This window comes from Somniosus microcephalus, chromosome 30 (genome assembly GCF_052327205.1).
Source record: "Somniosus microcephalus isolate GS21.2 chromosome 30, FLI_Smic_1.0, whole genome shotgun sequence".
In the NCBI taxonomy this organism is placed as follows: Eukaryota; Metazoa; Chordata; class Chondrichthyes; order Squaliformes; family Somniosidae; genus Somniosus; species Somniosus microcephalus.
This window is the reverse complement of record NC_141016.1, coordinates 4384652-4518312: the sequence shown is the minus strand read 5'-3', so window position 1 is coordinate 4518312 and position 133661 is coordinate 4384652. Positions and strand designations below refer to the sequence as shown.

The window sequence follows — 133661 nt, the reverse complement described above, 5'->3', positions numbered from 1 at the left end:
AATTTTGTCGTTCTTGATCTTCCCCCTCTGTTGTTAAACATGAAGGCTACCGACCGCTGGTCGGTAAGCAGGGTGAAGCGTTTGCCGGCTAGGTAGTGCCTCCAGTGCCGCACTGCCTCCACTATGGCCTGGGCCTCCTTCTCTACCGAGGAGTGCCTGATCTCGGGCCCTTGGAGGGTTCTTGAGAAAAAAGCTACGGGCCGCCCATCCTGGTTGATGGTGGCTGCTAAAGCGAAGTCGGACGCATCGCTTTCGACCTGGAAAGGGATGTTTTCGTCCACTGCCCGCAGCGCGGCCTTCTCAATGTCGTGTTTAATGCTGTTGAAGGCGGCGTGGGCCTCGGCCGTGAGCGGGAAGGACGTTGATTTCAGGAGGGGACGGGCCTTGTCGGAATAATTGGGGACCCATTGGGCGTAATAGGAGAAAAACCCCAGGCACCTTTTCAGGGCCTTGGGAGTGTTTGGTAGGGGTAGCTCCCGTAGGGGGTGCAATCGGTCGGGGTCCGGACCGATTTCCCCGTTTTCCACCACGCAGCCCAGGATACAGAGGCGCGTGGTGCTAAAGACACACTTATCCTCGTTGTAGGTGAGATTGAGTCTGAGGGCGGTTTTCAGAAATCTCGCGAGGTTCGAGTCGTGGTCTTGCTGGTCGTGGCCGCAGATGGTGACGTTGTCTAGGTATGGATAGGTGGCTGTTAACTGGTTCTCATTGACCATGCGGTCCATCTCCCGCTGGAAGACCGAGACCCCATTCGTTACCCCAAAGGGGACTCTGAGGAAGTGGTAGAGGCGTCCGTTCGCCTCGAAGGTGGTGTATGGACGGTCCTCCGGCCTAATGGGGAGCTGGTGGTATGCCGATTTTAGGTCGATGGTGGAAAACACCCGGTATTGCGCAATTTGGTTAACCATATCCGCTATGCGGGGCAGAGGGTAGGCGTCTAGCTGGGTGTATAGATTAACTGTCTGGCTATAATCTATCACCATCCGCTTCTTTTCGCTACCCTTAACCACTACTACCTGGGCGCGCCACGGGCTGGTACTGCATTCGATGATACCCTCCCGCTTGAGTCTTTCTACTTCAGACGCAATGAACCGTCTGTCCTCCCAGCTGTACCGCCTACTCTTGGTCGCTATGGGTCGACAGTTGGGTGCGAGGTTGGCGAACAGAGAGGGCGGCTTGACCTTCAGGGTAGCCAGACCGCACACTGAGGGGCGGCTGGGACCCACCGTAGGTAAGCGTGATACTTTGGTGGTGGCACTGGAAGTCCAGACCCAAGATCACGCTCACACAGAGATCTGGCATTATCAACAGTTTAAAATCTCTGTAATCAGTGCCTTTTACCGACAACATAACCGCGCAGAAACCTGTAATTTTTGAGGTACGAGTCTTATCAGCCATGGCGATTTTGCCCTGTGTAGGGACTATCGTTAGTGAAAGTCGTTTTACCAGGCTAGGATGAATAAAGCTTTCGGTGCTCCCGCAGTCAATCAAGCACTTAACCTTGTTCCCGTTTACCTCTATGTCCACCATCGATCTAGACAACGGATGCGGCCTGGATTGATTCACTGTGATTGAGGCCACCAGTGGGTCCGTGTAGTCGGGACAAGATGGTGGACTCCATGAGGGTGGACAAGATGGCGTCCAAGATGGCCGCCCCCATGGCGCGCACGCGGCAGTGGCGGAGTTGGAGGCAGGGTTCCCTCTGCAGACTTTACTGAAATGTCCTTCCCGCATTTAAAACAGGTGGTGCCCTTCGCTGGGCACAGGTGCCTGGAGTGTTTGTCCTGGCCGCAGAAGTAGCATTTCGGGCCCCGATGCATCGCGGCAGTAGTGGGGCTCCTGGGTGGAGGCTGGGGCTCCGACGGTGCTGGGCTGGCCTGAGACCTGGGAGGTGAAGATGGCTTCCAAGATCGCGGCCCCCACGGCGCGCACGAGGCGGAGTGGGCCGCGTGGCCTGAGGAACAGGATTCAGAGTTCCTCTGGGCCATATCCAGCGATCGCGCTATGCCCATAGCCTGTTTTAAGTCCAGTCCCTCCTTTTCAAACAGTTTCTGCCGAATGTAATTTGAACTGAGGCCCGCAATAAAGGAGTCTCGGATCAGCTCCTCCGTGTACATGGTGGCAGACACGGCCTTACAGTTAGTCTCTGCCCAGTACTTTTAGGCTTAGCATGAAGTCCTCTAGTGACTCACCATGCCGCTGCGTGCGAGTAGTCAGAAGATGCCTGGCGTACACCTCGTTTATTGGCCGCACGTAGTGGGCCTTCAGAATGGTGCAGGCATCCTCGTAGCTGGTGGCATCTCGGATGAGAGGGGAGACCCGATGACTCACCCAGTTTCGCAGGATTCCCAGTTTCACGTCTCCGGTGGCGGTCGCGGCTGCTATGGCGGTGGCTGAGGTTTCGATGAAAAATTCGAAGCATTGGAACCAGTGTCCGAACTGTGTGGCTGCGTCTGTGGCATGGGGGTCCAGATCCAAGCGCTCTGGTTTCAGGAGTCGATCCATCTTGGTGTTTTAGTGATTAAAATTGATGTGCCATCAATAACTCAAAGACTAGGAGTTAAAGGATTCAACTGAATGCTTTTAATCGCTAAGAACATTGCACATCATTCCACATCGGATTCGTCTGGCAGAATGACTCATACAGCTCTTGAGACCTTTATATGACAAAAGACAGGGGCGGAGCCAATACACACAATAGGGGAAAAGGGGGCGGTACACACAATACAATGCAGGTAAAACACAGGGGCTGATGAAGACATATATTTCATCACAATAGTCACCATGGGATCTTTTACATCCACCTCAGAGGGCAGACTGGGCCTCGGTTTAACGTCTCATCCTGAAAGACGGCACCTCCTACAGTGCGGCGCTCCCTCAGTACTGCCCCTCCAACAGTGCAGCGCTCCCTCAGTACTGCCCCTCCGACAGTGCGGCGCTCCCCCAGTACTGCCCCTCCGGCAGTGCGGCGCTCCCTCAGTACCGTCCCTCCGACAGTGCGGCGCTCCCTCAGTACCGCCCCTCCGACAGTGCGGCGCTCCCTCAGTACCGCCCCTCCGACAGTGCGGCGCTCCCTCAGTACCGCCCCTCCGACAGTGCGGCGCTCCCTCAGTACCGCCCCTCCGACAATGCGGCGCTCCCTCAGTACCGCCCCTCCGACAGTGCGGCGCTCCCTCAGTACCGCCCCTCCGACAGTGCGGCGCTCCCTCAGTACCGCCCCTCCGACAGTGCGGCGCTCCCTCAGTACCGCCCCTCCGACAGTGCGGCGCTCCCTCAGTACTGCCCCTCCGACAGTGCGGCGCTCCCTCAGTACTGCCCCTCCGACAGTGCGGCGCTCCCTCAGCACTGCCCCTCCGACAGTGCGGCGCTCCCTCAGTACTTCACTGGGAGTGTCGGCCTGGCTTTTGGTCTCAAGTCTCTGGAATGGGATTTGGACCCACAATCTTCTGACTCAGAGGCGAGAGTGCTACCCACTGAGCCACTGCCTGACAACTTAATAAGATCATTGCTGATCTTCTACCTCAGGTGGAAGTAAAAGTTCCCACTACATTATTTCGTAAAAGAGTAGAGGAGTTCCCTCCCCTGTCCTGGGCCAATATTTATTCCACAACAAACATCTGAACACATGATCTGGTCGTTATCACATCGCGGTTTGTGGGAGCTTGCTGTGCGCAGATTGGCTGCCGCGTTTCCTACATTACAACAGTGACTACATTCGAAAAAGTGCTTCATTGGCTTAAAAGCGCTTTGCGACGTCTTGAGGTTGTGAAAGGCGCTGTATAAATGCAAGTTTTTCTTTTTCACCTGAACTCCATTTTCCCCATATCCCCTGATTCCCCAAGAGTCCAAAAATCTATCGATCTCAGCCTTAAATACTGTACACTCAACGACTGAGCCTCCACAGCCCTCGGGTAGAGAATTCCAAAGATTCACCACCCTCTGAGTGAAGAAATTTCTCCTCATCTCAGTCCTAAATGGCCAACCCTTGATCCTGAGACTATGACCCCGAGTTCTAGACTCTCCAGCCAGGGGAAACAGCCTCTCGGCCTCTACCCTGTCAAGTCTAATCCCAGCACCTCCTAAATACTTTACAACCTTCTGGACTTAACGTTGAGTTCAACAATTTCAGATTCTAACCACGCCTCCCATTTTTTCGGATAGCAGCCGTTGGTAATGGTTTTGCTGTTGACATTTCTTCTTCTTAGGCAGTTCCTTGGAACCGAGGATGACTTGCTTCCACATTAAAAATGAGTTCTCAGGTGACTCAGCCCAAGGCAGGACTTCCAGTCTCTGTCACAGGTGGAGCAGACGGTGGTTGAAGGGGCGGGCGGGTGGGGTGCTTGGGCTTGGCTTCCACTTGCTCCCGGCGAAGAGACTCGAGGTGTTCGGCGCCTTCCCGGATGCTTCTCCTCCACTTTGTGCGGCCCTGGATTCCCAGGTGTCGGAGGGGATGTTACACTTTTCATTTACACCTCCTCTCGACCCATCTTTCATTTCTTGTCCCATTCCCGCCCCTTTCATCATTTAATCTCTCCTCCTGCCTTCCACCCTGTCCGACCTTCCCTTTTGTTATTTCCTCCTCCCTTTCCCTGCCTCTACTTGCTTAAAACCTGTTACATCTCTAACCTTTTCCAGTTCTGACGCAGGTTCATCGAGGTGAAACGTTAACTCTGTGTCTCATTCCGCAGATGCTGCCTGACCAGCTGAGTGTTCCCAACATTTTCCCTCTTTATTTCAGATTTCCAGCATCTGCAGTATTTTACTTTTGTATTCGTTCTCCTAAATCCCATTTTCTCGCTCACCTGGAATTACCTTCCACTTTGAAAAACTGTTGTCAGTCATAAAAAAAGTACATCCAAATGTTTTGCTCAGATGGAGGTTTGCAATCCATCAAATGCATTTGAAGTTTGAATTAAAAGTAAATTGTGATTTATGGAATGATGAAATAAAAACACAACAGGAAATCAATCAGCATCTGTGGAGATGTGTCGTGTGTTCCATCAGAACTGAAAAATAAGAGACAGAAAAAAGGACTTGCATTTCTATAGCGCCTTTCATGACAAGAGGACGTCCCAAAGCGCTTTACAGCCAATGAAGTACTTTTGAAGTCACTGTTGTAATGTAGGAAACACGGCAACCAATTTGCGCACAGCAAGCTCCCACGAACAGCAATGTGATAAATGACCAGATCATCTGTTTTAGTGATGTTGGTTGAGGGATAAATATTGGCCAGGACACCGGGGAGAACTCCCCTGCTCTTCTTCGAATAGTGCCAGAAATCTTTTATGTCCACCTGAGAGAGCAGACGGGGCCTTGGTTTAATGTCTCATCCAAAAGACGGCACCTCCAACAGTGCGGCGCTCCCTCAGCACCGCACTGGGAGTGTCAGCCGTAAATTTTTGTGTGTTCAGGTCTCTGGAGCGGGACTTGAACCCACAACCTTCTGACTCAGAGGCGAGAGGGTGCTACTCACTGAGCCACAGCTGACCCGCAAGACAACAAGTAAACTCATAGGATTAGAAGAAAAGATGAAGAGATATTTTTAAAAAATCAAAGAAATTCAGTATTGGAAAATTAATGTTTCACTCTTAATGTTCAGAGCCCTTCAGCTTCCAGACAGAACACACAAGGTCACGTTAGCAAAATACTGCGGATGCTGGAAATCCAAAATAACAGAAAATGCTGGAAAAACTCAGCAGGCCAGGCAACATCCGTGGAGAGAGAAACAGAGTTAACGTTTCAGGTCGAAACCCTTCGTCAGAACTGGAAAAACACAGGAAATGAAACCGATTAAAGGCCAGTTTGGGGGCTGGGAAATGGGGATGAAAGAACAAAAGAGAAGTGAAGAGACATTAAGAGGTATTCAAAACCAGACGAGATGGTGATAGGACTAGTGGAGACAAAAGACGGCTCGAGATTAGGTCACGTTTTGGGTTGAACCCATCTTCAGAACTAAAGGGTAAACAAACATTTGTAGAATCAGGAGGTTAAAAGGGGGTTGGTGGGGAAATGGTTACTCCAATCACAGATAGGTAGAATGACCTGCTCGAAGCAGAATCTGGAACCAGTCTGATCAAACTAGCAGCAGGAATAAAAGCGTTAAATATATGAGGACAGGTTGCATACACTAGGCGTGTATTCCTTGAGTATAGAAGATTAACGAGTGATCTAATTGAGGTGTTCAAAATGATTAAGGGGTGATGTCAGGAAGCACTTCTTCACACAAAGGGTAGTGGAAATCTGGAACTCTCTCCCTCAAAAAGCTGTTGAGGCTAGGGGCGGGGGGGTCAATTGAAAATTTTAAAACGGAGATTGATAGATTTTTGTTCGGCAAGCGTTACGGAATCGAGGCGGGTAGATGGAGTTAAGACACAGATCAGCCACGATTAACTGAATGGAGGAACAGGCTCGAGGGGCTGAATGGCTTCCTCCTGTTCCTATGTTCCAACTCGCATCGTGCCTCCTGGGAATGAATAGCAGGCGGAACACAGATGCCCCAAATCAGATCAAATGTGTAAGAGCAAAGCAACTCTGTTGGGCATTCTAGCCTTGAAACTCACGGTAAAGCAGGGGACTTGAGGAGGGGCTGAATGGCATTCTGCTGTTCCTATGTTCCCCAGTGGGTCGGGACCCGGCTGTGAACCCACCGCCACGTGCCTTTCCCCGATGTCGGGTCTGTCGGCGCTGAGCAGACCCGACACACAGCGGCGAGGGACCCAGTTCAGGTAATTATGACCTTGTTTAGAGATCATTAAGAATGCATTTGGGCTCACCTTTTGATTTTATGTGCTCGCCCATGGGGTCGGGGCTGGTCATGGACCACATCTGTTAAACTGAGGCGGGAGTTGAATGGCCATTGAATCAGCTGGTGAATTGACAGCTTCAGACGTAAAGTAAAAGCTCCCACCTTAGAGATATTTTCACTCAGCCACAAGCCTCACTGCATTGCCACAACAGATTCATCATGCTGCAATCTTTACACAAGTCTCCCTCCAGTCTGACCTCATTACCTCTCTCACCATTGACAGATCGCTTCTGTCATCTCTACTTCACCTGCCATCTATTCCATCAGCATGGGTGCCCTTTATACTCTCTCACCTTGGTCCTCAGAATCCCACCACGATCAGCCCCAATACCAGCAGCACCACCAACCTTCTCCGCAATCAACTGATGCTGCACAGGACACAGGGTATCGGCACCCGACCACGTTGCTGCCCGGGAAGTCAAGGATGGCCTCACCATGGCCAGATTTACTTCACTTGACACTGTACACCCTGGCTGCTACATGATGCACCAGGTTGGCACCACCCAACACCAACACCATAAAGCATCCCTACAATGTCCAAGTCATTCCTTTCACACTCATCACCATTGCAGGGGGTACCGTTATGTCTCACCATTCACTGCAACTCACTAAGCCACTTCCAAAGGTGCACGCAAATCTGTCCAAGAACGTAAAGCGTTGAAAATAAAGGTTTCAATGTTTGACAGAAACTTTACATGAACATTGCATAAAAAACACAAGTGCCTACCCTTGTGTGTTGTTAGTTGGTATGATTGCACTAGGATGGAGGGTGAGTGTGAGGGGTGGCTAGTGAGATGGGGATGTGATAATATAGAGAGTGATGGGTGGAGGTCCAAGGCAAGTTGGGGCTGTGATGAGAAGTACAGCAGGACGAGATTGAGTGTGGCTTTGTACGAACGTTTCGTGATCTACTGAGATCATTAAAGGCACTACACCCAGGTCCTCCTGATGACATCCCTGTTTGTGCCCTCCTCTGTAATGTGCAACCAGGCTGTGTTGATCTCCTGGGGAGGTCTCTTCCGCCCATGGGAAGGGAAGAGGACCTCCCTGTGTGCTGTGACTCCCTCCATAAGCATATGGAGGGAGTCATGGGAGAGCCTGGGTGCAGCCCTGCACCTCTGTGCAGTGCTCGTCAGTGTTTGCAGCATCTCAATGCTGTAGAACACAACACCGATAGCACAAATGTCAAAATAAATTTGGCCATGGTCCCTTTCAAGAAACCGGTTGATGATGCATCAAGTGACGTCACCAGATCCGCTTCCTCAAATTGGCCGGGAAACGCGCTGGACGGGCTTAACAAACCCAATCAGGGGAAATTCATGTCAGACAGCGGAATGGTGCCACCAGCGGGGTCGGGACCTGCCACCGACCTGCCGAGGTCAATAAAATCGCGGCCCAAGATTGAGGAACCGCAAAAATATAGCATTCCTCACTATTGTTGAATCGCTGCAGTTAGTAGCTGCAGTTTCACCAGCCGTATTTGCACTGTTTAAAAGCAATCTCTTCAATAACGTAAAATGGAGACAGATCACAGAATCACAGAATCTACAGTGCAGATAGAGGCCATTTCGGCCCATCGAGCCTGCACCGACACATATCCCACCCTATCCCCGCAACCCCACGTATTTAATCCCCTAACACTAAGGGTCAATTTATCATAGATCTTTCTATTACCTTCCTTAAACATCTGAAAGATTGGAATGTCTGCTTGCAAATCAGGTAGGACAATCTGGATCATCTAATATTGAAGAGCGGCATCAGTGATTCATTTTTAATTACAGCATTTGCAATATAAATGTTTCATTAACTCCCTGTAAATGATTTAGAATGCAATATCCAGTTTCCAAATTTATGATCTCTTTCTCCATCTGGCGCTGCCCTATTGTGCAAGGGGTGGACTGTGGCTTTGAGGAAGCCCTAACCACTCCGAGGATGCATCAACACATGCCGGCTCTTCCACCACGAAAGGCAGCACCCACCCACACACGTACAAAAAAATCAATGTTGCCATTTTCAAAAACGCAAACCGAAACAAGAATTAAAAAAGAAAATCAAGTCAGAACTGTAAAATCAGGATAAACAAACCACAGATTGGAACAGCAGGCATCCAACACATCAGCAGGCATTGTATTTCTGCTCTCGGGAGTCACCCGAGGGCTAACCATGGATCTAAACATAGGCAAGCTGTCTGCTGCTGTCACCCAGCTGGTGCTCAACAATAGCAACAAGGGCTTGCTTTTAGTCTGGACCATCTTAAGAGGGACAATGAAGCAAACAGACACACATTAAAGAGGAATATTTAAAAAAATAATCCTGCATTTGACATCTTCACTGTACACTGGCTGAGCTGCAGTTCCTTTCTGCAACAACATCTTGCATTTATATAGCGCCTTTAACATAGTAAAATGCCCCAAGGCAGTTCACAGCAGCGATTATCAAACAAAATTTGACACCGAGCCACCGAAATAGATATTGGGACAGGCTTGGTCAAAGAGGTAGGTTTTAAGGAGCGTCTTAAAGGAGGAATGAGAGGCGGAGAGAGTCAGAGAGTTATACAGCACAGAAAGAGGCCCTTCGGCCCATCATGTCCGCACCGGCCATCAAGCCCTGTCTATTGTAATCCCATTTTCCAGCACTTGGTCCGTAGCCTTGTCTGCTTTGGCATTTCAAGTGCTCATCTAAATGCTTCTTGAATGTTGTGAGGGTTCCTGCCTCTACCACCCTTTCAGGCAGTGAGTTCCAGATTCCAACACCCTCTGGGTGAAAAAGTTTTTCCTCAAATCCCCTCTAAACCTCCTGCCCCTTACCTTGAAACTATGCCCCCTGGTTATTGACCCCTCTACTAAGGGGAAAAGTTCCTTTTGTATCTACCCTATCTATGCCCCTCATAATTTTGTACACCTCAATCAGGTCCCTCTCCTCAGCCTTCTCTGCTCTAAGGAAAGCAACCCCAAGGTTTAGGAGGGAATTCCAGACAACAGAAGGCACGTCCACCAATGGTTGAGCGATTAAAATCAGGGATGCTCAAGAGGACCAGAATTGGAGGAGCGCAGAGATCTCGGAGGGTTGTAGGCAATGTTCCCTCTTTTTTTTGGTGTGTGGTCCCTTTAACGATTGTGCGGCCCATTCAAATTTTCCTGCATGCGCCGTTTCTCCCAAGTAAAAGCCGGTGAGCGACCTGCGCGGGATCTCCAGACTGCTGCGCAGCCGCACAGCTTAGCGGGGGCTGGAGGAGGCTACAGTTCCAATTAGTAATTGCATTGAATTGCAATTCAGGGGAGGGGGTTGCGCAGAGTGGCTAACACAGGCTGGGGGTCTGCAGGAGTGTGGGAACGTCGAGTAGGGACATTAGGGTGGTAAACACAGAGTGCTTGTTGCTTTCTATGGTAGTTTATCGAAGCAAGGGGAGATAATGGAGCCCAGCAGCTGTAAGAAATTTGCATCGATTAAATTTGCTTATTAAAGCGTGACCACAGGAAGTATGTTAAAAGGACATGTTAAAATACTGTTTTTAATATGCAAGCAGCCTCCCATGGCATTGCTCACGATTAGCAGGAACCGGTGTTTGCAACAAGCCGAGTCTGGAACAAGCAAGAATGACAGGCGTCCTTATGATAATTGGATCGTTTTCCTCCGCTTCGCACTTGGAGATCAATTACACAGAATATACGGCACCGAAACAGGCCATTCGGCCCAACTAGTCCTTGCCGTCATTTATGCTCCACTCGATCCTCCTCATCTAACTCTCAGTATAACTTTTTTTTCTCCTCCCTCGTATGCTTACCTAACCTCTCCTTAAATGCATCTATACTATTCGCCTCAACCACTCCCTGTGGTAGCGAGTTCCACATTCTCACCACTCTTTGGCTAAAGAAGTTTCTTCTGAATTCCCTATTGGATTTCTTGCTGACTATCTTACATTGACGGCCTCTAGTTATGCTCTTCCCCACAAGTGGAAACATTCTCTCTGTATCCACTCTATCAAAACCTTTCATAATTTTAAAGACCTCTATTTAGGTCACCCCTCAGCCTTCTAGAACCAGCCTGTTTATCCTTTCCTGATCGGTATAACCTCACAGTTCTGGTATAGTAATCCTTGTAAATCTTTTTAGCACCCACTCCAGTGCCTCCATTCCCTGGGACGCTAAGAGCGACAAAGATTCATTATGCCAGGTATCTGCCATCTTTGCATTGCCCAGGGACTTGGGGCACTCGCCCTGAGGAGGGGTGGACGAGCTGCACCCACAAGAAGCTAGGATGAACCCAACAACTCGTCCCACTTAATTCTCCTCACAAATGAAAGACTTGCATTTATACAGCGTGTTTCACAACCTCAGGACGTCCCAAAGCCCTTTCCAGCCAACAAAGTACCTTTTGAAGTGTAGTCACTGTTGTAATGCAAGGAAACACGGCGGCCATTTTGTGCACAGCAAACTCCCACAAACGGCGCCCTGGTTAAATGTTCTAATTTGTTGTGTGCCCACCATAGCTGGTTTCATTAAGACGACTGCAGCTGTCCCCCAAAATGAAGCACTGCCATTGCTGGGGCTCAACTGCACAGCTGACCCCCGAAACATGCCGCCGCGTTACTGCAGTGTCACGCACAGTAATATTTTGGCAGTTTAAATTGTGGATTCATATTGTAATGGCACCTTGCCGGAGCACTTAATAGGTGAGACATTCCTAAAGGGCCATTATAAAATTCTTACCAACTTAGTCGCTCCACGCCCAAGCCTCAGCCACGCTGCTGAGAATGCTACTCCCGGAATACAAATCAGGAATTCTGATGCAGTAGGACAGACAGCAGGAGAGGTGTTGAGGCGCTGTGGAATGCACTGCCCCTCACTGCAGCAAAGACCATGCCAATGAACTGTGTGGCTATACCCATCAGGAAAGATTGGAGCAGGCTGGTACTCTTCTCTAGAAAAGAGAAGGCCGACTAGTTAAAGGTGTTTAAGATTATGAAAGGGTTTGATAAAGAGGTTTCCACTTGTCAGGGGGTGGGGAGAAAGAGACCAAAGCAATGGGCCATAAATACAAGATACTAAGGAATTCAGGAGAAACTTCTTTATCCAGAGAGTGGCAAGAATGTGGAACTCGCGAGGAGTAATTGAGGCAAAGAGCGTTGGTGTCTTTAAGTGGAAGCTAGATAAAGACATGGAGAAAGGAATGGAAGGATATGTTGATAGGGTGAGAGGACGAGGGGTGGGAGGAGGCTCGTGTGGAGCATAAACACCGGCACGGACCAGTTGGGCCGAATGGCCTGTTTCTGTGCTGTACATTTTATGTAATATTGAAGACTAGGTTACATAAGCAGTTAAGAAAATAAAATACAGGAAACTTGTTTATCTGGAGGTTGTATGTCCGGAAACCTCGATCTAACGGCAGAAATCACCAGCAGTTTTGGTTAAGTTTTTTTTTCTTCTAGCATTTTTTTTTTTATATAAACAGTCAGGCTCTGGAAAGCGTCTCTGTAGCTTAGCAACAGCTTCAGAGATGCTTCCAAGGTACGGGCCGAGTGTTTACAAGCTGTTGCTAAGCAACAGTGTTTGTTGTCAGATACGGAGATGAAAACCTCCATATCCTTCAACATTAGCGCTGGTCTGTCCGGAAGTTTTGATAGATCGGCAGCAGCTCAGTCCCGTCGGTGCCGGATATCGTGAAGTTTCCTGTAAAGGGATATGGGAACAGGGCGGGCTCATGGGATTAGGGCACTGCTCGTGGGGGGGATAAACACCAACAGACGGGTTGGGCAAATTGCCGGTTTCTCACCCTTGGGTTGATTTTTACTTGTATTCTTTCTGTGGGTTGGGTTGCGACTGATCCCCTAAAAAAAGGGTCACCACTTTGGAGATTATTCCGATCAGCAATTCACAGTTCAACAGCGTAACCGACTAGGAGAATGGCCTCACCCATCATTTTCCCCTCACCCTGGGGGTGGCAGTGCGGGTGTGCTGCTCTTCCGCCACCCATTTGCACAACTGTTGATCGCACTTCCAACAAGCCCAACACCTTCAGTGGAACGCTCCGACCCCGCACCCCTGGCCTCGGCGGTATGACCCCCCTCCTCCACCTCAACACAACACCGATTTCACACCACGCAGCATGACGGTTCAGGTTTTAAAGTCAGTAGAAATGTTTATATTGAAAACAGAATTACAAAAACATCTGGGCCTCAGCGCACCAGTTATTGTTAATGGAATGTGTCATTTAAATTGAACATAACTCTCCAGTTACAACAGGTACATTATGCGAGGGCTCACAGCATGCAGTCTTCAAAGTGGAACACATCCCCAAGCAACGTTTAAATATTTACAGGTGGAGTCGCTGATGAATTATATAGTCAGAGGTACTCATCCAAGCGAATATCAGTGAATTGTCTACTAATCATCTTCTTAGAACCAACACATGTTACTGATACACACACTCTACACTTTCATTATTCAATCGCAGATTCGCACCAGGATTGTTTACATCCCCCCGCTCCACTCTGTATGTTTACAGTCGAAGGGATTTCCGACTTTCACAGTGGTTAAGCAGAAATGCACAATTTCACTGGGAATTGAGTGTTTGCAAGTGCGTTCTTGCTGCGGAACGAATTGCAGGCCCTTCCCACGCCGAAACACATGCAAAAAAAAGTCAACGTGAAATGAAACTATCCTGACCCACAGCAGTTGTGACCATTAACCAGGGGCGCAGGACTGCAACCAGTCAAACTTCAGCAGGGTGAAGCTCACCGAATGTCGGCATCATTATGGGTCTAAAAAAAGAGGGAACGCTGTACAAGATATCAAGTTGAAGATGGATAAACCAGTGTCATTTCCTTAGCCCACAGCCAGGATTAACTAAAGCACTGAACTATTTGCATTGTTAGCAGGGAGAACATTCATAGTTAGTTAGTTCCAAATCATAATTTTTTTAAAACCTCTTGCTCTTATTTGTCGATGTTGCAAAGTGCTTGAACTGCTGATTCCTTGGTCAAGCCCAACATTTGAAGGCCAGTTAAAAACCCAAGTATCAAATTTTATATCTGCACTAGAGCTTCAAAGAGTAACAGTCGCCCAGCGGTTCTGGGCTGCATTAGTCCAGCTCTGCAATAAAAGGACCAGGAGCTGATTTAAGCATTTTGCCTCGAATTTTATATCAGCTTTCTGTTACATTTAAAAGAACATGGATTACAGCCAAGCATTTCTCCAAGGTAAACAGACAAGAGGCATCAATGCAAGGCTGCTCCAAACAAATGATTGATACAAATCACTAAATGAGGGACACATCCACTGTAAATATTTGACATCTGGCAGGGGTCTTTTCCAGTCTGTTCCACCTTGAAATGACACGGGGCGCTGCTCTCATTATTCTCCACTCAGTTGGAGCAGGATCTTCTTGTAATCACCAGAACAATCCCCCTGGAAGCAAAAAAAGTTTTTCATTACATCTTGGGAACGATGCACACTTGTTAAAGCTATCAAACATTGCACCAAGGGTAACCAAATGTGTAGCATTAATCAGGACCCCGTAACCGCAACTATTGTCACAATCCCAACTTTGGCAGTCTACCTAACAGTGGCTAAAATGAAGCATTACTTACTGGGCCCCTCTGTCTCTGCCAATTTTTCCTTTTAGCTTTGTTCAAAGGGTGGCCTCTCACTGGGGGCGCCGGTTCAAGGGCGGCCCCTCACTGGGGGCGCCGGTTCAAGGGCAGCCCCTCACTGGGGGCTGCCGGTCAAGGGCGGCCCCTCACTGGAGGTACAGGTCAAAGAGCGTCCAGTCACTGGGGGTACAGGTCAAAGGGCGGCCTGTCACCCTCCTGTACTGCTCCCAACTAGTCATCCTTCATGTCGGAGCAGAGACAGCGAGGTTGAGATTTTCCGATCATTCAAAACAAATGGGTTCCCATGAGCATTACCCAAAGTCTGATTGATTACTGCGTGGGCTTCACAGCCTAGCATGAGCCTGTTCTCGCCCGATACATAGCGAGCGGGTGTGGGATCCCTGGCTTGTTTTCAACTCTCTCAGCTTTGGGCACCAAAGGCAATTGGAACAAACCCCTACTGCCACTGGGACAGGGAGCGGAATGGAACCAGAGACATTGCGAGGCTGCATGGCTGAACTATCCACTGCCTCATCAGGTTAGCCATCGGCCGAGCGACATAATACATTCAATACAAATCGAAGAAACTCTCAAAACATAGAATTATGTAGAATATACAGCGTGCGCACAAACGGGCCATTCGGCCGAACCAGCCCATGCCGGTGAACACGAGTCGCACGGCGGGGGTGTGGGGTGGCAGTGGAGTCACTAGGTTTTAGTGTATTGGCAGCGCAAAGATAAAGTTAAATGAAACCAGTAGCGGTCACTAGACAAGTGTGTATGGTCTTGCCCCCCCCCTCCACACAAGACGACAATCATTCTTTTCAGAAGGCAGCCAACAGAGCTCCATTGCAAGTTTACATGAAAAAGATATTTTATAATGCAAAGCTCGCATGGGTCAGAGCTTTGCTCAACTTTCATGCATCAGCACAAAGTTAGAACATTTCCAAAGATCTGCCACAGCACAATTGCAGAAGTGCGAATTAAACAGAAAAAAAAGATTGTTGCTTCATTCATCCGCTGCCGAGACCCTCATCCGTGTCTTAGTTCCCTCTTGATCCGACTATTCCAACGCTCTCCTGGCCAGCCTCCCAACTCCTGTAAACTTGCTCATCTAAAACTCGGCTGCCCCCCCCGTGTCCTAACTCGCAGCAAGTCCCGTTCACCCATCACCACCCCCCGTGCTCGCTGACCTACACTGGCCTGGTGAAGCAACGCCTCGATTTAAAAATTCTCATCCTCGTTTTCAAATCCCTCCGTGGCCCTCGCCACCCCCCCTCCCCATCTCGAATATCCTCCAGCCCCACAACCCTCCGAGATCTCTGCGCTCCTCCAATTCTGGCCTCTTGAGCATCCCCGATTTTAATCACTCCACTATTGGCGGCCGTGCCTTCAGCTGGCTGGGCCCCCCAAGCTCTGGAATTCACTCCCTAAAGATACCACTTAAAACCTACCCCTCGTCTCATGTGGCTCGGTGTCAAATTTTGTTTGAGATCGCTCCTGTGAAACGCCTTGGATTGTTTTACTAGGTTAAAAAGGCGCTGTATAAATGCAAGTTGTTGCTGTCGATTCAGCTCTGGATTCTGGAACCAAAGCCCCTGTAGTTTCAAAAGATTACAGCTATCTGTCTGATCGTATTGCACACCAGTGATAAAGTTACAAGAGCAACTGCTGCCTTTTGCGAATCAGTTTCAATTCTTATCTTTTGCCTTGGGTCGGTCATGACATTTGGTACAGTACCTCCAAATTTTGGCTACCATTTTACCCGATTAGTCACAAAAAAAAAATGTATTCCCCTACCCCCTCGGGCCTGCATTATAATGATTTTTAAAATCTACCTTTCCTGTTCTCACTTGCTAGGATCTGAATTTGTTTACTCTGGGCCCTCCCTCGGTTGCCTTTTTCTCATCTGCGTTTCCTCTTCATAAACACCTCTTTAACCGTTTAGCGCTAGCCACTTATTTTCAAAGCCCCAGTTGCTCACAAAAGCCCCCAGTACACCAGAGAATTTTGCACGCTTGAAGTGCTCCTGTCTCCTTATGGGTGGGTTTGAACTATAAGAGTTTTTTTTGTTCATTTGAAGTCATGCAGTTACGATTTCACTATCAAGATATGGAGATATCAGCTGTGGTTCAGTGGGTAGCACTCTCTCTCGCCTCCAGGTCAGAAGGTCGTGGGTTCAATGTCCCACTCGAGCACATAATCCAGGCCGACACTCCCAGTGCAGTCCGGAGGCAGTGCTGTGCTGTCGGGTGTGCCGTCTTTTGGATGAGACGTTAAACTGAGGACGCGTCTGCCCTTGCGGGTGGATGTAAAAGATCCCATGGCACTATTTCGAAGAGCTGGAGAGTTCTCCCCGGTGTCCTGGGGCCAATACTTATCCCTCCAGCATCATTAAAACAGATTATCTGGTCATTATCACATTGACGTTTGTGGGAGCTTGCTGTGCGCCTACTGGCTGCTGCCTTTCCTACATTACAACAGTGACTACACTTCAAAAAAGTACTTCATTGACTGTAAAGTGCTTTGAAAGAAAGGAAGTCTTGAAAGATTTGCATTTATATAGCACCTTTCATGACATCAGGGCGTCCCTAAGTGCTTTACAGCCAATGAAGCACTGTAGGAAACAGCAATGTGATAACGACCAGATAATCTGTTTTTTTTTATTAAAGTGATGTAATTGAGGGATAAATATTGGCCAAGACACCAGGGCGAACTCCCCTGTTCTTCTTCAAAATAGACCGTGGAACTGAATTAACTTCCACTCTGATTAAGTACCACAGTGATATGCAGAATTAGTCAATTCTAATGATCGCTTACTGGAAAAATAACGGGTCTTCAAAAAGGGGTGGGGGGTGAAACCACATTTAATATCACAATCATTCCAATCAGCCTCGTGGCCCACGTTGTTGCCAAGTGGAGGGAGCTAGCACTAGCTCACTGTATAAACTGGGACACGGACAGTGTGCTGTTGTAGTACAGTTCCTGGCACTGGATGGCACAAGCACACTACAAACCAGCCACAGCCTGCGTCGTGTGACCTGGTGCGTCGCTCCCAAATTGCAACCCTCCTCAAACCGAGTGTAGGTGAAAGAAATAATGCAGGAAGGCGGATTCTACAAGACAGCCCTTCACACAAACGGGCTGGACAGAGGCTTTGCCAGGTGGGTTACCAAATGTACATGTGCTGGTCAATCCCTGGCTGGGTGACAGGTCAACAGCGCTTGCAGTTTCAGTCAGTGCTTTGTTTTACGTGGAATTAACGGTGATGGCGAACAGATGAAAAGAGGTTGAATTGGTTCGCAGAGATAAATGGAAGGCGATTGACAGTTTGTTTAATTCCCCCGGTGACTTCTTAAAACATTTCGGAGTACGAGATAAACCAGAGCCCCGTGGATTCGAATGTTCCGGGTTAGATTCCCGGCCTGTGCCCATTTAGTTCAACTCAAGCTAGAGCAGAGGGGACCCCAGGCTCGGGAGGGAGGCTGGAGCGCAGAGATCTCAGAGGGTTGTGGGGCTGGAGGAGGTTAGAGATATAAAGAGGGGCGAGGAGGCCATGGAGGGATTTGAAAACAAGAATGAGAATTTGAAAAAAAAAAGAGCAGTTGACAGACCGGGAGCCAATGTAGGTCAGCGAGCACAGGGGGTGATGAATGATCCCACGGAGCTGAATAGTCAGAGTCCCGTAAAACCCACAGCAAGATGCAGTTGGCCGAGAGTTATACTGGACAGGCTCCAGTCTGACTCGTGCCTCTAGTATCACATCAGCTTCTACACACAAGAACATAAGACGTAGGAGCAGGAGTCGGCCATTTGGCCCCTCGAGCCTGCTCCACCATTCAATAAGATCATGGCTGATCTGATCTTGACCTCAACTCCACTTCCCTGCCCACTCCCCATAACCCTCGACTCCCCTATAGTCTATTTCTACCTTAAATATATTCAATGACCCAGCCTCCACAGCTCTCTGGGGAAGAGAATTCCAAAGATTCACAACCCTCAGAAGAAATTCCTCCTCATTTCCGATTTAAACGAGTGCCCCCTAGTTCTAGATTCCCCCACGAGGGGAAACATCCTCTTAGCATCTACCCCATCGAGCGCCCTCAGAATCTTATGTTTCAATAAGATCCCCCCTCATTCTTCTAAACTCCAATGAGTATAGGCCCAACCTTTCCTCATAAGACAACTCTTTCATCTCCAGAATCAACCTCGTGAACCTTCTCTGAACTGCCTCATTCAGCACTGATTCCTGGGGAAACAGACAGTCGTACTCTCTCAGCATTACCATTTACACAATACATTCGAAGCCTTTTACTGGGACACACTGGTAGGAATTGCCCTTTGAATCGTTAAGTCCCAATTCTGCCAAACCCATCAAAAAATTGATTGAAATACTCACAAACTTATTACCGTCAACCAAGGCAAAACATTGCAATCATCAGCCGCAGACATAATAAAACCTCAAGACAGGCTCGTAATAAAAGCTGTGCACCACACTGCAGAATTCCAAATGAAAATCAGTTTGTTTTCCTTCAATTAACTAAAGAAAACATATCCTTGATATTCAATTAATTCCACATCTCACTTTTAGAAAGCAGCTCAATTTTTTAAATTTTTTTTAAAAACAAGTCTGTTCACGTCTTGCCAACTAATAATCATCACCCATTATGATCACCTTCCAAACTATTTCCAAGGAAATCTATATTTCTCATCTCTTCAACCAGCCGCCTCCGCACACCCTCAAACCTTCCGCAGAAGTAATACAATTGTGGTTTCGCTCCAAGGCCAATGATTGTCCTCTGTTAAGTTCCATTATTTCCCAAGTAGACGAGCTATTAGTGCGCACGCCTTTGTCAAAGGTGTTGTTAAGCCACCTTCTACGAATTGTAAGCTGGCAGTTGTGTGTAGCCTGCCCTTGAATCACAATCTCTCCATGCTTTTCACGGCCGAGATTAGACGCATTGTGTCGCAATTCAGTGTTGAACTCCCAAAACAAGCTCTACTCGGAGCTCCGACATGGCAAGAGAGCCCCAGGTGGGCAGAGGAAACGCTTCAAGGACACCCTCAAAGCCTCCTTGAAAAAAAGTGCAACATCCCCACCGACATCTGGGAATCCCGAGCCCAAGACCGCACAAAGTGGAGGAGAAGCATCTGGGAAAGCGCCGAATACCTCGAGTCTCTTCGCAGGGAGCAAGCGGAAACCAAGCACAAGCAGCGCACATCAACCCAAGCACACCACCCACCCGCCCCTTCAACCATCTTCCCCACCTGCGACAGAGACTGTACATCCCGCATTGGACTCATCAGTCACCTGAGAACTCATTTTATCGTGTGGAAGCAAGTCATCCTCGGTTCCGAGGGGCTGCCTAAAAAGAAGTTGCAATTCACAAGTGTGTCGCTCTGCAGTAGTGGACACGGAGACCTGTCAAATCACAAGCCATTAAGGATGTCAACCATTTTGCTGGCATCTCTATTGGAATTTAAACCTGCAATCTGTCTCTTCCCCCACAAATCTTCACACACAAGTTATACCACCATTGCTGGTCCAGGATTATTATTAAGAGAGTTGGACGAAGCGTTGTGTCTTTTTAACACCCGAGGAGGTAGAAGTCAAAAGTTCCATAATCCAGTAAAATCTGCTATATTGGATTTTCTGCTACAGACTACTATTTATTATTTTTTAATAGACTAGAAACTACAAATCTCAAGTTTGAGTTGCATAGTCCACGAACATTTAATTCTTCCACTATTCAAAGCCAAGAACACAAGAGGACCCATGTCTGTTGAGTGAGTGACTTAAGTACATAAGAAATAGGAGCAGGAGTCGGCCATTCGAGCCTGCTCCGCCATTCAATGAGATCATGACTGATCTTCTGCCCCAACGCCATTCACCGGCCCTATTGCCATATCCCTTAATGCCCTTACTAGTCAGAAATCTATCGACTTCGGTTTTGAATATACCCTCCACAGGGTAAAGACTGAGCCTCCACAGCCCTCTGGGGTAGAGAATTACAAAGATTCACCACCCTCTGAAGAAATTTCTTCTCATCTCAGTCCTGAATGGCCTACCCTTTATCCTGAGGCTGTGGCCCCTGGTTCTAGACTCCCCAGCCAAGGGAAACATTTTCCCAGCATCCACCCTATCAAGCCCTGTAATAATTTTTTATGCTTCAATGAGATCCCCTCTCATTCTTCTGAATTCAAGAGAATACAGGCCTAGTTTACTCAATCTCTTCTCATACGACAGTCCCGCCATCCCAGGAATCAATCTCGTGAACCTTCGTTGCACTCCCTCTATGGCAAGTATATCCTTCCTTAGACAAGGAGATCAAAATTGTACACAGTACTCCAGGTGTGGTCTCACCAAGGCCCTATATAATTGGAGTAAGACTTCTTTACTCCTGTACTCAAATCCTCTTGTAATGAAGGCCAGCATACCATTTGCCTTCCTAATGGCTTGCTGCACCTGCACATTCACTTTGTGACTCATGTACAAGGACATCCAGATCCCTTCGAGCATCTGCATTCCCCAATCTTTCACCATTTAGGAAATACTCTGCCTTTCTGTTTTTTCTACCAAAGTGGATAACTTCACATTTATCCACATTATATTCCATCTGCCATGTTCTCGCCCACTCAGAGCCTGTTGAGATCCCCTTGAAGCCTCTTCACATCCTCCTCGCAACTGAGACTGCCACCTAGCTTTGGATCATCAGCAAATTTGGAAATGTTACATTTAGTCCCCTCATCCAAATCATTGATATAGATTGTGAATAGCTGGGGCCCAAGCACCGATCCTTGTGGTACCCCACAAGTCACAGCCTGCCTTCCTGAAAAAGACCCGTTTATCCCGACTCTTTGTTTTCTGTCTGTTAACCAATTCTCAATCCATGCTAGTATATTACCCCCAATTCCAGGTGCCCTAATTTTGTTCACCAACCTCTTGTGTGGGAACTTATCGAAGGTCTTCTGAAAATCCACATACACCACATCTACCGGTTCCCCTTGGTCTACTCCACTAGTTACATCCTCAAAAAGAACTCCAATAGGTTTGTCAAACAGGATTTCCATTTCATAAATGCATGTTTGACTCTGCCCAATCTTACTATTAGTTTCTAAGTGCCCAGTTATTGAATCCTTTATAATAGATTCCAGCATTTTCCCAACTACTGATGTGAGGCTAACCGGTCTGTAGTTCCCCGTTTTCTCTCTCCCTCCTTTCTTAAATAGCGGGGTTACATTTGCTATCCTCCAATCTGCAGGAACCATTCCAGAATCTATAAAATTTTGTAAGATGACAACCAATGCGTGCACTATCCCAATGGCCACCTCTCAAAACCCTAGGATGTAGGTCATCCGGTCCTTGGGATTTATCGACTTTTAGTCCCATTAATTTTGCTAGTACTGTTTTTTTTTAACCAATAATAATTTCTTTAAGTTCCTCATTCTCGCCACACCTTTGGTTTTTTCGTATTTCTGGGAGGTTTTTTATGTCTTCCTCCGTGAAGACAGAAACAAAGTATTTATTTAATTTCTCTGCCATTTCCTCATTCCCCATTATAAATTCTCCCATCACTGACTGTAAAGGACCTACATTTACCTTCGCCAGTCTTTTCCTTTTCACATACCTTTAGAAGCTTTTACAATCCGCTTTTATATTTTTCGCTAGTTTGTGCTCATATTCCATTTTCCCTTTATCAATTTCTTGGTCCCCTTTGCTGATTTCTAAAAAATCACAATCCTCAGGTTGACTGCTTTTTCTGGCAACTTTATAAGCTTCCTCCTTTGGCTTAATACTAGCTTTAATTTCTTTTGTTAGCCATGGTTGGATCACTTTTCCTTTTGGGTTTTTATGCCCTACAGGAATATATGTTTGTTGCAAATTATGCATTATTTCCTTGAATGTTAGCCATTGTATGTCCACCTTCATACCTTTTAGTGTAGTCTCCCAATCTACCATGGCCAACTTGTCCCTCATACCCTTGTAGATTCCTCTGTTTAGATTGAAGACCTTAGTTTCAGATTGGACTACATCACTCTCAAACTTAATGTAAAATTCAATCATATTATGGTCACTTGTCCCTAAAGGCCCCTTTACCATAAGATTATTGATTAGCCCTGTTCCCTGGTTGGATCCTCCACATACTGATCCAGGAAACCATCTTGCATGCATTCCAAGAATTCGTCCTCCACACCATTAATCACAATTTGATTTGCCCAGTCAATATGTAGATTAAAGTCCCCCATGATTACCATATTGCCCTTGTTACATGCACTTCTAATTTCTTGATTGATACTGTGCCCTACATTACCACTACTGTTTGGTGGCCTATACACAACTCCCACCAATGTTTTCCGCCCTTTGCTGTTACTTGCAGTAACCAGGGCCTCTGTTCAGCTACATTACAGGATATAAAAAGTCACGCTCCAGTTTATAAGGAGCAAAGGTTTACTAATGGGAGAAATACCTGGTAAAGTCCATTAAAAAAAAATGCAAAGCTTTTCAACAATGGCGAAGGTCAATGTGAGCAGATTCGGCAAAGTCACCTTTAGTTTAACATTGTAGATGTGGTCAGTCTTTAACTGTCCCTATAATGCACGCAGATGCGACTTGGCACATTATTCCTCGGAGAAATCCGGGGTGCTATTACAAGTAGTTCGCAATAGGCACTAATCTTTCCATACAGCGCCACTCATTGTTTAACACTCACCTTGATAAAGGAATACAATGACTTTCCGTACATCCTCTGAAATTCCTCTCGAATATCCAGCAGGTCAACTTCACAGCGGGAGACCATTACTCTCATCAAGGTGTCATCGTCTGTACCAGCTCCCTAATATCAAGAGAGTACTGGGTTAGGAAATGCCAGTCACTGGGGAAAAGCGATCACGTTAAGCTGATCAAAATCTTTACATAAGAAATAGGAGCAGGAGTAGGCCAATCGGCCCCTCGAGCCTGCTCCGCCATTCAATAAGATCATGGCTGATCTGATCCTAACCGCCAATCTACTATCACAGAACCATCTCCTGAATCTAACAATTAGACACACGAAATAGGAGCAGGATCAGGCTACACGGCCCCTGGGCCCGCTCCGCTACCCACAGGGCCATGACCGATCCGAACCTAGACTCATGTCCAAATTGCTCCCCGTAACCTTTAATTCCCTTCACTTCTAGGAAACTGTCTATTTCTGTTTTAAATTTATGTAATGATGTAGCTTCTACAGCTTTTTGGGGCAGCATATTCCATGGACCTACCACCCTCTGAGTGAACTAGTTCCTCCTCATCTCAGTTTTGAAGAAGCAGCCCCTTATTCTAAGCAACCTCTTTGGATCTCAGCCATATGAAGGTCTACAGGGGTCAGCCGTGGCTCAGTGGGCAGCACTCTCTCTCACCTCGGAGTCAGGAAGTTGTGGGTTCATGTCCCACTCCAGAGACTGGAGCACAAAAATCTAGGCTGACACTCGCACTGCTGAGGGATCGCCGCACTGTCGGAGGTGCCGTCTTTCAGACGGAATGTTGAACCGAGGCCCCGTCTGCTCTCAGGTGGACCCCAGAGATTCCACGGCACTATTTTGAAGAGCAGGGGCGTTCTCCTCAGTGCCCTGGCCAATATCAACCGATATTAAAAATTACATTATCTGGTCATTAACACATTGCTGTTTGTGGGAACTTCCTGTGCGCAAATTGGCTGCCGCGTTTCCCACATTACAACAGTGGCCAACCTTCAAAAGTACTTCATTGGCTGCAAAATGCTTTGGGACGTCCTGAGGCCGTGAAAGGCGCTGGAGAAATGCAAGTTCTTTATCACACTTTGTGGATAACCCCATCATTAAAAAGTGCCGAATCCCCAAACTCATCCTTCTCATCAAAAAGATGGCAACTCCAACAGTGCAGCACTCCTTCAACACTGCCCCTCCGACAGTGAGGCGCACCCTCAGGACTGCCCCTCCCGACAGTGCGGCGCTCCCTCAGTACTGCCCCTCCGACAGTGCAGCGCTCCCTCAGTACTGCCCCTCCGACAGTGCGGCGCTCCCTCAGTACTGCCCCTCCGACAGTGCGGCGCTCCCTCAGTGCTGCCCCTCCCGACAGTGCGGCGCTCCCTCAGTACTGCCCCTCCGACAGTGAGGCGCACCCTCAGGACTGCCCCACCGACAGTGCGGCGCTCCCTCAGTACTGCCCCTCCGACACTGCCTCAGTACTGCCCCTCCGACAGTGCGGCGCTCCCTCAGTACTGCCCCTCCCGACAGTGCGGCGCTCCCTCAGTACTGCCCCTCCCGACAGTGCGGCGCTCCCTCAGTGCTGCCCCTCCCGACAGCGAGGCGCTCCCTCAGTACTGCCCCTCCGACAGTGCGGCGCTCCCTCAGTACTGCCCCTCCCGACAGTGCGGCGCTCCCTCAGTACTGCCCCTCCGACAGTGAGGCGCTCCCTCAGTACCGCCCCTCCGACACTGCCTCAGTACTGCCCCTCAGACAGTGCGGCGCTCCCTCAGTACTGCTCCTCCGACAGTGCGGCGCTCCCTCAGTACTGCCCCTCCGACAGTGCAGCACTCCCTCAGTACTGCCCTGGGAGTGTCGGCCTGGATTTTGTGTGCAAGTCTCTGGAGTGGGACTTAAACTCACAACCTTTTGATTCAGAGGAGTGTGCGCACGTGACATAGGAAATGGGCATTATACTCTGGTACTTACACACAGTACAATGACTGTATCTAGCAAATATCACCAAGTTAGAAACTGCGTTGGAAGCTCTGTGCTGCAACATTTAAATCAAAGTCACTCCTCAAACTCAAATCACAGGCACCTGGGCATGGAGGCTTTAATAATTCGGACACTGAAAAATATTCTCAGCAGCAAAGTTCAGCAATACGCCGATACACTTGCCTCAATCGATCCAGGGCTGAACGGACAGTTCAGGCGAGGTCACATGAAATTGTTGCTCAAGGCAGAAGCAGCTATTACTTATTTTCGCTGAGCAGCACCAGCTTGGCTATTTTTTTGCTTCCAATTCTTCATGCGGAGAAATGAAATCAGCAGAATCTCTGCAAGCGGCAGAGTTTCAGGGTAAAGCACGTCACCCGGTCAGCTTTGTCGGAGCAGAGTTTAGAACTTCCACAGATCAGATCACCTTTCCACTCAAATCTCATTACACAGAACTCCTGATCCGGGGACAGCACTTACAACGCGCGATCTTGATACAAGCAGAAGATTTGGAAGTTTTCATTGCTGGCTCACTGAATACGTGCAACTAAAAAAAACTAAGCAGGCGCCACACTGACAACTCAGAAAAGATAGTGCTCGCTAGATCTTAAGTGATTTGCATTCGGTTGGAGGGCAGCTATTTCCTGTAAGTTGAAAAAAAAAACACCTACAGGAAACTCTTTATCCGGCACCGACATGGTGCCGGTTTATCAAAAGTCCGGATTATAGAGAGGTATAGTAAAAGGTACGAGAGCCCCATACACAGCAACATATCCAGGCTTCCCTGTTGCTTAGCAACAGGTGCAGGAACTCCGGCCACAAGATCCAGGAACTGCCACTAATATGAAGTAAAACTTACCTGAACCTACTCCTGAATTTTGCCGGTTAACAGATTTCCGGTTATTTAGGTGCTGGTAAATCGAGAGTTTCCTGTACCAGCTTGTACAAATCCTGATCAAACGTGACAAACTACACATCATCTTCCGATTAGGCACTTTGCAGTCTTCCGGACTCAATATCGAGTTCAACAATTTCAGATCATAACCTCGGCCCCTATTATATTTTCATATATTTTTTATCCACACTTTTGGTTTGTGCCTTTTCCTTTTTTCTCTCTCCCACATGGCAACTGTCTCTCATTCTGCCAGCACATTTCACACCTAATCTAGAGCCATCCTTTGTCTCTTTACTAGTCCTATTACCATCTCGTCTCGTCTTGAATACCTCTTAATGTCTCTTCACTTCCCTTTTGTTGTTTCATCCCCTCCCCCATTTCCCAGCCCCCAAACTGGCCTTTTAATCTGTTTCATTTCCTGCCTTTTTTCTCAGTCCTGACGAAGGGTTTCGACCTGAAACGTTGACTCTATTTCTCTCTCCACGGGTGTTGCCTGGCCTGCTGAGTTTTTCCAGCGTTTTCTGCTGTTATTTTGACAAACTACTTATGGGCTTGGAAACTGGGACGAGGCCTTGAGAGATTAATTTTTTTTAAAAAGGGGTAAAACCAAATGCCAGCCACAAGCACATTCTCTTGGCTGACCATCTATTCCAGGATCACTGGAGTGCATTGCCCAAAAAAAAGCCATAGGAGTGATTACATAAGAAATAGGAGTCGGCCATTCGGCCCCTCGAGCCTGCTCCGCCATTCAATAAGATCATGGCTGATCTGATCTTGGCCTCAACTCCACTTCCCCGCCTGCTCCCCATAACCCTCGACTCCCTTATCGTTCAAAAATCTGTCGCTCTCCACCTTAAATATATTCAATGACCCAGCCTCCACAGCTCTCTGGAGAAGAGGATTCCAAAGATTCACGACCCTCAGAAGAAATTCCTCCTCATCTCCGTTTTAATTGAGTGCCCCCTTATTCGGAAACTGTGCCCCCTCGTTCTAGATTTCCCCACGAGGGGAAACATCCTCTCAGCATCTACCTTGTCGAGCCCCCTCAGCACCTTGTATGTTTCAATTAACTACACAGTTAAATGGAAAGCAGCATTTGCAGTTTACCTTCATGGACTTGTACAGCCTCTCGGCAAAGTAGGCAGGCTGGTTCTTCATGTTCTTAACTGGAAGAGAGGATCAGAAACCATTACTCAGGAGGAGTACACACGTCGCAAAGGGAAGATAAGGAAGTTAGCAGAGAACTCACCAATTGCCAATAAAGCATTTTCCAGACTGCCAGACATCTCTCCCTTAATGCTGGACTCAATGTCTTTTTTAGCAACCTTCTTGTACTCTTCAAATACTGTTCAGAAAAAAACACATTGGCAGTGAGCTCGAGCGAATGGAAATGTCAGTGTCCGTTATTAAAGCTCGACACCATCCAGGACAAAGCAGCCCGCTTGATTGGCACCCCATCCACCACCTTAAACATTCACTCCCTCCACCACCGGCGTACCGTGGCTGCAGTGTGTACCATCTACAAGATGCACTGCAGCAACTCGCCAAGGCTTCTTCGGCAGCATCTCCCAAACCCGCGATCTCTTCCACCTAGAAGGACAAGGGCAGCAGGCGCATGGGAACACCACCACCTCCAAGTTCCCTTCCAAGTCACAAACCATCCTGACTTAGGAATATATCGCCGATCCTTCATCGTCGCCGAGTCAAAATCCTGGAACTCCCTCCCTAACAGCACTGGGAGCACCTTCACCACACGGACTGCAGCGGTTCAAGGTAGCGGCTCACCACCAACTTCTCAAGGGCAATTAGGGATGGGCAATAAATGCTGGCCTTGCCAGCGACGCCCACATCCCATAACCGAATTTAAAAAATCATACAGCACAGAAGGAGGCCATTCGGCTTCTCCGACTCCGACTCTTCTCTTCCCTTCCTTGGCTTCTCTGTCTCCATTTCTGGTGATCGGCTTTCGACAAACATCCACTACAAGCCACCGACTCCCACAGCTACCTGGACTACACTTCCTCCCACCCCGCTTCCTGTAAGGACTCTATCCCATTCTCCCAGTTTCTCCGTCTCCGCTGCGTCTGTTCAGACGATGCCACCTTCCATACTAGTGCTTCCGACATGTCTTCCTTTTTCCTCAACCGAGGATTCCCCTCTACTGTGGTTGACACGGCCCTTGACCGTGTCTGTTCCATTTCCCGCACTTCTGCTCTCACCCCTTCCCCTCCCTCCCAGAGCCGCGATAGGGTTCCCCTTGTCCTCACCTTTCACCCCACCAGTCTCCACATTCAACGGATCATCCTCCGCCATTTCCGCCACCTCCAACGTGATCCCACCACCAAACGCATCTTCCCCTCACCTCCCGTTTCAGCATTCCGAAGGGACCGCTCCCTCCGCGACACCCTGGTCCACTCCTCAATCACCCCCAACACCACTTCCCCGTCGCCTGGCACCTTCCCGTGCAAGTGCAGGAGATGCAACACCTGCCCTTTTACCTCCTCCTTTCCCACTGTCCAAGGCCCCAAACACCCCTTCCAGGTGAAACAGCGATTTACTTGTACTTCTTGCAATTTAATATACTGTATTCGCTGCTCACGATGCAGTCTCCTCTACATTGGGGAGACCAAACGCAGATTGGGCGACCGCTTTGCGGAACACCTCCGTTCAGTCCGGAAGGGTGACCCTGAGCTTCCGGTCGCCTGTCACTTTAATTCACCGCTTCACTCCCACTCTGATCTCTCTGTCCTCGGCCTATTACATTGTTCCAATGAAGCTCAACGTAAGCTCGAGGAACAGCACCTCATCTTTCGATTGGGCACTTTACAGCCTTCTGGACTCAACATTGAGTTCAACAATTTCAAACTATAACCTCTGCCCCCATTTTTCATGCTGTATGATGTTGCCATTCCCATTTGCAACATTTTATCTTTCCTGCCTCTTACCAAAGTACAGAATGATCCTTCAATTCCTTCCCCCCCCCCACCCCCCCTGTCTCTGCATCTGCTTAATATCGGTTACATCTCTAGCCTTCTCCAGTTCTGATGAAGGGTCCCAGACCTGAAACGTTAACTCTGTTTCTCTCTCCACCGATGCTGCCTGGCCTGCTGAGTTTTTCCAGGGTTTTCTGTTATTACAGATGCAGGGAGCCAGCTTACAAGGCGCCCGTCTCCTGGGATCTCGACTCAGCCAGCACCAGTTGAAAGCTCAAGAGCAAATCCCATTTTACATTGGGCCGGATTTTCCAACCCCCCCACGAGTGTGTGTATATGAGGTGAGCGCGCGCCTGTAGGGACCTCGCAAGTGCCGGTTTCAGGCGTGCAAACGCATGCGCTGAAAACCCAGCACTCGCGATTTGTGAAGAATTCTCTTGGCAGATCATCCGCCTGGCCGGGGAGAAGGGCCTCTGCGGGTGGAGAGTCGCGCTTTTTGCACAACTTACGCCCGCTGAAAGGCCATAGAATTCTTACGCCTGCTTTTACCAGCTAGAGTGTTGAAAAATAGAAAAATTAAATTTGATAACTCATTTATAAATTCAAAATACTCTTCAAAAAAAGTTTATTTTTAGCCCTGTAAAAAACATTGTTTTTTCTCCAAAAAAATTAAATTAAAACTTTTTAATTAAATGGAATTTTAATTGTCATGTTTTATTTAATGTTTGTGTGTTTTTAAATGTGATCCCCATTCATACTTTTGACGATTCTGTCCATACGGAATAGTCAGAAGTACGATGGGGAATTCCCTTCTTCGATTGGTTCCCCATGGCCCACGCGATTCCAGGGGTGCCTGCGAACCGCCTGCGCCCCAGGATACCTGGGCCTCTACGCATTTCCAACAAGAGAGGCCCAGGATCACAAGCCTCGGGATCTACGGAGCCAGCAGGTAGGTTTGTAGATTTGATAGCAAAATACTGCAGATGCTTGAAATCCAAAATAACAGAAAATGCTGGAAAACTCAGCAGGTCAGGCAACATCCGTGGAGAGAAATTTGAGTTGACGTTTTGAAGAAGGGTTTTGACCCGAAACGTCAACTCAAATTTCTCTCCACGGATGTTGCCTGACCTGCTGAGTTTTTCCAGCATTTTCTGTAAGTTTGTAGATTTGTCTCCCCCCGCCCCCCCCCCCCCCCCCCCCCCCGCCGATTGGAGGCACCCGCCCACAGAAAGCCTCTGATCGGAAATTCAAGGCCAATAATCCATCGCGCGCCAGCGAGCGCAGGCCCAGGTCAAGGGCTCGCTACATCAAAGATACGGTCGGTTTGCGCGGAGTTAGCAGTACAGCAAGCAGGGCCGCTGCAAACCCCGCCTCCACAGCTCAAGGTTTGGGAGAGAGAAGGGGGGCGGAAATTGAAGTGAAATAAAATCAGCTGTGGCTCCTGCTCCTGACCGCTTTCCATGGACTCCCTTTGGGAAGTGCTCACATGAATGTTGGGCGAGGACAAATAGCTTACCGACTCTCGGTGTGGGCTTGTATTTAAAGATTACAGAATCTTGTAGAGCAGGAGGCAGCATTCGGCCCATCGCACCTGTGAGAAAGGGCTATCCTCGAAGTCTCATTCCCCGTACCCTTTTTAAACATTTGTCTTTCAATTATTTACCTACTTCCTTTCTAAAAGCCATTATGGATTCTGCTTAGGCCATTGTTTCAGGCACTTCATGTTGTAATAACTCTTCAAGTTCAAAAAAAAAAAATCTATCCTCTCCCTTAGTTCTTTTTAGGGGGAAGTTGGATAAGCACATGAGGGAGAAAGGAATAGAAGGATATGCTGATGGGGTGAGATGAAGAGGGTGGGGTGGGGGGGGGGGGGGGGGGTGGGGGGAGGGAGGCTGGTGGGAGCAGAAACACCGGCACGGACATGTGGGGCCGAATGGCCTGTTTGTGCTAGAAATGCCATGCAATTAAAAAAAAAAATTCGTTCATGGAATGTGGACATCGCCGGCATTTATTGCCCATCCCTAATTGCCCTGGAGAAGGTGGTGGTGAGCCGCCGCCTTGAACACAACTGAGTGTCTCGCTCGGTCACTTCAGAGGACGGTTCACAGTCAACCGCATCGCTGCGGGTCTGGAGTCACATATCGGCCAGACCGGGTAAGGACGGCAGATTTCCTTCCCTAAAAAAGGACATTAGTGAACCAAATGGGTTTTACGACAATCCGGTAAGTTTCACGGTTACCATTACTGATACTGGCTTTTTATTCCAGTTTTAACTAATTGAATTTAAATTCCCCAGCTGCCGTGGTGGGATTTGAACTCACGTCTCCTGATCATTAGTCCGGGCCTCTGGATTACTAGCCCAGTGACATAACCACTGTGCTACCGTTCCGGGAAGGATGAGCCATACCCTGGTGTCAACAGCTGCTCACTGATTGGAAATTAAAGGCGAGAAACGGAAGGAGGTTTCCACTTCCACAAGGAGAACACGGTGCAGAGAATTTTCCTCTTCCTTTTACCTACAACCACCCCCCATCTACGATTTCAGGAAGAATTATTCAGTATCTTCCGGTCTTGTTTCGGGGCCTTCAGCAGAAGGGGAGGGGAAAGTAACTTGCACAACGAGATTAGAGTGCCTGTGCAGAGAGAGAAACTGAACAGGTGCACAGCGAAAGATCTCAAATCAACATTACCAGCTGCCGAGACCTACCTCGTGCATGTGCGGATTAGAGCATCAGCTCTCACCAGTTTAAATCATTGCTCCATTGGGCAATGAGGACCATGCACTCCCATGGAATAGTATCAATTCACTTAGTTACTTTGAAATGTACTATGAAGGAGACTCCCTTCCATCCCCAGGCACTACCTGTGCATTTTATTTTATTTATTTATTTATTTATTTTTTTAAATATAAAACACAATTACACATCATTATGTTAAAAATAATTTGCAGGCCAGACTCTGGCTGCCTTGAGGCATCAGATGCAGAGTAAGCAGAGGTAAATGATCTGAAGTTGGCAGATTGCCTTGCTTCGTACCATCTTGTATCGAACCCTGCCTGCTCTCTGCTTCCTTCAGAATTCCACCTGGATTTGGCATTCCCTCCCCCGCCAATCATCTGGGCCAGAGAGAAGCACAGAGTGCAGTAAAAGGTTTATATTGGAAATGGGGAGGGAGGGGGGGGCACTATCCAAAGTTTTAGATTTCCAATCAACTTCAATAAAAACCCAGAGAGAACATTTCCACTTGGAAAGCGAGCACTCTGGGCGGTGAGGCAGACGGCTTTCCAAGGGGCTCTGTGGATCATTTCTTCATCCCTAACAAAAAAGGGTAATGCAACTGTGCTGGCGACTTCTGAGAACAGGAAGGAAGGAAGACGAGAGTCAAGGCAACGGAGTGAACATTAAAAGCTGCACTGGCTGGAAGAAAACAATGTGCCTGGACAGAACCAATTGGAACTCATTTCAATTGAAGGCAGAGAGGCCGGTCTGGACTCCGAGATGTCTTTTCAATTGACAATAAAATGGCACCAAGCAAAGAAACAACTCACATTTCTACAGCACGTTTCACAACCTCAATGTCCCAAAGCGCTTTACAGCCAATGAAGTACTTTTGAATGTTGGAACGTAGGAAACGCAGCAGCCAATTGGCGGACAGCCAACTTCCACAAACAGCATTAAGATAGTGACCAGATCTTCCGTTTTCAGTAATGTTGATTGAGGGATAAATATTGGCCCAGGACACAGGAGAACTCGCCTGCTACACTTCAAAATAGTGACTTTGGCATCCACCCGAGTGGGCAGATAGGGCCTCGGTTTAACAGCTCATTCGAAAGACGTCACCTCCGACAGTGCAGCGCTCCCTCAGTACTGCCCCTCCAACAGTGCGGCGTTCCCTCAGTACTGCCCCTCCGTGCGGCGCTCCCTCAGTACTGACCCGCCGACAGTGCGGCACTCCCTCAGTCCTGCCCCTCCGACAGTGTGGCTCTCCCTCAGCACTGCACTGTGAGTGTCAGCCTGGATTATATGCACAAGTCTCTGGAGTGGGACTTGAACCCTCAACCTTCTGACTCGGGCAAGTCAGTCATTCAAGACTGGAGAGTTAGATAAACAATTTTTTAAAAGTTTAGCAAAATGTTGTTGACAAAACACCCAAACACATCTTGGGGCAGAATGGAAACGGTTTGCCACCTGGCAGAATTCAATGCTTGAACCAGCAAAAGCCTCACCTCTTCGCAAATGGGTCCGGTTCCTGATACAGAGGATGCTCAGGAATGCAACTTCATCCGTCCCCCATTGCTTCTCGCCAGCCTCGTACAGCGCCTGGTTTAGAACAAAACAAAAGGAAGACAGAACAAGATGTAGTGAGAGACTTTTGGGAATCGACATTCCTGCAGGCAAGTCACCCACACCCCCATGGAAGACGGCGACAGAATCTCGTCACGAAAGCCAGCGTGGAGAAGTCGGGAAGCAATGGAGTTAAGCACACATTTGTGAAACTGGCTTCACACATGGACATCACACCAAAGGCCCCTTTATTCAGAAAGCTGAATAGATCACAACGTGGCTAAGCTGTGACCTCAGCCTGTAGTAGGAGAATTTAAAAAAAAACTTTCTAATGCCAGAACGGATTTAATGAAAGTCCATTGAAGTTTCTATGATGTGAGAAGCATGTCTAAATTGACAAAGAATGAAGCACTGCCTTCGATCATGTTGTGGTCTCTCACAAGTGGGGAAAAGACCAGCACCCATGTATTGGGTGGGCACCTGCGGGCAGGCCCCTTTGGATGTCAAAACTCTCAGCTGCAGACATTGCCAGTGTTGCCAACACCTGCAAATCCATCAATGATTTATTGTTTTTGTATTATTCTTTCAATGCCGGGGTTTTTTTTTTTTTTTTGGAGGGGGTGGGGGTGGGAAACAGAGTAAGCAATGAACGGTGTGCAGTGAATTAGAGCAAAATAAAAATAAAAAAGACATTAAAATGAACTTGTGCTGCCAACACGCCCAAGGCTGCTTTGAGCTTAATGCAAGGCCACAGGACAGCACATTCTGTGCTGAACCAGAACTAGGAGGAGTCTTTGGAAAGCGACATGAAGGTTGTGAAGAGAAACATCAAAATACATTTTCATGCCGTGCAATATTAAAGGCAAACATTGCCAGGGCAAGAGACTCAAGGTGTTCGGCGCCTTCCCGGATGCTTCTCTTCCACTTTGTGCAGTCTTGGGCCAGGGATTCCCAGGTGTTGGTGGGGATGCTACACTTTTTCCAAGGAGGCTTTGAGGGTGTCCTTGAAGCGTTTCCTCTGCCCACCTGGGGCTCTCTTGCCGTGTCAGAGCTCAGAGTACAGCGCCTGTTTTGGGAGTCTCGTATCGGGCATGCGGACAATGTGACCCGTCCATCGGAGCTGATCGAGCGTGGTCAAAGCTTCGATGCTGGGGATACAGTCACGCTGGATGACAGGCTGCCAGCAGATTGCAAAGAGGCATAGCTGGAACAATTTAATTTCACATTGTTTTGGGGCTGGGCTGAGAGCTGCATCAGTTTTTTGTTGTGATCAGAAAACTCCAAAGAGGGGATTTGTGGGGGGAGGAAGATCAGTCAAAAAGGTGAACATTGCAGTCCTCCATCGTCACACGATGTTGCTACAAGGTCTAATTTTCAGTGACTCTCGGCAGTTTTTTCTCCACTGGATATATCCTGACCTAACGAAAAAGGTGCACCGTGTTGTGTGCGTGTGTTCGCAGACTGAAGAAAGGATGCAGTTTGCCCATTTATTCCTCCTTACACAACCTCTACCAGGTTACACAGAACAAGAGCGATGGAAAGATTGGCAGCACTAATTCATGCGATGAAACCAGGGCCAGAAAAGGAACCTGCTAATCCTGCAGTCATACCACACACCTCCCCCCGCCCCCGATGCCCAGCCTCATCAATTTTACACAGTCTCGATTGATCTCCTGACTCTTGCCTGGTTGCTAAATATACATTGAACAGCTGTTTCCAGCAGCCCAGGGAGCAGAGGAGTGTGAACAGCTCATACAGTCCATACACTGACTGAACGTGGAGCCAGGAAGGATCACATCAAGTGACCGGAGTAACAGAAAGGAGGGCGACATGGGGGGGGGGGGGGGGGCAGGCTAAAATGTCCCATCTTTACTGGAAGAAACTTAACTCTACACTCAGCTACTTTTGCTAAAAGTTGCAAAACTAGGAGGGAGAGATGGAAACAGCGAGAGAAAGATATTTCGATAGCAAAATACTGCAGATGTTGGAAATCCGAAATAACAACAGAAAATGCTGGAACAACTCAGCAGGTCAGGCAACATCTGTGGACAGAAATTTGAGTTGACCCTTCTTCAAAACTGGAAAGAAAAGATAGATCGGAGGCAGGGCTGCGATCGGACAAAAGAATAAAAGAAACAAAAGAAGTAAAAAAGCGACAATAAAAGGTGTTAGAAGCTAGACGAGATGGTAATAGGCTTAGACGAGATGGTAATAGGCTGAGATTGGGTGTAAAGTGTACTGGCAGGGCAAGGGATAGCTGCCAGGTGTGAGAGCGAAACAAAAGGAAAGATATTTCTATTGGCTTCATAAAAACAAGGGTCAAAGTAATGAGTTAAGGGGATCTGGTCTGAGCACAACTGAGAGCTTCTGCCTTATGAACATTGTGCCGCTTAATAGAATAAATAAATAGCAGGAAATTGCATCATTTTACACGCAGATCTCTGAAAATCTAAAGGCGAGTCCTGGATACAACAACTTAAACATTTATAGAACGCGTTTAATGTAGTAAAACATCTCAAGGCGCTCACCAAGAGGGAGATCAGTTAAAGACACCGAGCCACAGGAGGAGATATCAGGACAGGTGGCCAAAAGCTTGATCAAAGAGGTAAGTTTTAAGGAACATCAAAAAAGGAGAGAGAGAGAGAGAGAGAGGTTTAGAAAGGGAATTCCAGAGCTTAGGGCCTATTTTCATTCCAATGGACTAAATTCCTCCTTAACTTCTGCTTTGAGAGGAGCAATGCCGCTACCAACCTGTGCATCCTTCTTGGCTTGTTCCTCATCTACATGATTTCCTTCATCTCTATTTCCCTGAAAATAAGCAAACATTATATATTTTGAGTGCACAAGGTCAGTAAAATGGGGAAGGACCCAAAAGAGGCATTGGATCATTTCCTTCTCTCTGTTCACACTTAACTTGGTGACTAAAGCAGCCAACCCTACTGGCCCTGACCACACGCTAACCCCAGCTCAGCCTGCTGTGCGGGTTTGCAATGAGCTAAAGCCGGTGAGAGACCAGCTCGTTGCTCTGCACTTACTCATGTGGAACTGCACGTAACAGCTGCAGTGGTGATGGTCGGGTCAAGCAAGAGGAAGCCACGGTCACACCGCAGAGGGCTCTGGTCAGACTGTGCCTGCAGTACCGAGTCCAGTTCCGGGGGCCGAGAAACAAGGGAGATACTTGAGCACTTGAGGCACCTCAAGTCTTAGTAGTAGTTTGAGTTATGAGGACATACTGGAGAAGCTTAAGCTGGATTGGCCACCTTAAACATCCACTCCCTCCACCACTGGCACACCGTGGCTGCAGTGTGTACCATCTACAAGATGCACTGCAGCAACTCACCAAGGCCTCTTCGGCAGCACCTCCCAAACCCGCGACCTCTTCCACCTAGAAGGACAAGGGCAGCAGGCGCATGGGAACACCACCACCTCCAGCCTGACTTGGAAATATATCAGCCGATCCTTCATCGTCGCTGGGTCAAAATCCTAGAACTCCCTCCCTAACGGCACTGTGGGAGCACCTTCACCACACGGACCGCAGCGGTTGAAGGCGGCTCACCACCACCTTCTCAAGGGCAATTAGGGATGGGCAATAAATACCTTGCCAGGGACGCCCACATCCCAGGAACGAATGAAAAGTCACCATATTGTAATACTGTACAGGGTGTAAAACCAGCCTTCCACCCAATCTTGTAGGTATCCCGCCCAGCGATTAAGGTTAAAATTGCCTCAGAGAAGTCAAAGAGATGATCTGATATATAGGATTGCATAGGATATGGAAACAGTAAATCTGGAAAACTCAGTAGATTGCAGGAGTAGGGCGAAGGGAGTCAATTCCAAACTAGTTAAAAAAAGGACACTTTTGGACCTACTTCAAAGATTGCATTCCCAGCGCAGAGCAGATGACAAACCCTGGGATCATTTGAAGAAAGACTTGGGGGGAGAAATTCAGTATGGCCCCATTTGGGGCGCAATTATCGACCAGGCGCAAAGATTAGCGCCTGGCGCTAATTATCGCCTCCGACTGCAAACTTGGCTTTTATCGCCCCTGGAGGTGATTGGAGCGCTAAATCAGGCGCTACACACCTGTCTTAAGGCACAAAGGCCGAGGAGTGAGGTGCTACCTCAGAGCACTGGCGAAGCTCATGTGATGTCAGTCAGCAACGGAACACAGACACACTGGCGCCGGCCAGTTCTTAAAGGGGAGTTCTAATGAATGGTCATCGACCTGAAACGTTAACTCTGTTTCTCTCTTCACAGATGCTGCTTGACCTGCTGAGTTTCTCCAGCATTTTCTGTTTTTATCTTAAAGGGGAGGGTTTATCTTGGTCTCCATCTACATCCTGTTCATTGCAGCCTTGAATCTCGGCCTGGAGAGACCTGTACATCAAATCTGCTGGAAAGAACAATGGAGAGACCCAGGGTAAGAGCTCAGAGTGCAGCCCCCACAGTCTCTTCTAAATAGATACAAGGGCAAATCAAAATGAACCTGCAAAGTGCTGCTCAGTACCCACAACTCCTTCACACAGCGTTGAATCTCTCCAGAAGTCTCTCTCTCTCTCTCTCTCTCTCTCCGAATGCGTGGTGCAAAAATGTCACCGACAAAAAAAGGCAGGAAGCGGTCGCCTTTAAATAGCGTTCCCCCAGTCCCTCTCTGACTGCAAAACGCTCCCCTCGACCTGTCGTTGCTAGCGGCAGGCGGTAAGGCAGGGGGCGCCACTCAATATCCGGTCCGGGGCGCTGCGCACTCGACTGACGTCACGATCTGCCGGCGCAGGAGATCGTGGCGGTAGTGTTTAGCGCCGCCGCAAAATGTCTAGTTAATTTTGTGTGTGAGGCGCAGATATCGCCGCGCCCGGGCACTAGTTGGTTTGCGCCCTAAGGCGCTAATGGGCGGCGCTACCAACTGAATCTTTTCCCCCTTGGAATCTGCAGTGGAGGGGGGGGGGGGGGGGGCAACTAAGGTGGGCCAAATGGCAACTCTCATCCATACCTTGGTGATTCAATCTCTCAAATCAATCAATGTTCCCTCCAAGTTGCGCAATGATCTACAAGATCCCGCGCTGGACGCTCACAAGCTTTTCCATTGGATGTACCGCACCCGAGCAGAAATTTAAAAGGGACCGCGCATCGACAAGCAGGCCGCGCACAAAGCGCAGCTCAGGAGGGAACATTGCTCTCCATGTCAAAGTAAAGAGTCAATCATGGAGTAGACTGGTTTAAATTCTATTGAAAACGCCAGTTTGTTTGCCACGTCGATGTTGACACTGGATTTCCTGAATGTTGATTCCGAGCGGATAGCAAGAATAGGAAGTTCCCATGTTCCAGCAGGGATCCCTGCTGGCAGAGGTCGCAGGTCGGAGACAAGACCAAGGTCGCGGCCCCGACTGTCCGATCCCCATGTGCCTGGCGCCCCGACGGGAGTGCGGGATAGGCCCCGCCGCCTGTTCCTTACCGTGGACAGGGACACCAGCACTCTCTGGAACATATGGGACGTGTCGCTGGAGAGGTCATCCTCAAGACTGTTGCCAAACTCTGAAAAAGGAAAAAAGAAAGTTTCTGATTATGGGCTAAGCAGAGGGAATGTAGAAAGGCACAACATTGCAGTTCCCCTCGTCAGAAATAGCCACATCGGACAAGCATGGCCATGTGGAGACAGAAGCAACACGCCAACACCTCCATTTTAAAATCCTTACCCTGGTGTTCAAATCCTTCCATGGCCTCACACCCTCCTTTACTCTGCAACCTCCGCCAGCCCTCAGAGACCTCGGCATTCCTCTAACTCTAGCCTCTTGTCCTTCCCCTAGCATTGGCGACCGTGTCTTCAGCCGCCCGGGCCCTAATCCTCAGTCTTCTAATTCTTTGACCAAAGCTTTTGGTCACCTGCCCCAGCATCAGTCCTTTGGCTCGGTGTCAATTTGTGGGATTACACCCCGTGAAGCGCCTTGCGACATTTTACTAGGTTAAAAGGCACCGAGTAAATGCAAGTTGTTGGATGATAAATCAGAATTGCCCAAACTCCATCGCAGAAAGTCCGCGCAAGTTACAGCTCACTCAGCCAACTGTATGGTTTGGAGGGGGGGGGAAAGGAGTTAATGCTGCCCATCAGGAGCACTTCGACAATTGGGAAAAAAAGAAAAAATAGTACCTTTCTTGTAAGTGGCAACAATCTGCTGGATTTCTCGATTATTCCGCGAAGCCAAAATTTCAATTAAACAACCTTCATCAGTACCGGCACCCTGTGGGCAAACATAGTTAGTCACACCTTCCTTTTAGATTTCATAGCAACACATCACATTTATGATGGATTAACTGTTACCCTGCAGATTAAAAAAAACTCCTGACAGCACAGCAACTAGATCAAGAGAGTGAATTAAAATTACTTAATGCAGCCAATTAAAGCTTCTCCATCCCACAAAATGTGTGTGGCTGGTTAAAACAAAGCGCTTAATTTTTGACAAAAGTGTTCCGTTAAATTGGCACGTCCAACAGGCTGAAAATTGTTAGCGAGATAGTGTCTTGTGTTAAAGCCCGTCGTACAAGGAATCACTTTGGAGAGTACAGTGACCGCTATTGAGGCAAAGGCGGCAGCCATTTCATACCAGCAACATCCAGACAGCAACAAGCAATGACGTGAAGGACAGGCTAATCAATTTCTCTCTTGTAGTGACGACATTGGTCAAGGAGAGAAATGTTGGCCAGAACTGGATTCAGAAAAAAAAAACACCCCAAAGAGTTGTTGAGGTGGTGGATCTCACTTCCAGGGTTTGTGGTCAAGCTAGAAACTGGTGTAATCTAATTTTGAATATTGACATTAGAAAAAACAGCGGATAAAGGGAAAACAATAGGATGAAGGGACATGATAACAGGGCGGGTAAATGTGATTTGGTCTTTTTCCCTGACGAGGGGGGTAAAGGCTGACACAGACTTGTAGGGCCAAGTGGCCTGTTCCCGTGTTGTAACTCTCATGTGTCCTATCTCGAAATAGCCTGTTCCTATGAAGATGGGTGAACTGATTACATGCAACATGTCACAAGAGTCCACAAATGACTAATCATGATGGGTCATTCTTCAAACCACACCACAAGATATTGAAAGTTCCCCAACAGGCAGAAAGTACCCTCAGTTTAACATCTGATCCCAGATGATGCTTGCTCAATGGTATAGTTGGGCCCTTTGGAGATTACGAAAAGTGAAAAACAAATTTGCGTCTTTCAAGAGTTACATTTTTTCCTTTCTATAAACCGCTTTTTAATCTTCAAATATTGATTTGACTGTGTTTGAATATTTCGTTGAACTAAAGTTCAATGTGCCTTGTGTCATTTGCATGCCAGCAATGCTTAACCAGCGACGCTCGTACCTAGCTTCGAGCTGGAGGGAGACGGGCACCAAAGTGGAGATGTTGGTCATGTGTAAACAGTGACTTGGGGAAAAATCAATCTGGTGTGTGTGTTTTTTTTTAAAAAAAAGCCTTGAAACACAAGGTCTTTTCAGCAAACACAATGAACGTAGGGACTAGAAGATACAAGTACCAATTTCACAAGCTTTGAATGAGATCACAAAGAACCTAGTCTCCCTGCAGATTGGTCACCGTGTGAAGCAAACTCCCACAGAAGGGAATTGATTCAGGGTCAACTGGCACCTTCAATAAGGTAGCTGGATCGATCAACTTTTGAGAAGGACGATTAAGCGTGCAAGAGAGAGAGAGATTAATATTACTTGCTTATTTTTTTTCCAGGGGAGGTTGGGGGGAAGGAACAATGCTCCTTTAGTTAGGATCAAGAGTTGGGAGCGATTGCGGGGGTTAGCGGGTAGTCCATTAAAACAGTCATATACAGATTCTGGATGGAGTTGGTTTCATCGGCTGAATAGCTGAAGTCCCTTCAGACTCCACATTCTTATTCTTGAAAGACTAAGTGGAATTAATATCAAAAATCACCAATTACAAAATGAATAATCAAAGCCATTGTTCTGTACATGAGAAGTGCATCCAGGAGAATCACAGGTGACTCAACAACAGCACTTAGTCAAGATTCTCTTCCATTGGAACACTAGCCATTGGTAGCACTCTCGCCTCCGAGTCAGAAGGTTGTGGGTTCAAGTCCCACTCCAGAGACTGGAGCACAGAAATTCAGGCTGACACTCCCAGTGCAGTACTGAGGGAGCGCTGCACTGTCGGAGGGGCCATCTTTCGGATGAGACTTTAAACTGAGGCCCCCTTCTGCTCTCAGGTGGGCATACAAGATTCCCTGGCACTGTTTCGAAGAAGAGCAGGGGAGTTATCCCCGGTGACCTGGGGCCAATATTTATCCCTCAACCAACATTACGAAAATAGACCATCAGGTCATTTATCACATCGCTGTTTGTGGGAGCTTGCTGTGCGCAATTTGGCTGCCGTGTTTCCTACATCACAACAGTGACGACACTGTCTTGGGTGTTAAACACTTTGGAACGTCCGGAGGTCGTGAAATGCAAGTCTTGCATTTAATTCCGCAGAACCTCAAATGTGTTTTTTTTTTTAAAAAGACGTTTAGGGTTACAATCAATGCAAAGAACACTACAGTGTCCCCACTGGATCTCGACAATTGCCCTTCACTTCTCAGCATGTTGAAATAGACGCAAGAAAAAAAAAACGCGTTTATACCAAGTCTTTCATAACTTCAGGACACCCCAAAGCCCTTCAGCACCAAAGGATGACTTTTAAAGTGTCGTCATGATGATGCAAGGAAATGCAGCAGCCAATATGCGCACAGCAAGGTGACAAATAATCAGATAATCTGCTTTACTGATGGTGGTTGAGGGATAAATGTTGGCCAAGACACGGAGGTCCCCTGCTCTTCTTCGAAATAGAAGAATGAGAGGTGATCTCATTGAAACTTATAAAATTCTAACAGGACTAGACAGACTCGATGCAGGAAGGATGTTCCCGATGGCCGGGGAGTCCAGAACCAGGGGTCACAGTCTAAGGATAAGGGGTAGGCCATTTAGGACAGAGATGAGGAGGAATTTCTTCACCCAGAGAGTGGTGAACCTGTGGAATTCTCTACCACAGAAGGCAGTAGAGGCCAATTCATTAAATATATTCAAGAAGGAGCGAGATATATTTCTTAAGGCTAAAGGGATCAAGGGATATGGGGAGAAAGCAGGGACAGGGTACTGAATTTGGATGATCAGCCATGATCTCATTAAATGGCAGAGCAGGCTCGAGGGGCCAAATGCCCAACTTCTGCTCCTATCTTCTATGTTTCTATGTATCTATAGTGCCATAGGATCTTTTACATCCACCTGAGAGAGAGCGGACGGGGCCTCGGTTGAACGTCTCATCCGAAAGACGGCACCTCAGAATGCCGTGCTCCCTCCGTACCACCCCTCCGTCAGTGCGGCGCTCCCTCAGTACTGCTCCTCCGACAGTGCGGCGCTCCCTCAGTACTGCTCCTCCGACAGTGCGGCGCTCCCTCAGTACTGCTCCTCCGACAGTGCGGCCGGCGCTCCCTCAGTACTGCCCCTCCGACAGTGCGGCACTCCCTCAGTACTGCCCCTCCGACAGTGCGGCGCTCCCTCAGTACTGCTCCTCCGACAGTGCGGCGCTCCCTCAATGTTGCACTGGAGTGTCAGCCTGGATTAGGTGCTCAAGTCTGTGGAGTGGAGTGAACCCACAACCTCCTGACTGTGAGGCGTACATGCCAAGGCTTAAAAATGGCTAATTCTCGGTGGGTAACTGCACCACCCGTTGCGGCACAGGGTCAAATAGGTCATAACAGAAAATGCTGGAAACACTCAGCAGGCCGGGCAGCATCCGTGGAGAGAGAAACAGAGTTAACGTTTCAGGTCTGTGACCCTTTGTCAGAACTGGAAAAAGTTGGAGATGCAACAGGATTTAAGCAGGTGCCGAGGCAGGGAAAAGGGGGGTGGGGGATGAAGGGGAGGAAAGAACAAAAGGGAACAAAGTTGAAGAGACAAACAGAAATCCCGTCAGAGAGAAAAGAGCAGAACTTCAAGGTTGGCATTCCTAGAAGAGAAGTGGCAGTGAACCAAACAGAATCAGCGAGATTCGATCCGTGGTGTGCGCGCAGTTAGTGGATCTCAGCTGGTAAAGCAGGAGCAGTGACAACACAACTAACTGCACAGTGACCCCCAGGGAAGATGGCAGGGTCAGTGTTCCGACTCCTGCAGAGGCTGCAGGTTATGGGAAGACAAGAAAAACTGCCGCAGTCAAGACTACCTGCGCACGCTGGACCAGCGCAGGCAGATCAGCCACTAGAATGCAGCATTAAAAGCCAGTCACCGACTATGGTGTTATACCACGGCATGGCTCCACACCTTCTGGCGACAGAGGGAGAAAAATGAAAGAAGATTGTTATAAATCTCATCATGAAGAAACTACTCATGAAATAACACTGGACGGCCAGCTGGTGGCGCCGTCCAAGGAGTATAAATACTCGGGCGTGGGCCCAGCTTGCCCAGGGACATTTTGTAAGACAGGAACGAGTGAAGTACAACTAGACCTCCATGTTCTGAAACAAGTTGATTAAAGCCTTGCTTTATACTCAAACCAAGTGCGTAGTGAGTTTTATTATGTCAAAGATGAAGGCAGAGATTTATAGAGCGGTCTTTATCCCAAATCTATGTTCTTGCCAACAAGCTCAATAACAATACACAAACACACAATCAATCAATCAACCATGGTTGAGAAAGTAGCGCCGTTTAGAGATTCAACTCCGTAGATTGGAAGTGTCAGGAGCAGGAGCCCCATCGCAAAATACACCGACGTAGCAGATGTGCCGCAGTTTCCAGTCACCAAATTGCCGCAAGAGCTCGGTGACCGAATTGGAATTATTCCAATCACCAAACTGACGGGCTAAAGAGGGATTAAACGTACGGAGAATGTAGAAAGCAGCAAAAAGACCTGGATTGCAGGGAAGCGCGAAATCAAAATGCATTGGGCCGCGTGGAGCGGTGGTCTACCTGTGGAGAACAGAAGTGCCTGGTTTCGACAACAGTTCGAGGATTGGAGCAGCAGTAACTGTTGCACGTGGGCTGGATCAAGAGGACTGCAGTAGCTGTTGCTGAGAACTACATCACACCCAATTATTCACATCAGCGAGGGCATGGCAGAAGTGAATCATGGCCATTTCATATCTCTGTACTATGTGGGATACCATCCAAACATGGCCACTATGGCAAAAGTTGCACCAGTCTCAACTGGTCTCGCCATTGTTCTGCCCCTCACCCTTTCCCCATTCACAACTGGTCTCGTCACTGTTCTGCCCTTACACGAAACTGATCTTCATTTCTGGATCACGAAGCAGTTTCAGTCACGTGAATGTTCTGGTTTTGGTGCTCAGTTAGGTGGTGAAGTCGCCCAGTGTAGAGATATGTAATTACCCAGTTTCATTCCTCCATCATGAATCGTGCAAGAGAAATACCAGACGTCAAGTGAATCCAGGAAGCAGCAGCAGCCTGGTCAGGCTCTGAATGTCCAAATACCTGAACAGTCAAGGGCATCAGAAGTCAAGGACTCTGGTTTGCAAACAGTGATTACCTGCTGTTGTATGCAATGATGATTACTTATTTAAGACCCAGATGGCTGCCTAATGACACAGTGTAAACGGTGTACAAACAGCGGGGAAAAGGGAATCAGAGCAGCAGCCAGAGACAGCCAGGGAAAGCAGCCAACCATCATTGTTAATATTTGAATTTTCTTTTGTGCGAGCACATTTTCTAAATGGGACAAATAATGGAGTGGGGCCAAGTCAGTGTCAAATTATCAGCTTTGCTGGAAGGGAAGTCAACAGATTTGCTCACTGTGCAGGAACAGAAGGAAGGACAGAAGGAAGTGGTGAAAAGAACTCAGTGATGAGGTACAAGAAATCCATTATGTAGGACGACCTTTAGCGAGTGTGGACTCTACAATTTTACATCTTTGCACCTTTCAGATTAATATTTTTTCATATTTCACGGCAATAAATCAACACACGTGGCATTACCTACACTTCATGGTAATAATGCCACCACTTTGTAATTACTGGAACAATTTTGGCTGTTGAAAATTCATTTGACAACAAATAAATTGGTTGGGATGAACTCGCACGGCTTCCGGCTGCCCTGCAACCACAGCACATGGAATATAGATCAAAAAGAAAGTCTTCAACACAGCTCCAAGACCTTCATGCACAATAAATTGCTTCAAGGTGGAGGGACTGTGCTGATGTAGGCAGCCACAGCTGCCGTGTTGCACCCAGCAAGATCCCACAGCCAGCGAGATGAGCGACCCATTTAGCGCAGTTGCTTAAGGGAGGACGGTTTGCGGCTTCAAATGGTTGTCCACCTGAAGCTGGAGGACAGGCAGACAAGACCTCGGTTTAATGCCCCATCTCCTCAGTATTGTGTCGGAGCGTCAACTTAGATTACATGCACCAACAGAATCAGACCTTTCTAACCCACGCTCGATTAATTTCAGCAAGCCGTTAATTATTAAGAATATATTGCGAAGGACCAGGACATAACCTTCATTACTTGGCAGAGTCAACAGATCAGCCTGCCAACATGATACAAACCCAACCGCACTGGTAATAATGCATATATTGTCCAGTCACCCATCCCTCCCTCAACTTGGCTCCCAAGGTGTTCAAATATTTATACAGAGCCAGTGTCCACACCAGTTCACCATGACATGGACACTCGCTCCATATAAATATTTGCACACCTTGGGACTCGGAAGGCAAGTTGAGGGAGGGATGGGCGACTGCAGACAAAGGATGCATTATTGCCAGCGAGGTTGGGTTTGTATGTCAGGCGTGGCTCAGTGAGCAGCACTCTCGCCTCAGAGTCAGAAGGTTCAAGTCCCACTCCAGAGACTTGAGCACAATAATCGAGGCTGACACTCCAGTGCGGTACTGAGGGAGCGCCACACTGCTGGAGATGCCGTCTTTCGGATGAGACGTTAAAACCCGTCTGCTCTCTTGGGTGGATGTAAAAGATCCCAGGGCACTATTTCAAAGAAGAGCAGGAGAGTTCTCAAGACAATTGTAGTGACCCCGAATAAACATCACTAAAACAGATGATCCGGTCATCATCACATTGCTATTTGTGGGAGCTTGCTGTGCGCAAATTGGCTGCCACGTTTCCCACATTACAACACAGTGACTACACTTCAAAAAAAGTACTTCATTGGCTGTGAAGGGCTTTGGGATGTCCGGTGTTCATGAAAGGCGCTGTAGAAATGCAAGTCTTTCTTTTTTCCACGTACCTTGATTGCATTCTTCAGTTCACGTGCATCGTACATCACCGGAGTCATCAGCAATCCAAGAACAACCTTTTCAAAGTTCCCAGATATTTCAGACTTCAAGTCACTAATCAGGTCCTGGATCAATATATGGGGGGGTTGGTGAGAAGTGGAGGAAAAAAATCAAATAGACTGTTATCCGTCAACTGACAACACATTAACCCTGAACCCAACCTTGAAGTGAAACATCTAGTTTCCACATATTTTAATCACATCAGTCTCCTCCATCCCTGGACCAAGGGCGGTGGACCTTTTGGTTTTAAAAATGGAAATTCAACAATGGTCAAATCAGAACCATAAACAACGCTGGGTAGTTTTGTTTTGAGATGTTGGTGTGCTTCAGAATACAAAGAGCACCGTGTGGCTGAATGCAACGCACAGCGACAACATTAAGCTACCTAGGGTCAGATCAGGTCCCCACCGAGTTAATTGCCACACACTCACACACCCTAGAGAGCAGTTTTCAAACTTTCCCATGTCAGTGACTTCCCCTGCAAATATCGTCACACTCCCAGGAGCCTCTTCACTAACTACCCAAAGGAAAACACCGTGCCTTCATTATTATGGGAAATATTTAATTGTGTATGGCAACTGAAACCTGTTGGCACGTCAACAAATACAGAAATCTGATAACCTCATGGACCCCGGAGATTCCCTCACAGACCCCCTGGAGGCCAGGGTCCCCAGTTTGAAAATGTTTCTCATATCGCACGGAGTGATGCTGCTATTTCTGACAGCATGCTTCAGCCTCTCTAACAGAGATTACCCAATTACAGGGCGCTCCTTTCTGAAGGCTCACATTCCCTTGGGCCTGGATTGCACTGGTGTCATGCATCTCAATTTGGAACCAAGAGATTAGTCAGGAAAATAGACGAGTCACTTGGAGGACAGTACACAGAGTTCTGGTCTTCATGTTATATATAAAAAAAGAGGCACTGGAGAAGATGCAAACATGATTTACAAAGTTGATACCAGAACTGAGGTTATATTTAATCAGGAAATATTGAACAGGCTGGGGCTCTTTTCTCCAGAAAGGAGGGGGAAGGCGGAGAGATGACCCGATACAGGGCTTTATTACGAGGGCTTCGGTAGGGAGAGGTTACCACTTGTGAGGGAATCCAAAACTAGGGGCCACAAATATAAGATGGTCACGAATAAATCCAATAGGGAATTCAGGAGAAACTTCTTTACCCAGAGAGCGGTGAGAATGTGGAACTCGCTACCACAGGGAGTGGTCGAGGCGAATAATGTAGATGCATTTAAGGGGAAGCTGGATAAACACATGAGGGAGAAAGGAATAGAAGGATATGCTGATAGGATGAGAGGAAGAAAGGTGGGAGGAGGCTCATGTGGAGCAGGGGCCATTTGAGCCAAATGGCCTGTTTCTTTGCTGTAGACTCAATGTAATAAAATCTGTTTAAGGATCGGTTGGCAGCAGAATTTGAGGAATCATTTAATGGGCTATAACTGGAAGCAATAATGATGGAGCGCAATGACAAAATCAGCTTCCCCTTGCGGTGTGACACTTCGTACTATTCCGCTTCACTCAATTTAAAAGAGGAAGTTAATCCTGTCTGTACCCAATACACATTTGGCTCTTCTAGTTACAGTGTGACCAAGATCTGTTCATTTAAAAAAAGGCAGGAAATTGTTTAAAACAAAAAATACTGTACTTCTTTAAATTGAGACACATCAGTGAAAGGTCAGGACCCACAGGGCACAGGCAGGGTCACGGAGCAGGGCAAGGGACGGTTGTCGGAGAACTTTACAGGGGGAGAGGAAACAGACAGCTGACGAGTTTTGGGGTACTGGGAAAGAAGGAGTTAAGGTTGAGATGGTGCAACGCTTTAAATCAGCTGTTGCTCAGAGCAAGCAAGGTTTGATTTTTTAAGTGGGGGGGGGGGGGGGTAGAGAGAAGAGGGGAAAAAAAAGTTTAATTCCACCACTATTACCCAAATTGTTAGTTTAATTTCCAGATGGCCCTGTTAAGTTATTCACAACAGGCTTCTTAATAGCAGCGATATGTTTATGTTGAAAATTTCAGTCCGGTTTCTTTGGGATTCCCCGATGCCTCAGCCAGTTAAGACAAGATGCAGCCGAGACCAGAACAAACACAGGGTTTGATCTCCAAAGTACACTGCATTAGCTGATCGCCTTGGCACTAGGTTTGGGGGAAGGATGGGTGAAAGGGTTGCGATTCCCAGCCATGACCGCTATCCAGTCGCCTTCGCTGGGAGTGCAGCCGTGCGAACTGGAAGTGGGGGGGGGGGGGGGGGGAAAAAGAGATCTGATCTGGTGTCACCCAGGATTGAACAGTCTGCGGACAATCAACTGGTGAGCTACCAAACAGAGGGAAGAGAGGAAACATAGGAGCAGAAGTCGGCCCTTCGAGCCTGCTCCGCCATTCAATATGATCATGGCTGATCCTCCATCTCAATACCATATTCCTGCTCTCTCCCCATAAAAAAACCAGCAACCTGGATTCATAAGTCTTCAGGAGAGCAAGAGAAAAACAGTTAGAAAAATGCACACACACACACTTCTGTTTCTTAGCCAAAAACAAAAAGCCCACGAGTATCCTGCAATGAACCACAGGAGCAGAATTAATGGCCAGTTGTGTTTAGTTTATCCTTCCTCATCTCTCCTGGAGAGCATGAGAAAGGTCTCAATTAACACCACATGGCTGAGGCAAGTGTATGGATCGAGATAAACTCTCAGTCACTCCCAAGAATTGGAATTCATTCAATCCAGCAAATCAGTTTCTTGGCAACCAGCTATTTCCTCAAGGCACACAGCGGATGAGCATGTTCGAAATTACCAGCCGTTAGTACATGTCGCCGGAACTTCTGAACCCCGCACCCCTGGTCACACATGAAGGGAACTGCAGCAAAAAAACATACCTTGCCAAAGGCGGTCTTGTAGTCCACTTTGATCTGCTGTCTCTGGGCTATAGTTCTCTTGGCCAGCACTTCGATGATGGCATCCTCGTCAGTACCTGCACAGCATTAGAAGAGTTTTAAAAAAGTAACTTTCAATTTTCCGGTCTAAAAAGCATAAAATTAAATCCCATGTTTGGAACTGGAAGATTGTAGTTATTCTGTAAGCTTCCCGATGGGTCAGTTGGTGAAGGCAGCACAAACGCTCCCAGGTTTTATCACCAATGTTACATAGAATTCTATAGAATATACAGCACAGAAACTGGCCATTCGGCCCAGCTGGTCTATGTCCGCATTTATGCTCCACACAAGCCCCCTCCCACCCCTCTTCATCTCAGCCTAGCCTTCTATTCCTTTCTCCCTCGTGTTTATCTAACTTCCCCTGATAAGTTAGTTTGTGATATGTTAGCTGAATTATCCAGGATGGCCTTGGCACCTGCGAGCAAGTGAAGGGAGGGAGAGCTAGATCAGTCAGCGTGCCCACTCCTCAATCAGCTATTCAGTGACGCCATGTTGGAACGTGCGCGGGGGGGGGGTGGGGGTGACAGGGAGGGTCAGGATTGGGAGTTGCGGCTCTCTCCCCCAGGACATTACCCCGCCGATACTCCCGCATTAAACACTGGCCATTTGAGCAAGGGGTTGGAGGACACCTGGGGCAGCGCCTTCTGGAGAGGAAGAGGTTTAGTGGGAAGTAAACCACACGGCGGGGAGGGAGGTGGCAGGGAAGTCATAACCTGGAAGAGCTGCTTCAGTGAATTGTGATTAATGTTTGCCTGTATAACAGCCATTGCACTTCAAGCTCATGGTCTGTGAAGAGTTGCTTTTACATTGGGGTCAGTTAGAGGGGTTTGCATGAAGAGACAAAAATGACAGGCAGGAAAAGACCACGTGGCCCATCAAGCCTGCCCCACACTCACAATGGCCAGACTCCTCCCCAGGTAATCACCTTCCGCCATTTACCGAAGCCTAGATCGCACACAATGGCAACTCCAATGCAAACGCTACCTCCAGCGTGATCCCACCACCAAACGCATCTTCCCGTCACCTCCCCTTTCAGCATTCTGAAGGGACCGCTCCCTCAGAGACACCCTGGTCTACTCCTCTATCACCCCCAGCACCCCTTCCCCTTCGCCCGGCACCTCCTGTGCAAGTGCAGGATGTGATGAAATATGCCATTCATCAGGCACTCTGTATTCTCTGTGTTTGATTGTGCCTGTGACAAGCAGGGGAGTTTAGTTTCAGTTTCATTTCCTTACCTGTATTGTATTGTGTGTAGGGCTCCGCCCATACCTGGCCCCTACTTAAGCAGGCCTCAGCGTGTCTCACAGGCAGTACAGCAGATCGCTGGATGAGAGACACTTCTCCACTGTGTATTACTTTCTGAGTTAATAAAAGCCTTGCTTTGCTCCGTTAACGTTGAGTCTCGGATTCATTGAGGCACATCACAGGAGATGCAACACCTGCCCTTTTACCTCCTCCCTTCCCACTGTCCAGGGCCCCAAACACCCCTTCCAGGTGAAACAGCGATTTACTTATACTTCTTGCAATTTAATATACTGTATTCGCTGCGGCCTCCTCTACATTGGGGAGACCAAACGCAGATTGGGCGACCGCTTTGCGGAACACCTCCGTTCAGTCCGGAAGGGTGACCCTGAGCTTCCGGTCGCCTGTCACTTTAATTCTCCGCTCCACTCCCACTCTGATCTCTCCGTCCTCGGCCTATTACATTGTTCCAATGAAGATCAACGCAAGCTCGAGGAACAGCACCTCATCTTTCGATTCGGCACTTTACAGCCTTCTGGCCTCAACATTGAGTTCAACAATTTCAAACTATAACCCCTGCCCCCATTTTTCATGCTGTATGATTTTGCCACTCCCATTTGCAACATTTTATCTTTCCTGCCTCTTACAAAAGCACAGTATGTTCCTTCAATTCCTGTTGGAACGCACCCAGGAACAAATGGTTGGCGAGCGTACAGGCTGTATCAGAGATCAGTGTATAATGGTGGAGTAAATGTAGCTGAATGCCAAACTTGATACAACAGCAGCAAGAGTGTGTTTTGGAAAAACCACAAACGTTCACTGCTCAAGTGGGCTACACACACCCCAATGGATAACTATTGCAGCTTTTAAACACCAAAAACTTGCTGTCCCACGTACCAAACCCCTTCATCGCCTTTCTTAGTTTGGCAGCATCTTCCTGGGCGTTGAATCCAGAGAATTCTCGGACTGTGCCTCGCTGTCCAACCTGCCAAAAAAGAAAAATGTCCCGTCAAGATAATTATATTAAAAAAATTTTAAAAAAAATCTTGTCCCTACCAACCTTGGAGTCAGCTGTAACTATGTCCTGACGCACCTGGTCTATCCTACACTTGTTCACCTTGTTTGTGCCCTGCCCCAAGGGCCTCAATGTTCATTCATCAAATTATAAAACATCAAGGTGAGTCATTGTCGTCCAATATCACACATGACCCTTTAAATTGATGCAAACTTCATCTTTCTGCGTGCAGGAAATAAAACATCCCACATGAATGTTTTCTGATGCTGTAAGACACCTTCAAGTCATTCACTCGCTTTCCCATTAAGCTGTGGATGAGAGAGACAGACAGAGAGAGAGACACACAGACAGACACCTCTGAACCTGCCGTGCGCTGCCGAGGGGGAAAAGATCAAATACAGATGGGTTGTAAACGTACAACTCGGGTTCCTACAGTTTCACATGGCAAGTGGGGCAGCAGGAACAGACGGGCGAAGCAGCAATGCATTCACTCTGCACAGAGCTTTGCTAAAAGAAAACATTAGGTTACAAGGGGGTCGAGGGCCTGGCACATTGTCTGCGCTCGAGCGCTGCTGTAACGCAATTTGGTGCAGCATGGAGTTGTTGGCATGAGACACTAGCACGGTCACAGAGAAGAGCCATCTGTCACCCTGACCACAAGCATCCTCGGGACACCCCAAGACTCTTCGCAGCCAATCAAGTGCAGCTTTGAAGTGCGGCCAGTACTGTTATTGTTCATAAAGGAGGCAGCCAATTACTGCACTGCAAGGTTCCAGACAGACAGAAAATGACTTAAGTGGCCAATTACTCAGTCTTGGTGGAGGGATGCGATGCCAGGAGAACGCTGATCTTCTTCAAATAATGCCACCGAGTCTTTGGACGTCCATCTGAAGATCCAGGCAAGCTTCTTGGCTTAACCCCTCATTTGAAAGACGGCCCCTCCGACAGTGCAGCACTCACTCAGTACTGCACTGGGGGGGGGGGGGGGGGTGGCTGTCAGTCTCGAGTATGTGCTCAAGTGTCTGGAGTGGGACTTGAACCCACGACCTTCTGACTCATGAGAGTGCTGCCCCTTGAGCCAAGTAGACACAAAGACAATCCCTTTGCACCATTGCAGGAAAGTAGCCCCCAAAAAAACCTCACCTTTAACCCTTAAAAAAAAAACACACAATAGATGTTATCACATTGCTGTTTGTGGGAGCTTGCTGTGTGCAATTTGGCTGCTGCGTATCCCACATTACAACACTGACTACACTTCAGAAAGTACTTCATTGGCTGTGCAGCACATTGGAACATCTGGAGGTCATTGAAGGTTCGGCTTTTGACAAACCCTTCTTGTAATAAACTCAAACACTGCTTGACAAGCTGTTTCTTCAGCAGTTTGGAATCCTGAGATAACTTCTTCAGCAGCGCAGTAAGCGATAGGAAATGACACGCTTATAATGTCAGTAAAGAGAGAGATTAATCCGTTGGCCCCAGTGTAGTAACAGGTGAATTGCCAGTTACAATGCAACATAAAGGAAACTTTTTTTTTATATCCGGCACGGACGGGACCGACGTGGTGCCGGTTCATCAAAAATTCCAGATCACAGCGCGCTGTAGTAAAAGATAGGGAGAGCTGAGACCTCCGTATAAAGCAACAAAATCTGTTGCTTAGCAACAGGTTCAGAACAATGGCCACAAGTTCCAAGCGTCTCTGTAGCTTAGCAACAGCTGCAGCCACACCCTTGCACAGCAACAGATCGAGGAAGGCAAGTAATATGAAGTATGAACCTACTCCTGAATTTTGCCGGTTAACCGAGATTTCCGGTTATTTAGGTGCCGGTAAATCGAAAGTTTCCTGTACAACCAGTTATCCAGTTTAAGTACAACACATGACATGAATCTTGTCATTCTTGTGGAAATGACTTATGCAATAATACTGGGCGGCCTGCTGGTGGCGCTGTCCAGGGAGAGTATAAATACTTGGGCATGGGCCCAGCTTGCTCAGGACATTCTTTAACAGGAACTAGTGAAGGACACAACTAGACCTCCATGTTGTAAAACAGTTGATTAAAGCTTTGTTTAATACTCAGATCAAGTGCCTAGTAGTTTTCTTAAGTCAACACATTTCTACAGAAGGGGTGTTTTCTACATGAATCATAGAATAGAATCGTTTGAAAGAGCTATTCAGTTAGCCCCACCCCCCTGCGTGTTCCTCATAGCCCTGCAAATTTTTCCTTTTCAAGTGGAGATCCCATTTTCTTTAGAAAGTTACTACTGAATCTGATTCTGCCACCTTTCTAGATCACAGGAACACTGCATTAAAAAAAAATTCTCATCTTCCCTCTGGCTTTTTTGGCAATTAGCTTAAATCTGTGTCCTCTGGTTACCGACCCTCCTGCCGGTTTCTCCTGATCTACTCCATCAGAACCCCTCAATTTTGGAGCACCTCCATTAAACATTCCCTTAACCTTCTCTTCGCTAACAATCCCAGCTTCTCTAGTCTGTCCAGATGACTGAAAGCTCGCAGCCCTGCTACCATTCCAGCAGAGTAGAAACTGTACTGGTTGGAACATTTGCTCAGTTGGTAATGCTGGCGAGTCAGGAGGTTGTGGTTCGTGTTCCACACACCAGGCCCAGAGCTCAACATTTAAGCTGATGGATGGTGTCCAGTGCAGAGGGACAGCTGCGCTTCTGGAGGCTCGGCTTGGGGCGAGAGGTTGAACCGAGGCCCTGTCTGCCTGTTCCAAGGGAGCGTAACAAAGATCCCACGGCACTATTTGAAGAGCAGGGAGTTCCCTTCGTATCCTGGCCAACATTCCTCTCTGCAACAGTGCCAGAAATAGATGGGACGGGTTATTCATTCTGTTGCTGGCCTCGCTTGCACAGCAACCACTACATTCAAAACCTAAAACAGACTGCATGAAGCACTGGAAATATGCTGGGCATGCGACAGAAATGCTGGCATGCGGTTTTCTTTAGGTGGCCAATTTCCAAGAAGAGGAGGCCCATAATTACGGGCATGTCAGTTACTTGTAAATGTCAGGCCTGTAATAGACAGCAGCGGCACTGCCCTGTGAAATTTTACAACGCGTTTCACCTTTGTTTATTTTTAAGGAAGGGAACAAATGAAGGAAAGCATCTTCACTCTGCTGATCGACAACGGCATCCTCCTTCATTCGGAATTATTATAATAAAATGCCTCCCAAGATACTTCAGCACAATAAAGCCCCTCGACGTACAGCGTAAAGTGCTGCGTAATCCGCTCACCCGCCTCCCTGCTTTTGTCCAAACGCCGTGCCTTCATCCTGGGCCGCTTTAAAAAATGAGGAACAGAAAGAAGCAGCCAATCAGCGGAATGTGATTCTCTGTCTAACCATGGAAGCATTCCTGGGCTTCATAAAGAGCTATAGAGCACAAAAGTGTGGAAATTATGATGAGCCTGTATAAAACACTGGTTCGGCCCCAACTGGAGTATTGTGACCAATTCTGGGCACCGCACTTTAGGAAGGATGTGAAGGCCTTAGAGAGGGTGCAGAAAAGATTTATGAGAATGGTTTCAGGGATGATGGACTTCAGTTATGTGGATAGACTGGAGAAGCTGGGGTTGTTCTCCTTGGAGCAGAGAAGGTTGAGAGGAGATTTGATAGAGGTGTTCAAAATCGAGAGAGAGAGAGAGAGAGAGAGCGAGAGAGCGACCGAGAGACCAGAGGACACAGATTTAAGGTGATTGGCAGAAGAACCAAAAGGGGACATGAGGAAAAACTTTTTTACTCAGCGAGTGGTTAGGATCTGGAATGCACTGCCTGAGAGAGTGGTGGAGGCAGATTCAATCACGGCTTTCAAGTGGGAGTTGGAGAAGTACCTGAAGGAAAAATAATTGCAAGCGTGTGCCTCAATCGCCAGGGTGCTGCAGCTCAGCGCGAGATGCCGATTAGCTGATCGATAGACAATCACATGTTCGGAGGAAACTGATGCCATCAACTCTGATTTCCCCCTTTATACCAAAACAAGCGAAGGCACTCGGGATTAAAATGAATCCCAGCTCCTGTCTGCCCGAAATGGGCAGAAATATACAGACAGAAGGAGAAATTAATTCAATCTGTGTCAGAGTCCACAATCGCCTGCTCTCCGACACTGCACCAACCAGTCAGGCAAGTGTCAAGTTACCAACACAACCCACACTCGACAACTCGCCCTAGCAAAATACAGACTTCCAATCGAGCGTCTGAGCGGTAAAGCTTTTTTACTGCCAAACACTGTAAAGAAAATCAGTGTGTTAATGCTGGGAGTGCAATAAAATTACCCACAACCTCCCTCACGCAAACTCTCAGCTACAAAGTGATGGGGAGGGAGCGTATTCCCACCGACTGTTCCACTCCTTTCCTTTCCCCCCCCCCTTTCCTTTTGTTTCTCTCTCACACCTGGCAGCTATCTTTTGCCCTGCCAGTACACTTTACACCTAATCACAGCCTATTACCATCTCGTCTAGCTTCTAATCTCTTTTACTTCTTTTGGTTCTTTTATTCTTTTGTCCGATCGCAGCCCTGCCTTCGATCTAGTTCCTTTTCTCTCCAGTTTTGAAGAAGGGTCAAACCCGAAACGTCAACTCAAATTTCTCTCCACGGATGTTGCCTGACTTGCTGAGTTTTTCCAGCATTTTCTGTTGTTATTTCGGATTTCCAACATCTGCAGTATTTTGCTATCGTTCCTGGTAAAGACTCTGCACAGCACAGGAAATACTACTGAACCCAATCACAGTCAGAAGGGAGAGGCAAAGATTCGCACAGATCAAACCGGTCGGTGCCTGGCCCGGTTTACACTGGGAAATCGCGAATTATTCTCAACATGAAAGGCTTTGTCTGTGCCACCAGACACTCGAGTTTCAAGCAGGAAATACACAGCAACAAAAAAAAAACCAAACCCTTTTGTTTACTGATGAATAAAGCAGAAACCAAAGGCCTCCAAGGCTCCGCGGACCCCCTCGGCTCCCCAGGCCCCCTCGGCTCCCCGGACCCCCAGGCCCCCTCGGCTCCCCGGACCCCCAGGCCCCCTCCGCTCCCTGGACCCCCAGGGCTCCCCGGACCCCCAGGCCCCCTCCGCTCCCTGGACCCCCAGGGCTCCCCGGACAGGTTCAAAAAACCCCATCCTGGTTTCCGGAAATGGTTCTGAGCAATGGATGATGCCGTGACAGTTTTAGAATGCCCATCGTGCTCTTCGGGAGAAGCACAGTGCCGCGTACAGTCACAGATTCCTCTTCAACCAACACCTAAAACATCTTCTGCCGTTTCATCAATGACCATCCCTCCATCATAAGGTCAGAAGTGGGGATGTTAGCTGATGATTGCACACTGTTCAGCACCATTCGAGACTCGTCAGATACTGACACAGTCCGTGTCCATATGCAGCAAGACCTGGACAACATTCAGACTTGAGCTGACAAGTGGCAAGTAACATTCGCACCACACAAGTGCCAGGCAATGACCATCTCCAACAAGCGAGACTCTAACCATCTCCCCATGACATTCAATGGCATTACCATCGCTGAATCTCCCACTATCAACATCCTGGGAGTTACCATTGATCAGAAACTGAACTGGACCAGCCATATAAATACTGTGGCTACAAGAGCAGGCCAGAGGCTGGGAATTCTGTGGCGAGTGTCTCACCTCCTGACTCCCCAAAGCCTTTCCACCATCTACAAGGCACAAGTCAGGAGTGTGATGGAATACTCTCCACTTGCCTGGATGAGTGCAGCTCCAACAACACTCAAGAAGCTCGACACCATCCAGGACAAAGCAGCTCGCTTGATTGGCACTCCATCCACCACCTTCAACATTCACTCCCTCCACCACCGGCGCACTGTGGCTGCAGTGTGTACCATCTACAAGATGCACTGCAGCAACTCGCCAAAGCTCCTTCAACAGCACCTTCCAAACCCGCGACCTCTACCACTTAGAAGGACAAGGGCAGCAGACGCATGGGAACATCACCACCTACAAGTTCCCCTCCAAGCCACACACCATCCTGACTTGGACCTGTATCGCCGTTCCTTCACTGCTGCTGGGCCAAAATCCTGGAACTCCCTTCCTAACAGCATTGTGGGTGTACCTACACCATATGGACTGCAGCAGTTCAAGGCGGCGGCTCACCACCATCTTCTCAAGGGCAATTAGGGATGGGCACTAAATGCAGGCCTAGCCAGCGACGCCCACATCCCATCAAGGTATTAAAAAAACAGATGATCTGGTCATTTATCACATTGCTGTTTGAGGGAGCTTGCAGTGCGCAAATTGGTTGCTGTGTTTCCTGCATCACAAGAGTGACCACACTTCAAAAAATACTTCATGGGCTGTGAAGCACTTTGGGACGTCCCGAGGTCGTGAAAGGGCGCTTTTCGTTCCCTTGCAAAGAGCCAGCACCGACAGGCTGGGCCAAATGGCCTCCTCCTGTGCTGTAAACGCCTGAGGTTCTATTTCACAAATCGTCACCGAACAATTGGCCGCTTTGCTCAGCAGCCGATTCCTTCAGGGCGAAAGTTTGAACACGAGTTACCCAAAGCTAACTTGGTGCGTATTCTCCAACAGAGCTCAGAAACTAGCACCTCTCTCGCCAAAGACAGCAGCTAACTTCTCCACGGGCAGCTTGGCTTCACTGGAGGAATCAAACCAAACAAACATTCATGTTTCCATTCTCTGACAATCTATTTTTTTTTTGTTTTTTTTGTAAGGTTACAAAACAAACGCTAGTTTGCACTCAAAACATACAAATATTAAACAGCAGGTCACAGGCTGGAGTGCCGTCTAGTCATCTCTAGTGGGGAGGCAGATACAAGGCACACGTGACTTAGTCATTTAACAAGAGTCATTTGTCAGCCTCGTGAATAAATAGGAATCTAACTGCCGCCCACACACACTACAGTAAGACAGAGTGATCAGATTATATAAAATATAAAACACGGCACTTCAGAAAGACACGTCTCAGTCCCATACCTATCGACACACTACCTTCTTTCAAGCGCCAAAGACAATGCTATTAAAGAAACAATTTCCTTCACTGCCAGAAGCGGGAGGCACTCATTCCTCACCTCCCCAACCAGTGTCAAACTCAATCAGCGCCTCTCCACCTGGCCAAGGAAAGGAAGCAACCGCTGCCATACAATGAGAAGATCCTTGGCTCCATCCCTGGCCCCTGCTGAGTTAGTGGAGGCATCACTGGGCTGGCAAAGTGAAAAATGGGCCTGGGGATTCCTGCTCCTGACCACAACCATTCGATTCCCCCACCCCTCCTGGAATTGCAGGTGTAGACAGAAGCAGATTCTGTGATGCCTCACGGAGTCAAATAACCGGCCACACATGAACAGCCACTTGACCAGCCTCCTTAGAGCCAGAGCCTCGCTTTCAAGAGATGGAAAAGGTGCAAGGAACAACATAAGAATTAGGAGCAGGAGTCGGCCACACGGCCCCTCGAGCCCGCTCCGCCACACGGCCCCCCGAGCCCGCTCCGCCACACGGCCCCCCCGAGCCCGCTCCGCCATTCAAGAAGATCATGGCTCATCTTTGACCTCCACTCCACTTTCCCACCCGATCCCCATAGAGTCCAAAAAAAAATCTATCTATCTCAGCCCAAAGACTGAACTTCCACAGCCCTCTGGGGTAGAGAACTCCAAAGATTCACAACCCTCCGAGTGAAGAAATTCCTCCTCATCTCAGTCCTAAATGGCTGACCCCTTATCCGGAGACTGTGACCCCTGGTTCTAGACTCTCCAGCCAGGGAAACAACCTCTCAGCATCTACCCTGTCAATCCCCTTCAGAATCTTGAGATCACCTCTCATTCTTCTAAACTCTAGAGAGTAGAGGCCGATGGAAAAAAATTAGGCGGAGAGGTATATATGTGAATTAGCGACTAGAGTTGAAAACTGCGCTACACTCAAATCACAATGCTATATTAAGTCAGTCATTCTCAAATTCAATCCTGATCAGGTCCACTTTTCAAACAGCAGGTATATAAACAGGGCGGGAATCAATTAACTGGCAGCCATCTGAAATCTCTTCCCTCAATTTTGCTTCACAGTTTCCAGCGCAGCGAGTTTCCACACAAAAGGAAAGAAACCCACCCCACCATGGTCTTTGTAAATCAGGTCCGACACGACACTGGGTTTACAGTCCATGTGGCGCCAATCCAAAGTCGTACCAGGTTCTCACTTGGGGTGGGGGGGGGGGGGGGGGGGGGGTCCTGGTTGCCCTGGAGTCGCTGCTGGCTTGCCTCAAGTGGCTGCACACAGACTGCACAAAGCTCGCAGCCTAAATGCTCCTTTAAGAAACACAGAAGGCAGACGGTTTTAAGCCACCGGACTACTGCGGAGCGATGTGAAGAGCAAGCTTCACAGCGTAAACAACAATGCAAGCCACTCATTACAGGAAGGATGTGATTGCACGAGAGAGGATGCAGAGGAGATTTACCAGGATGTTGCCTCGGCTGGGGAATTTTAGCTTCGAGGAAAGATTGGAAAGGCTGGGGTTGTTTTCTTTGGAACAGAGGAGGCTGAGGGGAGATTTAATTGAGGTGTATAAAATTATGAGGGGCCTAGATAGAGTGGATAGGAAGGAACTATTTCCCTTAGCAGAGGGGTCAATAACCAGGGGACATAGATTTAAAGTAATTGGTAGAAGGATTAGAGGGGAGTTGAGGAGAACTTTTTCACCCAGAGGGTGGTGGGGGTCTGGAACTCACTGCCTGAAAGGGTGTTAGAGGCAGAAACCCTCATCACATTTAAAAAATACTTGGATATGCACTTGAAGTGCCGTAACCTACAGGGCTACCCCCGAGCTGGGAAGTGGGATTAGGCGGGAGAGCTCCTTGCTGGCCGGCACAGACACGATGGGCCGAATGGCCTCCTTCTGTGCCGTAAACCTCTCCGATTCAAAGGAATCACGTTCCCTTCGTGAAAAAGGTGAAAGCCTAAGGGTTTATGACTGCGATAATCCCCTCCAAAAGCGTGGTTAAACTTCAATTCCCACAGCAAGCAAACCTTCAGCACCCCGTTACTATTACACAGTTTGCGGGTCATCGATCCACTTTCCTGAACATTCCGAAGCGCGCGTCAATATAAGTCAACGCCCGCTCGCGCGCTGGGGCCGCTCTCCGACTCGCACCATGTTTGAACAATGGATTTCCCTGCCGATAACATCTAACAACATGCCAAGCAAGCGATGACAGCTTAACCAGGAAGAAAGCGAGTCAATGAAACCCCCGACATTCTTTAAATCGATCCCAGTCAATACCAGCTTCTCTCACATTTATTTCCACGAGCAGGCCGCGGGCCTGGGAAGATGGTGAGGGGAGAGGGTCAAGCATCAGAGTACTTACGGCTGCCATGGTAACAGAATGAATACTTGTCCCTGGAGAAGGTCTACCTGCTGGGGGAATGGAGGGGGAAGAGAAAAAAGAAAAAAGCTGGTCAAGTTTACTGCACAGAGGCGAGTTTGGATGAAATGCATTTTTTTTTAATCTACGTTAAGAGAATATTAACTAGGAATGGCAGTTGACCTTGTAAATGTGCAACGACAGTTAGATATCATTGGTAAGGCTATCGCTTTAGGATGGGATGTCATCTTTAGAACACAGTCGACAATCCCATGATGCTGCATAGCAAAAAGCAGAATTTGACCCAGTCTCGGTTAATCAGTATCTCTGGTCACACAGCGTCTATCCCAGTAACTAATCCGCTGCTTTCACAATGTTCTACCAGGAGACGCTTCTACCCCCGAGTGTCAGCCCGTGGCTCAGTGGGTGGCACACTCGCCTCCGAGTCCGAAGGTCGTGGGTTCAAGTCCCACTCCAGACACTGGAGCACAAACCACACCCAAGGCAGCACTGAGGGAGCGCTGCACTGTCGGAGGTGCCGTCTTTCAGATGGTTAAACCGAGACCCTGTTTGCTCTCATAAAAGATCTCCTGCCGCTATTTCGAAGAAGAGCAGGGGAGTTCTCCCCAGTGTCCTGGGCCAACATCACTAAAAACAGATGACCTGGTCATTATCAGAATGCGGTTTGTGGGAGCTTGCTGTGTGCAAATTGGCTGCCGCGTTTCCTGTATAACAATACTTCAAAAAAACTTAATTGGGTGTAAAGTGCTTTGGGATGTCCCGAGGTTGTGAAAGGCGCTGTATCCACCTGCGCGTTCCGATAAGCGTTTGATGGAATGGTCCTGCCTCGTGCAATGCATTACCGGATTCCTCGCCCTGACCAGTGACTGGCTGCTCAAACACCTAACTACTGCTCAGAAAACATTTCAGAACGTGTTCCAGTCACAGCAACCAACTGGGACCCCAACAGAAATGGCAAGTTTTAAAGCTGAACAGCCTGCAGTCTCTCGCACGCGTTACTTTGGGTCATAGAGTCACACGGCACAGAAAGAGGCCATTCGGCCCATCGAGTCCGTGCCGGCTCCCTGTAGAGCAATCCAGTCAGTCCCATTCCCCCGCTCTATCCCCGTAACCCTGCAAGTTTATTTCCCTCAAGTGCCTATCCAGTCTCCCCTTGAAAACATTGAGTGTCTCCGCTTCCACCACTTCCGTCGGCAGCGAGTTCCAGGTCCTCACCACTCGCTGCGTAAAAATGTTTTTCCTCACATCCCCCCTGTATCTCTTGCCCAAACCTTAAATCTGTGTCCCCTAGTCCTTGTACCATCAACTAGTGGGAACAGCCTTTCCCCGTCTAGCCTATCCAAACCCGTCATGATCTTGTACACCTCGATCAAATCACACCTCAACCTCCTTTGCTCTAATGAAAACAAATCCAGCTTCTCCAACCTGTCCTTGTAGCTAAGATCCCCCATCCCCGGAACCATTCTGGTAAATCTCCTCTGCACCCTCTCAAGGGCCTTCACATCCTTCCTAAAGTGTGGTGACCAGAACTGGACGCAATACTCCAATGGTGGTCTGTGCGGTCGTGTAGTGGCTGGGCTAGCAACCCAGGGGTCACAACTTGAAATCCGACCGCAACAAAGTTATGAAACTGAAATCCGTTAATCTGTTAATTTGTGGGAAGAACAATGTTGCATTGTTTTAAAACAGCGCAGGAGGCCGTTCAGCCCATCATGCCCGGAGGACCTTTGCAAGAGCTGTCCAATTAGCCCCACTCCCCATAGCCCTGCAAATGATTCCTTCAAGTATTTCTCCAATTCCCTTTTGAAAGTTACTACTGAATCTGCTTCCACCACCCTTTCAGGCAGCGCATTCTAGATCACAACAACTCACTGCGTAAAAAAACATTTCTCCTCATCTCCCCTCTGGTTCTCTCCGTAATTATCTGAATCTGTCTCCTCTGGTTACCGACCCTCCTGTCACTGGAAACAGTTTCTCCTTATTTACTCTGTCAAAACCCTTCATGATTTTGAACGCCTCTATTAAATCTCCCCTTAACCTTCGCCACTCCAAGGAGAACAATCCCAGATTCTCCACATGTCCTTCGGGTAGAGAGCCTGCTACCCTCACTCAGGGTGGCCTGCACAGGACTCAAACCACACACTGCTCTTCATATCATGCAGTTGTACAGACAATTGCTCCTTGAAGGCCCACCACCAGCTTCTCGGGCCAACTAGGGCTGGCCAATAAATGAGAGCGATACCCACATCCCCAGAACAATTTTTTTTTTTTTTTTTTTTTTTAAATATATGAAGTGATGCAAGAAAAATAGGGATTCTTCCACCTCTTTAGGAGAGGGTCCATTCTCGAAGTGATTTATTGTACACCACCACCAACTATCAAAAGCTCGAGAACTGTTCTTGTGGTTGCTCCAAGCTTGTTCTTGCGGCCGTGATCAATAATGATGCCCCCCTAAAAGGAACGCCACCTCCACTGGAACCCAACACCACACCAGAGGCAAGCGCGTCGCCTTATCGGAGGAAGGATGTTCTTGCCATGGAGGGAGTGCAGCGAAGATTCACCAGGCTGATACCTGGGATGGCAGGAATGACGTATGAGGAGAGATTGGGTCGATTAGGCTTATATTTGCTAGAGTTTAGAAGAATGAGAGGGGATCTCATTGAAACTTATAAAATTCTAACAAGACTAGACAGACTAGATGCAGGAAGGATGTTCCCGATGGTGGGAGAGTCCAGAACCAGGGGTCAGTGTCCAAGGATAAGGGTTAAGCCATTTAGGACAGAGATGAGGAGGAATTTCTTCACCCAGAGAAGTGGTGAACCTGTGGAATTCTCTACCACAGAAGACAGTTGAGGCCAATTCAGTAAATATATTCAAGAAGGAGTTAGATATATTTTTTTAAGGCTAAGGGGATCAAGAGATATGGGGAGAAAGCAGGAACAGAGTACTGAATTTGGATGATCAGCCATGATCGCATTGAATGGCGGAGCAGGCTCGAGGGGCCAAATGGCCTACTCTTACTCCTATCTTCTATGTTTCTATGTCGCGTCTCTGAAAGACCGGATTAATAACGGGGTAAATTGTCGAGGCTTGCCAACCAGTTAGATCATTAAAAAAGGGAAGAACTTGCATTTATATAGCACCTTTCACAACCTCAGGATATCCCAAAGTGCTCTACAACCAATGACGTACTTTAAAAAATAAACGTAAGTGTAATGTATACAACATTTAAGGGACTACTTTGTTTTGCGGATGTACATCCTTAGTTGCGAGCGTATATCACAGACGCGTATCGATTTGTATAGTCAGTGCCGAAGTTCCATTTACCCAGTAAAGATCACTTGAAGCTACTCTCAGTCTCTGCTGCTTTATTATTTTATGTAGTTGTGTGTAGCGGTACAAACGCAACAGTAAGGAAAGGGGACAGCCAATTTGTGCACAGCAAGCTCCCACAAACAGCAATGAGATGAATGACCAAAGCAGATAATCATTTTTTTATGAAGTGATATTGGTTCAGGGATAAATATTTGCCAGGACACCGGATGGAACTTCTCTGCTCTTGTTCCAACAGTGCAATGGGATCCTTAACATTTACCCGAGAGGGCAGATGGGGCCCCTGTTTAACCTCCATCTAAAAAGACAGCACCTCAGACAGTGCGGCACTCCCTCAGTACCGCACTGGAAGAGTCAGGCTAGATTATGCGCTCAAGTCCCTAGAGGGAGACTTGAACCCACGACTTTCTGACTCAGAGGTCGAGCGTGCTACCCACAGAGCCACGGGCTGACGGATGGGCTGGATTTAGGGGATCCCCTAAATCTGCAACGTTGTGGGTGCGTGACCAAACCTCCTGTGCAATCCCCATCATGCATGGTGGCAGCCATGTCACTGCCAGTGAATGTTCTGCTGCAGCAGAACAGTCTGTACATCGGCCACTGGAAGACCCAGTTATCTTGGTACTGGCCATCACCTGTGCGAGACCTGAACCATCTGAAGCTCCTTGAACAGTGCTGCCAAGAGGAGGAGCAGTCTTCCTGGCTGAATACAGCGGTCAAGGATGTACTTATTCGCTCGCTGACCTCTGTCCATCTACCCGCAGCCACTGAGAGGTGTACAAAGTCAGGGTTTGGGACTCGGCCCTGTGGAGTCCACACCTCAGAATGAGCAGAGTGATCTTCACAGAACGGGCATCCTAAGGCAATATTACAACACTGCTCCGTGAGGCAGGTCTCGAATATAAATGCACCAAACCTCAGGTGGAACTGGCCACACAAGCTCCAGCAATCGCAACAGGACAGTAGAATTAGAAGCATCATACAGCACAGGAGGTCTCCATTCAGCCCATCCAACCCATGCCGGCTCTCTGAAAGAGCTCTCCAATTAGTCCCACTCACCTGCTCTTTCACCACCACCCCACTCCCAATATCCCTGCAAATTCCAAACAGATCCAGTCTTGTCAAGCAACCACAAGGTGTTGAGTAATAGACCAGAGATGCTGTCAATAAAGGACATCAAATTAAAGAGTGAGCGAGCTACCTCAGAAAGTAAGGGGTGAAGGTCGCAACTACCCAGATAGCTCGGTCACTGTCTAGCGGAGCCACAGGGACCAGCAAGATCTGAGCTGCCATTTGTAGGAGTTGGCTGCTCCCTGCCCGACAATGGCTGGGGTCCTCAGCAACCCGATCCGGGGGAGAAATTGACCAGGGTTCCGACTCCCGATCGCCATTCAGTGACACTTGCTAGAGTGTGTCTGGGTGGCTGGTCAGGATTGGATCATGTGTAACTAATACTTCCCCAAGCCTCTCTCTCTCTCTCTCTCTCTCTCTCTCTCTCTCTCTCTCTCTCCCTCCCTCCCCCTACTCCACAAAAGTAGTTGGCCTGTGCCAATTGGCTGCCACGTTCTCCTACAGTGACCACACTTCAAAACTTACTTCACTGGCTGGAAAGCGCTTTGGGACATCGAGGTCATGCATAAAAAAAAAAATCACATGGGTGAACGACCGAGGGGGCTGGGGGAAGGGAGCACCTGTGGAGCAGGTTACTAACCTTCTTAAAAAAAAGTGAGCAAAGACCATTTTGCCATTAAGCCAAACCAGATCCTGTTTTACAATCTGATATTTTAATAAGTAACCTATATTTCTGTGGGGCCTCAGTATAGGGAACTTGGTCATCTCATCCTCCTGCAATTCACAGGCTTTCAAACCCAGCATCTAACCACTGCTTCTCCATTCACCTCATCTCACCAAATCCGTGTTTCCCGCACCGACCCGGACCCTTCACCCGGCTTCCTCCACATCAGAAATGTTTCAAGTGGCTCTAGTTTTTTTCTTCCCTGGGCCATGTGTTGCCTGGAATTACCATCCATTCCCTTTGGAGTGCAGGGCATCAATATAGCGACACAAGAGACAGCGGCTTGCAATGGTTCGTCTCAGACAGAAAGCGAGACTGGAGTATGTGCGGTGAAGAGAGTGAAAAATTCAAAATTCAGAGAGTGATCACCAACATCATCACTCAGGCCAGAAGAAATAGGAGCAGGAGTCGGCCCTACAGCCCCTCGAGCCTGCTCCGCCATTCAATAAGATCATGGCTGATCATCGACCTCAATTCCACTTTCCCGCCCGATCTCCATATCCCTCGATTCCCCGAGGGTCCAAAAATCTAACATAAGAAATAGGAGCAGGAATAGGCCACTCGGCCCCTCGAGCCTGCTCCGCCAGTCAAGAAGATCATGGCTGATCTTGGGCTCAAAGCCACTTCCCTGCCCGCTCCCCATAACCCTTCACTCCCTTATCTTGCAAAAATCTGTCAATCTCCACCTTAAATGTATTTAATGACCCAGCCTCCACGGCTCTCTGGGGCAGAGAATTCCACAGATTTACGACCCTCTGAGAGAAGAAATTCCTCCTCATCTCAGTTCTAAATGGGCGACCCTTTATTCTGAAACTATGCTCCAGAGTTCCAGATTTCCCCACGAGGGGAAAACATCCTCTCTGCATCTACCCTGTCGAGCCCCCTCAGTATCTTATATGTTTCAATAAGATCACCTCTCATTCTTCTAAACTCCAGTGAGTATAGGCCCAACCTGCTCAACCTTTCTTCATAAGTCAACCCCCTCATCTCTGGAATTAACCTAGTGAATCGTCTCTGAACTGCCTCCAATGCAAGTATATCCTTCCTTAAATAAGGAGACCAAAACTGTACGCAGTACTCCAGGTGTGGTCTCACCAACACCCTGTACAGTTGTAGCAGGACTTCCCTGCTTTTATACTCCAACCCCCTTGAAATAAAGGCCAACATTCCATTTGCCTTTTTGATTACTTACTGTGCCTGCATGCTAACTTTTTGTGTTTCATGCACAAGGACCCCCAGGTCCCTCTGAACTGTAGCATTTTGTAATCACTCTCCATTTAAATAATAGTTTGCCTTTTTATTTTTCCTGCCAAAGTGTATAACCTTGCACTTTCCCACATTATACTCCATCTGCCAAATGTTTGCCCACTCACTTAGCCTGTCTCTATCCCATTGCAGGTTCTTTGAGTCCTCTGCACAACTTGCTTTCCCACCCATCTTTCTATCATCCACAAACTTGGCTACATTACACTCGGTCCCTTCATCCAAGTCATTAATGTAGATTGTAAATAGTTGAGGCCCCAGCACCGATCCCTGAGGCACCCCACTAGTTACCATTTACCAACAGGAAAATGACCCATTTATCCCGACTCTCTGCTTTCTGTCAGTTAGCCAATTCACTGTCCATGCTAATATATTACCCCCAATTCCGTGAGCTCTTATCTTATGCAGTAACCTTTTATGTGGCAGCTTATCGAATGCCTTCTGGAAATCCAAATACACCACATCCACTGGTTCACCTTTGTCCACCCTGCTCGTTACATCCTCAAAGAACTCCAGCAAGTTTGTTAAACATGATTTCCCTTTCATAAAACCATGCTGACTCTGCTTGACTGCATTATGATTTTCCAAATGCCCTGCTACTGCTTCCTTAATGAAGGACTCCAGCATTTTCCCAACGACAGATGTTAGGCTAACTGGGCTATCGTTTCCTGCTTTCTGTCTCCCTCCTTTCTTTCTTAAATAGGGGCGTTACATTTGCGGTTTCCCAATCCGCTGGGCCCTCTCCAGAGTCCAGGGAATTTTGGTATATTGCAACCACTTCTTTTAAGACCCTGGGATGCAGGCCATCTGGTCCAGGGGGTTTTGTTGTCTTTTAGTCCCATTATTTTACCAAGTAGTATTTCATTAGTGATAGTGATTGTCTTTAGTTCCCCCTCCCTGTGGCCCCTTGATTATCCATTATTGGGATGTTGTTAGTGTCTTTGTGATCTCAGCCTTGAATATACTCAACGACAGCCTCCACAGCCCTCTGGGGTAGAGAATCCCAAAGATTCACCACCCTCCGAGTGAAGACATTTCTCCTCATCTCAGTCCTAAATGGCCGACCCCTTATCCTGAGACTATGCCCCCTAGTTCTAGACACTCCAGCCAGGGGAAACAACCTCTCAGCATCTACCCTGTCAATCCCCCTCAGAATCTTGTATGTTTCAATGAGATCACCTCTCATTCTTCTAAACTCCAGAGAGTATCGGCCCATTCTACACAATCTCTCCGGAGGACAGCCCTCTCATCCCAGGAATCAATCTAGTGAACCTTTGTCACACCCCCTCCTTCCTCAGATAAGGAGACCAGAACTGATCACAGCACTCCAGGTCTGGTCTCCCCAAAGCCCTGTACAATTCTAGTAAGGTTGACAAAAGAACAAAACATGAATTCACAATTGGGCAAAGATACCCAACATAAAGCCATACAAGGGAAGGTTTCAACATGTTTCAACTGCTGCATCTCAATTAAGTCAATTTCCAGTTCAATCTTACTCCTACATAGAAATAATAAAGTTTCTCTTCCTCCCCCGCCAATGATGGCTCAGCTGGTTAATGCATTCAGCAGCAAGTCTCAAACACGAGGAAGATCCCACGTCTGTTCCCAGAATGTGCTGAATCAGCTCGCTGCTGGAATGGCTGCAATTGGTCTCAGATCCCGGGTTAAGGAAAGGGCGGGGGGAAATCTTGCTCCCGATTGCTATCCAGCATCCCCGCTCTGCTGCATACATATAAATGTAATATAGTATATAGAGAGAGAGAGCGAGCGAGACAGACACAGACGGACAAAGAGAATGAGGAGGGAGGAAGTGAAAGAGAGAGAGAGAGAGAACAAGGGAGAGAGAGTAAGAGAGCGATAAAGTATAATTGAACATGTCTGGTGGCTGGCGATGCCCCCAGAGTTGAAGTGCCGCCCTCCACCACCCTCTTGTGCAGCACAGATATGCTCAGGTTTGGGTGCTGGACGCCGTACGGTACATCATCTGTCAACAGGCTAAACATCTTGGGTGACGGGTCACCATCCACACCCCCCCGGAGGTAGAAAGAGAGGTTTTAATTTCTGCGCGATGTATTTTTAAACGGGGGATTAAATCCTGTGCCTGCTCACCCGGTGTCCAGTATTGAATTCTGATGCCCTTTGAAGAATAATTAAAGCTAGGAGGGGACCATCGGGGTCAGGCAGCCCAGCTGGGCGGTTTTATTAATTTGTGTAGCTACCGCAACGTGAAATTGGACAGGGTAACCGAGCACAGCCACACGACTGATCCCAACTTGGGCATCTGCCAAGCTTCAGCCTAGGAAAAGTAACCGCTTTAGGACAGGGTGAAGGGTCCCTGCAGAACTGTCCCCCCGGCAAAGATAAGACACCTTCAGGAAGGCAGGGGGTGTGTGGGGGGGGGGGGGGGGGAGATAATAGACAGAAAGGGAAAGGAGGGAAAATTGAAGTGTAATTTGGCATGTTTATATATGGCTTAGAGATAATCGGGCACAGATTAAACCACAAGGGAGCTTTGCGTAGGAATTCAAGCGGGTGAACACATTCCCAAGCAGTTTGCAACACTTTACGTTTGTTGGCTAACAAACGACGTGTATTTATATAGCACCTTTAACGTAATAAAACATCCTAAGGCTGCACAGGAGTATTTTAAGACCAAAAATTTGACACCGATCCACATAAGAAGAAATTAGGGCAGGTGACCAAAAGCTTGGTCAAAGAGGTCAGTTTTAAGGGAGCGTCTTAAAAAAGGAGAGAGAGCAGTGGAGAGGTTTAGGGAGGGATTTCCAGAGCTTAGGGCCCAGCTGTTTCCTGGGCAGCTTTCAATTTAAAATGGTTTAAGAGAGATTTCCCCACTTTCTAAACATTTACACTAACTGTTGGGAGACAGGTGGACACACCTGCACCCGGGCCTGTGCACAACTCGCTCCTAAAATTAGGACAGATAAAGCAGCAGCCAGGTTGGAGCCAAGCAAATACAAACAGGTCTCTGCCCCGCTGGAACCCTGTGTAAATGCACCCCACCCCCCGCCCATAAATCGCCCACTGCAATCGCGAATACTCTAAGAGGAAGAATATTGAGCTGATGAAACATTCACAAAGTGGCAGCGTAGCCATTGTAACAGTTGGCTGTACAATTTCAGATTCTGCTTACAATAGAGTCGCCAACCCTCCTGGTGTCTCCAAGAATTGAAGATTAATCACCAGGACACGGCGGTGAAAACCCGGGAGAAAAATCATAGCTGCATAAAGAGAAGGTATGGTTTTCCCCCGACCCCATTTTTGTTGAACACTTATTTGTTATCAAAATATTAGAGATGGAGAAAAAAAAAGGATGTTTGACTGGGCAGGGCGGTTGGAGGTGAGTGGGAATTAAAAAAAAAAATCATTCCTGGGGTGTGGGCGTCACTGGCAAGGCCGGCATTTATTGCCCATCCCCTAATTGCCCTCGAGAAACTGGTGGTGACCCGCCTGATACAAGCGTCTTGCTAGGCCATTTCAGAGGTCAGTTAAGGGTCACATATAGGCCAGACCGGGTAAGGACAGCAGATTTCCTTCCCTAAAAAAAGGGCATTAGTGAACCAGATGGGTTTTTAATGACAATCCGATAGTTTCATGGTCACCATTACTGACACTGGCTTTTTATTCCAGATTTATTTAATTAACCAAATTTAAATTCCCCAGCTGCCGTGGTGGGATTTGAACTCATGTCCAGGCCTCTGGATTACTAACCCAGTGACATCACCGCGAGGCTACCATTCCCCGAATGCGATGCTACCTCCAGGAATAGGCCCGGCCAGAGTTGGTAACACTGCCGTACAAACTCGGGCTGCTTCTGGGGCGAGTATTTCGAGCTGCGCGACACTATGGGCGTACCAGTGGCGGAAGTCACTGAAGGCGATGAATTGAATATCACACAAGAAGCATTATCCACTTTCTGCAGGTCCCGTGGTCAGAAACAGCAATGTGATGGTCTCCGAACAATCAGCTGAAGCAGAAGGAAATTTTATTTAGAAACAACACGTTGTTTCAGAGATAAGGTGGTGCTGTTGCAGATTACAGCAGCAAGTCTGTGAATCACACGATTGTATTTTGAAGACTTTTTTTGTACTAAAGGGACAAGAGCTCTTTCCGGTGATGTCTCACCGTCTCCCCAGTCTGTCTAGTTGAACAAAGTGCATACGAAACAAGTTACTGTAGTTCAAAGACACCTTTCTTACTGAACTCTTAATACAAAATACTGCGGATGCTGGAAATCTGAAATAAAAACAGAAAATGCTGGAAATACTCAGCAGGTCAGGCAGCATCTGTGGAGAGAGAAACAGAGTTCACGTTTCAGGTCGAGGACACTACGAGAATGAAGGGTCATCGACCGGAAACGTTAACTCTGTTTCTCTCTTCACAGATGCTGCCTGACCTGCGTACTTCGAGCATTTTCTGTTTTTATTTCTTATTGAACTGTTATATGATCCTCAGTCCAATCAAACAACGAGAGACAGAGAGAGTCAGAAACAGAGAAGCGAAGTTAATAAGATTTGGGTACATCCTTCACCAGACTGAAATGCTCTTTAAGATGCCAGTTGATGGAAGGACCCCATACATAAAACGTTAACCATTCCTTTCCCTTCCCAGATGCTGTGCATTTTCTGTTCTCGTTCTACTTTTCTACTCTTCTCCAGCCCCCCCCCCTCTTGATTGGATTCATTTTTACTTTTGCATCAAGGTGACTAGAAGATGCCTCGGAGTCAGACAATAGATACCCTGGAACGGCTGAGGAAACCTAAACTAAGTCTGTCACATCCACAAGCACAGTGAACTCGCCTCTTTCTCCACCTCCTCCCTCCCTCGCACCCAGCGCACTGGTACAGCTCTGGAAATAAGACGTTAAGCCGAGGAAACTGCAAACCAAACCACATTCTTGAGAACTATAAATGCGTGAAACAGACCGGCATGTCGCACAGACCAACAGCGAACAAAAAGAAAATACTGCAGATGCTGGAAATCTGAAATAAAAAAAAACAAAATGCTGGAGATACTCAGCAGTTCAGGCAGCATCTGTGGAGAAAGAAACAGAGTTAACGTTTCAGGTCGATGACCCTTCGTTCTCGTAGCGTCAGCGACCTGAAACGTTAACTCCGTTTCTCTCTTCACAGATGCTGCCTGACCTGCTGAGCATCTCCAGCATTTTCTGCTTTTATTTCAACACAGCGAACACTAACTCACTACAAAACTGAGCAATCAATAATTGCCGGGATCTGGGGAAAGAGCGGGGGGGTGGGGGGTGGGACTGACTGGATTGCTCTTCGAAAGAGCCGGCACAGACCCGATGGGCCGAATGGCCTCCTTCTGTGCTGAACTATTCTATGATTCTGTGAAAGAAAAGCAAATTCATGAGAAAGGAGGGCGCCGGAGTAGAACGAACGGTCGCAGGTACAAAGGGTGCAAAGGGCCTGTTCGGGGCATGTGGCCGCACGAGGGTGACCAACAACAGGCACGAGCGGTCAGGACCAGCGGTTGCGGTCAGCGCGGTGTTGCGTTTGATGCCCCCAGCTCCTACTGATCACCAGGAGCCAACGGCAACATAGAAGATAGGAGCAGGAGTCGGCCATTCGGCCCCTCGAGCCTTCTCCGCCATTCAATGAGATCATGGCTGATCATCCAAACTCAGGACCCTGTCCCTGCCTTCTCCCTTTATCCCTTTAGCCTTAAGAAATATATCCAACTCCTTCTTGAATATATTTAATGAATTGGCCTCAACTGCCTTCTGTGGTAGAGAATTCCACAGGTTCACCACTCTCTGGGTGAAGAAATTCCTCCTCATCTCTGTCCTAAATGGCTTACCCCTTATCTTTAGACTGTGACCCTTGGTTCTGGACTCCCCCGCCATTGGGAACATCCTTCCTGCATCTAGTCTGTCTAGTCCTGTTAGAATTCTATAAGTTTCAATGAGATCCCCTCTCATTCTCCTAAACTCCAGCGAGTACAAGCCCAATCGACCCAATCTCTCCTCATACGTCATTCCTGCCATCCCAGGTATTAGCCTGGTGAATCTTCGCTGCACTCACTCCATGGCAAGAACATCCTTCCTCAGATAAGGCGACACCAAAGCAAAAAACTTGCCGGCTTCATTTAAATGGGAGCAGTCAGGAAGACCCAGTAATGAACGGCTCCCGCTGGTCCCGGATCCGGCAGGGCCGCTTCGGTGAAGCCAGCAGCTGCCAGAGACCCACAACTGGAAAGAGCCAGCGACACCAGCAAGGAGCTTGTGGGACAGCTGGGTGCTGCAACAGGAGGAGAGAGCCAGAGGCCCAATCCTCACCCTGGGTAATGTATCCCTCACCCAACATCACCAAGACACACGATCCGGTCATTACCACACTGCTCTTTGTGGGAGCTTGCTGTGCGCATATTTGGCTGCCGCGTTTCCTACATTACAACAGTGACCACACTTCAAAAATACTTCATTGGCTGTAAAGCGCTTTGGGACATCCTGTGGTCGAGAAAGGCGCTGGAGAAATGCAAGTCTTTGTTATCCAAACCAATCTTGTGATAAACAAGATTAAAGAACAAAGGGTATCAAAGAAGCTGAAATTACCTTCCGATACTGGTCACAAATCCGCTGTTAAGCATTCCAACTATCACATCATATTTGAGATATGTCTTTCTGGATATGCTACTACATTAATAAGTGATGTATTATTAATCCTAATCACCATGATCAGACTGAAGCAGGTCATTGGCATTCAGTTATAAAACACTGGCTTTGTTACATTCATTCCAAGTCACAGAGCCCAGAGATACAACCACAGTAAGAGAGTGAGGGAGAGAGGGGGAGGGGGGAAGGGAGGGGGGGGAGGGGGGAAGGGAGGGGGGGGAGGGGGGAAGGAGTGAGGGGCTAGGGGGAGAGTGGGCACACATCAGGAGCAACTCTGGGATTTGGAGCGAGGGAGACACAACCTCCCTAATCATCCGACATGGGTCAGCCGTGGCTCAACGGATCGCACTCTCGCCTCGGAGTCAGGAGGTTGTGGGTTCGAGCCCCACTCCGGACACTTGAGCACAAAATCCAGGCTGACTCTCCCAGCGCAGTGCCGAGAGAGTGCTACACTGTCAGAGGTGCCGTCTTTCGGATGAGACGTTAAACCGTCTGCCCGCTCAGGTGGATGTAAAATATCACTATTGGAATAAGAGCAGGGGAGTTCTCCCTGGCGTCCTGGCCAATATTTATCCCTCAACCAACATCATTAATTATCTAGCCATTATCACCCCATTGCTGTTTTTGTGGGAGCTTGCTGTGCGCAAATTGGCTGCCGTGTTTTTTTACAATAAAACAGCGACTACACTTCAGTAAAGTGCTTTGAGACGTCCTGAAGGACCCTGTAAAAATGCAAGTTATTTCTTTCTTTCTTGCCCACACCGTCCCTGGCTTTGATCAGGATCAGAATTCATCAAGCAAAAAGCAAAACACTGCAGATACCTGGAATCCCAAAATACAACAGGCAGCAAATGCCAGGTGCACTTGGCAGGTGAGGCAGCACCTGCGGAGAGGGGGCAAGTGGGGTTAACTTTCGAGGGCGCGAACCCAGCAGAATTTCATGAACTGCTCCCCCCGATGGGAGTATAACTTTACTTCAAGAAAAGGCACCACCCAACTTGGGACAAATGCTGAAATGTCACAACCGCTTCAGGAGAATGAATGCAATAGGTTCGCAGGCAGGTGAATCTCAAACTGGAGATTCACACCCTTTACCTGGGCGGCAGGTGTGCTATCCTTTTGCTGCACTTACCTGGGAGAGAAAAAAATTTGAATCAATAACTGGAAACTTTCCAAAAAAGATCATTCATTCACACACACACACACACACACACAAAGACACGTTGGATTTAAAGCATCTCAGAGACAGGTGACAACACACCATCACCTGCACAGCCTCAGTGGTAGACTTGTTGTCCAGGTGTCTCAGGGGTGGGTGGCAGTGGTAGACTTGTTGTCCAGGTGCCTCGGGGGTGGGTGGCAGTGGTAGACTTGTTGTCCAGGTGTCTCGGGGGTGGGTGGCAGTGGTAGACTTGTTGTCCAGGTGTCTCAGGGGTGGGTGGCAGTGGTAGACTTGTTGTCCAGGTGTCTCGGGGGTGGGTGGCAGTGGTAGACTTGTTGACCAGGTGTCTCGGGGGTGGGTGGCAGTGGTAGACTTGTTGTCCAGGTGTCTCGGGGGTGGGTGGCAGTGGTAGACTTGTTGTCCAGGTGTCTCGGGGGTGGGTGGCAGTGGTAGACTTGTTGTCCAGGTGTCTCGGGGGTGGGTGGCAGTGGTAGACTTGTTGTCCAGGTGTCTCGGGGGTGGGTGGCAGTGGTAGACTTGTTGTCCAGGTGTCTCGGGGGTGGGTGGCAGTGGTAGACTTGTTGTCCAGGTGTCTCGGGGGGGGGGGGGGGGGGGACAGAATCTGCATTATTTTAACAAGGCGACCCGTTCCCGGGCGTTAACCACACATCATATCCTCGGCAAACAACTCAGAGAGAGAGAGTTGGGTTTGAGATAAACATCTTTTGAACACGCAAGACGAGGCTGGTTTACCCCCAATCCGTTCAGAAAACTTCAAACGCCAAGAAAATAGCCAAAGAGTGTCAATTTCTGCCCTTAAATTAAAAAAACAGACACACGCCCCCCTCCCTGAAATCGACATGGTCACTCTGGAAACTGACTGCAGAAACTGACTCTCAACTTGCAGCAGTAACAAGTTGGCTGGACAATTAACAGCGCTCGCCTTTTGCGCCGCTTAACTTTTGTTCGCCCCCCAAAAGTTAAATCTCACCTGAAAGTGCCGAGAAGCTCTCTAGCCTGTGGGGTCTGCAATGGTTATGAGAGCTCCTCACTGAAGATGGCTGCTTTTGTGGGCGGAAACAGCCTGGCGTCAAAAGCCAACCAGCAAACCTCAGCTCACAAAACAAAAATGAGTCATTACAGTCACGGGGGAAAAAATAAACCTCCCCTGCCAACCCTCATTGAAGGTCCATGCTGCTGTTATAATACTTCTCTCTGGTGAACATCCTGACAGATTCCACATTAAAGAATTCCAATTAGTTTCTGAAAAAAAAAATCCACAGCAATCCAAAGTGGAAAATGACAAGTTAAGTAAAAGGTGCTTTTCCCAAATGGATTGAAGGGGAGTTCTCCCCGGTGTCCTGGGGCCAATATTTATCCCTCAATCAACATCACTAAAACAGATGATCTGGTCATTTATCACATTGCTGTTTGTGGGAGCTTGCTGTGCACAAATTGGCTGCCGCGTTTCCCACATTACAACAGTGACATAGAAACATAGAAGATAGGAGCAGGAGTAGGCCATTCGGCCCCTCGAGCCTGTTCCGCCATTTAATGAGATCATGGCTGATCATCCAAATTCAGTACCCTGTCCCTGCTTTCTCCCCATATCCCTTGATCCCTTTAGCCTTAAGAAATATATCTAACTCCTTCTTGAATATATTTAATAAGTTGGCCTCAACTGCCTTCTGTGGTAGAGAATTCCACAGGTTCACCACTCTCTGGGTGAAGAAATTCCTCCTCATTTATGTCCTAAGTGGCTTACCCCTTATCCTTAGACTGTGACCCCTGGTTCTGGACACCCTGGCCATCGGGAACATCCTTCCTGCATCTAGTCTGTCTAGTCCTGTTAGAATTTTATAAGTTTCAATGAGATCCCCTCTCATTCTTCTAAACTCTAGCGAATACAAGCCCAATCGACCCAATCTCTCCTCATACGTCATTCCTGCCATCCCAGGTATCAGTCTGGTGAATCTTCGCTGCACTCCCTCCATGGCAAGAACATCCTTCCTCAGACCCCACTTCAAGAAAAGCTTCATTGGCTGTGACGCGCTTTGGGACGTGCAGTGGCTGTGAAAGGTGCTGTAAAATTGCAAGCCTTTTTAAAAAAAACTTTTTTTTGCCCACTAGCCTCCTCTGGAGTACGGTTGGCAACCCTCCTCCAGGATTGGCCTGGGGTCTCCAGGAACTGAAGATGAATCTCCTGGAATAACAACAGAAAATGCTGGAAATACGCAGCAGGCCAGGCAGCATCCGTGGAGAGAGAAACAGAGTTAACATTTCAGGTCTGGGACCCTTCATCAGAACTGGAAAAAGCTGGAGATGTAACAGATATTAAACAGGTGCAGAGACAGGGCGGGGGGGTTAGGAGGGGAGGAAGGAATAGAAAGAACATCCTGTACTTTTGTAAGAGGCAGGAAAGATAAAATGTTGCAAATGGGAATGGCAAAAATCATACTGCATGAAAAATGGGGCCAGGGATAATTATCTGAAATTCTTCATGCAGTATGATTTTTGCCACTCCCATTTGCAACATTTTATCTTCCCTGCCTCTTATAAAAGTACAGGATGTTCTTTCTATTCCTTCCGCCCCTCCTAATGCCCCCTCCCTGTCTCTCCACCTGCTTAATATCTGTTACATCTCCAGCTTTTTCCAGTTCTGATGAAGGGTCCCAGACCTGAAACGTTAACTCTGTTTCTCTCTCCACGGATGCTGCCTGGCCTGCTGAGTATTTCCAGCATTTTCTGTTGTTATTTCAGATTTCCAGCATCTGCAGTATTTTGCTATTCTATTAATCTCCTGGACACCGGCCGCCAGCTAAACTGGGGAGAAAAACCACAGGGGACATTGAAAAAAAAATGGTGTATTTTCTTTGAACACTTTTATTTATTAGTGATAAACAAAATTGGAGATTGGGGGGGGGGGGAACGGAAAGACTATTTGACTGAGTGGGGCAGCTGGAGGCAAAAGGTCATGTGATGAAATCTCCAGGAATTGGCAACAGTAGAGTGCATCATCAAATGGAGCGGCTGCATCAGCCCCAGGCGAGTGCTGGCTGCAGGGCATCAGGACACGACACCAGGCCTCTAACCCAACATAGGATGTACAGGACCGGATAAGACCATTGTCGTCCAGCCGGCCAGTCCCAGTGTCTAGGAATGATCAAATCCCACGCGACCTCCCAATTCCATGAATTCGCTTCCAACAGTTACAGGCAGAACAGTGCCTCAAGGCAGAATGGTCTCAATATAAATCGGAGGGACAGGCCAGCGCCAGATTATAGCTGCGAGCTGCATCCAGACGGGAGGTCGGAATTATCATTGAGTGAAGAGGTTTGCATTGACAGAGGTGTGGACCAGCTGTGTTGCTATGAGCATGGCTACCAATTGTCAGGAAAGAAACTGACATGTAATGCAATGCACAGAGGTGACCCGGACAAGGAGATACATACATAGATACATAGAAGATAGGAGCAGGAGTAGGCCATTCGGCCCTTCGTGCCTGCTCCGCCATTTAATGAGATCATGGCTGATCCTTTAATTCAGTATCCCGTCCCCGCCTTCTCTCCGTAACCCTTAACCCCTTTTGCCCGTAGAAATATATCTAATTCCCTCTTAAATATATTTAATGAGCTGGCGTACACTGCCCTCTGTGGCAATGAGTTCCACAGGTTCACCACTCTCTGAGTGAAGAAATTCCCCCTCATCTCTGTCCTAAATGGTTTAGCCCTTATCCTTAAATTATGTCCTCTAGTTCTGTTCTCACCCGCCAAGGGAAACATTCCTTCTGCATCCAGTCTGTCTAGACCTGTCAGAATTTTATACACTTCTATGAGGTCCCCTCTCAATCTTCTAAACTCCAGTGTGTACATCCCTAAACTACATAGTCTCTCCTCATAGGTCATTCCCGCCATTCCTGGTATCAGCCTGGTGAATCGCCGCTGCACCCCCTCCATGGCAAGAACATCCTTCCTCAGATGAGGCGACCAAAACTGTACACAGTACTCGAGGTGTGGTCTCACCAGTGCCCTGTACAGCTGCAGCAAGGTATCCCTGTTCCTGTATTCTAACCCTTTTGCTATGAAGGCCAGCATACCGTTTGCCTTCTTGACCGCCTGTTGCACCTGCATGCTCGCCTTCAGTGACTGGTGTACAAGAACACCCAGGTCTCTCTGTACTTCCCCCTCTCCCAATCTATTGCCATTTAAATAATAATTTGCCCTCCCGTTCCTGCACCCAAGGTGGATAACTTCGCACTTGTCCACATTATAGTGCATCTGCCATTTATCCGCCCAATCGCCCAGTCTGTCCAAATCGCTCTGGAGCTTCCTGGTCTCTTCCTCTGAGCCCACCCCACCTCCTAGTTTAGTGTCGTCTGCAAATTTGGAAATGCTGCATCCGACTCCCTGATCCAGGTCATTAATGTAAATTGTGAACAGCTGGGGGCCCAGGACAGATCCCTGTGGTACCCCACTTGTTACTGCCTGCCATTCAGAAAATGAGCCGTTTATTCCAACTCTCTGTTTTCTATCTGACAGCCAGTTCCCTATCCACGCCAAATGAAAGAGGGTTGAGAGTATGTGTGAGGAGTGTAATGTCAATGGGGGGAGATGTTGAGGGAGCACTTGTGATTGCACTGGAGAGGGTACAGAGGAGATTTACGAGGATGTTGCCAGGACTGGAGAATTCTAGTTATGAGGAAAGATTGGAGAGGCTGAGGCTGTTTTCTTTGGAATAGAGGAGGCTGAGGGGAGACTTAATTGACATTTATAAAATGATGAGGGGCCCAGATAGAGTGGATAGGAAGGACCTATTTCCCTTAGCAGAGAGGTCAATAACAAGGGGGCATAAATCCTGTCTCTGTCCTTCATTTGTTCCACCCACATATCTCACATTTTGGCGACGAGGATGGGATCCCAAAGCCATTTTTAGGGATCATGGAAGGACACAGTGTTCAACCTTCGAGTGGAAAAGTTTAAGGTGAATTTGTGACACCGAAACTGAATTCTTTTTTGCTATGTTTTACTGTTAATGCTGATGCAGAATCCTCTGTGCTTCGCCTTCACGAGTATGTATACACAGCAACAGCGGCATTGACTCTCACAGGCACACAGGTCGCCTGCTGAGTGACTGTTCGATGGGATCGAGACAATCATGGCCGCGCCTACGGGGTTCATCGGAAGCCTCGGCCTGTATGACCGAGCTCACGAACCATTCCGTTCTTATATTGAGCGGATGGAGATATATTTTACGGCCAATAACATTATTGAGACTGAAGGTGCAGATGGGAATGTTCAAGCATTGATGACAGTATTGATGCCGTTTCCTGCTCTCGCCCTGAACTAGAAAATTTCATTCACTTTGCTTCCAATTTCCACCTTTCCCTCACCTTCACATGTTCCATCTCCGACTCGTCCCCTCCTCTCCATTTCTAGGGATAGGCTTTCGACAAACATCCACTACAAGCCACCGACTCCCACAGCTACCTGGACTACACTTCCTCCCACCTTGCTTCCTGTAAGGACTCTATCCCATTCTCCCAGTTTCTCCGTCTCCGCCGCATCTGTTCTGACGATGCCACCTTCCATACCAGTGCTTCTGTCATGTCTTCCTTTTTCCTCAACTGAGGATTCCCCTCTACCATGGTTGACACGGCCCCTGACCGTGTCCGTTTGGTTTCCCGCACTTCTGCTCTCACCCCTTCCCCTCCCTCCCAGAACCACGATAGGGTTCCCCTTGTCCTCACCTTTCACCCCACCAGCCTCCACATTCAATGGATCATCCTCCACCATTTCTGCCACCTCCAGCGTGATCCCACCACCAAACGCATCTTCCCCTCCCCTCCCCTTTCAGCATTCTGTAGGGACCGCTCCCTCCGCGACACCCTGGTCCACTCCTCTATCACCCCTAACAACTCTTCCCCTTCGCCCGGCACCTTCCCGTGCAAGCGTAGGAGATGCAACACCTTCCCACTGTCCAGGGCCCCAAACGCTCCTTCCAGGTGAAACAGCGATTTACTTGTACTTCTTGCAATGTAGTATAATGTATTCGCTGCTCACGATGCGGTCTCCTCTACATTGGGAGGACCAAACGCAGATTGGGTGACCGCTTTGCGGAACACCTCCGTTCAGTCCGTAAGGGTGACCCCGAGCTTCCGGTCGCCTGTCACTTTAATTCTCCGCTCCACCCCCACTCTGATCTCTCCATCCTCGGCCTCTTACGAAGCTCAACGTAAGCTCGAGGAACAGCACCTCATCTTTCAATTAGGCACTTTACAGCCTTCTGGACTCAACATCGAGTTCAACAATTTCAGACAATAACCTCGGCCTCCCCGTGTTTTCTTTTTTCTCTCACATGGCAGCTGTTGATGATTCTGCCATCGCCATTTACACCTCATCTAGAGTCATCTTTTGTTTCTTAACTTGTCCCATTGCCATCTCCTTTTGCCTCGCACCATCACCCCTTTTGTCATTTAATCTCTCCTGCCACCCAGCCTATCACAGACCTTCCCCTTTGTTCTTTCCTCCCCTCCCCCCTTTCCCTGCCCCTGCACTTGCTTAAAAATCTCTCTTCTCTAACCTTTCCCAGTTCTGATGAAGGGTCCCAGACCTGAAACGTTAACTCAGTTTCTCTCTCCACGGATGCTGGCTGACCTGCTGAGTGTTTCCAGCATTTTCTGTTGTTAATTCAGATTTCCAGTATCCACAGTATTTTGCCATTACCAATATGAACGCACTATCTTTACAGTATTTTTACAGGCACATGTCAGGAGTGTGATGGAATTCTCTCCACTTGCCTGGATGAGTGCAGCTCCAACAACACTCAAGAAGCTCGACACCATCCAGGACAAAGCAGCCTGCTTGATCGGCACCCCATCCACCACCTTAAACATTCACTCCCTCCACCACTGGCGCACCGTGGCTGCAGTGTGTACCATCTACAAGATGCACTGCAGCAACTCGCCAAGGCTTCTTCAGCAGCACCTCCCAAACCCACGACCTCTTCCACCTAGAAGGACAAGGGCAGCAGGCGCATGGGAACACCATCACCTCCAAGTTCCCCTCCAAGTCACACACCATCCTGACTTGGAAATATATCGGGGCTGTTCCTTCATCATCGCTGGGTCAAAATCCCGGAACTCCCTCCCTAACAGCACTGTGGGAGCACCTTCACCACACGGACTGCAGCGGTTCAAGAAGGAGACTCACCACCACCTTCTCAAGGGTGATTAGGGATGGGCAATAAATGCTGGCCTTGTCAGCGATGCCCACACCCCATGAACGAATAAATAAAAAAAATTATAATAAATACCTGATCACCAGTTCAGTAACTGTTTGCTGTTCCATCAGGCACTGCATGGCCTCCGTTCAATTACACCTGATTATATCATTGTGACAAGTTGCTCCATGCTCCTGTTAACTATAATTTAGATTCAGTTCGGATGAATCACCCCTCCATAAGTATTAGCGCTGGCAGGTATTTAGTGCTGTGCCTTTGATGGGAATCCCACAAATGACTGATCTGACCAAAATAGACCCTCCTGGATCTTGAAGGTCCACCTGTTTCCATGGGTTTCTCCTGCGCAGTCATCCATCATTGGAGGAAGCTGTCAGCGAGAAAACAGGAGCCGAGAGTCCCGACACCTGCTCTTCCTGCACAGCAGGACGGAAAAGAGGAAATGCAATGGGAAAACACGGAGGCAGAATCAGGCAGTGGCGATTAAACATTCATTAACACAAATTTGATGTTGTGCTTCATTCCCCAAATGCATTTCTACCAATTGCCCGTATAATCAAAGAATGCACGTCTCTCACCAGGCCCTTTATATTGAACTGTGCACACCGACCCAGTGCACACGAGGTATCCTGACTTGACTTGCTGTTCTTGCAGCGCCCGTAAAATCTTCCGATTAGGCACTTTACACCCTTCCGGACTCAATATCGAGTTCAACAATTTCAGATCATAACCGCGGCCCCTATTCCATTTTTATATATTTTTTATCCACACCTTTGGTTTGTGCCTTTTCCTTTTTCTCTCTCCCACATGGCAGCTGTCTCTCATTCTGCCAGTGAATTTCACACTCCATCTAGAGCCGTCTTTTGTCTCTTTACCTGTCCTATTACCATCTCGTCTCATCTTGAATATCTCTTAATGTCTCTTCACCTCTCAGACCTTCCCTTTTGTTCTTTCATCCCCTCCCCCATTTCCCAGCCCCCAAACTGGCCTTTTAATCGGTTTCATTTCCTGCTTTTTTTTCTCAGTTCTGACGAAGGGTTTCGACCCGAAACGTTGACTCTGTTTCTCTCTCCACGGATGTTGCCGGGCCTGCTGAGTTTTTCCAGCGTTTTTTGTTGCCCGTATAAAGGTCTCGCTCACTGCAAGGACAGCAAGTCAGGTCAGGATACCTCGTGTGCATTGGCTCAGTGTGCACAGTCGAGTATAAAGGGCCTGGTGAGAGACGTGCATTCTTTGATTTGGTTTGGTGGGCGGTAGGATTGACAGCGTTCTCTTTTCACAAGGCGGCAGCTGTTGGGTTCAGCAGAGTTTGCCTTGGGATCCACTGAGAGTAGCACGGGGGCAGAATAAAGAGGCCGCCACCTCCCAAAGACCATTGCTGCCCCCAAGGGCCAGCACTGAGCCGGCGCTATAACTTGCCAGTCACCCACCATGGCTAACTGAAGGAACCCTGAGTAAAGCAACTGGATTGATGTGTTATATTATCCTATGCTTTGCTATGTTATTATATTATATTCCCTTAGCAGAGAAAAGGAAGAAAGGAAGACTTGCATTTATATAGCGCCTTTCACGACCACCGGACGTCTCAAAGCGCTTTACAGCCAATGAAATACTTTTTGGAGTGTAGTCACTGTTGTAATATAGGAAAGGTCCATAACCAAGGGGCATAGATTTAAAGTAATTGGGAGAAGGATTAGAGGGGAGTTGAGGAGAACTTTCTTCACCCAGAGGGTGGCGGGGGTCTGGAACTCACTGCCTGAAAGGGTGGTAGAGGCAGAAACCCTCATCACATTTAAAAAGTACTTGGATATGCGCTTGAAGTGCTGTAACCTGCAGGGCTACGGACCGAGAGCTGGAAAGTGGCATTAGGCTGGACAGCTCTTTTTCGGTCGGCACAGACACAATGGGCTGAATGGCCTCCTTCTGTGCCGTAAACATATGATTCTATGATTGTCTTATGCCATGTTATGTTATGCCATACTATGCTATGCTCTGCTGTTATGTTACGCAATGCTGTGCCATGTTAGGTTAGCTTATGCTATCCTAGCCTATGCTATGCTATGTTATGTTATGTCACGTTACGTTACGTTATGTGCCAAGGACAAGAAGAAGCCACCAGCTCACACCATTGTTTGTGGGCTCTCATTCCCATTTCCCACTCTCCCCACCTCCAGGTCGAAGATAAAAATAGAGACCTGGAGCCAATCCAGAATTCCTCTCCGACCCCTTGAGCCAGCGGGGCTCGAACCCATTCATTATTTTCTGCAATAATTAGTCTTACCTTCCATTTCCCACCATTTTTCAAAAATGGGCTTTAATGAGCCTTGTGAAGGACTGCAAGGAGTCTGTCGTCACCATCACCTTTGGAATCCTGTTCCGCAGGTCCATCACTGTCTGAGACAAATTTAACTTCCACATCTCCAACCTCACTCCTCACCTGCTCCTGGTGCGAGGTCTATCCAGCCCCATCAGCTCAAACACGATTAGAATAAAATAAAAATAAAAAGGAGTCTCGCACTAGGGAGTCACAGTCTCAGGATAAGGTGTCGGCCATTTAGGGCTGAGATGAGGAGAAATTTCTTCACTCAGAGGGTGAATCTTTTGAATTCTCTACTTCAGAGGGCTGTGGATGCTCAGTCGTTGAGTATATTCAAGACAGAGAACGATAGATTTTTGGATATTAAGGGAATCAAGAAATATGGGGATAATGCAGGAAGGTGGAGATGAGGTAGAAGCTCAGCCATGATCTTATTGAATGGCGGAGCAGGCTCGAGGGGCCAAATGGCCTCCTCCTGCTTCTATTTCTTATGTTCTTATGACTGGGATGTTGTCGATGCCCTGAATAATTTTAAATGCCTGAATCAGATCCTCTCTAAGTTTCTGCCTTCCTTTTGAATCCAAACACTAAAAAAATGGTGAAAGTCTATTGATAAAACAGTAATCGTTTACCTCTTTCAATTGGATTCAATCAAGTATGGAATGTTTGATAACTGACATTAACGTGAGCGGCCCACTCGAGCCCTTCTGAGACAGCTGGAGTTTTGTTCCTTCATGTGAGGACGCAGAAAGCCAATTAAATCTGGCGTCACACATTGCCATGGTGACCTGATTACAACAGTGGAGCATTAAATCTCATCAAATCTTTGTGCCTGAGTGCTCACAGAGTGGCCCGAGCTTTCAAGGGATTAAGAGGAACACTGAGACCAGTGCTGTTCTCTCAGTAAGAGACCTTTCCACGGATAAAATCCTCATGCAAGATTTGCTTGTGGGCACACAAGAGAGAGTTTGTGCCAGTATTCATCAGGGCTGTTGATGTTTAACTTGCACCTCAAAGCCAGTCTGTCCTGAAATCGGTGACATCACTAGTCGGGTGCCAGCTCTGATCTGCCTCCAACCGCCTCGTCCCGCCCCCACGCTCCCGCCACGGGTCGCCTGATACATCCATCCTCGTGACGCACCCCCCCCGCCCCCCCACGTTCCCACGCCATTTGGAAACCGAACAGACTCTTTGCCGGGGTTGGGGGGTGGGGGGTTAACCTTAAACCAGCCGGCCGGGTGGGAAACCCACAGGATTTTAACACCCTGCCCAATATTCATCTCCACTGAAATCAGGTGGGCGTAAAACCAGCGTCACACCCAATCCCGCCAATTTCCCGATCGGCCGGTCAGGTTAAACCTTAGTTAAGCCCCTTCATCCAATTCTGGCCTCTGGAGCATCCCCGATTTCCATCGCTCCACCATTGGCGGCCGTGCCTTCAGCTGCCTGGGCCCTGAGCTCTGGAATTCCCTCCCTAAACCTCTCCACCTCTCTCTCCTCCTTTAAGACGCTCCTTAAAACCGACCTCTTTGACCCAGCTTTTGGTCGCCTGTCCTAATATCTCCTTACGTGGCTCAGTGTCAAATTTTGTCTGATAATCGCTCCTGTGAAGCGCCTTGGGACATTTTACTACATTAAAGGCGCTGTATAAATACAAGTTATTGTTGTTAGTTACCCGATTGGCTGATCCTCGATCATCAGTCGAACAGCCTTATTTTTCCATCTCAGATCTATATACGTTCTTTAAACACCCCCTATGATTTGTCCCAATATCTCTTTACGTGGCTCGGTGTCGAAATTTGCTTGACAATTGCCCCTGTGAAGGGCCCGGGGACGTTTTAAAGGCGCTGTGTAAATCCAAGGCGCGCTTGTATTAAAAGTTGTTATTAGATTGTCACTCAGCGATTTCACCCCACGCAGCTTGAGACAAGATTGAGGCCTTGTTGCAACAATCGCTCAAAATCTGCTTGAATGTCGCACAGGAAGGAAGCAGATTGTGCAACAAACAATGGGCAGTACGCAGCCAGGCTGGCTGAATGTTACAGCAACTCTGTCACACACGCCTTGCAGCTAATTGCCCATCAGGCTCTTGCTGCTGCTGGAGTACCTGTCTAACTTGTATAAATGAATCATCAGCAGAAAAGCTGTCTCTCTTTAATTTTTTTTTAACTAGGTGATACTCGTGGCCTCCCATTACAGATAATAGGAGACAGCATTCAAACCATGAGGTGTAGTTCATCAATAACAGGCGGTGGTATCAGCTCCTTATTCTCCCCTCGCTCTGCCTCGTCGTTCTGATCCCTTTCTTTTTCAGTTCCATCTCCTCCCCTGTGCTCATTTAATCCCGCCAATGTTTTTAATTATATTGAGTCTGGGCCAGAAACATTGGGTGTAATCATACGTGGGCAAACCTGTCCATTTCCTTTTGGATCAAACTCAACTATTCCAATAATAAATAAAACCAGAAAATGCTGGAAATGCTCAGCAGGTCAGGCAGCATCTCCTGAGTGGAGAGAGAGAAACAGAGTCAACGGGCAGGATTTTCATTGGGCCGTGGAGGTGGGACTGGAGGCATGCGGGGGGTTAAAGTCCCGAATTCGGGGGTCCCGACCCCATCCTGCCCCCAAACCCGCCTCCATGCCAGTTTCGAAGGAGGTGGGTACCCGCCCCGCACTGGGACCCGCCTCCCCGAGGCGGGAAGGGGATTAGTGCCAATTAACTGCCTGTTAACAGGTAGTTAACAGGTAGTTTTTAGCCTAATCCCTATTTTTAAGGTTGAAGTGTGGGATTCCCGACGGCTCCAAACCACGCCAAGTTAGAGGAGTCGGGCCGTCGGGTTGAAGGACTTGGAGGGGTCGAGATGTCGGTGTTCAGGTGAGTGATGTGTGCATGAGTGCAAAGTGTGTTTGGTGTGTCTAAAGTGATTAAAGAAGTTTTACTTACCTTTTCAGCCTTCCTTCCTTTAGATTCTGGGAGTCCCTCATCTCACCGGCACAGAAAGCAGAATGGCTGCGAACTGTCAAAAGTGACAGCCTGCAGCTTTCTGTGCAGGAGAGATTTCTAACTGAGTCTGTGGAGAAGGACTCAGGTTAGAAGTAAGACTGTCAGTGTTTGATAGCTTCAAACAGCTGTGAAACGCTGATATTTCATCTGTCAAAAGCTCTTGACAGATGAAATTTCAGTCTGTGACGTCACCTGTTGCCGGGTGGCCCTTAATTGGCCTGCTGAGCCCGCTGGGCAGGTTCAACAAGGTCAATCAAGTTAAAATCGCGTGGACTGGCCGCATCTCAATGGAGGAGGGACTACAACCCCAAAAGTTGTAGTCCCGCCTCCAACCCCACTCCTGAGTTAAATTCCTGCCCAACGTTTCAGCTCGATGACCCTTCATCAGAACTGGAAAAAGTTAGAGGTGTAACAGATTTTTAAGCAAGTGCAGGGGCAGGGAAAGGGGGGAGGGGAGGAAAGAACAAAGGGAAGGTCTGTGATAGGATGGGAGGCAGGAGAGATTAAAAGACAAAAGGGGTGATGGTGCAAGGCGAAAGGAGATGGTAACGGGACAAGTTAAGAAACAAAAGATGAGTCTCGATGAGGTGCAAATGGCGACGGCAGATTCATCGACAGCTGTTGACATGAATCAGTCATTCATGAAAGAAAGACTTATGAAATAATACTGAGCGGCCTATGGGTGGCGCTGTCCAGGGAGAGTATAAATACTTGGGCATGGGCCCAGCTTGCGCAGGACATTCTTAACAGGAACAAGTGAAGGACACAACTAGACCTCCATGTTGTAAAACAGTTGGTTAAAGCTTTGTTTAATGCTTAGACCAAGTGCCTAGTAGTTTTCTTACGTCAGCTGTCATGTGAGAGAAAAAAAGAGAAAAGAAAAAAAGAAAAAAACATGGGGGCCGAGGTTATTGTCTGAAATTGTTGAACTCGATGTTGAGTCCGGAAGGCTGTAAAGTGCCTAATCGAAAGATGAGGTGCTGTTCCTCGAGCTTACGCTGATCTTTGGTGGAACAATGCAAGAGGCCGAGGACGGAGAGGTCAGAGTGGGAGTGGAGCGGTGAATTAAAGTGAGAGGCGACCGGAAGCTCGGGGTCACGCTTACGGACTGAACTCAACTATTCCAACGCTCTCCCGGCTGGTCTCCCATCCTCCGCGCTCTGTAAACTTCAGCTCATCCAAGACTCTGTCGCCCGTATTCTATCCCGTACCAGACCCCGCTCACCCAGCACCCCGCTATCCTTGCTGGCCTACCTTGAATTTCGTCACCTGATTTAAAATTCTGATCTTTGTGTTTAAATCCCTCCCTGGCCTTGCTGCTCCCCAGCTTTGTAAACTCTCTAGAAAGCGTCAGGCAAATAACTTGGATTGGCAATCCTGAAACCAGTCAGTGAGCAAGTGCCTCAAACAGTCTCACTCTGGCCAATACCTTTGGGACACCCATGCCCCCTGAGCACCTATTGTAAAGAAAATAGGGATTAGAAGAATGAGAGGGGATCTCATTGAAACGTATGAATCTCTGACAGGGCTAGACAGACTGGATGCAGGGAGGATGTTTCCCCTGGCTAGGGGGGTCTAGAACGAGGGGTCACAGTCTCAGTTTACGGGGTAGGACACTTTGGACTGAGATGGGGAGAAATTTCTTCACTCAGAGGGTGGTGAACCTGTGGAATTCTCTGCCACAGAAGGCTGTGGAGGCCAAGTCACTGAATAGATTTAAGAAGGAGATAGATTTCTAGACACAAAAGGCATCAAGGGGTATGGGGAGAGAGTGGGATTATGGTATTGAGATAGAGGATCAGCCATGATCATATTGAATGGCGGAGCAGGCTCGAAGGGCCGAATGGCCGACTCCTGCTCCTATTTTTCTATTACAGACAGTCCTAACCCAGTCACATCCCTACCCTCATGCCTAGTCCCTGAAGTGCTGCACGGCAGTTAAATTTTATTTACATGTATTCAAATGCTGGGATCCCAAAATGAGAAATATCCTTGCCTCAATGAGCAGCCAATGGGACGGTGACGACACCTTAGAGTCGGGTCATATGGTATCTTGTAAAATCAGGCCTGGCAATGAAGTGTCAGAATGGCTGCTATCTTGCTAGTCCGACAATACAACAACAACTTGTATTTATATAGCGCCTTTAACGTAGTAAAACATCCCAAGCTGCTTCACAGGAGTATTTTAAGACAAAAAAATTTGACACCGAGCCACATAAGGATAAATTAGGGCAGGTGACCAAAAGCTTGGTCCAAGAGATTGGTTTTAAGGAGTGTCTTAAAGGAGGAAAGAGAGGTAGCGAGGCGGAGAGATTTAGGGAGGGAATTCCAGAGCTTAGGGCCCAGGCAACAGAAGGCACGGCCGCCAATGGTGGAGCGATTATAATCAGGGATGCTCAAGAGGGCAGAATTGGAGGAGCGCAGATATCTCGGGGGATTGTGGGGCTGAAGGAGATTACAGAGATAGGGAGGGGTGGGGCCATGGAGGGATTTGAAAACAAGGATGAGAATTTTGAAATCGAGGCGCTGCTTAACCGGGAGCCAATGTAGGTCAGCGAGCACAGGGGGTGATGGGCGAACGGGACTTGGTGCGAGTTAGGACACGGACAGCTGAGTTTTGGATGACCTCAAGTTTATGTAGGGTGGAATGTGGGAGGCCAGCCAGGAGTGCGTTGGAATAGTCAAGTCTAGAGGCAACAAAGGCATGGATGAGGGTTTCAGCAGCGGATGAGCTGAGGCGGGGGCGGAGACAGACGTTGTTACGGAGGTGGAAGTAGGCGGTCTTAGTTATGCTGCGGATATGTGGTCGGAAACTCATTTCAGGGTCAAATATGACACCAAGGTTGCGAACAGTGTGGTTCAGCCTCAGACAGATGTTAGGGAGAGGGATGGAGTCAGTGGCTCGGGAACGGAGTTTGTGGCGGGGACTGAAAACAATGGCTTCGGTCTTCCCAATATTTAATTGGAGAAAATTTGAAAAATTGGAGAATCTGTGAGCAGCAATGCCGATTCTGACATTTCCCAGTGCCGCGGTTTTCCAACTGGACAGAGTTCTGCTTTTCTTATTCTTCCTCCTTTCCCACTGATTTTCTTCTCTTCTCTCCTGAAGGCGTTGGCTCCTTGCTGAGGTTACGTTTCCAAAGGCACCTCCAATGCCTCGCCCACATGGCCACCCTTCACGTCTCAGCTTTGACAGTGAGGGAGTCAGTGTAGCCTAACTTGCTGGACGGGAGTGCCATTCGGCCCTTCTTTTTAAAATTCATTCTCGGGATGTGGGCGTCGCTGGCAAGGCTGGCATTTATTGACCATCCCTAATTGCCCTTTGAGAAGGTGGTGGTGAGCCGCCTTCTTGAACCGCTGCAGTCCGTGTGGTGAAGGTGCTCCCACACCGTGCTGTTAGGGAGGGAGTTCCAGGATTTTGACCCAGCGACGATGAAGGAACGGCCGATATATTTCCACGTCAGGATGGTGGGTGACTTGGAGGGGAACTTGGAGGTGGTGGTGTTCCCATGCGCCTGCTGCCCTTGTCCTTCTAGGTGGTAGAGGTCATGGGTTCGCAACTTAATTCACCATTAAAGAGCTCCCCCCCTCCCCATCCCCACACACCCACTTCCTCCCCACTGCAGCAACCAATTCTTTCTTAAAATTATCCCAGGGTTTTGCACTGCTCTGTCTGGGAGTCCAATTGTTGTGTGCTGTAGATGGAAATTGTCCTTTTTTACTAGTTTGGCTCCTGTGTCCCTTTGTCCTATGTAATTTACTTCAATTTTCCAGATTTACTGTCTCCGTATCATTTAAAATCCTATCCAATCGCCTCTTGGACTTCTCGGGGCAATTTTAAACCTCACTCTCCGGCCGGGACACCCACGGGATCGGGTGGAACGCCGATTTTACTCCCCGCCCAATATTGCTCTCCTCTGACTTCACTGGAGAGTGAAATTGGGCGAAGAGTAAAACCAGGGTCGCTCCCGATCCCGCCAGTTTCCCCGAGGGCCGGGTTAGGTTAAAATTGGGCCCCAGTGTCGACCGTGAATGGTGCCGCAGGTGAGCCTTGCTGCAGCCTCACTCAGTGTCTACCCTCCCACGCACCTCCACCACACCTCGCCGGAGCCTCAGCCTGGCCCACTTCCCCCAGCCCACTGAGGTCACGTAAAGCACCTCTGGGAGCATTCTGATTCAATCAGCTCACAGGGCACTGACTGGGATCGAACTTCTGACCTTCCTGATCTCTGCGATTTTACTACTCACATTGGTAACCAGTTGAGTCATCGGAAGCAAAGGTAATCTCGTCTCTAACTAAATAATGGATCTGTCTCCGCTATCTCTATGTGTAAATTGCGTAATCCATAGTGGCTGCTCAGAAAGGATATTCAAATGGGTGACTTTAGGAAGTTTGAAGAAACTGTTTTGTTGACTGGATGGTTTTTGCAGAGGGTGATTATTCTCAGGCACTCTTGAAGACTTGGGAACTTATGGAGGGGGTTTCACAATCAGTTGTAAAGGATTGCTTCACAAAAACCTTTGGTGGCTTCTTTGTAACCCTTCAGGTTTCCCCCTCCTTGCCCCAGCTTTACTTCAGGGACTCTCCGAGAAAGGACACTCTGTGAGAACTATACGGCCCTAATAATTAGGGCAGGGAGATTGCTTTGCTCTTTTCTAGTGAACCAAGGTTGGAGCTAAACTATCAGCTCCTAGTGCCATTGGGAGCTGTAAAGTTTCTTAATGTGCACCAGTCAGTAATAAGACTTTAGCAAAGACCTCAGAGCTGGTGTGCTTGTCACTGGGCAGCCATCTTGATTCTACACTGCAGCTGTCAATCATAAAACAACTTGCAGCTTCGAGGGGACATACATACATACGAGCATACGAGAAACAAGGAAGGAATAGACCACACGATCCATCAAGCCAGACATGGTACAGCCATGTTCTCTCATCCAATTCCCAGCCACGAAATCCCTTGAGAGAAGCAAAGAAACAGAGAACCTGAGGGGAAGTTAGGAAAAACCCTGGAAAATTCCTCTACAACTCTGGAAGGCAATCAAGCAAGGCTCTAGAAGTCTAGTCCCTCCACCACTGGCGTACCATGGCTGCAGTGTGTACCATCTACAAGATGCACTGCAGCAACTCGCCAAGGCTTCTTCGGCAGCACCTCCCAAACCCGCGACCTCTTCCACCTAGAAGGACAAGGGCAGCAGGCGCATGGTGTAGTGTATGTACCCGTCTACCTTTAAGGGAACTATTGAATGTAACCGTTCACCTTTAAGAGGACTACTTTCGGGTGGCACTATTTGTTTGGCTTCTGTATACTGTAATACCGATAGTGACCACACCAGTATATAAGTGTTGTGGCATGATTGCTGGGGCAGAATCGCCTGAACCTCTGAATAGTAAAGACCTGTTTTGTTTGTTAATCTTGGAGTCTGTGTATTATTTACAATACAAACCACAGACTTTACAATGGCGACGAGGCCGATCGTACCCTGCGGCAACAGTAGTTCCTAAGCAACTAAGCAACTCCAAAGAGGAAGATTTTGGCATTGAAAACTTCCATCTGCAACAGGCACTGACGGTCCCTTCTGCCACAGTGAGGAGCGAGCCGATCGACAAGAGAGGCAAGGCTGCCACGGACTGTGAGTAAGGGAACAGTAAAAGAAAATAAGGAAGGAGTAAAACCAGAGGATAAGGGCGGTACACTCGACCACGGTCGAGGGGGAAAGGAGCCAGACAAAGTCGGGTCCAGAGGCGCTGAGACCGGGAGCAGGCCGGGTGAGACAGAGCCGAGAAATCGGGAATTGGCCGAGAGCCAGTTCAGAGGCTGTAACTGTCCGCCGTCATCGGGGGTACCCGGAGCCGGTTGCCTGCCGCGGGAAGGAGAGCGCTGAAGCCGACGCGCGGGCTGGGGATCTGGAAGCCAGCGGAGAGCGCTGAAGCCGACGCGCGGGCTGGGGATCTGAAAACCAGCGGAGAGCGCTGAAGCCGACGCGCGGGCTGGGGGTCTGAAAGCCAGCGGAGAGCGCTGAAGCCGACGCACAGGCTGGGGACCGGTAGCCAGCGGCCGTCGCCCGCGGGGGAAAGTGTACCCCTCCCGCCAGGGGAAGAAGCGGGAAACCGCCATTGCCGTGGGCGGGGAGAACAGAAGAGCACGGGGAAAACCGCCATTAAAGTGGGCGGGGAGAGCCGAGAAGCGCGGGAAAGCCGCCATTTTTCGCGGGAAAACCGCCGGGGAAGAAGACAGAAGCGGGAAACCGCCATCTTAGAAAAACAATAATAAGTAAAGAAATACTTGTGTTGTTCTCGAGAAGAGAAGAAGATGCCTAAGCGAGGAAATATTAATGACAGCAATGCGGAATACTTAGTCGAACTGCGTAAGCTAGCGAAATACTGCCAGTTTGGAGGGAATTTGACAGAGGCGCTGCGGGACAAGTTCGTATGTGACTTGGCCAAAGAAGGAACGCAGAAGCGACTTCTGGAAGAAAACGACCTCACACTGGACAGGGCTGTCCTCATAGCTTCATCGCACGAAGCTGCAGCGAAAGGAACGGCGGAAATGCAGCTAAAGGCGGCGGCACTCGGGGTGGACCAAATTACTGCATGCACTTCCAAATGCTACCGTTGTGGAAAGACAACGCACGACCAGAATCAGTGCTGGTTTAAGAACCAAGAATGCAGGAAATGTGGCAAGACCGGGCACATAGCTAAGGTATGCCGGTCAGGAGCAACGTACAACAATAAGAAGTCACCACAAAAATGGTACGGAAAGGTACAAGAGGTGACTAAGAAGAGTCTGAGGGAACAGAAGTTGGTCTCACACTCCAAATGCAAAGGACTGGACAGTCTGAGAATTCACAACGTGAGCAATGAAGCTGACCGACAAACTATCTGGATAACGCTACAGATTGCAAAGGTCCAAGTAAAAATGGAAGTAGACACCGGATCGGCGGTGACGGTCATGAATAAACATGACTATAAGAAATTTTTCAAGCATATTCCACTACGGGATACGGAACTAGTACTACATACATACACGGGGCACAAAGTATTCCCCATCGGAATGATAGAAGTCAAGGTGAGATACAAGGATAAAGATCATCACCGGTTGGACCTGTATGTATTGCCTGAGGGAGGACCACCACTTCTGGGACGGGAGTGGATCCGAAAAATAAAATTGGACTGGCAGTCCCTAAACACCATGACGGTGGATTCCGAAAAAGAGGATGTCAAACCTGAACGGTTGTCCAGAATATTGGACGAAGCTAAGGAGGTATTCCAGCAAGGACTGGGAACGCTGCGAGGTATTAAAGCAAAGGTTAAGATTGCAGAAAATGCAAGCCCAAAGTTTTTTAAGGCCAGATCAGTTCCTTACGCAATACGACCAGCTGTGGAGGCAGAACTGGAAGAACTTGAACGATCAGGGGTTCTGTCAAAAGTGGACTGGAGTGAGTGGGCCACGCCCATTGTTCCCGTCATGAAGTCCTCGCCGAGTAATAAGCCTGGGGGACCGGGGAAGGTCCGTATCTGCGGAGATTTCAAGATTACTGTGAATCCGGTGCTTCACACGGTACAATACCCGCTTCCGCGGATTGAAGATATCTTTGCTTCGTTGGCTGGAGGGAAACATTTCACGAAAATAGATCTGGCTCAAGCATATCTACAGATGGAGGTCGAGGAAGGGTCACGCCAGTACCTCACCATCAACACTCACAGAGGCTTGTATCGCTACAATAGACTGGTCTTTGGGGTAGCTTCGGCGCCAGCAATTTGGCAGAGGGCCATGGAACAGGTGTTACAGGAATTCCAAGCACGCAGTGCTACTTAGATGACATTTTAATCACGGGAAAAGATGAGGAAGAACACCTCACGAATTTGAAACTGGTACTCACCAGGTTGAAGGAGTATGGCCTTCGGGTTAATCGCAAGAAGTGTGAGTTCTTCCAAAAACGGATCTCATACTGCGGTCATGTCATTGACCGAGAGGGACTGCATAAGTCACCCGAAAAGATAGAAGCGGTTGTGAAGGCCCCCGCCCCAGGAAACGTATCACAGTTAAGATCATTCTTGGGGTTGATTAATTACTATCACAAGTTTCTGCCAAACTTATCCACGGTACTGCATCCGCTGAATGACCTGTTGCGGAAAGAAACACCATGGAAGTGGAGTGAGGAATGCAAAAAGGCTTTTCGCAGAAGCAAGGAGTTGATTACCTCTGAAGAAGTGTTGGCTCATTTCAACCCAGCATTACCCCTTCGTCTAGTTTGCGATGCTTCCCCGTACGGAATTGGAGCAGTACTCTCGCATAGGCTACCAAATGGCTCGGAAAGGCCAGTGGCTTTCGCGTCCCGATCATTGACACCCGCGGAGCGAAATTACGCCCAAATAGATAGGGAGGCCCTCAGTCTTGTGTGGGGCGTGAAGAAATTCAACCATTACCTACAATGTAAAAAGTTCACATTGCTGACAGACCACCAGCCATTTGTCCATATTCAACCCAAATAAGGCCGTTTCCACCATGACAGCACAAAGGTTGCAAAGGTGGTCCGTGTTACTTGGGGCACACCAATACGAAATTGAGTACAAAAGGTCTGAACAGCATGGAAATGCTGATGGGTTGTCACGCTTGCCATTGCCGATGGTAGAAGAAGCGAGTATAGTGGACCCAGTAGAGTTGTTCCACTCCTCCATAGTGGAGTGTCTACCGATAACAAACTCAATGATTGAGAATGAGACAAGGAATGACCCGACTCTTTCACGAGTCTATGATGTAACGGTGGAGGGATGGCCAGCACAGAGTGAACCAACACTGCAAGCATTTGCACAGAGGAAAGAACAACTGTCAGTGTGTCGAGGAACCCTGATGTGTGGATCTAGAGTGGTGATTCCACCCAAACTCCAAAAGAAGGTGCTAAAGGAGCTGCACGAAGGACATCTGGGGGGAGTAAAGATGAAAAATCTAGCAAGAGCGTTTGTGTGGTGGCCAGGCATTGATAGAGACATAGAGGAGATCACGAAGAACTGCCTAGGATGTCAGAGGGTTCAGAACGCGCCACCCCAGGCTCCTTTGCATCCATGGGAGTGGCCCTCATCGCCTTGGCAAAGAGTACACATCGACTTTGCTGGTCCATTTATGGACTCGATGTTTCTAATAGCGGTGGATGCCCACTCCAAGTGGCCGGAAGTAATTAAGATGACCACCACCACGACGGAAAAAACCATTGCAGTGTTAAGGACTATGTTTGCTCGGAATGGCCTGCCGGAACAGATCTGTTCTGATAATGGACCACAATTTGTGTCCGAAGAATTCAAGAAATTCTTAAAGAGCAATGGGGTTAAACATTACACGTCAGCCCCATACCATCCCGCCTCAAATGGATTGGCTGAAAGGTTTGTCCAGACCTTCAAGAAGGCCGTAAAGGCCATGAGTAATGAAAATATAAGTCTGCAACATAAGGTGGATAGCTTTTTGTTGGCATACCGAAATGCGACACATGCGGTCACAAATCAAACTCCCGCAATGATGTTCTGTAATAGATGCCTAAGATGCCGGCTGGATTTACTAAAACCAAACGTCAGAAGAGACGTAGAGAACCGGCAATTCCAGGGCATGAACGACAGGGTCACTAGATCTTTCCAGATCGGTCAACGAGTTTTGGCCCGGGACTACCGTACTGAGAAATGGCAGCCTGGAACTATTGGGAAAAGGCTGGGGCCATTGATGTACACCGTGGACATTGGAGACAATATAATAAGGCGCCATGTTGACCAAATCATAGGGTCCGCCACAAATAGGCCACCGACTTCACCACCTTATCCGGGTGATGTTGAAACTGAGATACCCAGAACACCTACTTCCGATCTAGTGATATTGGAGCCTGCTGAACCTGACACGGCTTTTCAAGCCGAATCGACCTTGCCAGAAGCACCTCCTAGCCCGCCTGAAATGACGACACCACTGCGGCGTTATCCTGACAGAATCCGGAAACCCCCGGAAAGACTGAATCGATGAACTGTCTTACATAAACCTGTATATATGTTAGAATGTATGTTCACTATGGACTTAGTAAGTAATAAGCTAAAAAGGGAGGATTGTAGTGTATGTACCCGTCTACCTTTAAGGGAACTATTGAATGTAACCATTCACCTTTAAGAGGACTACTTTCGGGTGGCACTATTTGTTTGGCTTCTGTATACTGTAATACCGATAGTGACCACACCAGTATATAAGTGTTGTGGCATGATTGCTGGGGCAGAATTGCCTGAACCTCTGAATAGTAAAGACCTGTTTTGTTTGTTAATCTTGGAGTCTGTGTATTATTTACAATACAAACCACAGACTTTACACATGGGAACACCACCACCTCCAAGTTCCCCTCCAAGTCACACACCATCCTGACTTGGAAATATATCGCCGTTCCTTCATCGTCGCTGGGTCAAAATCCTGGAACTCCCTCCCTAACAGCACTGTGGGAGCACCTTCACCACATGGACTGCAGCGGTTCAAGAAGGCGGCTCATCACCACCTTCTCAAGGGATCATTAGGGATGGGCAATAAATGCCAGGCTCGCCAGCGACGCCCACATCCCATAAATGAATTTAAAAAAAGTAACTCACGAATCGCACTGTTGCCATCTGCCCCACAACCTACTCTTTATAACTGAACAGGTCCTCCCATCCTATCAATTTGTCCAGCTTTCATTTGAGAGACAACCTGACCCACCCACGTGTTATAATAATCAGCACCAGCCTCAGTGAAAGAAATCCATCCGAACATCTCATCCAACTCTTTGCCAATAGATTTTACACGCAACTCCATATTTTGCTCATCCTCAACCATCTCAGTTACAGAAATTATAGGAACATAGGAACAGGAGGAGGCCTTTCAGCCCCTCGAGCCTGTTACACAGGAACAGGAGGAGGCCATTCAGCCCCTCAAGCCTGTTACACAGGAACAGGAGGAGGCCATTCAGCCCCTCGAGCCTGTTACACAGGAACAGGAGGAGGCCGTTCAGCCCCTCGAGCCTGTTACACAGGAACAGGAGGAAGCCATTCAGCCCCTCGAGCCTGTTACACAGGAAGAGGAGGAGGCCATTCAGCTCCTCGAGACTGTTACACAGGAACAGGAGGAGGCCATTCAGCCCCTCAAAACCGTTACACAGGAACAGGAGGAGGCCATTCAGCCCCTCGAGCCTGTTGCACAGGAACAGGAGGAGTCGATTCAGCCGCTCAAGACAGTTACACAGGAACAGGAGGAGGCCATTCAGCCCCTCGAGCCTGTTACACAGGAACAGGAGGAGGCCATTCAGCCCCTTGAGCCTGTTGCACAGGAACAGGAGGAGGCCATTCAGCCCCTCAAGACTGTTACACAGGAACAGGAGGAGGCCATTCAGCCCCTCGAGCCTGTTACACAGGAACAGGAGGAGGCCATTCAGCCCCTCAAGACTGTTACACAGGAACAGGAGGAGGCCCATTCAGCCCCCTCGAGCCTGTTGCACAGGAACAGGAGGCGGCCATTCAGCCCCTCGAGCCTGTTAAATGGCAACAGGAGGAGGCCATTCAGCCCCTTGAGCCTGTTACACAGGAACAGGAGGAAGCCATTCAGCCCCTCAAAACTATTACACAGGAACAGGAGGAGTCCATTCAGCCCCTCAAAACTGTTACACAGGAACAGGAGGAGTCCATTCAGCCCCTCAAAACTGTTACACAGGAACAGGAGGAGGCCATTCAGCCCCTCGAGCCTGTTACACAGGAACAGGAGGAGGCATTCAGCCCCTCAAAACTGTTACACAGGAACAGGAGGAGGCCATTCAGCCCTCAAAACTGTTACACAGGAACAGGAGGAGGCCATTCAGCCCCTCGATTCTGTTGCACAGGAACAGGAGGAGTCGATTCAGCCGCTCAAGACAGTTACACAGGAACAGGAGGAGGCCATTCAGCCCCTCGAGCCTGTTACACAGGAACAGGAGGAGGCCATTCAGCCCCTTGAGCCTGTTGCACAGGAACAGGAGGAGGCCATTCAGCCCCTCAAGACTGTTACACAGGAACAGGAGGAGGCCATTCAGCCCCTCGAGCCTGTTACACAGGAACAGGAGGAGGCCATTCAGCCCCTCAAGACTGTTACACAGGAACAGGAGGAGGCCCATTCAGCCCCCTCGAGCCTGTTGCACAGGAACAGGAGGCGGCCATTCAGCCCCTCGAGCCTGTTAAATGGGAACAGGAGGAGGCCGTTCAGCCCCTTGAGCCTGTTAAACAGGAACAGGAGGAAGCCATTCAGCCCCTCAAAACTATTACACAGGAACAGGAGGAGTCCATTCAGCCCCTCAAGACTGTTACACAGGAACAGGAGGAGTCCATTCAGCCCCTCAAAACTGTTACACAGGAACAGGAGGAGTCCATTCAGCCCCTCAAGACTGTTACACAGGAACAGGAGGAGTCCATTCAGCCCCTCAAAACTGTTACACAGGAACAGGAGAAGTCCATTCAGCCCCTCAAGACTGTTACACAGGAGCAGGAGGAGGCCATTCAGCCCCTCAAGACTGTTACACAGGAACAGGAGGAGGCCATTCAGCCCCTCAAGACTGTTACACAGGAACAGGAGGAGGCCATTCAGCCCCTCGAGCCTGTTACACAGGAACAGGAGGAGGCCATTCAGCCCCTCGAGCCTGTTGCACGGGAACAGGAGGAGGCCATTCAGCTCCTCAAAACTGTTACACAGGAACAGGAGGAGGCCATTCAGCCCCTCAAAACTGTTACACAGGAACAGGAGGAGTCCATTCAGCCCCTCGAGCCTGTTACACAGGAACAGGAGGAGGCCATTCAGCTCCTCGAGCCTGTTGCACAGGAACAGGAGGAGGCCATTCAGCCCCTCAAGACTGTTACATGGAACAGGAGGAGGCCATTCAGCCCCTCGAGCCTGTTACACAGGAACAGGAGGAGGCCATTCAGCCCCTCAAGACTGTTACACAGGAACAGGAGGAGGCCCAGTCAGCCCCCTCGAGCCTGTTGCACAGGATCAGGAGGCGGCCATTCAGCCCCTCGAGCCTGTTAAACGGGAACAGGAGGAGGCCATTCAGCCCCTTGAGCCTGTTACACAGGAACAGGAGGAGTCCATTCAGCCCCTCAAAACTGTTACACAGGAACAGGAGGAGTCCATTCAGCCCCTCAAAACTGTTACACAGGAACAGGAGGAGGCCATTCAGCCCCTTGAGCCTGTTACACAGGAACAGGAGAAGGCCATTCAGCCCCTCGAGCCTGTTGCACAGGAACAGGAGCAGTCCATTCAGCCGCTCAAGACAGTTACACAGGAACAGGAGGAGGCCATTCAGCCCCTCGAGCCTGTTACACAGGAACAGGAGGAGGCCATTCAGCCACTTGAGCCTGTTGCACAGGAACAGTAGGAGGCCATTCAGCCCCTCAAGACTGTTACACAGGAACAGGAGGAGGCCATTCAGCCCCTCGAGCCTGTTACACAGGAACAGGAGGAGGCCATTCAGCCCCTCAAGACTGTTACACAGGAACAGGAGGAGGCCATTCAGCCCCTCGAGCCTGTTACACAGGAACAGGAGGAGGCCCATTCAGCCCCCTCGAGCCTGTTGCACAGGAACAGGAGGCGGCCATTCAGCCCCTCGAGCCTGTTAAACGGGAACAGCAGGAGGCCATTCAGCCCCTTGAGCCTGTTACACAGGAACAGGAGGAGGCCATTCAGCCCGTCAAGACTGTTACACAGGAACAGGAGGAGGCCATTCAGCCCCTCAAAACTGTTACACAGGAACAGGAGGAGTCCATTCAGCCCCTCGAAACTGTTACACAGGAACAGGAGGAGGCCATTCAGGCCCTCAAAACTGTTACACAGGAATAGGAGGAGGCCATTTAGCCCCTCAAAACTGTTACACAGGAACAGGAGGAGTCCATTCAGCCCCTCGAGCCTGTTACACAGGAACAGGAGGAGGCCATTCAGCTCCTCGAGCCTGTTGCACAGGAACAGGAGGAGGCCATTCAGCCCCTCAAGACTGTTACACAGGAACAGGAGGAGGCCATTCAGCCGCTCGAGCCTGTTACACAGGAACAGGAGGAGGCCATTCAGCCCCTCAAGACTGTTACACAGGAACAGGAGGAGGCCCATTCAGCCCCCTCGAGCCTGTTGCACAGGAACAGGAGGCGGCCATTCAGCCCCTCGAGCCTGTTAAACGGGAACAGGAGGAGGCCATTCAGCCCCTTGAGCCTGTTACACAGGAAGAGGAGGAAGCCATTCAGCCCCTCAAAACAATTACACAGGAACAGGAGGAGTCCATTCAGCCCCTCAAAACTGTTACACAGGAACAGGAGGAGGCCATTCAGCCCCTCGAGCCTGTTACACAGGAACAGGAGGAGTCCATTCAGCCCCTCAAAACTGTTACACAGGAACAGGAGGAGGCCATTCAGCCCCTCGAGCCTGTTACACAGGAACAGGAGAAGGCCATTCAGCCCCTCAAGACTGTTACACAGGAACAGGAGGAGTCCATTAGGTCCCTCAAGACTGTTACACAGGAACAGGAGGAGTCCATTCAGCCCCTCAAGACTGTTACACAGGAACAGGAGGAGGCCATTCAGCCCCTCGAGCCTGTTACACAGGAACAGGGGGAGGCCATTCAGCCCCTCGAGCCTGTTGCACAGGAACAGGAGGAGGACATTCAGCCCCTCAAGACTGTTACACAGGAACAGGAGGAGGCCGCTTCAGCCCCTCGAGCCTGTTACACAGGAACTGGAGGAGGCCATTCAGCCCCTCAAGACTGTTACACAGGAACAGGAGGAGGCCGCTTCAGCCCCTCGAGCCTGTTACACAGGAACAGGAGGACGCCATTCAGCCCCTTGAGCCTGTTACACAGGAACAGGAAGAGGCCATTCAGCCCCTCGAGCCTGTTACACAGGAACAGGAGGAGGACCATTCAACCCCTCGAGCCTGTTACACAGGAACAGAAGGTGGCCATTCAGCCCCTCGAGCCTGATACACAGGAACAGGAGGAAGCCATTCAGCCCCTCGAGCCTGTTACACAGGAACAGGAGGCCATTCAGCTCCTCAAGACTGTTACATAGGAACAGGAGGAGGCCATTCAGCCCCTCAAGCCTGTTACACAGGAACAGGAGGAGGCCATTCAGCCCCTTGAGCCTGTTACACAGGAAAAGGAGGAGGCCATTCAGCCCATCGAGCCTATTACACAGGAACAGGCGGAGGCCATTCAGCCCCTCAAGCCTGTTACACAGGAACAGGAGGAGGCCATTCAGCCCCTCGAGCCTGTTACACAGGAACAGGAGGAGGCCCACTCAGCCCCTCGAGCCTGTTACACAGGAACAGGAGGAAGCCATTCAGCCCCTCGAGCCTGTTACACAGGAAGAGGAGGAGGCCATTCAGCTCCTCGAGACTGTTACACAGGAACAGGAGAAGGCCATTCAGCCCCTCAAAACTGTTACACAGGAACAGGAGGAGGCCATTCAGCCCCTCGAGCCTGTTGCACAGGAACAGGAGGAGGCCATTCAGCCCCTCAAGCCTGTTACACAGGAACAGGAGGAAGCCATTCAGCCCCTTGAGCCTGTTGCACAGGAACAGGAGGAGGCCATTCAGCCCCTCAAGCCTGTTACACAGGAACAGGAGGAAGCCATTCAGCCCCTCGAGCCTGTTACACAGGAATAGGAGGAGGCCATTCAGCCCCTAGAGCCTGTTACACAGGAACAGGAGGAGGCCATTCAGCCCCTCGAGCCTGTTACACAGGAACAGGAGGAGGCCATTCAGCACCTCGAAACTGTTACACAGGAACAGGAGGAGGCCATTCAGCCCATCTAGCCTGTTACACAGGAACAGGAGGAGGCCATTCAGTCCCTCGAGCCTATTACACAGGAACAGGAGGAGGCCATTCAGCTCCTCGAGCCTGTTACACAGGAACAGGAGGAGGCCATTCAGCCCCTCGAGCCTGTTACACAGGAACAGGAGGAGGCCATTCAGCTCCTCGAGCCTGTTACACAGGAACAGGAGGAGGCCATTCAGCCCCTCGAGCTTGTTACACAGGAACAGGAGGAGGCCATTCAGCTCCTCGAGACAGTTACACAGGAACAGTAGGAGGCTATTCAGCCCCTCGAACCTGTTCCGACATCAATTAGATCATGGCTGATCTGTATCTTAACTCCATCTACCCGCCTTTGGATCCGTAACCCTTAATACCCTCACCCAACAAAAATCTATCAATTTCAGTTTTGATATTTTCAATTGACCCCCAGCCTCAACAGCTTTTTGGGGGAGAGAGTTCCAGATTTCCACCACCCTTTGTGTGACGAAGTGCTTCCTGACATCACCCCTGAATGGCCTGGCTCTAATTTTAAGGTTCTGCGCCCTTGTTCTGGACTCCCCCCCACCAGAGGAAATAGTTTATCTCTCTCGACCCTGTCGAATCCTTTAATCATCTTCAGCTTTCTGCAATTCCGTCTCGATTCAGGGCCCTTTAAATCTTGTCTACACGAACCACTGTTGCCTCAGTGAAGATACTGGAAAATTTTAGGGTAGGTCTTCAGTATTTTTGTCCCCCAAATAGGGTGAAAACCAACCAGTGGTGTCCAACACGTTAGGCTTCGAAATGCTGCATGGAGCGCAAAATACACTGAGGCTTTTTTGAAGTGGAATTTATTCCTTTGAATAACTCGCTGTCAAGGAGATGAAGTGAGGAGACGCACAGTGATCTCGGCAGGATATTTTGGCACAAGCATTTCAAAGGAGAAGGTAGAATGGGCTGGGATGAGTGACCAGAACAACAAAGGCAGGACTGGGGGAACTAGAACAGTATCACCGACTTGTTCATAGAAACATAGAAACATGGAAACATCAGAGAAGGAGTCGGCCATTCGGCCATTCGGCCCTTCGAGCCTGCTCCGCCATTCAATATGATCATGGCTGATCCTCTATCTCAATACCATATTCCCGCTCTCTCCCCATACCCCTTGATGCCTTGTGTGTCTAGAAATCTATCTATCTCTGTCTTAAATATATTCAGTAACTTAGCCTCCACAGCCTTCTGGGGTAGAGAATTCCACACGTTCACCACCCTCTGAGTGAAGAAATTTCTCCTCATCTCAGTTCTAAATGTCCTACCCCGTATCCTGAGACTGTGACCCCTCGTTCTAGACCGCCCCAGCCAGGGGAAACATCCTCCCTGCACCCAGTCTGTCTAGCCCTGTCAGAATTTTAAACGTTTCAATGAGATCCCCTCTCATTCTTCTAAACTCTAGTGAATACAGACCTAGTCAACCCAATCTCTCTCATGCGACAGTCCTGCCATCCCCGATATCAGTCTGGTGAACCTTCGCTGCACTCCCTCTATGGCAAGTATATCCTTTCTTAGGTAAGGAGACCAAAACTGCACACAGTACTCCAGGTGTGGCCTCACCAAGGCCCTGTATAACTGTAGTAAGACATCCTTGCTCCTGTACTCAAATCCTCTTGCAATGAAGGCCAACACACCATTTGCCTTCCTAACTGCTTGCTGCACCTGCATGTTTGCTTTCAGTGACTGGTGTACAAGGACACCCAGGTCCTTTTGTACATCAGCATTTCCCAATCATTCAGTCACTTCGCTCGCCTGACCTGATCATTTCACAGAATCACAGAAACTTACAGTACAGAAGGGGGCCATTCGGCCCGTCGAGCCTGTGCCGGCTCTGTGACAGATCGGCCGCGCTCAGTCCCCACACCCGAGCTTTTTGTCCGTAACCCTGTAAGTCCCTCATCCTCAAGAACCCATCCAACTCCCTTTTAAAATTATCGATGGCATCAGCTTCCGCCAGCTTCTCGGGTCGAGCGTTCCAGATACCCACAACTCTCCGAGGGAAAGAACTGCTCCTCCTCGCCCCTCTCGATCTTTTCCCAATGATTTTGAACCTTTGACCTCTGGTTTTTGACCCACTCGCCCGAGGGAATAGTTTTTCCTTATTTACTCGATCAAAACCTCTCATCATCTTCGGTCACCTCTTCACCGTCTCTGTTCCAACTTTTCCAAACTCTCCTCACAGCTGAAGTCCCTCATCCCTGGTAACATTTATTGTTTTTAAGCCCGGAATTCCCCCTTTGCTGCATTATTTGCATTGCTTCACTCAAATTATCGGTTAACTCCAATGTTGCATGCAAAAAAAAAAACAACTTGGGGTTATCGGGGGTCGGAGGGGGGGCGGCCGGGGGAGACGTTGTCCTCTCAATCTAAGATCGAGGGGGATTTACCAGAGCTGGTAAAGGGAATACACAAAGGTAACCAGCAACAACAACAACAACAACAACTGGCATTTATATAGCACCTTTAATGCAGTAAAACCACCCAAGGTGCATCACAGGAGCATAAATCAGACAAAGTTTGATACCGATCCGCACAAGGAGATATGGAGTCGGTTTTAAGGAGCGTCTTAAAGGAGGAGAGAGAGAGAGGCAGAAAGAAAAGCACACAGTATGCCACAGTGGCCTGAAGTGATTCTCTACCAGCCTGCGGCACTCGGACTGTGTCTCAGTGTGAAATATCTGCACAGCGCAAGTCTCTCGGTGGGCGAGCAGGCAACAGTAATTAGACACCAGAGGCCGCGCTTCTCTATTCAGAGAGGGGCCAAAGGCCGGAATGCCCAACACGAGGCGGACTAATTGGACTAATTAAAAAGATTTTAATTAAAGATCAAAAATGAATTAAACTCTGTGTTTGCCTGAAGACGCCACACCTGGCTTCCAATTCGCCTCATTGTCATAGCCTTGTAAAGAAAGATAAAGAGGAAGAGAAGGACGGGTACATCTGTAGCAACTCTTCACATCCTCAGGATGTCCTAAAGATCCTCACAAGGAATTGAATACACTACTTTGACAGTGCAGTCGCTGTTATGTAGGCAAGTGCCCCATACCAGAGACTTGAGCCCATAATCCAGGCTGACGCTACAGTGCAGTACGAAGGGAGCGCCGCACTGTCGGAGGGGCAGTACTGAGGGAGCGCTGCACTGTCAGAGGGGCAGTACTGAGGGAGCGCTGCACTGTCGGAGGGGCAGTACTGAGGGAGCGCCGCACTGGCGGTGGCGCAGTACTGAGGGAGCGCCGCACTGTCAGAGGGGCAGTACTGAGGGAGCGCTGCACTGTCGGAGGGGCAGTACTGAGGGAGCACCGCACTGTCGGAGGGGCAGTACTGAGGGAGCGCTGCACTGTCGGAGGGGCAGTACTGAGGGAGCGCTGCACTGTCGGAGGGGCAGTACTGAGGGAGTGCCGCACTGTCGGAGGGGCAGTACTGAGGGAGTGCCGCACTGTAGGAGGGGCAGTACTGAGGGAGCGCTGCACTGTCGGAGGGGCAGTACTCAGGGAGCGCTGCACTGTTGGAGGGGCAGTACTGAGGGAGCACCACACTGTTGGAGGCTCAGTACTGAGATAGCGCCGCACTATCGGAGGGGCAGTACTGAGGGTGTGCCACACTGTCGGAGGGGCAATAGTGAGGGAGCGCTGCACTGTCAGAGGGGCAGTACTGAGGGAGCGCCGCACTGTGGGAGGGACAGTACTGAGGGAGCACCGCACTGTTGGAGGCTCAGTACTGAGACAGCGCCGCACTATCGGAGGGGCAGTACTGAGGGTGTGCCACACTGTCGGAGGGGCAGTAGTGAGGGAGCGCTGCACTGTCGGAGGGGCAGTACTGAGGGAACGCTGCACTGTCGGAGGCTCAGTACTGAGGGAGCGCTGCACTGTCGGAGGGGCAGTACTGAGGGAGCGCCGCACTGTCGGAGGGGCAGTACTGAGGGAGCGCTGCACTGTCGGAGATGCCGTCTTTTGGATGGGTCGCTAAACCAAGGCCCTCTCTGCCCTGTCAGGTGGACGTAAAAGGTCCCACGGCCACTATTCGAAGAAGAGCAGGTGAGTTCCCCTGGTGTCCTGGGGCCAATGTTTATCCCTCAATCAACTTCACTAAAGAAACAAAAGCAAAATACTGCAGATGCTGGAAATCTGAGATAAAAACAGAAAATGCTGGAGATACTCAGCAGGTCAGGCAGCATCTGTGGAGAGAGAAACAGAGTTAACGTTTCAGGTCGATGTCCTTTCATGAAAAAATAGGGGCCGAGGTTATAGTCTGAAGTTGTTGAATTCGATGTTGAGTCCAGAAGGCTGTAAAGTGCCAAATCGAAAGAAGAGGTGCTGTTCCTCGAGCTTACGTAGTGTCAGACCATAATCTCAGCCTCTATTATTCCACTTGGCAGCTGTTGATGATATTTCCATTCCCATTTACACCAACTCTGGACCCAGCTTTAGTTTCTTTACTTGTTCCATTACCATCTCCTTTTGCTTTGTACAATCAGACCTTTTGTCATTTAATCTCTCCTGCCTTCCACCCTATCACAGACCTTCCCTCGCTTAAAATCTGTTACATCTCTAACTTTTTCCAGTTCTGACGAAGGGTCACCGACCTGAAACATCGACTCTGTTTCTCGCTGCACAGATGCTGCCTGACCCGCTGAGCATTTCTGGCATTTTCTGCTTTTATCACTAAAAAAACAGATGATCCGGTCATTAATCACATTGCTGTTTGTGGGAGCTTGCTGTGCGCAAATTGTCTGCCGCGTTTCCTACATTACAACAGTGACTACACTTCAAAAAAAAAAGTACTTCATTGGCTGTAAAGCGCTTTGGGACGTCCGGTGGTCGTGAAAGGCGCTATAGAAATGCAAGTCATTCTTTTCTTTTTTCCTGTGTCAAATGTTGTTTGATTATGCTTCGATAAATCACCTTGGGACGTTTTACTATTTTAAAGGTGCTATATAAATGCAGGTTGTTGTTGTTGTATTGACCCTGTGCCTCTACGCTGACCCTTGTAAATGAATGAAACGCCAACAGGAATATAACAACGGATGGAGCGCGTCTTCAAACTCCTTGAATTTTACAGTGCCTTTAACCTAAAGGACACGGCAAGGCAGTGGAAATGGGCGAAGCACCAGGAAGGTGTGAGAGGAGATATTGCTGAAGAGGAGGCTTTCAGGAACACAGGAACAGGAGGAGGCCATGCAGCCCCTTGAGCCTGTTCCGCCATTCAATGAGAGCGTGGCTGATCTGTCACCTAACTCCAGATCCCCGACCTTTGCCCCATATTTTCGGGAGGCTTATAAGGCTGAGTCTGAGTGCGATGCACAAGAAACGTCCCAGAGCACTTCAGATGCAGTGACTTGCTCTGAGGTGCAGTGACTGGTTGTGCAGGTGACCATGAACATTGCGCCTCGGAGCAGAGCCACCATCCGTACGCTGACATTTAGGAACACCGCCTCACGTCTCCTCTGCAGCCACCGTGAGGGGGGTCGGCGGGGGGGGATCTGTGAACAGTGCTGTGATTGTTTCATCGACAGGGGACCTTTCACTCGCTTGTACTGCCACCAGAGGGCAGTGCTGCCCTTCAGTGTCCCGGCACGCTGCGATTTACTGACCGGCATTGTTAGCTTTCTGAAGTTATTGAATCACGAGCAGTAGAAAGCCACACAATAATTCCATTGCTGAGATACCTCCGCCGCTCCCCCACTTTATTTAACTGAGTGCGCTCAACTCTGGCACTCTGTACCCTGGCAGGTCCTGGAGAGAATATATTAGGAAATAAAAAGGAGATAAAATACACGGAGCAGATGGCAGAGACATGACTCAATCCCAAGAAAAGATGTGACTGCGACTAAACACTAGAAAAGCACTGGCCCCACTCTCACAGTTAAACCAGCTGATGTTTAACAGGGTTTACATCCTCCCGTGTGTTTCAACCGCCCCCCCCGACCCGCCTCCTAATGTTCTCCCCTAATATGATTGAATTTTAAATTAAGTTTGAGAGTGATGTAGTCCAATCTGAAACTAAGGTCCTCAATCTAAACAGAGGAAACTACAAGGGTATGAGGGACAAGTTGGCCCATGGTAGATTGGGAGACCACACTAAAAGGTATGAAGGTGGACATACAATGGCTAACATTCAAGGCAATAATGCATAATTTGCAACAAACATATATTCCTCTAGGGCATAAAAACCCAAAAGGAAAAGTGATCCAACCATGGCTAACAAAAGAAATTAAAGCTAGTATTAAGCCAAAGGAGGAAGCTTATAAAGTTGCCAGAAAAGCGGTCAGCCTGAGGATTGGGATCTTTTTAGAAATCAGCAAAGGGGGACCAAGAAATTGATAAAGAAAGGGAAAATGGAATATGAGAGCAAACTAGCGAAAAATATAAAAACGGATTGTAAAAGCTTCTATAGGTATGTGTAAAGGAAAAGACTGGCGAAGGTAAATGTAGGTCCTTTACAGTCAGAGATGGGAGAATTTATAATGGGGAATGAGGAAATGGCAGAGAAATTAAATAAATACTTTGTTTCTGTCTTCACAGAGGAAGACACAATAAAACTCCCAGAAATACGAAAAAACCAAAGGTGTGGCGAGAATGAGGAACTTAAAGAAATTATTATTAGTAAAAAAACAGTACTAGCAAAATTAATGGGACTAAAAGTCGATAAATCCCAAGGACCGGATGACCTACATCCTAGGGTTTTGAAAGAGGTGGCCATTGGGATAGTGCACGCATTGGTTGTCATCTTACAAAATTCTATAGATTCTGGAACGGTTCCTGCAGATTGGAGGATAGCAAATGTAACCCCGCTATTTAAGAAAGGAGGGAGAGAGAAAACGGGGAACTACAGACCTTTTAGCCTCACATCAGTAGTTGGGAAAATGCTGGAATCTATTATAAAGGATGCAATAACTGGGCACTTAGAAACTAATAGTAAGATTGGGCAGAGTCAACATGGATTTATGAAAGAGAAATCCTGTTTGACAAACCTATTGGAGTTCTTTGAGGATGTAACTAGTGAAGTAGACAAAGGGGAACCGGTAGATGTGGTGTATTTGGATTTTCAGAAGGCCTTCGATAAGGTCCCACACAAGAGGTTGGTGAACAAAATTAGGGCACATGGAATTGGCGGTAATATACTAGCATGGATTGAGAATTGGTTAACAGACAGAAAACAAAGAGTAGGGATAAACGGGTCTTTTTCAGGATGGCAGGCTGTGACTAGTGGGGTACCGCAAGGATCGGTGCTTAGGCCCCAGCTATTCACAATCTATATCAATGATTTGGATGAGGGGACTAAATGTAACATTTCCAAATTTGCTGATGATACAAAGCTAGGTGGCAGTGTCAGTTGTGAAGAGGGTGTGAAGAGGCTTCAAGGGGATCTCGACAGGCTCAGTGAGTGGGCGAGAACATGGCAGATGGAATATAATGTGGATAAATGTGAAGTTATCCACTTTGGTAGAAAAAACAGAAAGGCAGAATATTTCCTAAATGGTGAAAGATTGGGGAATGCAGATGCTCAAAGGGACCTGGGTGTCCTTGTACATGAGTCACTGAAAGTGAATGTGCAGGTGCAGCAGACCATTAGGAAGGGAAATGGTATGCTGGCCTTCATTACAAGAGGATTTGAGTACAGGAGTAAAGAAGTCTTACTCCAATTATACAGGGCCTTGGTGAGACCACACCTGGAGTACTGTGTACAATTTTGGTCTCCTTACCTAAGGAAAGATGTACTTGCCATAGAGGGAGTGCAACGAAGGTTCACGAGATTGATTCCTGGGATGGCGGGACTGTTGTATGAGAAGAGATTGAGTAAACTAGGCCTGTATTCTCTTGAATTCAGAAGAATGAGAGGGGATCTCATTGAAGCATACAAAATGATTACAGGGCTTGATAGGGTGGATGCTGGGAGAATGTTTCCCTTGGCTGGGGAGTCTAGAACCAGGGGCCACAGCCTCAGGATAAAGGGTAGGCCATTCAGGACTGAGATGAGAAGATATTTCTTCACACACAGGGTGGTGAATCTTTGAAATTCTCTACCCCAGAGGGCTGTGGAGGCTCAGTCATTGGGTATATTCAAAACAGAAGTCGATAGATTTCTGACTAGTAAGGGCATCGAGGGGTATGGCGATAGGGCCGGTGAATGGAGTTGAGGTAGATGATCAGCCATGATCTCATTGAATGGCGGAGCAGGCTCGAAGGGTCGAATGGCCGACTCCTGCTCCTATTTCTTATGTTCTTATGTCAAGCCGAGCCTATTTTGCCAGTTTCCTTTCTCTAATCCAATTGTAGTGGACCTTTATAAACATCACTAAAACACAGATGATCTGGTCATTGCTGTTTGTGGGAGCTTGCTGTGCGCAGATTGGCTGCCGCATTCCTTACATTACAACAGTGACTACACGTCAACAAGTTCTTCAGTGGCTATCTCTGTAACCTCCTGCAGCCCCACAACCCTCCCGAGATCTCTGTGCTCCTCTAATTCTGGCCTCTTGAGCACCCCCCGATTTTAATCGCTCCACCATTGGCGGCCGTGCCTTCAGCTGCCTGGGCCCTAAGCTCTGGAATTCCCTCCCTAAACCGCTCTACCTCTCTCTCCTCCTTTAACACACTCCTTAAAACCGACCTCTTTGACCAAGCTTTTGTTCACCTGTCATAGTGATGTGGTTCGGTGTCAAATTGTGTTTGATAATTGCTCCTGTGAAGCGCCTTGGGCCGGTTTACTATGTTATAAAGGCGCTATATAAATGCAAGTTGTTGTAGTTCCTGTTGATCAGCGCTCTGAGACGTCCTGGGGTCGTGAGAGGGGCTCTATATAAATGCGAGTCCTTGTTTTCTGTGAATACCAGGTCAGCTAACTCCCAGCACAGACCCAGGAATAGCGCTCTGAGACGTCCTGGGGTCGTGAGAGGGGCTCTATATAAATGCGAGTCCTTGTTTTCTGTGAATACCAGGACAGCTAACTCCCAGCACAGACCCAGGAATAGGCAGCGAACTCTCTGGTCCTTAGAGTTCAGCTCTGTGGTAAACCACTTTTATCGTTCACTATCGTTACACTATAGTTATCACTGTTATATTGTTATCACTGTTCTCACTGTTGTATCACTATACGAGGTCGCCTCTTGTCACACTGTTATACCTGGGCTGACCATCACTGACTCCGCCCATGGCTCCACCTACCTGCCCAGGTATAAAGGTAGTCGACTGGCTGGTATTCCTCCTTGCTGGATCCGATCACCCATGAGGGTGGGCTCTGTTATTTAGTCAATAAAAACCTATAGTTACTTTCCTAACTCGTCGCTTTTCATTGGACGAATTGATAGGTATATCAATTTTATTGACTAAATTTTAAGATGTCTCATCCAGACGCCCCGCCACAACAGCCACAGCAGCCTTCAGACGCCGAGCCGCAACAATCACAACAGCCGGCTTGGCTGCGAGCCCTCAGACCACCGTACCTGGATCTAAATCCACGGGCAGCGAACGCAGCCCTCGACTTCGATCACTGGCTGGGCTGCTTTGAAGCCTACCTGGAAGAGTCCAACGTGCCTCAGAGATCCAAGCTAAGAGTTCTGAACGCCCAACTGAGCCCTAAAGTATTCGCGCTCATCCGGGACCTTAAAACATACGAGGACGCCATCAACCGGCTGAAAAGACAGTACCAAACCCCGGTAAACCCCATGTATACCAGGCACCTCCTAAGGTCCCGCCCGCAACTGCCAGGGGAGCCGGTGGAGGAATTTTTACGGGTGCTACAAGCACTCGGCAGAGACTGTAACTTTAAAGCAGTAACGGCGGCAGAAAATACGGAAGACAACGTCCGCGATGCCTTCGTGAAAGGCTTACGGTCCGACTACTCACGGCAGCGATTACTGGAAGCAAAGGACCTCGACCTGGACAAAGCTGCAGCCCTCGCTCTCTCCCTGGAGGTGGCCCATCGGGACCAGGAGGCGTTCTCCAGGTACTGTTCGCGACCCTGGGACTCGGGCCCGACCCCTACCGCAATACCCTTCACCGCGCCGCCCCCGGGACCTACCTCAGCGTCGGCGGCCCGGACCCGATCGGGACCGCCACCCCCGGTACCGGCTCCGACATCGGACCCCCGCGGCTGCTTTTTCTGCGGCCAGGAGAAACACCCGAGGTCGCGCTGCCCAGCTAGGAACTCCACCTGCTCAACCTGCAGGAAGAAAGGCCACCTTGCTAAGGCCTGCAGAAGTGGATCTTCAGAGGCCAGCAGTGCCTCATGCGAACTGTGGGGGCGGCCATCTTCCTTCAAGGCAACAGAGGCCAGCATCCCCACACGTGAGTCATGGGGGCGGCCATCTTTGATCAAGGCAACCAACCCCAATAGTGCCTCATGTGAGTTATGGGGGCAGCCATTTTGTCCAACCTCGTGGGAGACGCCATTTTACCCACCACGCTCGACTGCCACCGTGCCTCCAGACCCGACGACCGCCTCACCCGCAGACGACAACGACTCGCTCAGCTGCACACTAGCCTCCGTCACTCTGGATCAAGCCCGCCCGCATCACCTGTCCAAGTCGATGATGGACATCAAAGTAAACGGCCACGCCACGACCTGCCTGTTCGACAGCGGAAGCACGGAGAGCTTCATAGACACGGTGAGCCACTACTCCCTCCCCGTCCTGCCAACGCGCAACCGAATCTCGATGGCATCAAGGTCCCACGCCACGGACATCAGCGGCTACTGTGTTGTGACCCTGTCGGTTAAGGGTACGGAGTATAAAAACTTTAAACTCCTCGTCCTCCCCCAGCTCTGCGCTGCCGTCCTACTAGGGCTGGACTTCCAATCCCACCTCCAAAGTGTCACCCTAGCATACGGTGGACCCCTCCCCCCACTCACAGTCGACAACCAGCGGATGTTAAACCGCCCACCGCGTAACACCTGCAGCCTATCCACCCTCAAGGTCCCGCCACCTTCCCTGTTCGCTAACCTAACCCCCGACTGCAAACCCGTCGCTACCAAGAGCAGGTGGTACAGCGCCGGGGACAGGGCCTTCATTAGCTACGAGGTGCGGCGCCTCCTGAAAGAGGGCATCATCGAGGGGAGCAGCAGCCCCTGGCGTGCCCAGGTCGTGGTCGTTAAGACTGGCGATAAAAATCGCTTGGTCATCGACTACAGTCAGACCATAAACAGGTACACCCAGCTGGACGCATACCCCCTTCCCCGCATATCTGACATGGTCAATCAGATTGCACAATACCGAGTATTCTCGACCATCGACCTTAAGTCGGCCTACCACCAACTCCCTATCAGCCCGGAGGACCGCCAGTATACCGCCTTCGAGGCGAACGGGCGCCTCTACCACTTCCTTAGGGTCCCCTTCGGTGTCACCAACGGGGTGTCGGTCTTCCAAAGGGAGATGGACCGGATGGTCGACCAGAACGGACTGCAGGCCACGTTCCCTTATCTACATAACGTCACCATCTGCGGCCGCGACCGGCAGGACCATGATGTGAATCTGGAGAAATTCCTCCGTACGGCCCAACGGCTGAACCTCACCTACAATAAGGAGAAATGTGTGTTTAACACCTCACGCCTTGCTATCCTCGGCTGTGTAGTAGAGAACGGAGTCATCGGCCCCGACCCCGAAAGAATGCGTCCCCTCATGGAGCTACCCCTCCCCCACTGTCCTAAGGCACTTAAGAGAACCCTGGGACTCTTCGCCTACTATGCCCAATGGGTGCCCAATTATGCGGACAAAGCCAGACCCCTCATGAAGTCCACATCCTTCCCCCTCACGGAGGAGGCGTGCGCGGCCTTCTCCCTCATTAAGGGAGACATAGCCAAGGCCACAATGCACGCAGTGGATGAGTCCATCCCCTTCCAAGTGGAGAGCGATGCATCCGACTTCGCCCTAGCTGCTACCCTTAACCAGGAGGGGAGGCCGGTGGCCTTCTTCTCAAGGACCCTACAGGGCCCTGAGATCCGACACTCGTCGGTCGAGAAGGAAGCCCAGGCGATCGTGGAGGCGGTACGACGCTGGAGGCATTACCTGGCAGGCAAACGATTTACCCTCCTCACCGACCAGCGTTCGGTCGCTTTCATGTTTAATAACAAGCTGAGGGGCAAAATCAAGAATGACAAGATCTTGAGGTGGAGAATCGAGCTATCCACCTACGATTATGAGATCTTGTACCGGCCAGGTAAGCTGAACGAACCCCCCGATGCTCTTTCACGAATTACATGCGCCAGCGCGCATATTGATAGACTTCAGACCCTCCACAACGACCTCTGCCACCCCGGGGTCACCAGACTTTACCATTTCATTAAGGCCCGCAACCTGACCTACTCCATCGAGGAGGTCAGGACCATAACCAGGAACTGCCAGACCTGTGCCGAGTGCAAACCGCACTTCTATAGGCCGGACAAAGCAAGCCTGATCAAGGCCACCCGCCCCTTCGAGCGCCTGAGCATCGACTTTAAGGGGCCCCTACCGTCATCCGACCGTAATGTGTACTTCCTCAACATCGTTGATGAGTACTCCCGTTTCCCCTTTGCCTTCCCCTGCCCAGACATGACCAGTACCACGGTCATTAAATGCCTGAACGAACTCTTCGCCTTGTTCGGGTTCCCGAACTATATACATAGTGACCGGGGCTCCTCCTTCATGAGCGAGGAACTCCGCCAGTTCCTACTAGCGAGAGGTATTGCAGCAAGCAGGACCACCAGCTACAACCCCCGAGGGAACGGCCAGGTGGAAAGAGAGAACGCGACTGTCTGGAAGGCCGTCATCTTAGCCTTAAAGTCTAAGGGCCTCCCAACCTCCCGCTGGCAGGAAGTCCTCCCGACAGCGCTGCATTCCATCCGGTCACTACTTTGCACTGCCGTTAACGCCACCCCCCATGAACGAATGTTTGTTTTCCCCAGGAAGTCGACTACGGGAACCACTCTACCAACCTGGCTGACCTCTCCGGGGCCCGTCCTGCTGCGAAAGCACGTGAGGGCCCATAAAACGGACCCCCTGGTCGAGATGGTGAACCTCCTGCACGCCAACCCCCAGTACGCCTACGTGGCTTACCCAGACGGGCAGGAGGATACTGTCTCCTTACGAGACCTCGCACCCTCGGGCACTCCGGAGACACCACCTTTACCCCCCCCCACCACCCCCCCAATTCCAGCCCAGGTAGACGGCATGCCGGAACCCCACGAGCCTTCGCCGACCACGCAGACACCAGCATTAACACCGGATAATGCAACACCGCCGCTGCGACGATCGGAGAGGCTTACGAGGCCTCCGGACAGACTGACATACCAGAACTGGTAGTACACTTCACCCCGCTGGACTCAAATCTAAAGAAGGGGTGAATGTGGTAAACCACTTTTATCGTTCACTATCATTACACTATAGTTATCACTGTTATATTGTTATCACTGTTCTCACTGTTGTATCACTATACGAGGTCGCCTCTTGTCACACTGTTATACCTGGGCTGACCATCACTGACTCCGCCCATGGCTCCACCTACCTGCCCAGGTATAAAGGTAGTCGACTGGCTGGTATTCCTCCTTGCTGGATCCGATCACCCATGAGGGTGGGCTCTGTTATTTAGTCAATAAAAACCTATAGTTACTTTCCTAACTCGTCGCTTTTCATTGGACGAATTGATAGGTATATCAAGCTCCTTGCCTCTTTAACCTATTGGGCGATGAGCAAACTGTCCGCTTTCTGCGTTTGAAGCTTTAAGATGTCTCTTTGTCGAAACACGCCCAGCCTGCTCCGGCACAACGAACCAGGATTTACAATCCACACGCGCCGACTGCCTCGCACGCTCCAACCTAATCCGTTCATCCCTTCACACCTGGCTGGCTACAGCTGTGTGTCTGACATTTCTTTATCCGCCTTGCTCGCACTGCCCCGCTCATTCTCTTCGCTCGTTATTTTAAAATGTCATTTTCAGTTCTTTATTACCCCTTTTCTTCAGCCAGTTCCAAAGAATGTCCGAGCCCGCGTATCAACATAACCCTGGCAGAGCAGACGTGGGCGGGAGTGCACAACAAGCAGAAGGAAATACTGCTGGGATTAGAGGCTGCATTTATATAGCGCCTTTAACGTAGTAAAACGTCCCAAGGCGCTTCACAGGAGCGATTATCAGACAAAGTTTGACACCGAGCCACGCAAGGAGATATTAGGGACAGCTGACCAAAACCATGGTCATAGAGGTCGGTTTTAAGGAGCGTCTTAAAGGAGGAGAGAGAGGCGGAGAGATGGAGAGGTTTAGGGAGGGAATTCCAGAGCTTAGGACCCAGGCAGCTGAAGGCACGGCCACCAATGGTGGAGCGATTAAAATCGGGGGATGCTCAAGAGGCCAGAATTAGAGGAGCGCAGAGATCTCGGAGGGTTGTAGGGCTGGATGAGGTTACAGAGATAGGGAGGGGTATAGGGGCTGGAGGAGGTTACATAGATAGGGAGGGGTGTAGGGCTGGAGGAGGTTACAGAGATAGGGAGGGGTATAGGGGCTGGAGGAGGTTACATAGATAGGGAGGGTTGCAGGGCCGGAGGAGGTTACAGAGATAGGGAGGGTTGTAGGGCTGTAGGAGGTTACAGAGATGGGGAGGGGTGTAGGGCTGGAGGAGGTTACAGAAATAGGGAGGGTTGTAGGGCTGGAGGAGGTTACAGAGATAGGGAGGGTAGTAGAGCTGGAGGAGGTTACAGAGATGGGGAGGGGTGTAGGGCTGGAGGAGGTTACAGAGATAGGGAGGGTTGTAGGGCTGTAGGAGGTTACAGAGATGGGGAGGGGTGTAGGGCTGGAGGAGGTTACAGAGATAGGGAGGGTGTAGGGCTGTAGGAGGTTACAGAGATAGGGAGGGTTGTAGGGCTGGAGGAGGTTACAGAGATAGGGAGGGTAGTAGAGCTGGAGGAGGTTACAGAGATGGGGAGGGGTGTAGGGCTGGAGGAGGTTACAGAGATAGGGAGGGTTGTAGGGCTGTAGGAGGTTACAGAAATGGGGAGGGGTGTAGGGCTGGAGGAGGTTACAGAGATAGGGAGGGTGTAGGGCTGTAGGAGGTTACAGAGATGGGGAGGGGTGTAGGGCTGGAGGAGGTTACAGAGATAGGGAGGGTTGTAGGGCTGTAGGAGGTTACAGAAATGGGGAGGGGTGTAGGGCTGGAGGAGGTTACAGAGATAGGGAGGGTTGTAGGGCTGTAGGAGGTTACAGAAATGGGGAGGGGTGTAGGGCTGGAGGAGGTTACAGAGATAGGGAGGGTGTAGGGCTGTAGGAGGTTACAGAGATGGGGAGGGGTGTAGGGCTGGAGGAGGTTACAGAGATAGGGAGGGTTGTAGGGGCTGGAGGAGGTTACAGAGATAGGGAGGGTTGTGGGGCTGGAGGAGGTTACAGAGATAGGGAGGGTGTAGGGCTGGAGGAGGTTACAGAGATAGGGAGGGTGTAGGGCTGGAGGAGGTTACAGAGATGGGGAGGGGTGTAGGGCTAGAGGAGGTTACAGAGATAGGGAGGACGAGGCCATGGAGGGATTTGAATACAAGGATGAGAATTTTAAAATCGAGCAACTATTACTTGCGCAAGTGGAGCAGATTTCGTTAACATCATTTCTTTTTAATTAAACTGTCATTATGAGGAGCACAAAAAAAGGTCACGGTGAAATCATTATTTGGTTTGAAAGTAGAACGGCTCCTGCTGAGAGCACAAAGTGAGCTGAGAATTTCCCAGCCAGAGCACTGAGCACACTGGATTAGAATTAGGGTGCGAGCGGATCGGAGGGTTAGAGCGAGGGGTGAATAAACACAAAATACGATGAAAGTGACTCGTGACACTCGGTCAGAACCCATTCCGCACACCGCTCAGGGATCAGAGTGGCAGGCAATGAGTCTGCAGCAAAAGCTGAAGCAGGAGGAGGGAAGGCAAAAGCCGAGAAGATATCTGGATGAGGACCAAAGAGGAACATCTGTCTGCTTAACTCTTTAAGAACTAGAAATCTTTCTGTTATTAGTCCTGCAGTGGGGAAAGAGTTAAACTGACATCGCTGGCAGTTTCACTGAATGGTGCAATAAAGACCATACTTTGCGGTAGTAAGCTTTTTCTAAGTTGCTGAATTGGCAGTTGAGATAACATACGTGGAAACCATAAGATGCCTAAGAGGATGTAAGTTCTGTTCTGGCAGGAAAGTAAAACAATGAAAGCGGCCTAGAGAGGCAGGAAAGGAGGACAATGAGTCAGAAGTACAATGTTGATGAGACCCCATCTGGCATAAACAAAGGTCATGGGGGCAACAACAGCTTGTGGGATAACGGCCAATAATAAAGGTGGGACTTTAATGTAACACGGCATAGGCAACCAATCAGTGAAGATCCATGCGGGCCAAGGTCCAATCAGGTGGCAGGAATGAATTTACATGAGGTGGCCATGCTTATTGTAATGTATAAAATGTAGTGTTTGCTGTATCAATTTGGAAAAGTCTGGCTCAGACAGAGCAGACTGTCTCCCCACCGGTGCAATAAAGACAACTTGACTATCGATCTAAAACCTTGTGTCGAGTGTTGGTTTAAAATACTCCACAACAATTGGCGTCATGAACAGGATCCACACGGATGGGAGGCATGGGCGAGTGAAGCTGAGCCAAAAACGTGAGAACTTTTAAATACCACGTACAGTTAGGGCAAGGCAACTCCGTCTCGTGTCCACCGCCCCCTTTGGAATCAAAGAACTAAAAGGTTTGAATCGATAAGTCAAGCGGTCTTGGGGTTAGGGTGAAACGCGCGGAAGTATCGGCGGGGTATGAGTTGCAAGTAGTGCGTTAACTTTGGAGTAAAAGTCTAAAGCATACCTCTGACAACTCCAGTTGCAAGTAATGCTAAGCATACCTCTGACAACAAATTGCTGCAAGTACGGTCTCACTCTGCGAGAGTAAAGGGGCGTACCGCTGACAACAATTAACCACGGGATGTGAAAAGCTCGAGTGGGGACCGGTGGGGTCTCTGACACGCTATTTAGCGGACAAAAAAAAAGATTAATTGACAAAATGGTTAAAAACGATTGGCAACCGAACGACCCACCGGTAAAACAAAGAGAATGATTGTGGTAAACCACTGTATACCTGTCTGTATGTGTAATGTGTATTCCACTAGGTACAGGTCTGGGCATGCCTCGGCTGACTCCTCCCACTATTCCAGGTATATAAGTGACTACCTCCCAGTCCCTTAGTATTCCGGACGGGTCGAGCACTCGAGACAAGACCTTCATTCTTTAGTTAATAAAAGCCTGGTTGTTACTCGCTTAACCTCAGTCTTTTGAGTAATTGATGGCGCATCAATTTTATTAACTAAATTTTTTATAATGGAGAAGATCCTCACACCAGCATGCCTGGACCTGGACAGTCGGGAAGCGGACGCTTCCAACAAGTTTGCTCACTGGCTCACGTGCTTCGAGACATTCCTGACTGCCTCCACTGCGGTCGAAACGGATGCGGACAAACTGTCTGTCCTGATCTCCAAGGTGAACCACCGAGTGTACTCAGTCATCCGGGACGCGACCTCGTACACAGCCGCCCTCCAGCTCCTCAAGACCCAGTACACGCGCCCTGTGAATGAAGTATACGCCAGGCGCCTTCTGGGGAGTCGCAAGCAACAACCTGGGGAATCGACTGAGGAATACCTCCAAGCACTGTCCGTGCTTGGCCGGGCCTGTGGGTGTAAGGCAGTAACGCCCGCTAAGTACACGGAGGAACTGATCCGGGATGCCTTCGTAGCGGGCCACAGGTCCAACTACACCCGACAGCGACTGCTGGAGCAGAGTGAGCTCACCCTCGACAAAGCCTCCGAAATCGCTCTAACGTTGGACGCAGCCTACCGGGGCATGGATGCCTACTCCTCTACACCGTGGACGCCGCGGGGAACGACAACCTGGGACACGGTAGGACAGCCCCATAGCACCGTGCCACCCCAGCCACAGCCCAACAACGGCCCAACTACCGCAGCAGTGTCCCAAAGCCAGACAGCAGTACCCCAAGGCCAGAAATGCTACTTCTGTGGCCAGGCCAAACACCCCAGAGCGCGCTGCCCGGCGAAGAATGCGACCTGCTCGGGCTGCGGGAAAAAGGGACACTACGCCAGCGTCTGCAAGGCCAAAGCCACCCCGAACGCCAGCAGCGCCGCGTGTGGGCCGGGCGAGCCGCCATCTTGGGCCAACAGCGCCGCGTGTGGGCCATGCGGGCCGCCATCTTGGGCCTCCCCAGCCATGTGCGAACCACTGCAGCAGCAGCCATCTTGGACGACTCCAGCCACACGGACGCCGCCATCTTGGACACCAGCCGGGACGCAGCAGACCGCCAACCCCCCCCCATCTGATACCCGCAGCGACACACCGACCCCTACGCTGGCCTCTGTTACGCTGGACCAAACGAGACCGCACCAACTAGCTCGGTCCAAAATGGACGTTAAGGTAAACGGCCATGCAATAAACTGCCTTTTTGACTCCGGGAGCACAGAGAGCTTCATCCACCCCGACACGGTGCGGCGTTGCTCTCTCCCAGTCCTGCCTGTGCACCAGCGGATTTCTATGGCCTCCGAGTCCCAGTCAGCGGACATTGGCGGCTACTGCGTGGTGACACTAGTAGTAGACGGGACTGTGTTCAATAATTTTAAACTCCTGGTCCTGCCCGACCTCTGCGCTGCCGTCCTACTGGGGTTGGATTTCCAGTGCCACCTCAAAAGCGTTACGATGGCGTACGGTGGCCCCCTCCCCCCACTCACAGTCCGCAGCCAGCAGCCTCCAAATTGCCCGCCGCGCACCAGATGCAACCTCTCCACACTCAGAGCCCCACCCCCCCCACTGTTTGCTAACCTCACCCCCGACTGTAAGCCCATCGCCACAAAGAGCAGGCGATACAGTGCCGGGGACAGGGTTTTCATCAAAACCGAAGTGGAGCGGCTCCTGAAGGAGGGGATTATTGAGGGCAGCTCCAGCCCCTGGCGAGCCCAGGTTGTGGTCGTTAAGACCGGCGAGAAACAACGCCTGGTCATCGACTACAGCCAAACAATAAACCGCTACACCCTGCTGGACGCCTACCCACTCCCCCGCATAGCTGACATGGTCAACCAGATCGCGCAGTACCACGTCTTTTCGACCATTGACCTGAAATCAGTGTACCACCAGCTCCCCATCCGCCCTGAAGACCGCCAGTATACTGCTTTTGAGGCAAACGGCCGCCTCTATCACTTCCTTAGGGTTCCCTTCGGCGTTACCAACGGGGTCTCCGTCTTCCAAAGGGAGATGGACCGGATGGTCGATCAAAACGCGCTGCAGGCCACTTTCCCTTACTTAGACAATGTGACCATCTGCGGCCATGACTTGCAGGACCATGACGCAAACCTCGAGAAATTCCTCCGCACCGCCCAACTCCTGAACCTGACATATAAAACGGAGAAGTGCATATTCCGCACAGACCGCCTCGCCATCCTTGGCTGTGTTGTGGAACACGGGGTCATCGGTCCCGACCCGGACCAGATGCGTCCCCTTATGGAACTTCCACTGCCCCACTGCCTAAAAGCCCTGAAGAGGTGCCTAGGGTTTTTTTCCTACTACGCCCAGTGGGTCCCCTACTATGCAGACAAAGCCCGTCCGCTGATCAAATCCACCTCTTTTCCCCTGATGGCAGAGGCCCGCTTGGCCTTCTACCGTATCAAGGAGGACATTGCCAAAGCCACCATGCACGCAGTGGACAAATCCATCCCCTTCCAGGTGGAAAGCGATGCGTCTGACTTCGCCCTGGCCGCCACCCTTAATCAGGCGGGGAGACCTGTGGCATTCTTCTCACGAACCCTCCAGGGCCCGGAGACCAGACACTCCGCGGTCGAGAAGGAGGCCCAGGCTATTGTGGAGGCTGTGCGTCATTGGAGGCACTACCTGGCCGGAAAACGATTTACCCTGCTCACTGACCAGCGTTCAGTTGCTTTTATGTTCAACAACAAGCAGAGGGGCAAAATCAAAAATGACAAGATCTTGAGGTGGAGAATCGAACTTTCCACCTACAACTACGAGATCTTGTACTGGCCTGGGAAGCTCAATGAACCCCCAGATGCCCTATCGCGTGGCACCTGCGCCAGCGCGCAGATCGATAGGCTGAGGGCCCTCCACAATGACCTCTGCCACCCGGGGGTCACCAGGTTCTTCCACTTCATCAAGGCCCGCAACCTGCCTTACTCCATCGAGGAGGTCAGGACCATGACCAAGAACTGCCAAGTCTGCGCTGAGTGCAAACCGCACTTTTATAGACCAGACAGAGCCCACCTGATAAAAGCCACCCGCCCTTTCGAACGCCTGAGCGTCGATTTTAAAGGGCCTCTCCCCTCCTCCGACCGCAATGTGTACTTCCTCAACATCATTGACGAGTACTCCCGTTTCCCGTTCGCTATCCCCTGCTCGGACATGACCAGTGCCACGGTCCTTAAATCTCTGAACAGCCTCTTCACCCTGTTCGGCTTCCCCAGCTATATCCATAGCGACCGGGGCTCATTGTTTATGAGCGATGAACTCCACCAGTACCTGCTCGCTAGGGGTATAGCCACAAGCAGGACCACCAGTTACAACCCCCGGGGGAACGGACAGGTGGAAAGAGAGAATGCAACAGTTTGGAAGGTCGCCCTGCTAGCCTTAAAGTCTAGGGGCCTTCCGACCTCCCGCTGGCAGGAGGTGCTCCCCGATGCGCTCCACTCGATTCGGTCACTGCTCTGCACTGCCACCAATGCCACCCCTCACGAGAAAATGTTTGTCTTCCCAAGGAAGTCCACATCGGGGACATCGTTACCGCCATGGCTGACGTCCCCAGGGCTGGTACTACTGAGAAGACACGTGAGGGCCAATAAAATGGACCCCCTGGTCGAGAGGGTCGACCTCCTTCACGCCAACCCCCAGTATGCTTACATTGCGTACCCGGACGGGCGGGAGGACACAGTCTCCATACGAGACCTCGCACCCTCGGGGACCGCTGTAACCCACTACCCATTACCACCCCCCCCCCACGACCCGATATCCAACCCCAGCAGCCGGCTCGCCTTGGACCGTCACCCACGAGGACCACACTCCAGGGCCCCAGCCTACACGGGACGCGACGCCGGAAGCTCCACCACCCCTGCCGTCGCCACGTCGATCACAGCGGCAGACAAGACCTCCGGAGAGACTCCAATACACGAACTTTTAAATACACTTCACCCCGCCGGACTCATTTTTAAACAAGGGGTGAATGTGGTAAACCACTGTTATACCTGTCTGTATGTGTAATGTGTATTCCACTAGGTACAGGTCTGGGCATGCCTCGGCTGACTCCTCCCACTATTCCAGGTATATAAGTGACTACCTCCCAGTCCCTTAGTATTCTGGACGGGTCGACCACTCGAGACAAGACCTTCATTCTTTAGTTAATAAAAGCCTGGTTGTTACTCGCTTAACCTCAGTCTTTTGAGTAATTGATGGCGCATCAATGATGGGCTAAAGAAACAAAATTAAAAGAAGAAAAGGCCATCATTTTAGTGGCTCGCGCAGATTGAGTTGAGTAGACGGACTCAAATTTGGACCAAAAACAGGTGCCAAAATTGTACCCGAGTACCAGTAATTTAAGAAAGGGAATAAGGAAAAAATGTAAGTTTTATCGACACAGATGCTCTCAGTTTCTGTCCAAAACAAGTAAAATGCCCGAGTGAAAGGAATCTTAAAAGGAATGCTGGACTCTCAGTTTGTGTGAAAGTGTGTGTTAAAAGTGTGGAAGTTTTCTGTCCTAGAAAGAAAATGTCTGTTGTGTTTATTTTAGCGCCACCCACTCTTTTGTACAGAGAGCTAAAAGCTGTTTAACCCTTTGAAGGCTTGTCTTGAATGATGGACACGCGTGTGTTGTTTTAAGTTTGTTAATTGTTTTACAAAAGATAAGCTTCAGCCTTGAAGTCACAGTTGCCAATATGCCTGGAAGAGAATGAAGCTCTGGTTTCTTTCTTTTCCAAGTGATACTGGTTAGTTGAAAAAATTGATCTGGATTGGATTGGAGTTATGAGGTTAATTAACATATTAAAACCAGATTTTTATTGTGGCCACAGTGAAATTCTGGTTGGTGTAAATTTGTGTAGACCGCATTGAATAAGATATTTAATGGTCTGAAACCAGACTTTAAAATATTTAGTCTTGGAAATAGTGAACGGGTTCTGGTCCATACCATTGGCAGAGCGATTACAAGGGAAATTCGCCTTTACTGTTGGGGATAGACAGTATACATGGACCAGGGTCCCGCAGGGGTTCCACAATAGTCCAAGTATATTCCACCGTGTACTGAGTCAAGCCTTAGATGAGTTAGACCTATCAAAGTACCAGAGCGCCCTACTCCAATATGTCGATGACATAATGATTGCATCAGAGGATGCCAAAGGATACATGGGAGCTTTACTAGCCACCCTCCAGACACTTAAGACACTTGGCTTTAAATTGAACCCCAAAAAGGCACAGGTTGGACTGTCCAAAGTAAAATATCTAGGGCACGGAATTAGCCAGGGGTATAAGGCACTCCCGCAGGAACGAAAGGCAGCCATAAAAGACATGGCAAGGCCAGTGACCGTCCGGGGAGTGAGGAAAGTGTTGGGACTATTTAACTACTGCAGGAATTTTATAAAGCAGAGCCGATTTAACGGTTAGTTAAAGGGGAGACCCGCCATGGATAAGATAGAATGGGAATCGGAGCAGGACGAGGCTTATGCAAAATTAAAAGCAGCCCTGACATCCGCACCCGCACTAGGATTGCCAAATATAGTCAAACCATTCCATATATACTACAGTATAGACGGGAACTTCTATAATGCTGTAGTCACCCAAGAGTACGGGGGAGATATGAGGCCAATTGCCTATTACTCCACCCAACAAACCCCCGTGGCTAAAGGAATGGCGAGATGCGTGGCAGCCCTCGACTGTGCCACATGGGTGGTGCGGATATGCGAGCCCGTCACTATGTCAGGACAGCTGATATTACACACGTAACACACAGTGGTGGACCTGCTAAACACAGGCAAAATGAAGGTTATATCAGACAGAAGGAGGGTGGCTTGGGAAGCAGTATTGATACCCAAGGACAGATCAGTCCAGATTATAAGGGAACATAGAGTCAACCCTGCAGAGGGAATGCTATCAGAGGGTGAGGCACACGAGTGTCAGTTAGTAATCGAAGAAGAGGTCAGAGGAACCGTATCAGAATCGCCCCTTGAAAATCCCGAAAACACCTTTTATGTAGACAGATCTCGCTGAAATATAAATGGGGAGCCACATATTGGTTGGGCAGTAGTATCCGAGAATGGAGAAACAGTCACAAAGGGAGGGCTTGAAGGAGGAACCTCTGCGCAGGTAGCAGAACTAGTGGTTCTCACAGAAGCATTGAAATTGGCAAAAGGAAAACGAGTAAATATATATACAGACAGTAGATATGCGTTTGGGGTAGTACATGATTATATGACAGCATGGAATAGGAGAGGATATGTAACCTCCGGAGGAAGACAAATACAGTATGAGGAGGTAGTGAGAGACCTAGTAGAAGCGGTAAAAGGTGCAGAAGAGGTAGCAGTGATTAAAATAAAGGCACACCACAAGATAGTGAGCGAGCAACAAAAAGGAAATATGTTAGCTGATCAGGTAGCAAGAACAGCGGTGGACACAGAGATGCCTACACCAAGAGCAGCAGGTAGAATAACAGCAGAGGAAGTGAACATTAAAAGAATCCAAGAGGAGACCGAAGTGGAGGAGCAGGAGCAGTGGACAAAAAGAGGCGCAGCCAGAGGTAGAGATGGAATATGGAAAAAGGATCACAGGGTGGTAGCCCCTCGCTGTATTCAGGAGAATTTGTTGAAAATATACCATGAGCCAGACCATGGGGGGTGGAATGGCATGATAGGTAGGCTAAGTATAGATTGGTGGTGGAGTGGATTGGGACAAGATGTGGCAAGATACTGCAGACGCTGCATTATCTGTGGACAGCACAACCCAGGTAGGCCCATAAAGGTTAGAATGACCCACCAGCCATGACCCAAAGGCCCCTGGGAAAACCTCCAGATAGACTTTACTGGACCCCTACCCAACAGTAGAGGGAAGAAATACTGCTTAGTGATCATAGACCAGTTTACAAGGTGGGTGGAAGCATTCCCCACCAGAGACTGTAGTGCTCAGACTGTGGCCTGAATATTTGCAAACGACGTGATACTGAGATGGGGGGTCCCGTTGCAAATAGATTCAGATCAAGGTACCCACTTTACGGGAAAGGTAATGAAAGAAGCTTGTAAGTTACTGGGAGTAAGACAGAAGTTCCACATCCCCTATCATCCGCAAAGCTCAGGCATGGTAGAGCGAATGAACAGAACCCTGAAAACAGCCTTAAGCAAGGCCATAGCCGAAACCGGACAGGGATGGGTGGATGTCCTTCCGTGTATCCTGATGAGGCTGAGAGCCACCCTAAACAGGGTGACCGGACTGAGACCATATGAACTCATGACTGGACGAGCAATGTGTCTGCCGGAAGGAGTAGCATCTGGTAGCGAGGGACTAGGACCCTTAAAAGATAAAATTAGGAAATACGTACAAACATTGGACCCAATTAAAATGGTACAACAATAACCCATCTGATCTTAAATCCCACAGAAACAATGGAATAAACACCAGAGATAAACTAACCTTGGTGACCACCAGGCTTCTGCTTAATTTACAGGGAAATTTCACCATGAAGGTGGGATTACTGCTAGGACATGAAATAAGCGAAGGGACATCCCACATTACACAACAGGTACATGATGAAGAAGCACCATGTTTTAATGGAACAATCACATTCGGAGTCTCATCCACGGCTCCCAATACACAGAAAGAAGAGACAAGTGAACCGAGGATGCTACAATGTCCAGATCTGAAACCTGGACCCATGAATGGACTAGTATTATTTACCGAGGGAGAACAATTGTATGGTGACGGGAGACACAAAATTGTACCGGTACTAATGAACTTAACCATGTTACAATGGCCAGGATATTGTGAAAGGTTTACTAAAACTAGAGAATTGTAAGCATATATGATGAAGAATGTAATTAACCAAGCTGATGATCCGACAGGGGCCACTAGTTTTAGGGGACATGCTGCATTCCACCAAAGGATTAAGAGGAGCTTAGGAACCGATATACTCACGGGAATAAACACGGGGACATCATTCATTAATGCCGTGGATATACAAGGAGTCCAAATTAGTGTGGAATGACTACAAGGGGTAATACAACAGATTTTAGAGAAGGAAACTGGTTTGGTTCGACAAGGATCAGAGTTGGGAGGACACACGATAAGGAAATTACTCAAGGGAATCAAGGTTATAGAGGACCATGCTAGCATTATCAACAAACTAAACCATAGAGATGAGGAACAGGCAAAAGATGGGGTAGGGAGAGGCTTGTGTCATGCCTATGGCCAATGGATCACCGGACAGTTAAAACATAATCTGGCACAGATACAGCGAGGCGAGGTACCAGACTGGATTAACAGCACACAGCTCTATGGCCTGAGCCAGAATCCAGGCCCTCTGAGTGCTTGCACCCTCAAAGGGATGACCAGAGTATATCCAGTGATACAAAAATGTAAAGCAGAAGTGACAGCAATGATAGGCATGGTACTCCTGATACCAGTGGTGGGACTAGACACGACTCCATACCCACAGTACCAGGTAACAAACATAGGCATAGTGAGGGGTGAGACGTACCTCCAATACTATCCAATTGATACCTATGCCATCAGGAAGAATGGTACTATGAGAGGAGTCTCCTTAAACGGATGCCACAGGAAAGGCACGCTTACGCTATGCCCACATCTGGTAGGAGAAGGCCCTAAGGATGAGTGCGGCTATAATAAGACAGAGGGGTGTGTGTTGGAATTATCACATGTTGATCACCATCACACCCGCTCAGGATATAGAGGCGAAGGGGCGTATTGTATAGCCACCACAGAGACTGAGTACCAATATAGTAACCTTGTATGTGCAATCACAATGCCTAACTTCTGCTTTACGCCAAAGATCCCTGTGACAATTGGACACACCAGATTGGTGTATGTACATTCAAGGGAGGAGATAAAACTCAATGTGCCAGAAAGTCTAAAGGACAAGTTGGTTAATTATGAAGATCCGGTAGGGGCCCCAATACCCCGCCTGCAAGAGGATCTGCAAGAAATGAAAGAGGATTTAAGTAAGATGGTGAAACAATACATAGTGTTGCAAAGGAATCTTGGGGAATTAGAAAGGGACATAGAGGTAGAGCTACAGCAAGTCCCGTGGTATGAGAAGCTGTGGGATTAGGGAATGAATGTCAACATACACTCATGGATCCGCATCATTTCTTATTATATATTAGTGAATAGTACAGTTAGTCATGGCTTTGGATGGGGAATAGCAGCATGCACCGCTTGTAAAAGAAACGGACCAAACAAAGAACTAAAGCGAGTCGGAAAGAGCTGGAAAACACAAGTTTGCTTGAAACATGATGGGTATGCAGGGCCTCCCGAACCAGCGCCTGATCACCGCATGAGGCAGGAGGCACAGCGATGCTTATACATGTGGTTTAACTTGGGCAAGGGCCAAGTACCAAAAGGGGGGATTGCAGTGGGGAAAGAGTTAAACTGACATCGCTGGCAGTTTCACTGAATGGTGCAATAAAGACCATATTTTGCAGTAGTAAGCTTTTCCTAAGTTGCTGAATTGGCAGTTGAGATAACATAGCCGGACGTGGAACCATAAGAGGCCTAAGAGGATGTAAGTTCTGTTCTGGCAGGAAAGTAAAACAATGAAAGGGGCCGAGAGAGGCAGGAAAGGAGGACAATGAGTCAGAAGTACAATGTTGATGAGACCCCATCTGGCATAAACAAAGGTCATCGGTGCAACAACAGCTTGGGGGATAACGGAGGTATACTTTTCCGATAATAAAGGCGGTACTTTAATGTAACACGGCATAGGCAACCAATCAGTGAAGATGCATGCGGGCCAAGGTCCAATCAGGTGGCAGGAATGAATTTTGACATGTGTATTGTAATGTATAAAATGTAGTGTTTGCTGTACCAATTTGGAAAGGTTTGGCTAAGACAGAGCAGACTGTCTCCCCACCGGTGCAATAAAGACAACTTGACTATCGATCTAAAACCTTGTGTCGAGGGTTGGTTTAAAATACTCCACAACAGTCCGTAATCCCTGCTAGGATCTGATCTTCGGCCGATACCCTTCCGTCCTGATTGTCAGCCGGTAACACTCCCACCTCAGAATCAGAAGGTCGTGGGTTCAAGCCCCACTGCAGGACTTGAGCGCATAATCTTAGGCTGATGCTTCAGTGCAGTGCTGAGGGAGTGCTGCACTGTCAGAGGTGCCGTTTTTTTGGGATGAGGCTTTAAAGCATCTGCCTGATCAGGTGGGCATAAAAAAATCCCCTGGCACTTTTTTAAAGAGGCGCAGGGAGTTCTCCTGGTGTAATGAGCTGAGCTACCGATCATCTATCCTCTTCATCACTTCAACCTCTGTACCTTTCCCATCTCCACCTTCCTCCCCCCGCTTTAAGACCCATCTTATAACCCAGCTCCTTGACTGTCACCTCTCCTAACATCTCCTGCCGTCTTTCGGATGAGACGTTAAACCGAAGGCCCGTCTGCTCTCTCAGGTGAACGTACAAGATCCCACGGTCACTATTTCGATGAAGAGCAGGGGAGTTTCTCCCCAGTGTCCTGGGCCAATATTTATCCCTCAATCAAGATCACTAAAACAGATTATCTGGTCATTGTTGTGTGAGGGAGCTTGCTGTGCGCAAATTGGCTGCCGCGTTTCCTACATTACAACAGAGCCTACACTTTAAAAAGTACTTCATTGGCTGTAAAGCGCTTTGAGACATCCTGAGGTCGTGAAAGGCGCTATAGAAATGCAAGTTGCAGTTTGCCCCAGATCGTTTTACTACATTAAAGAAGCTTCAGCGATGGGGAGGGCCGGCCAGCAAAATATGTTTTAATTCTTCTTTCTTTCTTCCTACCTACCTCTATTTCTTGACCAGAGACTTAACTGGACCAGCCACATAAATACTGTGGCAGCAAGAGCAGGTCAGAGGCTGCATATTCTGCGGCGAGTGTCTCACCTCCTGACTCCCCAAAGACTTTCCACCATCTACAAGGCACAATTAAGGAGTGTGATGGAATACTCTCCACTTGCCTGGATGAGTGCAGCTCCAACAACACTCAAGAAGCTCGACACCATCCAGGACAAAGCAGCCCGCTTGATTGGTTCCCCATCCACCACCTTAAACATTCACTCCGTCCACCACCGGCGCACCGTGGCTGCAGTGTGTACCATCTACAAGATGCACTGCAGCAACTCGCTGTGGTAAACCACTGTTTGTATTCCACTGTGTACATGCCTGGACATGCCTCGGCTGACTCCTCCCACAAGTCCTAGTATAAAGGTGACTGCTCCCCAGCCCTTTGTATTTCTGGACCGGTCGACCACTCGAGGCAGACCTTCATTCTTTTGTTAATAAAAGCCTTTAGTTACTCTCTTAACTCTCAGTCTTTTATGAGTAATTGATAGCGCATCAATTTTATTAACAAAATTTTTATAATGGAGAAGATCCTCACACCAGCATGCCTGGACTTAGATCATCGGGAGGCGGACTCATCCACCAAGTTTACTCACTGGCTTAAGTGTTTCGAAAAATTCCTGACCGCCTCCGCAGCAATCAAATCGGACGAGGACAAACTGGATGTCCTGACCTCCAAAGTGAACCACCGAGTGTACTCGGTCATCCAAGACGCGACCTCGTACGCGGACGCTATCAAGCTCCTCAAGGACCAGTACACGCGCCCAGTGAACGAAGTGTACGCCAGGCACCTTCTGGGGAGTCGTAAACAACAACCTGGGGAATCGACCGTGGAATACCTTCAGGCACTGTCTGTGCTTGGCCGGGCCTGTGGTTGTAAGGATGTAAAGGCTGCCGTGTACACAGAGGAACTTATCCGGGACGCTTTTGTAGCGGGCCACAGGTCCAATTACACCCGACAGCGACTGTTGGAGCAGAGTGACCTCGACCTCAACAAGGCCTCTGAACTCGCACTGTCATTGGATGCAGCCTACCGGGGCATGGATGCCTACTCCTCTGCACCGTGGACGCCGCGGGGAATGACAGCCTGGGACACGGTAGGACCGCCTCATAGCGCCGTGCCACCCCAGCCACACCCCAGCAACGGCCCAACTACCGCAGCAGTGTCCCAAGGCCAGACAGCAGTGCCCCAAGGCCAGAAATGCTACTTCTGTGGCCAGGCAAAACACCCCAGAGCGCGCTGCCCGGCGAAAAACGCGATCTGCTCGGGCTGCGGGAAGAAGGGACACTACGCTAGCGTCTGCAGGGCCAAAGCCACCCCGAACCCCAGCAGCGCCGCGTGTGGGCCATGCGGGCCGCCATCTTGGGCCTCCCCGGCCATGTGCGAACCACCGGTACAGCAGCCATTTTGGACGCCTCCAGCCACATGGGGATCATGGACGCCGCCATCTTGGACGACAGCCGGAACGCAGCAGGCCCCCAACACCGCCTCATCTGATACCCGCAGCGACACACCGACCCCTACGCTGGCATCTGTTACACTGGACCAAGCGAGACCGCACCAGCTGGCCAGTTCCACAATGGACATTAAGGTAAATGGCCACGATACAATCTGCCTTTTTGACTCTGGGAGCACGGAGAGCTTCATCCACCCCGACACGGTGCGGCGTTGCTCTCTCCCAGTCCTGCCTGCGCACCAGCGGATTTCTATGGCCTCCGAGTCCCAGTCGGCGGACATCGGCGGCTACTGCGTAGTGACACTCGTAGTAGACGGGACCGTGTACGATCATTTTAAACTTCTGGTCCTGCCCGACCTCTGCGCTGCCGTCCTGCTGGGGTTAGATTTTCAGTGCCACCTTAAAAGTGTTACGATGGCGTACGGTGGACCCCTACCCCCACTCACAGTCCGCAGCCAGCA

The 133661-nt window shown here is 49.1% G+C and overlaps 1 protein-coding gene across 3 annotated transcripts; it reads right to left on the bottom strand.

The window, feature by feature from the left end:
• Positions 1 to 12917: 12917 nt before the first annotated feature.
• LOC147097865 (annexin A4-like) lies at positions 12918 to 76400 on the bottom strand. Of its 3 annotated transcripts, none has more exons than XM_085970902.1 (13): positions 76268 to 76400; positions 61054 to 61103; positions 51584 to 51671; positions 49388 to 49482; positions 46452 to 46565; positions 39351 to 39441; positions 38658 to 38737; positions 35957 to 36013; positions 33148 to 33241; positions 27239 to 27334; positions 27097 to 27155; positions 23108 to 23230; positions 12918 to 14211 (listed from the first exon to the last, which is right to left on the bottom strand). In XM_085970902.1, the coding sequence occupies exons 2-13, from the start codon at positions 61060 to 61062 to the stop codon at positions 14158 to 14160; spliced, it is 960 nt and encodes a 319-aa protein (XP_085827028.1). In that variant the 5' UTR covers positions 61063 to 61103; positions 76268 to 76400; the 3' UTR covers positions 12918 to 14157. The 3 variants fall into 3 exon arrangements, with proteins under 3 accessions (XP_085827028.1, XP_085827026.1, XP_085827027.1); XM_085970900.1 differs by having other exon boundaries at positions 61054 to 61100; positions 76268 to 76369; XM_085970901.1 differs by lacking the exon at positions 61054 to 61103 and having other exon boundaries at positions 76268 to 76355.
• Between the last annotated feature and the right edge of the window lie 57261 nt (positions 76401 to 133661).

What these genes read in the sequence shown, in the direction of transcription:
- LOC147097865 (XM_085970902.1), bottom strand. An exon ending in ACAAGACCGCCTTTGGCAAG is followed by an intron (nt 46,566 to 49,387) that starts GTATGTTTTTTT and finishes ATATTGATCCAG; the next exon opens with GACCTGATTAGTGACTTGAA. An exon ending in GGCTGTACAAGTCCATGAAG is followed by an intron (nt 23,231 to 27,096) that starts GTAAACTGCAAA and finishes TCTTGATATTAG; the next exon opens with GGAGCTGGTACAGACGATGA.